This window comes from Passer domesticus, chromosome 29 (assembly GCF_036417665.1).
Source record: "Passer domesticus isolate bPasDom1 chromosome 29, bPasDom1.hap1, whole genome shotgun sequence".
NCBI lineage: Eukaryota > Metazoa > Chordata > Aves > Passeriformes > Passeridae > Passer > Passer domesticus.
Genome location: NC_087502.1, coordinates 241825 through 379229, shown reverse-complemented (window position 1 = coordinate 379229; position 137405 = coordinate 241825). Strand labels below are relative to the sequence as shown.

The 137405-nt window shown below is 49.6% G+C and overlaps 6 protein-coding genes and 2 long non-coding RNA genes across 39 annotated transcripts; 3 read left to right on the top strand and 5 right to left on the bottom strand.

The window, feature by feature from the left end:
* Positions 1-1516: 1516 nt before the first annotated feature.
* LOC135287356 (antigen peptide transporter 1-like) lies at positions 1517-7903 on the bottom strand. Its single transcript, XM_064400712.1, has 10 exons — positions 7526-7903; positions 7118-7220; positions 6700-7045; positions 6090-6287; positions 5505-5633; positions 4783-4989; positions 3944-4117; positions 3240-3399; positions 2461-2597; positions 1517-1742 (listed from the first exon to the last, which is right to left on the bottom strand). The coding sequence occupies exons 1-10, from the start codon at positions 7620-7622 to the stop codon at positions 1539-1541; spliced, it is 1755 nt and encodes a 584-aa protein (XP_064256782.1). The 5' UTR covers positions 7623-7903; the 3' UTR covers positions 1517-1538.
* A 241-nt stretch (positions 7904-8144) lies between these two features.
* Positions 8145-15490, top strand: LOC135287344 (antigen peptide transporter 2-like). 2 transcript variants are annotated; one of them, XM_064400688.1, is made up of 12 exons: positions 8145-8211; positions 9100-9639; positions 10257-10365; positions 10441-10571; positions 11128-11333; positions 11829-12026; positions 12473-12601; positions 12682-12870; positions 12939-13112; positions 13499-13658; positions 13950-14077; positions 14712-15490. In XM_064400688.1, the coding sequence occupies exons 2-12, from the start codon at positions 9138-9140 to the stop codon at positions 14958-14960; spliced, it is 2175 nt and encodes a 724-aa protein (XP_064256758.1). In that variant the 5' UTR covers positions 8145-8211; positions 9100-9137; the 3' UTR covers positions 14961-15490. The 2 variants fall into 2 exon arrangements, with proteins under 2 accessions (XP_064256758.1, XP_064256759.1); XM_064400689.1 differs by lacking the exon at positions 8145-8211 and adding an exon at positions 8509-8871.
* A 20238-nt stretch (positions 15491-35728) lies between these two features.
* On the top strand, positions 35729-56983 carry LOC135287341 (synaptonemal complex protein 1-like). Of its 4 annotated transcripts, none has more exons than XM_064400683.1 (28): positions 35729-36100; positions 37302-37377; positions 37541-37587; positions 38880-39044; positions 39442-39509; positions 39675-39748; positions 41086-41144; positions 41515-41584; positions 42171-42244; positions 42674-42782; positions 43249-43343; positions 43537-43664; positions 44065-44132; positions 45247-45308; positions 46664-46767; positions 47259-47376; positions 47630-47700; positions 48316-48397; positions 49255-49317; positions 49997-50059; positions 50933-51049; positions 51639-51749; positions 53009-53101; positions 54000-54074; positions 54336-54395; positions 55614-55760; positions 56057-56143; positions 56228-56983. In XM_064400683.1, exons 1-28 carry the CDS (start codon positions 35744-35746, stop codon positions 56369-56371), a joined length of 2787 nt encoding a protein of 928 aa, XP_064256753.1. In that variant the 5' UTR covers positions 35729-35743; the 3' UTR covers positions 56372-56983. The 4 variants fall into 4 exon arrangements, with proteins under 4 accessions (XP_064256753.1, XP_064256752.1, XP_064256754.1 ...); XM_064400682.1 differs by having other exon boundaries at positions 43480-43664; XM_064400684.1 differs by lacking the exon at positions 53009-53101 and having other exon boundaries at positions 43480-43664.
* On the bottom strand, positions 56778-59956 carry LOC135287439 (uncharacterized). The gene is made up of 2 exons (XR_010351119.1): positions 58405-59956; positions 56778-57985 (listed from the first exon to the last, which is right to left on the bottom strand). It is a non-coding gene; the product is annotated as an uncharacterized LOC135287439 (long non-coding RNA).
* Positions 59957-73197: 13241 nt separating this feature from the next.
* LOC135287462 (uncharacterized) lies at positions 73198-75960 on the bottom strand. Its single transcript, XR_010351145.1, has 3 exons — positions 75907-75960; positions 73537-73613; positions 73198-73417 (listed from the first exon to the last, which is right to left on the bottom strand). It is a non-coding gene; the product is annotated as an uncharacterized LOC135287462 (long non-coding RNA).
* A 13555-nt stretch (positions 75961-89515) lies between these two features.
* Positions 89516-90959, bottom strand: LOC135287412 (zinc finger protein 239-like). Its single transcript, XM_064400771.1, has one exon. It carries the CDS (start codon positions 90903-90905, stop codon positions 90123-90125), a length of 783 nt encoding a protein of 260 aa, XP_064256841.1. The 5' UTR covers positions 90906-90959; the 3' UTR covers positions 89516-90122.
* A 1591-nt stretch (positions 90960-92550) lies between these two features.
* Positions 92551-133559, top strand: LOC135287403 (zinc finger protein 239-like). 27 transcript variants are annotated; one of them, XR_010351092.1, is made up of 5 exons: positions 97987-98054; positions 98559-100618; positions 117693-117766; positions 117916-118023; positions 120841-121243. XR_010351092.1 is itself a non-coding variant. In XM_064400763.1 (5 exons), the coding sequence occupies exons 3-5, from the start codon at positions 117719-117721 to the stop codon at positions 121765-121767; spliced, it is 789 nt and encodes a 262-aa protein (XP_064256833.1). In that variant the 5' UTR covers positions 97987-98054; positions 98559-100618; positions 117693-117718; the 3' UTR covers positions 121768-122207. The 27 variants fall into 27 exon arrangements, 10 of the variants coding, with proteins under 10 accessions (XP_064256826.1, XP_064256827.1, XP_064256828.1 ...); XR_010351091.1 differs by having other exon boundaries at positions 117905-118023; XM_064400763.1 differs by lacking the exon at positions 117916-118023 and having other exon boundaries at positions 120841-120913; positions 121100-122207.
* On the bottom strand, positions 94968-97902 carry LOC135287383 (zinc finger protein 239-like). Of its 2 annotated transcripts, none has more exons than XM_064400740.1 (3): positions 97784-97902; positions 96958-97036; positions 94968-96834 (listed from the first exon to the last, which is right to left on the bottom strand). In XM_064400740.1, the coding sequence occupies exons 2-3, from the start codon at positions 96977-96979 to the stop codon at positions 95756-95758; spliced, it is 1101 nt and encodes a 366-aa protein (XP_064256810.1). In that variant the 5' UTR covers positions 96980-97036; positions 97784-97902; the 3' UTR covers positions 94968-95755. The 2 variants fall into 2 exon arrangements, with proteins under 2 accessions (XP_064256810.1, XP_064256809.1); XM_064400739.1 differs by lacking the exon at positions 97784-97902 and adding an exon at positions 97419-97550.
* Positions 133560-137405: the final 3846 nt, after the last annotated feature.

Genomic DNA, 137405 nt, shown 5'->3' with positions numbered 1-137405 from the left:
CACGTCCCAGTGACACCAGTGACACAGCACAGTCCATCCCAGTGCTCCCAGTGACACCAGTGACACAGCACAGCATGTCCCAGTGCTCCCAGTGACACCAGTGACAGCACACTCCATCCCAGTGCTCCCAGTGACACCAGTGACACAGCACAGCATGTCCCAGTGCTCCCAGTGACACCAGTGACACAGCACAGTCCATCCCAGTGCTCCCAGTGACATCAGTGACACAGCACAGCATGTCCCAGTGCTCCCAGTGACATCAGTGACAGCACAGTCCATCCCAGTGACACCAGTGACACAGCACAGTCCATCCCAGTGCTCCCAGTGACACAGCACAGCACATCCCAGTGACACCAGTGACACAGCACAGCACGTCCCAGTGACACCAGTGACACAGCACAGTCCATCCCAGTGCTCCCAGTGACACCAGTGACACAGCACAGCATGTCCCAGTGCTCCCAGTGACACCAGTGACACAGCACAGCACATCCCAGCGCTCCCAGGAGCACCAGTAACCCCAGTGCCACCTGCCCTCCAGCCCCCAGTGCTCCCAGTCACACCAGTAATATGGCTTAGCAGGACCCATTGCTCCCAGTACTGGTAGTATGGCCCATCCCAGTGACACCAGTGACACGGGAAAGCCCATCCCAGTGCTCCCAGGAGCCCCAGTACAGTCGGTGCCAGGGCTCCCAGTGACACCAGTATAGCCTCAGTGCTCCCAGTGACACCAGTAATGCGGCACAGCTCACCCCAGTCCTCCCAGTGACACCAGCATGGCCCATTCCAGTGACACCAGCAGCCCCCAAAACCCCAGTAAGCCTAACCCGTGACTCCCCGTAGCACATCCTGATGCTCCCAGTGACACCAGTAACACGGCACAGTCCACCCCAGTGCTCCCAGTTACACCAGTGTAGTCTGTCCAAATGCTCCCAGTAACACCAGTACTGTGGCACAGCGCGACCCAGGGCTCCCAGTAACACCAGTGTGGCTCATCCCAGTGCTCCCAGTGCCCCAGCACAACCCCTCCCGGGCGTGGCCGTGACTCACTGCCCCGGCAGCAACAACAACAGCGGGGGGGCTCCTGGGGCCCCCCAAAAGGCCGGGGAGTTGGGGGGGGGGCAGCAGGCGTGGGCAGGAGCAGAGCGGGGGGAGCGCCCCGTGTCCCCCCGATACCCTCCCCTGGTCCTCGCCCTCCTCTCCCCTCCGTGTCCCCCCCACCGCGTGTCCCCCCGCCCCCGCCAAGGAATTTTCTCCATCAACACGATGAGCTCATGGCGGGGGAGGGGCGGCGGGGCCCCGCCGGGGGGGTCCCGGCCCCAGCCCCACTCCCGACGCCTTTATTGTTTGATTTATTGATTTGTTGTTGCACAGGTTTCTAGATGTATTGATTGACCTCGCACCCGGTCTCTGTCGCAGCCCGGGCCCCGAAGTCACCCCCTCCCCACGGTGTCCCCATCCCTGTTCCCCACTGCCCCTCGTCCTGCAGCGTCCTCATCCCTGTTCTCACAGTCTCCATCCCCAGTGTCCCCCTCCCAGCCCTAGTCATCCCCCTCCCCGTCCTCAGTGTCCCCCGCTGTCCCCCACGGGAGGGTCCTTAGCTCCTCGGGGCTCTCCAGCTCCCGCAGCTTTCCCCCCTCCAGCAGGGCCACCCTCTGTGCCCGCTGTGCCAGGGCCACCCGCCCTGTCACCAGCAGCACTGCCGGCCCCTCCCCTGTCCCGGGACACAGCAGCTCCTGCTCCACCTGTGGGGACACGCCAGGGACAGGGCAATGAGGACACGGGGGACATGGTGGAGATGGGGGACGTGGGGGTGGCAGGGGACCCCGGGTGGAGAGCAGAGACCTGGGGAGTGGGGACATGTGCACCCAGAGGACATCGGGACAAAGGGGACTCTGGGATTGGGGTCATGCGGGACAGGGACCCAGGGATGTGGGGACCGAGGGTAGGTGGGGACATTGGGACCAAGGGGACACAGGGGCAGGGTCCTGGGGGATTTGGTGGCCCAGGAGACCTGGCACAGGAGATCCCAGGGGACACGGGGGTTAGGAACAAAGGGGACACAGGGAGTGGGAGCAGAGGGGATGCAGGGCACTCAGGCAGTGGGGACCCAGGGGACATGGGGCACATGGGGGACACAAGGATTGGGGACCCAAAGGACATGGGGATTGGGAACCCAGAGACCATGGGGACAAGGAAGGGACCTAGGGGATACATAGGGACCAAAGGGACAGAGGGGCAGGGATCCAGGGAATTTGGTCACCTAGGAGACCCCAGGGGACATGGGGGCAGCAACCAAGGGGACATGGGGAGTGGGGACCCAGGGGACATGGTGACCCAGGGGACAAAGCATATGGGGGACATGAGGACTGGGGACCCAGGGGACACAGGGAGTGAGGACTCAGAGGACACAGGGACCCAGGGGATGGGGCTGTGGGACACAGGGACAGGGCTGTGGCCTACCTGGCTCCGGGTCATGGGGTCGAGTGCCCTCGTGGGCTCATCCAGCACCAGCACTTGGGAGTTCCTGAGCAGGGCCCGGGCCAGCGCCACCCCTTGTGCCTGCCCCCCTGAAAGCTGCATCCCCCGTGGGCCCACCTCTGGGGACAGAGGGGACACCATGGGGACACCACAAGGGTACTGTGGGGACACCATGGGGACATTGCGTGGACACACTGGGGAGCTGCACCCACTGTGCACCCGCTGCTCCAGGGACAGTGAGGGGACAGGGAGGAGGCAGAGGGGACACCAAGGGGACAACAGCAGGATGCTGTAGTGACAGCACGGGGACACTGAGGGGACACCATGGAGACACACTTGGGACACCAAGGGGAGACACTGGGGTCATGTTAGGAAGGACACCCCTGCACCCCCAGCTCTGGGGCACACAGGGAGAACAGAGATGGGACAGCGAGGGAACAGTGAGGTAGCAGAGAGGACATGGAGGGGACAGCATGGGGACAGCATGGGGACAGTGAGAGAATAGTGAGGAGACAGAAGGAACATGGTAAGGAGACTGTGGGGACACTACAGACACCTTGGGGATGGTGAAGCAACATCATGGGAACAGCAGGGGACACTAATAGGGACACTATGGGGACATAATGGGGTCACAATGGGGACACACTGGGAAAACTAGGGAGAGCAAGGGGACACCTTGGACACGTTATTGGGACACTTTAAGGACATCTTTGGAACACAGTGGAGACACCACAGGGGGACCATGGGAACACTGGCTGTACCTGTGTCATAGCCATGTGGCAGCTGCTCGGCCCAAGTGTGCACCCCCACCCGCCGCGCCGCTGCTGTCACCTGGGTCCCCTCCTTGTGTCCCCAGCCCAGCGCGATGTTGGCGCTGAGGGAGCGGGACAAGAGGGACGGACACTGCAGGACACCAGCCACCTGCGGGGACAGGGGACATAGGGGAACAGGGGGGACCATGGGACCACTCAGGGATCTGGCAGGGACAAGGAGGGGACATGTGGAGACATGGGGTGGTGGCAGGGTCATGGTGAGGCTGGCTGATGACACAGGGGTGACTGTGAAGAACTGTTGGGAACACAGGAGTGACCTGGGGGTGGCAATGGGGATGTGTTGAGGACATAGGGTGACATGGTAGCCATGGGTGTTGGGACAATGGTTGACCTGGGGTAGCCATGGTAACCCACTGGTGACACAGGGGTGGAACTGGGCACGCAGGGGTGATGTTGGGGTGGCAGTAGGGACCCATTTGGGGCGCAGGAGTCACCTGAGGGTAGCAATGGGGGCCTGTTGAGGACCAGGTGTGGGCCCAGGGGCGGCTGTGGGGACCTGTTGGGGACAAAAGGCTGCCCAGGGTGGCCATGGGAACACAATGGAGAGGTTTTGTGACAGGGGAACAGCAGCAAGGGATGGATGGTGACCTAGGGGTGGCCGTGGTGGCCCGGGGGTGGCCCGTGTGTGTCACCTGTTCCCGCAGAGCAGGGTCCGAGTGAGGGGTCAGGGGGGTCCCGTTCAGCAGCACGGCCCCGCCCGCCAGGGGGCGCAGCCCCAGCGCGGCCGCCACCAGGGAGCTCTTCCCGCCGCCAGGGGGCGCCAGCACGGCCACGACCTCCCCGGGGCGCAGCGACAGCGACACCCCCTGGTGGCAGGAGCAGGGATCGCACCCGACACCTCCCCGCGCCCCAAGTGCCCCCTGGCCCCAATATCCCCTTGTCCCCCCATGCCCCATGTGCCCCCTGGCCCCAATAGCCCCTTGTCCCCCATGTCCCATGTGCCCCCTGGCCCCCATAGCCCCTTGTCCCCCATGTCCCATGTGCCCCCTGGCCCCCATAGCCCCTTGTCCCCCATGTCCCATGTGCCCCCACAGCCCCAATATCCCCTTGTCCTCTCATGTCCCATGTGCCCCCCTCTGTCCCCTTCTCCCCTTATCCCCTCATGTCCCATGTGCCCCCCTATGTCCTCAATATCTCCTTGCCCCTCCATGTCCCACGTGCCCCCCATGCCCACAATATCCCCTTGTCCCCCTATGTTTCCCCATGTCCCCAGTATCCCCTTGTCCTACCATGTGCCACATGCCCCTATGTCCACAATATCCCCTTGTGGCCCTGTCCCATATCCCCCCAAGTCCTGTGCTTCCCCATGTCCCATGTGCCCCCATGTCCTCCCCAAGTCGCCAATATCCCCTTATCTCCGTTTCCCCATGTTGTCCCCATGTCCCCAGTATCCCCTTGTCCCCCCGTGTCCCATGTGCCCCCATGTTCACAACCCCCCCATGTCTCCCCATGTCCCTGTGTCACCCAGCACCTTGAGGACTGGCTCGGACCGCCCAGGGTACGACATCCAGACATCCTTGAGGCACAGCCCTCGGGTCTGTGTGGTCTTGTGGCCCCGGGGGGTAACAGGTGATGGTGGCCCTGCCAGTGTCCCTGTCTTGGCCTGCTCCAGCAGTTTCAGGAGTGTTTCAGAAGAGCCAACAGCCTTGGCTAGGTTCGGGACATACAGGAGCATGACCTGGGGACATGAGGAGGACACATGGAGACATGAGGTGACACGGGGGAGCTATGGCATGGCCTGGGGGCATGGGAGGACTTGGGGAACACAAGGGACATTTGGGATACAGGAGACAGTGGCACAAGGAGGGGTGATGGGGACAGGGACAGGCCTAGCAAGGTGGGAATGGCACTTGAGGGCATGGAGGGGACACAGCAGGGTTATGTTGGACACTGAGGGGATAAAACATGGCTGGGATAGGTTAGGGACATGGAGAGCAGGCATGGGGACATGGATGGGGACATAGGGAGCTGGTGGGCACATGGCAGGGGCACACTAGGACATAAGTGAGGGACACAACACTAGGACATAAGTGAGGGTGGGGCTGGGGACACAGGAGACAGGGACAGGAACATGGCCAGGAGAACATGGGGACATCACTGTGAGGACGTGGGGACATGGGGACATGGTGGGGGGACACAGGGTTGGGGACAAGACAGGACATCCTGGGGACATGTACAGGACACACTTGTCACCTCTACAGCCCTGGTGAAGTGCAGCTGGCACATGAGAATGGTGACCAGTTCCCCACGGGTGACAGTCCCTGCAGCCACCAAGCGTCCCCCCAAGAAGAGCAGTGCCAGCTTCAGGATCAGTGCAGGAAACTGGGGACACAGGGACACAGGGTGTTAGCCCAGCCTCATGTCACTGGGTCTCCCAGCCCCATGCCACCATGTCCCCTTCCCCAGGCCACCCATCCCCATGCTCTTCAACCCCAGGCCACCAGGTTTCCATGTCTCCTGGCCCCACACTGCTGCTCCCCATGTCCTGCCACCTCCACGCCACCACGTCCCCGTGTCCCCTGGCCCTTTGCCACTGTGTCCCTGTTCCCCAGCCCCTGCCACCACATCTCCCATCCCTGTACCCACGTCTTCATCCCCCTGTCACCACATCCACTGTGACCTGCTGCCAAGTTTCCACGCCCCCTATTCCAACGCCACCACATTCCCATGTGTCCCACGCCCCTGCCACCGTGTGCCCTTGTCCCCAGCCCTGTGCCAACACTTCCCCCATTCCCCAGCCACTGCTCCTCACCCCCCGTGCCCCCGGTGTCCCCGTACCCCGCTGGCCCAGAGCCCGGCCGCGTAGGCCAGCGCCTCCTTCTGCTCCAGCCGGTGTCCCTGGGCGAGGCGCTGCCGCACGCGCTGCGTGACGCCGGCCTCGTGCCCGAAGGCCCGGACGGTCCCCATGGCCCCCAGCGACTCCAGGGCCACCGCGGTGGTGCTGGCCTGCGCTGCCCGCACCTGCCGTGCCAGGTCCTGGCGACACGGGGGACAGGGGGTCACCCTGGGGCCACAGCGGGGACACGGGGGTCACCATGGCAACGCAGAGGGGCCACCACAGGGATGGGGGGACACGGGGTGGGACAGGGGATCACCACAGAGGGAACAGGGGGGTTACATCAGGGTCAGCACAGGGGCACCATGGGATCATGAGGGGACAGGGACGTCACCTCGAGGTCACCAGGGGGATGGGAAGTGGGGGACAGAGAGGAAACAGGGGACAGGAGGGGGTGAAAGAGGGCATGGGGAAGTGACAACAGGCACAAGAAGGGGACAGGAAGGACTTGGACTGAACTTAAGGTGCAGGGAGATGACAGGGAGCCCAGGGAGGTGACGCTGGGGACAGGAAGGTGACAATGGCCCCTCACACCCCATGCCCCCTCAGTACCTGTTGGATGCGCCCGACGGCGCGTGGCAGCAGCAGGAAGAAGGGCAGCACCAGGAGGGTGAGCAGGCCCAGCACTGGGGACAGCCAGGCCACCATGGCCAGCTGTGACACAGCCCGGGTCAAGGCCCACATCCCTGGCACCAGCACATCGCCCAGCGCCGAGTGCGCCGCCTCGGCGTCCCCTGTCACCCGCGCGGCCACCGCGCCCGGCGTGTCCCCCAGGCTGCCCCCCGGCCCGGGCACGTCCCCGCGGAGCACTGCGGCCACCGCACCGCGCTGGAGCCGGTTCCGCGTCCGTGTCAGCGCCAGAGCGGCCATGCTGTCACAGGCCAGCTCGGTGATGGCACTGTGGGGACAGCGCGGTCAGGGGTGGCGCGGGGTCACCGGCACCTCGGGGTGTCCCCGGGGTGTCACCCACCTGCCGAGCCCCACCAGCACAAGGGGCCACACGGCCGCTGCCGGGTCCTCCTCTGCCACCCGGTCGGTGACACGGCCCGTGAAGTAGGGGGCAGCCACCTCACCTGTGGGGACACGGCATCAGGGGGGTGACCCCTGAACTGGGGGCAGAGGCCCGGAAATCGGATCCTGGCCACTCCCAAAACTGCCTGTTGAGCCCCAAAACTGGATCCTGATTCCCCGAACTGGGTGCTCACTACCTCCAAATCGGGTCCTGACCCACAAATTGGTTTCTGACCTCCCTCAGATCAGATCCTGCCTGCCCCAAATTGGGGTCTGACCCCTCAAACTTGCCTTGCAACCCCCCATCGGGTTACGTCCAAACCCTCCAAACGGGATCCCGAAGCCCCTCAAAGGGGTCCCCTCGTACCGAGAGCAGAAGCCGACATCAGCCCCCCCACCACGGTCCAGCGCCGGCGCTCGGGGCCCAGCAGGGCCAGCAGCCGGCGTATGGGGGGGGACAGCATCGGGGACAGGGGGACCGGCGGGTCCTGCCGCCTCCTCGTGGCTCCCGGTCCGGTCCCGGTGGGTCCCGGTCCTGCTCCCGGTCGCTCCCGGTTCTCGCCGTCGGTTCCGGGGAGCCCCAGGGGTCCGTGCGGGTCCCGGTACTGCTCCCGGCGTGTCCTAGTCCGGACCTTGCCGGTCCCGGTGCCACTGATGCCGGCCCGGTCCCTTCCCAGCAGCCGCCGCCTTTTCCCGGAAAGCCGAACGCGCGCGCGGGGGGTGGGGCGGGGCCGGCGGGAATCCCCGGGAATCCCGGTCTGACACGCCCACGCCTGGAATAACGTTCGCGATTGGTCACAGCGGAGGTGACATCATCGGTTGCCAGGCGGACGGAGCAGGAGCAGGTTGGGAGGCGAAGGAGGCGATGCCAGGAGGGGGCGGGGTTTGGGCGGGGTCTGGGCGGGAGGGGGCGGGGTCTGGGCGGTGAAGGGGCGGGGTCTGGGCGGGGACAGGGCGGGGCAGTGCGGGAGGGGCGGGGCCTCGAAAGCGAAACCCGATCGGACCTTATTGGGAGCTACTGGGGAGCTGAACTGGGAGCACTGGTGTGGACTGGTGAGTGCCCCAAGCTGGACCGGAAGCATTGATGTGGACTGGGGAGCTGAGAGGGCTGGACTGGGATCACTGGTGTGGGCTAAGGAGCATCCTGTCTGGACTGGGAAGTGCCCCAGGCTGAACTGGGAGTACTGGTGTGGACTGGTGAGTGCCCCGAGCTGGACCGGAAACGTCGATATGGACTGGGGAGCTGAGAGGGCTGGACTGGGAGCAGTGATGTGGACTAAGGAGCATCCTCTCTGGACTGGGAAGTGCCTCATCCAGACTGGAGAGTGCCCCGGGCTGAACTGGGAGCACTGGTGTGGACTGCTGAGCTCATGGGGCTAGACTGGTAGCACCGTAGTCTAGACTGGGAGCACTGGTGTGGACTGGTGAGTGCCCCAGACTGAATTGGGAGCACTGGTGTGGACTGGTGAGTGCCCCAAGCTGGACCGGAAACATTGATGTGGACTGGGGAGCTGAGAGGGCTGGACTGGAATCACTGGTGGGGGCTAAGGAGCGTCCTCTCTGGACTGGGAAGTGCCTCATCCAGACTGGAGAGTACCTTGTCTGGACTGGAGAGTGCCCCAGGCTGAACTGGGAGCACTGGTATGGACTGCTGAGCTCATGGGGCTAGACTGGTAGCGCCGTAGTCTAGACTGGGAGCACTGGTGTGGACTGGTGAGTGCCCCGAGCTGGACCGGAAACGTCGATATGGACTGGGGAGCTGAGAGGGCTGGACTGGGAGCAGTGATGTGGACTAAGGAGCATCCTCTCTGGACTGGGAAGTGCCTCATCCAGACTGGAGAGTGCCCTGGGCTGAACTGGGAGCACTGGTGTGGACAGGGGAGCACCCCAGTCCTTCCTGGTTTTAACTGGTGAGTTCACAGGCTGTTGATCTTTCCCCAGGAGCCTCACAGGGAGCACTGGTCTGCACTGGTCCCGCCATGGCGCTGCCGTCCGCTGGCCTGCTGCCCGGTGTTCTGCTGGTGGCCGATGCCCTGGCACTGGTGTTACTGGTGCCGCTGGTGCCGGTGCTGGCGCCGCTGGGCGTGGTGGGCGTGTGGCTCGAGGCCGCCCTGCGCCTGCCCGTCCTGGTTGCAGCCACCTGGCTGCTGGCCCCTCGTCGTCCCTCCGGAGCCACCGCGGCCGCCGTCACCATCGCCGCCACCCCCGCGGTCTTCGGAACATTCCAGCACCTCCTGGGGCCGCTCGGGGCTGGGCCGGGGCTGCTGGCGGCCGCGCCGCCCGCCTGGCTCGGGGTGACCCACGCCGCTGCCGCGCTGGCCCTGCTGGCCTGGGCCGCGCCCCCGGCCCCCGGCGCTGTCCCTGAGACCCCTGGAGGCATTCCCAAAGCTCCCGGCAGCGTCCGGCGCGCTCTGGAACTGACCTGTAAGGAGTGGAAGGTCCTTGGAGCTGCTGTCCTCTGCCTCGTGCTGGCCGTCGTTGGTGGGTGACGTGGTGACAGCTGCTGACACCCCAAATTTGGGCTCTGCAGCCCCAAAATGGGAACCCCCCCAATTTGGGACACCCCTCTGAAACTGGATGCTGGCGCCTAAAAATTGAGTGCTGAGCCTCTAAATAGGTGATGACCACCCTAAAACTGAGTGGTGACCGTCCTAAATTGTGAGTTGACCCCTTCAGTTGGGTACTGACGCTGCCAAAACTGGGTGCTGACTTTCCAAATTGGGTTCTAACCCTGCAAACTTTACTTCTGGTCCCCCAAAATTGGGTGCTGACCCTCAAACTTAGGGTCTGATGCCCAAAAACGATGTTGACCTCTAAGACCTGGGATCTTAAGGTCCTGATCCCCTATGTTTAGGTTCTGACCCATAAAATTGTGTGCTGAACCCCTCAAAATTGGTACTGACACCCTAAATCCCATAATTTGTCACTAAACCCTCTAAATTGGGTCCTGACCTCTCTAAATTGCCTCCTGCCCAAATTGTGTCCCGCCTTTCCAAAATTAGATCCCCACTCCCCAGGGTGGGTCCTGCCCCTCACGGATCAGGGTCCCCCTGTGTCAGCGGTCACACCCATGGTGACACAGTCTCGGTGACACCCAGGGGAGATGGCGGGACCGTACGTCACCGGGAAGGTGCTGGATGCCATTGGGAGTGGGGATGGAGTCACCGCCGGAGCTGTCGGGATGGTGGCGGCTGCTGGAGCCACAAGGTGAGTTGCAGCATTCCCAGGCCCTGTCCCCATGTCCCCAGCATCCCTGATGCCCGTGTCCCTGCATCCCCACAGTGTGCTGTTTTCCGGGTGCCGGGGGTCTCTCTTTATGCTGTTGATGGCACGTCTCCGTCAGAGCCTGAGCCTCCGGCTCTTTTCCCACCTGGTTCACCAAGACCTTGACTTTTTCCAGGGAACACCAGCAGGTAACGGGGCACAGCCCAGCCCCATCCCATCCCATCCCATCCCATCCCATCCCATCCCATCCCATCCCATCCCATCCCATCCCAACTATCCTGTCACCCAGTCCCAATCCCAGCTTTGAATCCCATCCCCACCATCCCAGCCCCCAGTTCCCCATCCCATCCTATCCCATCTGTTTGTTATCCCATCCCATCACTCTATCCCCATCATTCCCGTTCCCACCACCCCACCCCATTCCATCCTATGCCATCTTCCTGGCTTCATTCTACTCCAATGTTCCATCCTGTCCCCATCCCACTTTCCCGTTCCAGCCACTGTTCTATCCCCTTTATTCTCATTCCCATGCCTCTATCCTATTGCATATCCCCAGCTTCCTCCCACCATCCCATCACTCCATCCCACAATCTCCATTCCCACCATCCTATCTCCCCTGTCCCATCCCATTCCACCCTGACCATCTCCATACCCATTCCCTTCATCCCATCCCACTGGTCCTCATCACATCATTCCCATCCTGTCTCACCCACCATGATCCCAACCTCTTTTCCCACCCTGCAGCTGAGCTCTTGGCTCAGTTTTCCGTGGAAGTGCCACGGGTGTGCAAGTCAGCACCGACTGGAGCCAACCAGCTGCTCCGAAGCCTGGTGATGGCCCTGGTGGTGGGAGCGTTCATGGCGGGGCTGGCACCGGGACTGGCACTGCTGGCACTGCTGGAGGTGCCCCTTGGAATTGCCACCTGCCGCATCCAGAGCGCCCGGAAACAGGTCAGGAATACAGGAGGGAAAGAGTGGGAGGGGGACACAGGGGTGGGAATGGTGGAGCTGGGATGGAGGCTAGGGAAATGGGATGGTGGGGATGGGATGGGATGGAGAATGGAAAGGAGGACGATGGAGATGGAAATGGTGGGATGGAAGGGGATAAAGACCAGGGGAGTGGGATGGTGGGAATGCTGACATTGGGATAGAATGGAATGGTGGAGATGGGAATGGTGTGGATGGGAAGAGAAGGATGAGATAAGGTGGGATGGTGGGGAAGGGACAGGGTGGGGACAGGATGAGACAGTAGGGATGGGGATGGTGGGATTAGGACTGGGAGAATGGACGGGAATGGTGAGGGTGAGAGAGAAGGGTGTGGCATGGTGGGAATGCAATAGTGGGGAGGCAGTGGGTGTGGTGGGATGGGAACGCTGGGGAGAGGATGTGGATGGTAGCCCAGGAAGGTGGCCTGGGAAAGTTGGAAATTCCCCATTGCTGCCACAGGCACTTCAACAATCCATGACGGAAGCATCCGCCCGGACAGCCTCGGGGGTGCAGGAATCTGTTGCTGCCATCGAGACAATCCGAACCTTTTCGGCGGAGGAGGAGGAGGAGGAGCAGCACAGACAGAACCTGGCCAAGGAGCTGAGGCTGAAGGAGCAGATAGAGCTGGAGCTGGCACTCTTCACCCTTGTCCACAGGGTCAGAGGGGACTGGGAATGGGAACACCAGGGAATGGGGGTGCCAGAATCAGGGATGAGGACACTGGGAATGGGGGTACTAGGAATGAGGACACCGGGACCAGGAATAGGAAACCAGCAGCTGAGATGGGGGAACTCAGAGCAGAATGGGGACACCAGGAATAGGGACACCAGAACAGGGACATTGGGATCAGGAGCAGGCATGCCAGGAGTAGGAATGGTGGCATTAGAAACAGGATGGGGACACTGGGATAAAGGTTGGGAACATCAGGATCAGGAATAGGGACATCAAGAGGGAGGTGGGGACACCAGAACTGGAATGAGGACACCAGGAACAGGATGAGGAACCAAGCACAGAGATAAAGACACCAGGAGTGGGATGGGGACGGGCGGAATGGGGTCACCAGGAGTGAGTTGGGGGCAGCAGTATCCCTGTCCCACCCACAGATGATCCAACTGGCCATCCGGGTCGCGGTGCTCTTCCGGAGCCACCAGCAGCTCCATGACGGATACATCACTCCTGGGACCCTCGTCACCTTCCTGCTGTACCAGGAGAGACTTGGTGGCCATGTCCAGGTGATCCCATGGAATGCACGTGTCTGTCCATCCGTCCATGCTTCTGTCCATCCTGGTGCCACCCCTTTCCTTCTCCCCAGGTGCTGCTCTATGGCTTCAATGAATTCCTGACCAATGCAGCTGCTGGACGGAAGATCTGGGAATACCTGGATCGGCAACCTGCAGGGAATGTCGGGGGGATGCGGGAGCCCCCCGAGCTTCAGGGCCATGTCACTTTTCAGAAGGTCTCCTTCACATATCCTGGGAATCCAGAGCACCCCGTGCTGAAGGTAGGTCTGGGGGGAGGTAGGGCTTCCCAGGGGTCAGAATTCTGGCATCACCTGTCCCCATCCCACAGGACGTAACCTTCGAGGTGCGTTCCGGGGAGGTGACAGCACTGGCAGGGCCCAATGGAAGCGGGAAGAGCACGGCCGTAGCGCTGCTGGAGCGGCTGCGGGATCCTGGGAGTGGGACGGTGCTGCTGGATGGGATCCCGCTGCCAGAATACGAACACCAGTACCTGCACCGGAAGGTGGGGGCAGCAGAGACACTGGGAACACTGGGAATGGAATGGGGAAAATGGGGACAGGGGTGGGGACACTGAAATGGAACTGGGACCACGGAAGCATGGGTGGGGCCATCAGGAGCAGGAATGGGGCCATGGGAAGAGGAATGGGGACACCAGAAATAGGATGGGGACAACAGGAAATGGGATAGGAACATTGGGAAATGGGATGGGGGTGACAGGGATGGGGATGGGAAAAGTAGGAAGTCAGGGATGGGGACAGTGGGGACACAGATGGGGACAATGGGATCAGGGATGGAGACTATGGGGACACCAAGGTGGGATGGGGTTATGGAGCAGGGGTGGGGACACCAGGAGCCAAGACAGCATCACAGGGCTTAGTGCTGGGGCAGGTGGTGCTGGTGGAGCAGGATCCCGTCCTGTTTTCTGGAACAATCCGTGAAAACATCATGCTGGGGCTGGAGTACTGCAAAGAGTCCGAGCTGCAGGAGGCTGCCACTGCTGCTGGAGCCATGGACCTCATCCAGGGGCTGGAGCAGGGCTGGGACACTGGTGAGAGCCAGGGGGATGGGGCACCCCTAGGGCACATCCCCCTGATCCCAGGATCCTCTGGCAGAGATGGGAGAGCGTGGTGGGTGGCACATGGTGGGGTGTGCGGGGGATCCCTGAGGTCAGATCCCACTGAACCCAGTGTGGGGGGTAGGGGAAAGGGGGGGAACCTCTCGGGCTGGGATCCCGCTGATCCCAGGATCCCCCCCCAGAGGTGGGGAAGCATAGGGGGTGGGAGGAGAGGGGAGAGCTGCAGGGCTGGATCCCACTGATCCCATGTGATTGCTCCCACAGAGGTGGGGGAGCGTGGGGGGCGGCTGGCGGCAGGGGAGCGGCGCCGGGTGGCGCTGGCCCGGGCTCTGCTCCGGCGTCCGGCCGTCCTCATCCTCGACGAGGCACTGGACGATGGAGACGACGGAGCGGTGAGTGGGGTGGGATGGAAGGGGTTGGTCTGGACAGGGGTGCAGTTGGTGAAAATGGGGTGTGATGGTATAGGAGTGGAAGGGTGGGATGGGTGGGATGGCTGGAATGGGATGGTGGGATGGGGACTGGAGAGATGGAGTGGTGGGAGTAACAGATAATGATTGGGATGGGGTGGGAATGATGTGATGAAAACCGGGATTAGATGTGGTGGTGAGGGTCAACAAGGTGGAGAAATAGGACAGGATAGTAGGATGGGATAGAGACATGGGGTGCAGCATGTCAGAAAACTAGAATCAAGGGATGAAGACAAGGAGATATGATAGGGTGAGGTGGGATGGAATGGAGGGATAGGAATGCTGGGATTAGGACAGAGAGATGGAAAGGGTTGGGTGGTGGGAGTAGGATGGGATGAGACAGTGGGAATGGGGCTGGCGTGGACAGGATGGCTTAGTGGGCAAGGGGATGGGATGGAGAACAGGGAGGTGGGATGGTGAGTACAGGATGATGAGGTTAGGGCGGGACTGAGAGGAATGGGACAGTGGGGTGGGATTGGTGGGTTGGGATTGGGTGGGATCAAGTGGGACAGGGTAGGACTGAGTTGGATGGGTTGGGATGAGGGTTCTCTGGCCCCAGGCACAGCGCTGGGTGTGCACTGGGCTGGCCCAGACCGTGCTGGTTGTGTCCCACCGGCCGCGGGTGCTGGATGCGGCCGATCGCCTCGTGGTGCTGGAGCGTGGAGCCGTGATGGAGACAGGAACACCAGCGGAGCTGCGGGAACGCTGCGGGGCCTACAGCCGCCTGCTCCTTGAAGGAGGCAGCACTGGGCAGCCCGAGGCCCCCAGGATGGGCAGCGAGAAGGGGGCTGCATCTGTCAGGGAATGAAGGGGAATTAGCCCCAGTATCCCCATTCCCGGTGTTTGTGACCCCAGCCAGCTCCTGGTGTCTGCAGTCACAGTGTCTGTGAATTCCTTCTCCCCACATCCTCTGGATCCTAACTCCTTGTGTCACCTTGGTCCCTGTGTCCCCCATGTCCCCACTGTGTCCCCCAGGTCTGCCCATTCCATGGATGTCTGTGTCCCCTGTATCCAGCTCCCCCATGTCCCCATGATCCTTGGTCCCCATGTCTGCTCCTGGACATGGAACACAGAGTGGGAAATAAATCCCATGGAACGGATCTGGGCATGGGCGTCATATCTTCATCCCACTCCTGTTGTGCTCACTCCAAGCTCCTGGTGTGCCTAGTCCTTTACCAGTGTCCCCATCCTTATCCTCAGTGTCTTCATCCCCATTCCCAATGTCCCCTTTTCTATTCCTGGTTCCCTGAGAGGAAGTGCTGGGCACTGGAGGAGGGAACTGTGATTTTTTGCCCAAACCAGGGTATTTTCACACCAGAATTAAAACATTTTGAATAACTGTGTTTAAATTCTTGTATTTAAAACATGGGAAAACAGGAAGTCAGTCTGTTGGGAAGGGCTGCTGTGTGATGAGTGGGAACAGTAGGATGAGCTCTGCCAGCAATTTGTGGCTTTCTGCAGGGAGAGAGAAGGGGTTGGACCTGGCACCATGGATCATTCAGCTGGTGATTCCTGCTAGGATGAGAGTAAGAGTAGGTGTCACCCTGTCTCTGTCACCATCCCATGGGCTGGATCTGGCCGAAGAGCCCACAGAGAGCCAGGATCCCACCAGATCCTACTGTATTCATTGTACCCCAATCCTGCTCCATCAATACCACCTGATCTGCTTTGGAATTCCCCAAGGCCTATTCTGGAATCCCACTCCAGTGCTGCTCCATCCATCCAACCTGATTCTGTTCTGGAACCCAGACCAGACACACTTTAGAATTCTGCTTGATCCTGATCTGGAGTCATGCCCTGGTCTGGAATCCTGCCCTATATTCCTTCTGGAATCCCACACAGGTTCTGCTCTGTACCTGTGGTCAAGCAATTGGTTTCTCTGCCTGTTTCTGTAGAATGAGAAGATCCATGAGATTGCAGCATGGATCACATACCAGGATTCATTTGCATGGAGGTGATCCAGAGTTGGATCAACCACTGTGTTAGGTCACATGTGGGGGGGTGAGGGGCACAGGAGATGGAGACCACTCACCCCAATGTTCATGGCAAGAGAGGATTGTATTTTCCACGCCCTCCTTTATATTGAGCATTTGAAAGGCCTGGTCTGGATGCTCTCATTGGTTTGAACTCCACACCCCTTTGGGTCCTGGGCTACTGAAATGCCTTCAGCCTTATGAGAGATCTAACTGGCCAAAACCCTTGTCGCTCAGCCCAGGGGCTGGCAACGTGACACCAGCCTGTCACCCTTTCTTTTCTACAAATTTTAATTTGCATTATAGCTGCAGCATTTATGTCCAGGACTGTTATGGTGTGATGTCATGGTTTGCCTCAGTTACTCTGGGTTTCTCCCCAAAGTTTCCTTCCCCAGGTGTGTCAATCATGTGTTTTCTGCTGAGTACTGTCTATCAACCCTGGAATTCCAGAAGGCCATCGAATAATTGGGCAGATTCAAAAGATGCTCTCCACCCCTGGGACGCATTGGCCCACACAGGTGTCTTTTTTCCATGAGACCTCCTCCCCCCCTACCTGGTGGGGGTCCTTGGATTCCTCCCCTCCCCTTCTCCCCAGGTTAAAAGGGTGAGCAGACCACGCATTGGGGAGTCCTGGTGGAGCTGTTGATAGATTCAGGGGCCTGCAGGCCAGAACAAAATCCCTGGATTAAACCCCTCCGTCAGAACCGACTCCTTCTTTCACCATCGCCTTAAAGCTTCTCCAGCACAGGGAAGCCTGAGGAGCGACCATCTAAAAAGAGTAAGCTCCAGGAGGATCTATCCCGCCACCACTGGAGCTCAGGCATGCCTGAGCTTGTCTCTAGGTGCTCAGCTGGGACTCACAGCTAGCCAAAGGTGTCTCTGGGGTGAAACACCACAGCTGCAGCTATTTGGTTCAGCAGCAGGGACAGACAAGCCAAGGCACATCCCAATTCAGCAATATTGGTATATTCCAATATACCTGCTAGGAGAGAGCTCAGGTAAATATGCCACAGGCATTTGGCTTATAGGTTACAGATTACTATTTATTTTCAAAAACAACAAACCATTTAACCCCTGAAGACAATAAAACAGTCTGTAAGAACAAGAATCATTCAACCCTTATTAAAGAAAAAAAAAAACAACAACTCAAAAACTAGGAAACAATCTGTAGACAAGCAAAACAGTTTGTAAACAGGGAGATAATTTGTAAACAGATGAATCTTTATGTTCCAAGTTTCCATGAGGCAGTTCCCAATCACTCTGATCACACAGCTCTGCGATGCCTGCTGAGGGTTTATCAGGAGGGTGCTGTGGTCCCAAGCAGGATGCAGTGCAGGCTGGATGCATCTGGCAGGTACCCAACATGTTCCACTGTCTGTTGAAACATCTGCATATCCCCAGCCCCAGGTAATGAGATACCAGGGACCCCCCCCATGTACTGGTAAGGAGGTCTCATACCATTACCTTGAGTTTGGGCAGCTGAACATCACATGGCTGCATTGATAAGAAGTGATTTAGAATAACTGGGTTCTGGGATATTCCTAATACTGTTGAGTGATTTAATGTGTATATAGCATTAGCTACTCTGCTCTGTGGGGCCTCACCACATAGCCCCCTTTTATTTATTAAGTATACCTTTTAAGGCACCATGTGCTCTTTCCACTGTTGCTTGTCCAGTTGGTAAATGAGGGATGCTGGTTTGGTGTGATACACCCAGAGCTGTAGAAATTGTCTGGTTTTCTGTGAAGTGTATGCAGGCCCATTTTCAGTTTTGATGCTTTGAGGAATGCTCAAGGCTGCAAAAGCTGATTGCCAGTGTGCTTCCCATCCTCTTTCCCCTGTGTGTACTGTAGCCCACATTGATGAGGAAAAGGTGTCAATTAAGACATGGGTGTATTTTAAACGGCCAAATTCAGGGATATGTGTGACATCACTTTGCCAGATTTGCAAAGCACGCAGTCCATGAGAGTTCACTCTCATCTGCAATGGTGCAGAGTGACCTTGACATCATAGATGCTAACAATACTACAAGCCTCTGTGTTTGACAGCTGAAATTGCCACTGTAAAGCTTGAGCACCTTGGTGGAAAAAAACTGTGCAGTGCCTTTGCTTGTGCCAGCATGTCTGGCTGTGGTGCTGTCCAAGCAGGGCCAGCTAGCAGATCTGCTCTGGCGTTGCCCTCTGTGATAAAACCTGGTAAATTTGTGTGGCTCCTGATGTGTAGGCTGTGGTACAAGTAGGTCCTGGCCTGGATGATTAGACAAAGGAATAGTAGCAATTTAAACAGTTGCACATTATCAATCTCTTTTAGTAGTGCTCAGTCTAATCTTTGTGCAATCTCAGCCACATATGCAGAATCAGTTACAACATTTAGGGAAGTGTGGGGAAAATGTTGAAAAGCCACAGTTACAGTTCTACTGTAGTAGTTCTACTATTTGAGGTGAACCATTCTCATGTCCGTCCAACATTTGCCACTCACCCTCCTCTATCCATGTCACAATGGCCTTTCCTGTTTTCCCAGAGCCACCAGTAAACACCATAACACCCTTCAGAGGTGTTCAGCTATTCAGGGGTTTTAGACAGAGTGTAGTTTCATCACCTAACTTTAGCAATCTATGGCTTGGTAAATAGTGTGTGATTTGTCCAGTAAAGTTTTGAAGGGCACATTGCAAGGCTGTGCAGTTAGCAAGACTCCACTCAAATTCCTCTTGTTTTATGGGAATAATAATTTGTGCAGGGCCTTTTGCATTCAATTGCAGACACCTGTGACGGCATTTAATGGTTGTCTGTGCAATTAGCTCAAAGATGGTAGGTGCATCCTTTTTGGTCGGTGAGGTAAAAACACCCACTCTAGAATGTGCAAAGGGTCAGGCCAGTGTGTGTTCCACTTCCCAATATATGTCAGTAATATATGTCAGTAATATGTCAATGATGATAAAGAATATGGTGATACACACCTCTGTGGTGTGGACCTGTTTGTTTGTGATAGCTTGCTCTACTATTTCAAGAGCAGCTTTTGTGTCTGGGGTTAGTTTTCTGGGGAAAGTTGATTTGGGATTCCCTTTCAGGAGGTCAAATAAGGATGTTAATTGTGAACTGGTTATTCCCAGGTATGATCTTACCCAGTTAATAGTACCCAAAAGTTTCTGTGTATCATTTAAACTCTCAGCCTTGGTTGAAATTGAATTGGTTGTGGCTGTATTGTTTTGTTCATTATTTTAAGTCTCAAATATTTCCAGGGTGCTTGTTGCACTTTCTCTGGCGCCACCTGCAGCCCAAATGATTTTAATGCTTGCAGCAGATTGGGCTGAATCTGTGCGAGTTCTCCTTTTGTTTGGGTTGCAACCAAAATACCATCCATGTAGTGATAACAGTATGCCCTGGATACTGTTCTGTCACGGATGAGAGTGCCTGTGCAAGGTACCACTGACAGATACTGGGACTGTTCTGCAATCCTTGTGGAAGAACAAGGCAAACTTTGGGGTATTGTCTGTGTGCAATGGAATAGTGAAAAAACAATCTTTAGGTCTACAATCAGGATGTCCCAGGAGGCAGGTATTGTAGAGAAAGGCCCACCAGCTTGCAAAACCCCCATGCCCTCCATCACCTAATTCATTCTTCTCAGGTCACACAGCAACCTCCATTTACCAGATTTCTTTTTTACACCAAATACAACTGTGTTCCAAGGGCTCATATATGGCTCTATGTGTCCTTGAGCCAGCTGTTCTTTTAGTAATGATTTTAGGGCATCTAGCTTTTCTTTCTCAAGGGGCCACTGTGGTATCCACACGGGCTGAGTTATGGCTCCACTGTGGCTCCACATAGCCATTTTTGAGCTGGTGTGGAGCACCTTATGCCCGTCAACACAGTGGGTCCTGTTAAAAATCCATCCCCACCTGAACTCCCCATGCAGACAGAACGTTTTCCCCCCCACAGGTTCAGTGGTGCCGCAGTGATGTATGGCTGGATTGTCACTTTTTGGCCCTTGGGATTCTTTATCAACAGAGGATTGCTGCTTAAGCAGCTCTGTGAGAGCTCTCCTAAGCCAGCAACGGCAGATCCTGAAGTTGTAGTAGGCCACGAGTTGGCAGAGATGACGGTGATGTCTGCTCCCGTGTCCACCATCCCACTGACCTTTATCTGTGAGGGCTTTGCCTTGGGCATTGTCACAGTACAAGCCATGTTGGGTCTTTGGTTACTCACAACCTGAGTCCAGTTCACCTGGGTGGATCTGAAGCCCTGATCTCCTTGCTTTTTAGAATCTATTTTGAGGATATAAGACTTATAAGGGACAAGCTGAGCAATTCTAGTTTTTACGGGAATGGTCACTGGTGGAGTAGGGGTGGAAACTATTGCATCTATTTGTCCAGCAAAACTTGTATCAGTAACACTAGGGTACACAATTATACCTTGCATTGTGGTACTGAATTTTCCAATTAACAATGCACTCAACCCTTCCACAATCGGTCCCCAAGCCTTGAGAGGGACTGTAGGAATGTGCTCCCTGTTGACGGAGTGACAAAATTATCCTTTGTCTCCATAAAAAGGAAAAAATCCCAGAAGTTTCTCTTGTCAATCAGGTAAAAAGATGCCTCATAGGACTTTGAGGACTTCATCTCAAACTTAAGGATAGCCAATTGGACAGAAGCCAAAAAGTCCCACCTAAGCAATTTACTAGAACAAGAAGAGAGCAAAGAAGCTAATCACTTTTGTGAGGTGTTCTACCAGGAGCAAGAACCTCTTGCCCTGGCTCAGTTTTTCTCTGTAAACAGCTTTGCTATTTTGCCTTTATTAAAACTTTTCTGTTTCCAACACTGCCACTGCTGATTTTATGCCATCTGAGGTGGCTATCTCAGGTGTGATATAAATCTCCAAGAGCTTATAAGACTTAGCTCGAAAAGATCCTTATATCAAGGGACCCTGTGTAGCTGTGAAGTGCATATAATTATTGTGACAGAGGTGGACACATCCACTCCAGCTGTTCCTCGAGTCCTTCTTGCTTGCTGATCACATAGGCTCGTGCCAGGGGCTGGGAAATTACTCATGTCATCGCATGATTTCTGTCCACGCTCGGTATCCTGTTTCCCTGGTCCTTGAGAAATTGCCCATTAGCATGAACCTTTGACTTGCATACCTTGGTTATATGTCCGGTCCTACCACACTGGCTGCAGCTGGTATATGCTCTGTTCTGTCCTTGAAATGTCCCCTGTATTGTCAGCCAGGGTCTATGTACAAATCACGAATGGGACAGGACTGCTGGGAACGTGTCTCGAGCTGTTTTATTTTCCAGCATCAGTCTCATTACATGGTTATGACAATGGGAAGATGCCAGCAACTCACATCAGCAGACAAAGAACTTAATGTTACAACTTACTTTAAAAGTTTTTTGACCAATCACACGAAGCAAAGGCATAATGACAGTAGTTCTATCCAACCACTATAAACACAACCTTTGGTTAAAACAATTGCTTGCTTGTTGCAAATACAATACCTACTTGTAAGCATTAAAATACGATGCACAGAGCTCCGTTATTAAGCTTAGAACTTTCTAACGTCTCACTAGACAGACTTTTCTGTAGCTTCAGGAGTTATTCTAGCCAAGTGTTAATACACAGACCATTGTTCTATTTGTCCTTACTTTTCTACTTAAATAATTTTTCTGCTGACTAATCTTGTGGCTACTGCTTAGCTCCAATTGCAGTTCTGCTGTCTTTGAGGCCTGCCTTTCACAGCTTTCCCAAAACCATCTGATTTTAAGGATTCCCACACACTGTGGGAAGGACTTTTGGGGACAGCTCCCTCTCAGGTGGCCTTGCCAGCCGCACCAGGAGCATTGAGGTGCTACCCTTGCAGCTGCTGTTATAGAATCTGCTAACACAGTCATGTTATGGAAATTGGATCCAAGCTTAGCACAGGCATTTATCAGGTCATTTAGTGATGGGTTCTCATGAGGTAACAGTTCTATCACCCTCCAGCAGTCCTCGTTGGTGTTGTTTCTTGCCAGCTGTAAAATTAGCTGATTTCTGCTCTAACAATTTATTTTTCCAGTGCATCTTGCAATCTCTGTATGATTTTTAGGTACGGGTCTTTGACTCCTTGTCTTATCTTTAAGTATGTTTGGGTCGGGTTTGTCATGTTAGCTACTTTGAACAGTTCTTGCAGACCCAATTCCTTCACTTGTGCCAGTATTTGTGGGTGTAGCCTGCCTTGGAGCCTTGTATCACCCACTGGCGTGAGACCCAGAAGCTGAGGGATCCCTGCCCCATAATGTGGGTCCTCCCATGGAAGCTTTAGATTTTTTAACCCCTGGTTTTCAGCACTGATCTTCCATGCTGATTCAAAGACCATATATTGGACAGTCATAAATACCAGTTTTGCTAGTTGCTTTATATCAAGGGAGTTACCTCCTTGGTGGTAAGAATTGTAGCATATTAGCAACTGCAGTAGAACCCAAACCATGCTTGGCCACAAGCTGGATCCTGGCACCCCCTTCCTGCCCCATGTCCTGGTTTGGAGACAAACTCTAGAAGAAAAATGCTCTAAAATGGGTGTTTTTCTCTAAAGAGAGAGGGCTTCAATAACTGTCCTTTCTTCTCCCAAGGAGAGAAATGAATACTGGGGATGAAATAAAAGAAATTATAAAAAAACCCCAAAAAAACCCAAAAAAACCCCAAACAAACAAACAAACAAACAAACAAAAAAAAACCCCACAAACAAAAAACCCCAAAACAAAAAAAAACCCCAGAAAAACTGTTTATTAACAACAACAACAACAACAACAACAACAAAAGTGCCCACAAAGCACATAAAAAGAAGGAAAAAATAAAATAAAATAAGAAAAAAAAAAGAATAAATTTGAACCTTACACCACACTTCCACCTCACCAGGCAGCCGAGAGGCAAAGATGCCCTCTTTGTCTGTGGGGATGGGAGGAGAAAAGAGTTCACAGCAGCTGGGACCCTGTTGGATTTTCTGACGTGGGTCTTCTCCTTGCACAACCAAGGTTGGTGGTGGATTTTAATGTCCTTTATTGTGTTGGTTCAGCTCCTGCAAGGTCTCGGGTTCGGGGCAGTCCTGCCGGCTCCCTGGACAGGCCAAATAAAAAAAAAAAAGAAGTCAAAACAGTTCAAAGAGAAAGGAGAAATAAATCTCCGAGAGGATTTTTACAGCCCTGACAGAGCCTCCAGGCTAGGAGAAGTGAAAAAACCTTTTTGCTTCACACTAGCAAGAAATCCCCAAACCAATCCAACAGAATAACAAAGTAGGGCCCGAAGCACACAGAGCGAGCATTTTGAAGCTACAGCACTCAATTTCTGGGCATAAAGCAGATGATTAGAGAATAAAGTGTTGAGAGTTTTTTGCAGGACAATGGACATGTGCAACATATGCACAATCCAGCCTTCACAGAAACTGAGTGAGGTCACCATGCCCTTGAAGGACACGGAAGGAGAAGAACATGCTCAGAAGCAGACAGTTCAGGATGCAGAGGCAGACAAGAAAACTGCAGCAAGACACTTGAAGAAAGACTAACTAAAATTAACTGAAATATTAAAATGCGTGCGTAGAAGGATTTAACCAATCATGTATTAGCTTGAGGTGTGAACAATAGAAAACACTACAAATACAGCTTGCTTTTTGCAATAAATCAGCTTCACTTGATCATATTGATCATGGTGTGATGTCCACAATAAAGCATCATTGTAAAATCACCCCAAGACACCCCCACTGCTGCTAGCCCAGCCCCACCGCATCTCCAGGATGCTGGCAGCCATGCTCTGGTTCCTCCTGGCATTCCAGGTCTGGGTATCCAATATCCCATCATCCATGGCATCTTTGGCTCCATCCAGCCCTGCTCACTCCAAAGGGCTCTTGTCCAGGTACCCCATGGCCACACACAGGGAAACCCCAGGCTGGGCTCTGTCACTGCACAGGAATCACAGGGCGTGCTGAGCTGGGGGGACACAAAGTCCGGGGGTTCCAGAGGGCCTCATGGACCAAGGAAAGGGAAATGGAGTGATGAAAGGAATGCACACAGGACGATAAATGTGGCTGGAACCCGTGTACAAACAGATAAAAAGGACTACAGTGGGGTTGTGGTTATGCAGCAAGAAGCAATAGCACATACCCAAGTAAAAAAATTCAGGGGAAGGTCACCTTTAATATCAAAGCATTCAATGAATACCACCAGGGACCCCTTTAGTCGACCCTCAAGGACCATAAAATTACTTCCATAGGAGACAAATGCATGGAAATGACTTTCAGGAAAGTGACATTTCTGTATTAGCTAGGAGACACATGGTAATGAATATGTATGATTGTGATGCACAAATATCTTTCTGTAAAATGTCGCCTCAAACACAGAATAAGGAGAGATCTTGCATGTGTCCTGCACACATGATATCTGCTCTCTAATGTTTCAAGTTGTGTTAGAAGTTTATCTTCCAGCAGATTTCAGTATCAGTGAAAGCTGGGAAAGCCAGGAAGGGTATTTGGGGATCCCAGGGTGTGAAAAATGAGGTTCACTTTTCTGGTAAAATTTAATAAGTTTAATAAAAAGGCAGTAGGAGACAGAAATAAAGCAAAGGGTTAAAAATGTCCAGGTGCTTGGCACTTAGCCAAGACCACACTGTTATCCTCTGAGATACCTCTTAAATACCCTTTCCATTACATCATCCTGTTGCATATTCATAGATCCTTATGTATATTCATATTTTCCCACTAGCTACTTTACATATTCCTGGACCTATTTTTCATGGCCCCTCCCTGGGTCGGCCTTTTTAGAGCATGTGTGTTTCTTGGCTGTGATTTTTGTCCGTTCTCTTTACCACTTCCAGTCTGGGTCTTGGTCCATATTTTCTTCACACCAGATGCTGATAGTTGGCATTTCAATAGCAGGGTCCTCATTTCACATTCACTGGATGTTATCCCAACCAGACAGTTCACTCATAGCTATGTCACCACCATTATTACTGTGTCTAAGTTTTTGTTAATAGCAGAAATAAAGGCAAAGTTATTTTAACATTATACATATAGCATTCATCTTCATATTTGTGAAAAGCCAACAATATAACATGTATTTATAACACAGGGTCAAAGGTGGGTGCAAGACCTCCCAGTGCCAAGGGAATGGGGGTCCCAGGCTGGGGAGAGCAGGAAGGGAGCTCCAGAGGGTCCCTGGTGTTGAGGAAAGAGAGGGTATGGGGGCTAAGAAAGGCAGGAATAGGGGTCCATGGGCTCCCAGGGTCAAGGAAAGAGGGGCTATGGGGTCTGGGAGCGACGGGGTACAGGGACGCAGCTGGGTGTCGGTGTTGTGGAGTGGGGAGACCAGACGGGCCCTGGTACGGGGAAAGGGAGCGCAGGGCGGTCCCAGTGCCCGGGAGCGAGTTCGGGAGACCCTGGGCCGGGGTCCCCGCTCACCCCGCGCCATCTCCCCCCTCGCAGAGCGCCCCCGGCCCCGCGATCGGCGCCGCCGCTGCCTCTCCGCCAATGGAAGGCCGCGAGTGCAGTGATGTCACCGGTCGCTGGGCAGATCGGCGGGAGCGCGGCGGGGAAGGGTCGGGGGCGGGAGGGGCGAGGGGTGACATCGAGGAAAAGGTCACTGGCCGGGCACCAGCGAAAAGCCGCTGAATGTTAAGCGACAGCGCGACAAGGTTCAGTCTGCTACTTACAGACAGTTAAGGCAGACCGAGGGAAAAAGGATAAAAACCAAAAAGGATAAAAACCAACAAAATCCAGTTAATCAAAACAGAAATGAACTATCTGCGTGTCTGTGTCTGTGTCTCTGTGTCTGTGTCTGTGTCTCTGTGTCTCTGTGTGTGTCTGTGTGTCTGTGTGTGTCTGTGTGTCTGTCTGTGTGGGTCTGTGTGTATTTAGGTGCGTGTGACGAAGGATAGAAAGGACAAGGATAAAAAGGAACGCAGCCTAAAAGCTTAACAGCGCTCAAACTGAACAGTGCTTATGCCTTAACAATTTAACAAAGGAATAAAACTTAATATTATTTAACTTAACATATAACTTAAAGTAAACTTACTTGCAGGCCTAACTTAGATATCTAAGGTACTTAAATGACTACAATAGCATCGTTTCTCCCAGATTTGCTGTGGCATATGTGCACAAAAAAGCACACAGCCACAAAGAGCCGGTGCAAGGTACCCGTGAAAAATTCCTCTCCAAGCACAGCTCCAAGGGGCTCCTTGTTTAGAGAGCCCCAAGGGATGGCCTTTATCACAACAAGCCTTCATCCTGGCCTCATTTTGGGTTGGCAGCTTTCTTTCAAAGTGTGAGAACAAGGATTTTGTCCAGTTAAGGCAAGAAAAGCAGTTTCCAAGGCTGTTCATAAAGAAATCAGGCGCTCCTTACACAGCAGCACTGCCTGGAAGCACATTGTTTCTGACAAGCTCAAGAAGAGCTGGGCCCAGGTGAGGCTCATCAGGGCTAAGGGCTAATGAACATTTCTTAGACCATGGTACAGCCTGGAAAAGGCATGGGGCAAATCCACCACTACAGGGAATCCCTGGGGATTTACCTGGATCCCCCTGGGAAACTCCCTGGGAATGCATGGGATCCCTCTGGATCTTCCTGGGACTCTTCCCCTGACCCCAGTTAGAGTGTACACACAATTCTTGTGTCTTCCATTTCCAGTGCCTGCTTTCCCAGTGTGCCCCATACTGCTATTCCCCATTCCTGATGTCTCTCATTTCCAGTGTTCTCCATTCCGAGTTCCCCATTCCTGGTGGGCCCTGTTACCAATGTTCCTCATTCCCGGTGCCCCTCATTCCTGGTGTCCCCCTGCTTGTGGTGGTCCTGGTGCCATGGCTGCATCCCAGTGTCTCCCAGTTCTAGGAGTCCACTATTCCTGCTGTCCCCTGTTCCCGGTGTCCTTCATTCCCAGTGTCCCCCACTCCTGCCACTTCCAGTCCAGATTCTGTGGAATTCCTGGCAGTGGCTCTTCTCTCCAAACCCTCCTCATCTCCAGAGCCACAAACTCAACTTTTGTTCTCTTTGTGCTCAGGAGCTTTCCCTCCAACAGCCCCTGGGTATGGGCATCTCAGGGATCACCTTGGGGTCACCTCAGGGACACCTCATAGTCCTGGTCATGGTTGTCCCTAGGTCTTGATCACCTCATGGTCATGTCCTGGTCATCTCAAGGTCATCTACTGGTCACAATCATCTCATGGTCCTGGTCCTGTCATGGTCATAGTCAGGGTCATCTCATGGCCATGGTTGTCTCATGGTCACAACCATGTCATGGTCACAGTCAAGGACATGTCGTGGTCAACTCTTGGTCACCGTCATCTCAGATCTCATGTCAGCCAGCTGATTGACATCTCTGTTGATTTCCATCACCGAGGCACCATGACACAAGCCCACAGCTGGTCCCTGATGAGGATGGAGTAGATCCCAAGGGTTGGTGCCGTATTTCCAGCAGATGAACGTGGATGGACTGGAGCTGGGCTGCAAGGATCTCGACACTGTGCTGTGGTCCCACTATTACAATTTTTAGAGATGTCTCTCTCTGAATTCAAGTCCAAATGAGACCAAGTTAATAGTATGGATTTTATTTAATAGTAAATGAGAGAGAGAAAGAAAGAGAAGAAATAGAAAAAGAGCTGGGTGGAAAAAAAGAGAGTGACAGAAAAAGTATCACCACTCCGTGGATCCAAACAGCATCCCATTGGGCCTGTAACAAGTGAGAGGGGAGAGCTTAGACAAGTGTCTGCCTTTGTCCAGGTTTCTGGCAGTAGGCAGCTTCATTGAGGCAGCCAGCACCCAAAAACACACTTGCTCTCAAGTTCTGAATAATGACCAATCAGTCCTATTACAATTTGAATTATTTATTTAGTAGACAAAAGGGAAAAACCAGACAAGAGACTTTGAGAGGCTTACTACACAGATAAACTAAATAAACAATTAGTAGGTTCATAAGACAATGCATGATAATAAAGGTACCTGTGTTACAGCTAGAGAAGAATAGCAGAGATTAGGAGCCAATGTCACTTACCAACAAGTGACACTGGGGTGCAGAAGTCTCCTTCATCCCAATCCTCAGCTGGGAAGTAATCACAGCTTGATGTCGAGGAGAACTCTCCACACACTCAGAGAATGTATGAGAGATTTCTGGTTTTATGAAAATTGCAGTGCTCTTGTGCAAGGCCTTAAAAGGTGTCCCCTGCGTGTGGCTTTCCTGGGGTGGGGGGGTTTTACTACTGAGCAGTTTTGTGTAACGGAGGCTGGGTGCTCACCGCTGCTGACCAGAGGTTATATCACACCCCTAAAATTCCCCACTTGGCCCCTTGGCTGGGGGGTGTGTGCAAGCCTGGCCTCGGCAGATGAGCCTGTGGGCCATGGCCTCCCCCACCCCAAACCCACCCAGAGCTGATTTTCAGGACAGCTGCTGGCTTTGGTTTTCTGGGGGTTACTTTCCTCTCCCTCAGCCTTGTTTATTTCTCTCTAAACATGAGATAACTGAACAACAGTGTCACCTTTATCCATCTCAGGCCCCCACCTTCCCCCTCCCCACATTCCCCTCCCGGGGGCTCAGGCGATCTGCGGATTTGCCTGGCAACTGATGAGTCGGCGGCAGAGCGTGCCCTGATTGGCTGATGGCTGACGGGGTGCTGCAGCCGCGGGTAGGGGGCTGGGTGGGATCGTGGGCTGATGGGTCTGGGGGCGCGGGGTGGTGCGCATACCCAGACCCATCACGACTCGCATAACAGAAAGATTTTGATCCCCTCCACAGCCCCCTCAGGATGATCCCCAAACCCCCTCAAAGCCTCCCAGTCACCCAGTTTGGCCCCGCCAGTGTCGCCGGGGGTGCAGAGGAGCCGATGACACAGATTTGTGGGTGCCAGGACCCCTACAAACTCCTTTACTGCTGCTCCAAAGCCCCCCCAAAATCCAAGGAACCAGATCTCCAGTCTGAGGGTGTGCGGGAGGTTCAGGGGGCACTGGTGGGGTGCAGTGGGGCTGGGGTGGGGGTCACCGCGACACAGCAGGATTGGGGATGGGGGCTCTGGTCTGGGCCAGAGCTGAGAGTGAGGGGCTGAGGTTGCAGCAGGAGCAGAGGAGCCCTGTGGGGAGAGAAAAGGGGGTGACACTGGGAGGGAGGGGTCCCATTCCCAGGGTGGGGGCACATCCAACATGTCCATGGCCCCTCTGGCAGTCCTGGGGGGGACCCCAACCCGCTCAGGACAGCAGGGCCATGGCCATCACCTGCAGCCTGGGGAACGTGGCACCCTGAAACACAGAGACGCCTCCATGAGTGCTGAGGACTCCATGAGGACCACCCACCCCAAATGTCCCCTCACCTTCTCCTGCAGGTACAAGCTGAGCCCGAGCGCCAGGAAGATGAACCCCAACACAAAGCCCCTGACCCCCTCAGCATCTTGCACTGTCCAGTGATAGCTGTGGGGTGCAAGGGGGTCAGGATGGGGCTTCACAAACCCCCCGGGATCCCCCAAACCACCTCTCAGCCCACCCCAGGACCCTTAAAACCAGCTCACAGCCCCACAATAGCCTGCAAGACCCCCTAACTCTCCCAGTTACCCCCAGGATCCTACAGGACTCTCCAAACATTCTCTCAGCCTCCCCCTAAAACCCCCAAACCACTCCATGGTCCTCCCAAAGGACTCTCCAAAGCCCCACATGTCACCCAGAATAGCCCTAAACCCCGTCCCAACTCCTCCAGGACCATCCCAGGACCTTTCTCATAGACCAACATCCCTATCCAGCACCTTCCAAACCCCCTCCCAGGTTCCCCCAGGCCCCCAAAACCCCCTCAAACCCCCACCAAGCGTCACAGCTTTCCCAGGACCACCCCAAACACCCTTCTTGCAGGGGGGGAAAGTCAGTATGGGGGAGTCAGAGCAGGGATCCTCCCTCTCTCTCTCCCCAGCACTCTGGGGGCTGGGCTGTACCCCAGTGCCAGCTCAGGGGGTGCTCCAGGCTGGGCATCCTGTGCTCCTTGGGGACCACGTCAGTGGCATCAAGTGCCCCCTGAGCTCCCACCCGCCCTGGAACCACCTCAGCCGCACCTGGGCAGGGTGAAAATGCATCAAGGAGCGGAGCAGGCAGCCGGGGGCGAGCTGGGAGCTCGAGGGCACTGGGGAAATGGACACGCTGGGTGGCACAGAGAAAGCATGGAGACTGGATGGACTGAGAAGGCACTGGGAGAGAAGGGAGTGGAGTGGGGACACACTGGAAATGGGCTGGAAAAGGCTGGGAGGGAATGGAACTGGGCTGGGAGGCTGCAGATCCCAGGGCCTGGATGCTGTGGGTCTGCCTGGCAACTAATGAGTTGTTCTGGTTGGGCCTGGGGCTGGGAGCTCGATGGCATGGCTGAGATGGACAAGAGGGGAACAATGAGAAAGAGGGGACAGATTGGAATTGACTGGGATGGACGGGGAGAGCCCCGGGAAGCACTGGAAAAGAGGGGACAGATTGTGAATGGGGCAATAGACCATGGGGATGGGGACAGAGAGGGGCGAGGCGTTCAAAGCAGGCACGGAGAGGGGACAGGAGACCTCGGGGACGGGCACGAGGAGGGTTGAGGTGTTGTAGGACATTCCCAGGAAGGTCTTGAGGGGCGCCAGGGTACTTCCCAAGGGAAGGGCCGAGGGGACACGCTCTGCCCCACGCTCACCTCTCCGATTCAGGAGGAACGAGGCGAGCCCCCGTAGCTGTACTGACACTGGGCACTGCAGCCCCAAACTCCGGCTGGCTCTTACAGCTCCCAGCAACTCGCTCCCAAAGGGAATGTTCCCTGTAGTGCCCCACCTCTCGGTCCAAGTGCATGTGCTGTCACCAGCTAAGCCTGTCATGAACCTCACCTGGTCTGTGAGGTTCAGGAAGTGGCTAAATCTTCCTATTCTCAGGTGAGTCTTGCTGGGTTAGCACCATCACACCTGTTATGTCTGGTGTTCTATTGCAGCTTCCACAAATAGGAACTCCTAAATCTGCTTGTTTTATCTTTTGTTCCATGCATTCCTTCTGAAAAATGCATTGAAATAGAAAGCCATCATCTTATATTTTAACCAAGATTCTAACCAATATTTTGAAGTTATCACTTATTTTGCTGCTGATTTACCAGATTTTCAGTCAAATAGAAAAATGCAATGCATTTCACACTGAACTTGGTGAAATCAATTTCTACAAGGTTCCTAGGCATCTAAAAGCAAACCTGAGTTAGGCATAACCATCTCCTTTTGTACTTGCCCCTAATGCTTGAGCTGGGAATGACTGAGGGTCGTGCTGAGGGGTGTGCTGGGTGTTGGGGGCTTGTGGAGGAGGGTGACCCCAGCCAGATGCCAGGTGCTCCCAAAATCATTCTGTCACTCCTCCCCTCACCTGGACAAGGGAGAAAAAAATTCCAGTGTTGGGATGGGGAGAGGGGGTTTGAGTTTGTGGTTGGGATATGTGGGGTGATAGAGGAGCATGAATTGGGCTTTGAAAGGCTGTGGGAAACTTCGAGGCATCAGCAAATCCTAAGGCAGCCACAGACTGCTGTTTGAAGCAGCAACCAGTGAGGGCAGGAAGACATCAGTAAATCTTGGGACATCCTGTAGTCAGAGTTTGGGGAGCAGCAGATGGTTAAAGTGTGCAGAGAAGCAGCAGAAACATCGGGCAGTGTAGGACAGTCTGTGGCAGGGACAACCAAGGGCCTTGGTGGGGCTCGGCACCCCCACATTTTCCAGCTGTAACGACTACCACTGACTTCCTGCTTTACCAGAACCCAGGACAGTGTTCTTTTCTGGTCCTGGCCTCTCTGGGCTCTTCAGTGACACCCCTCAGTGGGGGCAGTCAGACCCTCAGAGTCTTGGGGGTTTTGACAGACTGACTCCTCAGGAGTTTCAGCCTCCCAAAAGTGCAGTTCAGGGATTTGGCACCACTGGGTGCAGGAACATGTTGAGTGCCTGACCAAGCCTCAGCTCTGGGTATGATTTCCTCAGTTCCCTAGTCCTTATGCAATTAACTGAGTGCTGTCAAAGTGAAAAGACTGTGAAATTAAATAACAAGAAAACATTTTTATAGTTTTTCTGCCTACAGAACACACAGTATCCAGAGCTTCTTATTGAAGCATTTCTTAAGCATGAGCATAGAGCAGAAGACCAGAACTGTGAGGAATTTTTAGTGTATCCCTTCAGGTGAATTGAACACATGCTTTTGCTTAAATACAAACCCAAAAAAGCTCCCCCCACAGAGCTTTGGGCAGAATCCCACTGCCATAAGCTGTTCTCCTAGGACTCTGCACAGATGTGTCCAGAACTGATCTCTCACAAACAGCTGCACCAGCTCAAGGCACCTAAGCCCAGCCTTGGGCCCAGCCCCAAGCCCAGCTCTGCCACCTGAGATGGCACTCCCATTCCAGGATGAACTGGACAATGTTGTGGTTGTTCCTTATCACCAAGACGATCTTTACTCCCTTACAATCCTTCAGTCTGACAGGAAAGATGTAATTTATAAACAACTCAATAGATGGTGCAATTTATTTTTCTTATCTTCTCCATAGGCAGGGAGGGTGAGTTCGGTTCCCATCTTTACTGCATGGCTCAGAAAGTCACAAGACCTCTAGTTACAAGACCTTTTAAAGATTTATTAACTAATAAAACACTGCTAACAGGGATATTTATGCTTTTGACCTAATCTTTAAATATTTTGTCTTACGCACTCATGGCTACAGTGTAAGCTTTCTTAGTTAATCATGTTATGACACACAAACTTACAGTACATTTTAAACTTCTTGTTACCTTTGTAACTGCTTTCATTTTTCCTGTATCCTAAACTCCAAAACTCTAAACTTTCTTCTACTTTGCTTAACGTGTCTCTGCTTTAAACTACAAATCTCCATTCTTGCTTCTAGCACCCAAGTTTGGAAGCCGTTTCTAAGGTCTCAAATCCTGTGTTTAATTCTGTCCTAAGCTTTGTCTTACAGGCCCAGAGTTCTGACATTTCCCTGCATTTCAGATTCCAACACGGAGGAGTGGGTGTTAATGTCTTCAAAATGCGTCTTAATGTCTCTACCAACCCCAGGCCAACAGAACCCAAACAGTTTGACCCAGACAGCTTGAACTCCTGACCTTTAAGGTAACAGACATTTACAGAAAGCCCACTGCAGAGCCTAAACAGCCGGGACTTCTGAACACTGAGGGAAAATGGTGATACCTGCTCAAGGGAGGATACGTGGTAGGTGGTTCAGGAAGGCTCCACCATCCTGGTACCGCAGCCACGGGAAAAGGAAGAGGGCAACATGCGGGACTTTAGGATTAAAGGGGGCTGTGTCCTCTAAAACTGAGAGAGAGAGACACCCCACGGGCACATGTCCCAGTGGACTCTCTCCCTTTGTTCTAATAAAGTTGTAGGACTCCTCTGTCTCCTTCTGGACACTGGCTTCTTGTAGTGTGGCTTCCCTGCACAGGCTTCTGGCATTGATAGTTACAGCCTGTTTAAGCCTTTCCTCAGCCAGGCCTTCCCCATTCCAGGTTATTCCTCGGTCCTAAACTACCACTACTGAGCACTTAAAACCAGAATTTCCCCTTCAGGTGTCCTGGCACACCCTGCTGCTGAGGCCTGAAAGACAGGCTGGAAATGAATCCCCACAGACAGATGTCTGTAGGGCAGGTATTTGTTTATTGCAGCGCTGGTGCTGAAGGGTATTTCTCCTCCTAACTCACCCACCCTTGTCAAGTGCAGCAGTATGTTTGTACAGCGAATATTGCTTAGCATCACTGTGTCACTACATCATCATACACCTGCTGGAACTAATTTACATAGTGTGATCTCATGGTTATTAGATAGTTCTTCTGCCCTTGCACCTCCCCAATCCAGGGGTAGTCAGGGGTCTTTAATGAAGGCTTCCAAGGTCTTCTTTGCACCTGAGCTTTTCAAGTTTGTCTTCAGATCATGCACAGTTATGATGTTCCTTGGTCTGTCTGGTCTTAACCAGCTTAAGTTCTTTGTTTTGTGGCTAATTGGCTTTGTACTTGCCATTTTTTCATTAGTACTATACTTATTTATCTCTAAAGCTATCCACCTGGTGAGTTTTTTCTTCTTTTTTCATCTATTCAGCATTAAGCAACTAGTGACCTATATACTAGCCACTACATAGTATAAAAAGTTGTTTATATCGGGTTTAATAGGTACAAAAAGCTATGATTCAGGTTACATAGGTACAAAAAGCTATGATTCAGGTTACACAGGTATCAGGTTGTATAGATATATATAAAAAGTCATGGTTTAGGTTATATTGATACCAGGTTATATAGATATATCAGGTTATATTGATCTCTTATAACTCAAGCTATATAAGCAGCTTGTAACTTAGATCAAAGTTACACAGGCATCAACACCCAGATCTCATCCCCCAGCACTGTGAGCAGCTCCCTGGCTGCGAGCTGCTCCTGGCAGGCAGCAGAGTCCCTGCCCTGGCACACAGAGCTGTGACAGAGGGATCCCACTCTGCAGGGCAGGCCTGAGCACCCCTGGCTGCACAGTTATTCCAAACTGCCCCCCTGTCATCGCAGGCCCACAGCCAGGTAAGTATTAGCATTGACTCCATGATTGCAGAAGGCTGATAAATTGCTTTATTCTACTATATTATGCTATACTTCTTGATAAACTCATCACCCTTACAGACAGTCTGATACAGACAGATCCAATTGGTCAATGAATCCAACACTATCACCAGTGGCTAACTAAGAAATCACCCTTTGGTAAACAAATCTCCATAACACATTTGAAATGTGCATAACAGGTGCAGCAAGTGAAGATAAGTGTTGGGTCGGCGAGAGAAATGCGGCATGCAATATGAGTGATCAGCAAATCTCGGAACTTTATTGATAGGCACACACATTTATATCGGTGTTAATGAGGCTAATACATATTGCAAAAGGCGAACTCATTATTGGTTAGTTACTTATCAGCTAACTACGCCTGCCTTAGCATTCTAGTGACTACTATGTTGCAGCTGTTCTCATCTTTTCTTCATATTTCTAACTAATGATCCTCTCCCCCATCCTGATGTTGCACCAAGGGCACAGTGCCCTTGCCTGATTTAGACACTGACTGCTGGCTCCTATACCTATCTCCTTCTTCCTTAACTAACGGTATTATGTCAGTGTGACCTTTGTCAGCCAGCCAGCTGTTCACAAAATCCTCCACAGATAAGAATTGTTTCTCATTCCTTTCTCTGATCCCACAGCCTTCCCCAGGACGCTGCCTGGGAAAGTTGTGCTTGCTGCTCTCTGTGGAGAGAGCTGCGGCTACACCCCGCAGCAGCCCCCTCCTCCCAGGTGCCCTGGGCTGGGCTGTGCCAGCTTTAGGAGACGCCTCCAGGGGCTGCATTCCCACAGACTCACGGCGTTCCGCGCTGCAAGCCTTTGTGCTCCCGCGAGCTCTCCGCGCTTTGCCTTTCTCTGCTCCGCCTCCTCCCGGAGCTCCCTGCGCTCCGGTGCCCGACACACAACATCCCATCCACCGACGTTTCTGAGGGAGCCATTTACAACACGGGGAGCACAGGAGGACTGGGCTCCCCAGTTATTCCCTGTACAGGTGGGACCCCCCCTTCCCCGCCAGACCTCCCGTTCCCTCAGACCTCTCCCGCTTTCCCCGCGAAAGGTCCCGCTATGCCCGCCCCGGCCGGCGACCACGGCGACATCCCCAACCCGCCCGGCCCCCCAGGCTGCCCCGACACCTCTCTGGCGTCCACGAGCGACAGGCGAGCCCCGCCGATGGCCCCGATGGCCCCGCGGCCGCCGCTCCGTCCGGCCGTGCCGGGCCGTGCCGTGCCCGGAGCGGGCTCCGCTAGGGGGCGCCCCTGCTCCCGCGCTGAGGGGCCGCCGCAGCTTCCCGCCCTTCGCGCCCGCCGGGAGCTGGGCCCGCCCGCCCGCCCTTTTATCGGAGCCATGGAGAAGGAAAACCGGTTTAAACTGTTCATGCCGCCGCGCCTGAGCGGTGGGCAGGTATCTGCGGGCAGATCCCAGGTGAGCGCTCGGCCGCGGGGCCGCTGAGGGCGGCTCACAACGCCCCCCCCCCGCCCGCCGACCCCTCGGGTTGTGGTGGTCTGGAGGCCGTGGCTGAGGAGGGGGCGGGAGGAAAGCGCAGGGGCCCTTCCCGGGGACACGGCGACAGTGCTGTGCCCGGGGAGTGCCCCGGCAGAGCCCCGAGCTGGAGCACACACACAAACACCCACACACACACACAGACACATGCACCTACCCACACACATACCCCCCCACACACACCCCCCCCCCCCCCCCTCACACACAGACACACACACACCCCCCTCCTCTCACGCACACACACCCTACACACCCCACACACACGCCCCTGCCCCTGCATGGGGCAGGATGGCCCCTGCTCTGGGCTCATTTCTGTGCACATGCCTAGACTGGCATATGCACCTTCGGTGTCGGATTTCAAAGGCTTTTGTTGTTATTTTCTATCAAAACTGAAGGGAATAATCTTCTCGAGCATCTGCTCTGTGTTATAAGTCTGCGTTTTATACTGGTAATTCAGCACAGAGAGCGAGCAGGGCCCCACTCAGATGCTTGAACCGGCGTTGAATTCTTGGTGTCACCAGGTCAAGTGTACAGTGAAAATGTTCTGTCTCCACACTGAGTTATGGAAATTCAACAAGTTATTTTTTCATGTCAAAGCTCGTTATGAATTATGTCGAGATTCAAACGGGATATTCTGACAGCAGATGAGTTAGGTATTTACAGGATGAACTTCTGTGACTTCAAAACCTTGTAAAAGGGTATTTTCATGCTGAAACATAATCAGATATGGTTTAGAACTTAGAACTGCCCTTGAAAGTAAAGCAAAAAAGAAATATCAACTACTGGTCTTCAAAAAAGCAATTTGTCTCCTTGAGTCCTCTACGATGCACCAGTGCCCAGACAGACAGGAGCCGCTGAGTTCCCTGCATTGAAAGCTTCCCCTTTGGCCACAGTCTGTAAAGCAAACTGCAGGAGACCACCAGTTCCATAAACCACTGTGAAGTGAGAGGCAAGCGAGTTCCAAAGTCATTACCAATACCTTGGGCTTTGAAAATTGTAGGCAGCTATTTTATTAATGAAAAATTCTATTTTCACGTCATCTGTAGGGATTTTTTTTTTCCTGGATTTTAAAATTCTTCTTTACAAATCTACCCATAAGACACTAATTTTTTAATTTGTGCAGGGTTTTAACAAATGCTCAGATGATGATTTTAAGCTGCCATTCGATGTGTCAAACCGCGGCGAAATCACTGATTCAGGTAGGATTAAAATATTTGCCATGCACGTTCTTTTGATTTTTATATATTGTCAAGTTTTAATTTTCATGAGTAGTCTCACAGTTTCATATCTGTAACTGTTAAATACAATTCCACTGTTATTTTTTTTTAGAAATACATTGATCAAAATCTCTTCATGTTTCAGATACAATTTCACAGCAAGTAAAACTTTGCTCTGAAGTAGATGAAGAGGTCAGCTAAGTATCAACTCTGCATATCTAATTCCTTGGGGTCTTTTGAATTTGTTCCCAAACGGTGCCTAATGCATTATTCAGTAGATATTTCAGGGCTAAAGGAAGTAGTCAAAAGGGAATAATGTGTTCTGTCTCCTGTTTAAAGCTGAATCACTTAGAGGAGATATTTGTGATTTAGTGAACATGACTGGAAACAAATATGTAAAAATTAAGGTGATTGCAATGTTGTTGTTTTTTTCTTTGAAGTGCCTGTGAAGTCTAGGAGCTTTAATTAGGGTCAGATTTAAACACTTAAGTATCCTTGTGAAACTGGCTCTGAATATTCTGTTGAGGGGCAGAGGGGTTGAAATCAGAGTATTCTTTGGAAAACTGAAGTAGATAATCCCAATTGCCTTGTGTGGCCTTATTTTATCTGTAAAACAGTGAATTTTTTGTTTCCTCGAGCACTGGATTCTTTTCACAGCGTCTTTACCAGCATATTTCTGCTTTAGCACAACTCAGTAAACCTAACTTTTTTTGCAATAGCTTCTGTACTGTGCAGCTACGAAATGCTGTTTGCTACCACAAAAGAAAACACATTTCTTGCACTCTCCCTGCTGATTTTCATATCCCTGACGACTAGACTTTTTTAATCCTAAGCTATTAAAGTATCCGGACTGTAACAGTACTGTGATGCAGCCAAAACAAGGATGGTGTTTGGGGGTGTTGTACGTGACCTGAACGCCCTTTGGGCTCGTGTGTTGCTCTTACCTGCCTTGATCACTGGCCCCGAACTGCTTGTAGGACGATTTCAAAGTGCCCTAAGGGCACAAGGGTGGTGGTTTTCCTGCCTGCTCCTGTGTGTTAATGGCAGTATCACAGGTACTCTTGGGCAAAGTCTCTGAAGCTGCTTTTAGTTAACTCAGCAGTGTCTGTCAGAAGGAGAGGACAGAAATGGTGCGAAGAACCTCTTAGAAGGAATTTTGGTTTCACTGATAATTCTAGCAAAACTTTTATTGCTTTTGGTGAACTGCAGTTATCCATGTCTTTTAAGACCATCTATTTGGTGATGTCTGAAGGTGGTTTGGGATATTTCATTGTATTTGTTTCTCCTATGTGCTCTGTAATGCCTTTTGATACATACATAGAGGATGCACAAAGATTTAAACTTTGGCTCCTGATCATATAAGCTTATATCACCATCTTTGGAAAAATGTTACTCTTGTGATGTTTCTAAGAGATAAATATGTTATCTACAACAGTATTAATTAGATAGTATTTAAGATTAAATTGTGGAACCTGTTTTAATAGAATACAGAAACAATGAATGAATTGTTCTCAAAACTCTACAAAGAGGCTGAGAAGATTAAGCAGTGGAAACTGACTGTGGAATCGGAACTAAACCAGAAAGAAAGAAAACTCCAAGAAACTAGAAAGATTGTTGAAGCACAGAATAAAGCCATTCAAGAACTGCAGGCCAGTATTGTATAGATGTATACATTGAATAGACAAAGTTAAGTGCTTCCTGATTCAGTAGGACAGTATTATTGATACAATTAAATATTAAAGACTGTTGCAGTTTGGTTTGTGTCTTGAGAAAATTATTATTTTGAGAAGTTGCAGGTACCTGTCCTGTGTGAGCATGTGTATGAAGAATATACCTGTAAGTGTTTCAGTTGCTGGTAAATCATTGTTCATTAATTATTACATCTTTCATGCAAAAGATGAGTCAGCATGTAATGCCTGATAAAACAGACTTCTCTCTACTGATGCCCAAAATTACTTTTTCATGAGGGATTTGAGAAGTCGAAGTGGATTTCTAATATATTTTTCAATAACAGTGTCTTTTTGCATTTGTTCCCTATGAAATTAGTTTGAAAATGAAAAACTCCGTTTGAAACTGGAAGATGAGATATGTGAAAATAAAGATCTCTTGAAAGAGTAAGTAATAGAACCAAGTATATATTTTTGTGGTGAAAATAATCAGTTTTCATGTGGGCAGTTTTATATAGCTGTTAAAATTTAAAGGTCATTTACATTGTTACTCCTTAGGTACACAAAGTACTGTGCACTCCTGTGAAATCATGGTGTTTTTCCCTCCTTTAGAGCCGCTGCTTCAAGGCATCTGTGTAATCTGCTCAAGGAAACCTGCACTCACTTCACAGAGAAGACCAGCAAATGTAAATGCTTTTTTATTTTTTATTTATGAGAGTAAATGTACTTCTAGCTAGCTCTAAATTCACAAACAGAAGAAGAAAGTTCTCATGCTGTTCAGATAAATTCTCCAATTGAGATCGACTGGATGTGGCTTTTAGCACGAGAAGTGAATTTTAATTGGCTCATAAAAGTTGGAAGTGATGCCACAGGTCTAACAGACATATGATTTGTAATGCTAAATCCAGAGGACTTTTGAAGCCAGTAAAAGTGTTTGCTGAAAGACTGCCAGCCTGGGAGCTCTTTGGGTGCCTAAACAGTGATACAGGATTGAGGCAGTGCCAGCACCCCTGATTAGCCACTGGCAGCTGCTCCGGAGCAGGGCAGGTCTCCTCAAGTCTGGTCAGCCCATTGAAGGTTGTCAGTCCCATCCAGATACTGTGAATATATTAAGACATTTGAAGTGACACTTCATGCCTGTTTTTAGGCAGTAGAATCTACTCTAAATTCCCAGCACTGTAACAAATTTCCTGAGCTGGCAGTTCCTCTTTTCAGCCATCACACATTTGTGAGGAAAAAAGGTCTTAAGCCCAACGTATAATGAGTAACTAGAATTCTTCTCGTGAAACTGAACAAGCCAAGACAGTTGGATAATTTAATGAAGCTTAAGTTCTTGAGGTTTTAAAACATGTTCTTGATTGGGAATTTTACTTTACATGCAATTTAGAATTGTTACTATAATCATTAGAATTTTACTAACTTGATCCTGGATGCTTAAGAAGTGTATATTTCTTTTTAGCCTTAATTCTAGAAACACTTGTGTATAGATGTACTGTTCTTTTTTCATAGCTGTGTTTCTTACTGTTCTCTTTTTAATTGCTTTCTTAGGGAAAAATAGTATAAATTACAAAAGTGAAAGGAAAGAAGGAAAATATGGACATGGAGTGTTGTTGCAATTTTATAATGACAGTTCTGTGGTTATAGGTATCTGCTGATAGGTAGAAATTCAGTGCTAAACCCTATATTCCAGTTTATCAAATACTAACAATTTTGATACATTTTTATTCCACAGCATTAATACTATAATAATTAATATGGTTACATAAACTGACCCAGAATTACACTTTTCACAGGAAAAAAATATATTGGGAAGGAAATTTAAAAGCTGAACTTAATGTTTCAATGAAATACACATTTTCCCTAGATTCTGTAACTTTTGGCACCATGATTCATAATGCCTTATTTAATAAGAATGGAGCTGATAATTCCTTTTTTATTCATTATGCTGATTAAGTATTATGACTTGGATAGTTGGTATTCTTTTTCAAAATAAAAACTTTCTTGTACGTTCTTGCTTTGACAGATGAACAGGAAAAAGAAGAAACAATCAAATTGTATGAGGAACTTCATGGCAACATAGAAGTAAGTGACCAAGCTTGATGAAAGGAACAGAATGTGAGTTATGTGCATATACTGAGCTGAGTTACATGTTGAGATGCTATTTGTATCCATCATGTCATGTGTGATGCAGGAAGTTGAGTTTTCAATCCCTTTTCAAGCAGTATTTTTGTGTAATATAAAGCACATTCAATGGAGAAAGCGCAGCGGCGTGTGGGATGTAGATCCATGTGATGTGTGCTTGGTGCTGGGTGACTGCCAGAACTTCTGTCTTCTGTTTGGACTCTGTTTCACCTGCCTGGTGGTTTCTCAGAATGGCTGAGGTGGGCAGCAGCCCCTGGAGAAGTTCCAGGGTTTCCAGTATTGAACTTCAAATATTAAATTTTGTTTCTAGAGAATGACAGTGGCATTTGAAGAGCTTCGTGTGCAAGCAGAGAACGACAGATTGGAAATGAGCTTCAAATGTGAGAATTTATGCTTCATGGCTTGTATTACACATGCAGTATCAGGGCAGACAGATGTGAAGTGCTCGAATGATGAGCAGGTCACACTGAGACACTGGGACCCTTCTTTTATTCATGCTGCTTCTGTTCACTGCCTGGTCCCTTCTATTGTTGTTCCACTGGGCCAAATTTGGAACTTTATTTTTCAAATTGTCACTTGAAGTTTTGTCCGTGAAGTGCAATCTAGAGATCAATACTTACTTCATGTATGTTGTTTATTTAAATGAAAATGCACTAGTGTATAGCTACAGAAACTTTAGCTAAATGCTCTCTCTTATATATGTATAGCCTACTATGTTTCTGTTTCATTTTTACATGCTCTTTTTATTAGTTTCTTGTCACAAACATGGAGTAATGGACTAATTCTGTAGAAAGCTGGCAAAAAAAGATATTTTGATTATAAAATCAAACACTGCCTCAAGAATTACTCTTGGGAAACAAATTGTACAGCTGTACAATTACAAGCAATCTTAAAGTGGAAGTTTTATTGAACTTGGAGTATATTTCAGCTAGAATGTTAACTATGGATATTACTGTATCTCAAAAGTAAAAGAAGAAGCAGAAAAAGTGGACAAGCTTGAAAAAGAATGCAAACTGGAAGTCAGTCAAAAGGAAAAGCAGGTTTGCTCAGTTTTACCATCTAATATGTAGAGTTTTATTTGTGACTAAAGGGGCAATGCAAGAGCCAATAAGTGTTTCTGGGTATTAGTAAAAAAGACAAAATAACATCTGAAGCTGCATTTAAGTAAAATTTTGCTAAGTTTACTGATGTTTCAGTACCTGTAGTCTGCTGGAATTCATGGTTTGATTTTGAATTGCAGAACTTTTTTGTTTAGAGTAATGTGACTTGATCAATATTTGGCTAAGATTATATCTAGCCAAATATTATCTATCTATCTATCTATCTATCTATCTATCTATCTATCTATCTATCTATCTATCTAATCTATCTAATCTAACTTGAATGACAGCAAAATGTCTGCTTATCATAGGTGGAGTACAAATGAAAATTTGTTTCCAGACTTCATTATATTTCTTGCATTTTGCTAGATTTCAGCTCTTACCATAGAGAGAGATGAAAGAGAAGATGTAATAAAAGACATCAAGACCCAGCTGCAGACGTCACAAAATAAGATTGCTGACTTAATAGAAGTAAAATGTAAGAGTTCTGCCTGCTGTGTTTGAATGTAATTGTTTATAGAAGCATCGGAAACGGGGTCATGGTAGTCTTATTCTGTGGCTGGCTGGCAGCAGAATTTTGGGGCCTTGAAGGCCCTATTTTTGTTTGGAACAGAAGCTGCTCATGTGGGATCAGGACTGGCAGGGTAGTTTTTAGGGTGAGTCAAGCAGTGAGAGCTTTTGAAAATTGCAAGGGGAAAATATATTGCTTCAGTTTTGCAAATTTACAGTCAGGCAGATGTCACTGAGGAAACTTACTTTTCAGAACTTGATTTTCAATATTTTTAAGCCATCTATATTCAAATTTTATATATTATTTTATAGTATATGATGTCAGTACCATTGGCCTTTGTTAAATTCTTTAAATGTATGTAATTTTCCATTTTTAGCAGCATTGTTTAGTAAATGTCCTATTTGTAAAAATATAAACATCTTTTTTTGTTTAGTACATAATGAAGAAATGTTAAAGGAATCCCAGGTCAGTAAAGAACATTTGAGGGCAGAGCTGGAAGAGGCTAAAATTTCATTGCAAAAGGCAGAGGTACACCTTGCTTATAGTTTTACATTATAAATAGACTAGATGAGTATTTGCATAAATAATTATGGATACTTTAGATATGAAACAGATGTATCTGTTTGTTGCAAAACATGTTCAGAAGTTATATAATGTTTTGAAGGTTGCTCAAAAGAACTTAGAAACCGAATTCCAGACTACAGTGAAAACATTAATTCAGGTTACCAGAGAAAAGGAAGAACGGGAGGAAGAATGTAAGAAACTGAAGGCTTTGCTTGCAGCCGTGACAGAGGAGTTTGAGACTTCTATTGCCAATTTGAAAAGCTCGCTGGAAGAAGAACAAAATAGGTAAATTAATGAGTTTAAATTCAAAGAATGATCTTACAGGTTGCAGTCTATGACAGAATCAAGAACAATTGGAAATGAAGCTGAAATTTGGAGGTTTTTTACAAAGTGGTCTAAATGCAGAGAATTTTATGTAATTTTTTTATTTGTGATAGTTGATACTGGTCTACAAAAAGTAAATTTTTGCCCCCTCCAACTTTCATAATTCTGTCTTTAAGAAATAGAGATTTCTGTAAGTATATGTTTGTTTACTTTTATGTCTACTGTTCTGAAGTTGTAAAAGTGAAATTTGATATGTGTTGCAGGTAAAGGTTCTTAAAGTGCTTTGTCTTATTGTCCTTTAAGTTTCAAATGCAGTGCTTTGTACTATACATTTGGGATTTTTAAATTACCATTTTCTTAGATTAAAGAAATCTGAAGACAATTCAAAGCTGCTTATCTTGGAGCTGCGAAATAAATCTGCTGAACTGGGTAAGGCTCATAGAAAGGCAGAAAATGAGCTAGGCAGTAATAAAAAAAGTTTTCTGCTGTTTTCTGGAAATGGACTGTCTCTAGTAGTTGGAGAAATGATTTTACAGTACCTGTACCTGTCAGGAATGCTTAAATTTATTTTTACTCAGCTGACTCCCTTTTCTTTGGAGGGTCATTGGTACTGGCAACAGCCAAAGGGCAATGCTGTGCAGAGCTGCAATAGTAAGACCATTCATGCATGAATTCTTATGGAAGTAATTTTCGTTTCCAGCTAAGACAGTAGCACTGCAGGTGCCAGGAGTGACTTCTGTAGCTTGTAGCAGAGATAAACCCCTCCCATTAAGGTTTCTGTAGACCCTCCCCATGCTAGAAGTGGAATGATCACTGGCAGGGGTTGTCTTTCAGTACTGCTTTGGTATCATGTGGTTTCTAGGGATCTGCTCCTTAGTCCCCAGAGTAAGAGATCTGCCTTCAGGGTGGTTTTCCTGCTGTGCAGCACATGGCCCCAGATCTCATCTGACAGATGAGAAATGCAATTGGATGTGTCCATCTGCCCTGAGGGCAACCGGAGAGAAGTGTTCAAGAGGGAGCTGCTAATGCTTGTCTAGAACGAGGCAAGATGAGACCTGTGAGAGTTCCACACCAAACATGACCTTGCTGTTGAGTACGTGCAAAACGTACCAGCATTGTGAATGTGCACATAGAAAACATTTGGAAATTAGTAACAACTGCTTTCTTTTTTCAGCATATCCATGTGATACCTTCAGCAGTTCAAATTTTTTTTTCTGGAACAATGCAGATGCATCAATACTTGGGGAATACTCTAGTCTTACAGTCCATGGTTTATTTGAAGCTATAATTGTGGAAAACATAATAGGCTCTAAATTTTATTTGAGATAAATATTTAGTTTCTCTTCAGATACAGATTTGATAATGTCTGAATCATTTTTTCAAGTCTGCATTTAGATTAAGTCATAGGTTAGCTTTTCAGTTTCTTAACTTAATCCAACAAGTTTTGAGAACTGGGTATTGCAAAAGGGTAAATGTTTTATACTGCCTGCTAAATATGAAAAATTATTTCTGTTCCATTAATTTTACATTACATGTGCTGTAGAAGAGATAACTAAAGTAAAATGTGATCAAGAACTGCAACTTGAAGAGCTGTCAGAAACTCTGGTAAATGTTCATTTTATTAATCTCATGGCATTTGAAATTCCTCTTGCTTTATAAGTACCTTAAATGCCATAAATAAATACAGTCTAGTCTACCTTAACATTTCTACCAAACTTTCTCACACACAATTTCAGTGTTTTCTTTGAAGAACTTCTTTATTGCCACTGTTTTTCTTGTCTCTTGTGCTTTGTTTTTTCTTGTCTCCCATGTTTTGGTTTTCCTTGTCAAGGTTTTTGGTTATTTCTGTCTTTGTTTATGCCCATTCAAATACCACTCCCTCTGGATATAAAGTTTCCCCATTTTTTCTTACTTACAGGAAGGTAATTAGCTCTGACCTCTGTGAACCCTACTGTACTGTGACACAGGCCCATTTTCTGTCACAGAAGTCTAAGCTGTATGAAGTACACTCCTAATAGAGATTTTTTTCGTTTTGATTTTATAGTTACAAGTCTAACAAGAATCCATATCAACCAAAGTTAAGATAGTGGGAAATCAGGTGTGCATTTTACTGCGTCTACTTGTTGTCATAATCTGTGCATTGAGTGTTCCGAATGAGTTTCACTAATTTTCTAAAATGGGCAAATTGGAGGACTTTTACTGAAGAAGCATCTTGAGTCTACTGTAGAAAATTTGCAGAGAGAGAAAAATTTGGAGAGATAAATGAAAATGCTCTCCAAATGAGAGAGGTCTGAAGTAGGGCAATAGTAACATGTTTTTATAAATAGGGAAGTTACACATGATGACTTGTATACAAGTTCATACATAAGAAGTAGCACCCAGAGCAGTGTCCCACCCTGAAGTGCTCTGCTCCTAACAGTGACAGCAGCAGATCCTCAATCCTCCTGTCTACAGGAGCCTGACTGTTGCCCCTTGCACTCCTACAGTAGCTGTACTAAGGATGGAGACGCAGCCCTGTTGATTGCCTTTCTATTCTGTCGTATATAACTGGAATTCTCTGATGTTTATTTAGTCTTTTTTATTTAGATTAATGCAAAAGCTTAAAAGTCAGAAGCAAATGTCTTTATTTAAAATCATGTCCAAGGAATCGAATTTAGTAGTTTTGCAGACTAGGTAATTAAACTCACAGCAGGGGACATTAACAGCACTGGTGTCAGAATTCACTATCTCACACCACTTCCATATCCCACCAGGGATATGTAAAGATACAGTCTGTACATACAGATAATACAGATAATAATAACATAGTAATACCTTTACATACAGATAATACAGATAATCCATGACATGGATATTGTTTGGTTCTTCTGAAAGCCTTGTGCTCTTAGTTCATGTCTGATAACCTCCATGAGTTGTAGTTTGCACGTGTATACTCAAAACTCCTCCTTTTTATTTTGCAGAAAGAAAACCGTGACTTGAAAGCACAGCTGACTAGTACAGCTGAAAAGGAACAAGATTGTTTAAAACAGCTTGTGACTCTGAAAACAGATCTTGAACAAGAGGCGTATGAGCATTTTGAAAATATAGTATTTAATTATTTTTGGTGTAATATAGAAGTTGCTTTAATACGCAGTGAAATGAGCTATGACTATTTTCTAATGAAAGTTTTGAACCACATAGTATGACATTAATTATATACTTACATTTCTAAATTACACTTTCTCTGTTTGTATGTGTTCTATGGCATATGTAGTTGTTCCATATCTCTTTGACTTATTTAACAAGAAGAGAAAGTTTCTGCATTCATTGTTAATCTTGCTTTGAACTGCATCATCTTCACTAACCGTTATATTTATATAAAAGTTTACTCTGGTTTTCTTTCCTTCTTCTGTCACCTTTTTATATCCCTGTGACTTTGCTGAAAAGCTTATATTTGTAGATAAAGGCCTGGACTTTTTTCATCATGGAATAACACTTGATAATGGGTATATTTAATTTAAAAGGAGATTTCAAAATGCATGTTCTTATTCCTCTTGGCCATTTGTTTTAAATTAGGTTAAAGAATGAACAACTAACAGTGTATCTCAATAAGCTTTCACTAGAGAAAGAACAAATAGCACAAGAGAAAAATGCTGTGGCTGCAGAACTCAAGAAACTGCAAGAACAACAAGAGGCAAGTTGTAAACTTCCAGGTTTTTTTGAAAGGGCAATACTCAATTTTACATATTACTCAGTTTTACAAATTAAATGATGAGCTGCAACATGACTTGGTTCTGTAGAGTACCTGAGCTATTTCTTGTGTTTGAATTGGAAAGGAAGTGTATTTACACTTGTGAATAAGGCAGGTCAGTGTGCTTTGGATGTCTTTGAATTTTTAAGGAGTCGCTTTGAATTTTATTTCTTTGCTGACACGAGTCTTTACTTAGGATAGTAAGAAAAAAGAAGAAAATACAAAGCAGTTAGTTGAGAACCTAGAAGATGCAAATAACCAGCTAAGGCAAGTAGAAACAAATATTAATATCTGTTATTGTTAAAGGAAGTAGACTCAAATAGTTAGTTGTGTTCATCTGCTGCTTTCCGGGATGTTTTTCTAGATTATATAGCTAAACAGAAACTATTCAGAATTGCTGTTGGCCAAGTAGATTTTCTCAGATTAGAAATACCTATTGCTACAGGAACAAAGTTTGCCATCATTTTGTATTACATAGAAAGAGTTATCTTGTTAGACATCTTAGGTGAAGGAAATTAAAATGGAAATTCAAGGTTATGGATTAAATGTGACAAGGCAAAACTGGATAAGTGTTACTCTCTGCAGAAGTCTCTGTATCATCAGTTCAATAAATAGGCAACCTCCCATGCTTCATAGTTGTGTTACAATATTCCAGGTTAGGATGTATTTTCCTTAGATCAGCTGGAACATCTTTTTCTACTTAAAAAAAAGTATAGACGGTTCACATATTGACTTACTAGGCATGTTGCTTCATTTTAAGAACATTTTCATTGAACAGCTTATGAAGTTCCCGTCAACATTAGCAGCTCTTTTTAGAAAATAAAATAATAAGTTAAAGGCAATAAGTAAATATTTACTAATCCATGTTAATTTGGCACTTAGAAATGAACTGGAATCTTTGAAGGAGAAAATGGCAAAGACAGGTGAAGAGATTAAAAGTACACTGGATGAAAGAGAAGAAAACGTATGTCACGTCATGTGTCATGAAAATATGTTAAATAATCTATAGGACAGCATCTAAATGTAAAATCTTTGTTGGGATTTTTCTGCAAAGCTCTGCCTGGGGGATGTGATCTTTGCTAGACTCTTTTCTTCTTTCACACCTGCTACCAGTTGTGACATTGTGTGTCCACATGCTGAGCCTTATTATTTTAAAAGAGAAGCACAGTCACTGGGATGTTTACTCTTTGCTGGGAAGTTTAATATTAAAGATTTGTTTGTTTTCCAGGAAACAGAGAACCTGCTTTTCTGTTTTTTCATATACCCACTCAGTGATGGATGGGCTCTGGATTAGCTTTTTATATGTAGTGTGAGTTTTAGCTTAACTAGATTCAAACAGTTGTACTTCCTTGCTATTGTTTTAAAGCAGCCTGGGGTTTTTAGCATTAGAATGGATTTCAAAATTTCATTGTAAAAGTCAAAGATTTACAATTGTAATTTCAGGTTAAGAGTACTGAAAATGAAATTTCAAGAAAGGAAAAGCTGTTGAAGATTCTAGAAAATAATTGGGAAAATTAATTTTTTTCATGGATGTAGGGAACTTCATAGAAGTGTATTTTTTAAATTGTGAAGATACTGGCATTTTTTTCTTCTTCTTTCTTAACTCTATAACCACTAAGGAACTGGTTTATTGCTATTAATTAACATCTTGTAGTACTTTATGGCTAAAACTCCAATCATTCTAACTTGTCAGATTGTGTTCAGTCCCATTGGAATAAACCAGACTGGTGCAGGTGCATGTTTGAGAACACTTACAGGAATTGCTAACATAGGGAGTCATTTTTAGAACTTACTAATTAGTGTTTGAAATATCTCTTTCAGGTGAATAATTTAAAGAAACAGGTGGAAAATAAAACCAAATGCATTGAAGAGTTGCAGCAGGAGGTGTGTAGAGATTTTAAATGTCACAAATACATAAACACATTGTATTTTGGGTTGACTTTTCAGCAGATTTATGTCTGCTGTGATATCTTTGGATACACCTATGTAATTTAAAAATTTTCCTTTCTTATCCTAACCCTGAACAAATTAGGGAGTCATCCTTGGAATCACTCGATTTGTTAAATGAGCCTTAATTTGAAAAAGCAATTACAAAAATAATGTCTTTAATAAACATCTACTTTTTTTCATTTAGTGCATAGTATTATTTATGTGCTTGTAATAAGTATCTCAGTTACTGCTAGTAGAAAAGAATTCTGCACTCGCACAAATTGTAGTAACTTCACTGTAAAAATAGATAACTTGTAATTTTTGTTATGACATCTTCACCTTCTGTCAGCAGCATCTTAGTTTTAATTCCCATTCTGCACCTCATTTGTTATTCCCTGCTGTTGCTCAGGAGGAGCCTTTCTTAAGGTCATGAAGAAACAGTAATTATCACAGTAATTAGTTGAGCAGTCTTTTGTTTGTAGAATTGTTCTGGAACCTGAGCTGCACAACGCAGAGTTATTTGCCTGATGAAGGCTGGAATTTTGAAGATTCTGACATTCTTGATGCAGTTAGACCATTACATAATTCTATTAACTTATTACAGTACAGTGCTTGTTTTGTTTTATTTCAACAGAATAAGGTGCTGAAAAAGAAAATTACTGCAGAAAGCAAGAAAAACAGTACTTATGAAGGGAAGGTAGGTTTAGATAATATCATGTTTTATAAATAATATCTTCATCAGAAGATGAGGTTTTTAAGATTACTGTTTTTAAGTCCCAGTCTAAGTAATGATGATACTTGTTAAATACATTCTGAGCTGGTTTTTGGATTTGGGATACAGATTTTGCAGGACTGAGCTCATCGTTTTTAGACGATGCTTCTATTTTTAATCATTGGGCACCAACTCTTGGACATTTAAGAGATGGACTTCATATTGCAATTAATTATGTTTCTAATCTGTTCCTTTCTTTTTTTTTTCTTTTGTTGATAGTGGACTGAACAGGGTTCAGCAACCTCATTGTAACAGAAAAGCATTTAAAAGACATATATGTATAACTCGCTTTAGGCTGTTCTATAAATGTATTCTGCAGTGGCAATCCCTCTGATGGGAATATTGTGTTCAGCTTTGGGTACTGCACTTGAAGAAAAGTGGACTTTTTTGAGGATATTCATATGATAAACTTAAAAGGAAAAACTGTAATCAAAATGCGCAGCTGAGAGGAAAATGTACTATAAAACCTGTGAAAATCTTATATAGATTTACAAGAGAGGGAATAAAATCTCCATCTGTATTTGTTTTTTTCTGAGGCATTTAGGGTGACTGCTTAGGGCAGTCTTCCCCATTGTACTGTTGCCATTGTTTCTTTGAGTATTTTCGAACTTACTTCAGGCCAAAGTTCAACTCTTTATTAAAAAAAAAAAAAAGAAAGCTGGACTTCTAAATAGGAAACACTACAATCATATACCTGGAAAGTAACAGTGTGTTTCTGCTCAAAAATAAAAGGTTAAAAACATCATTAACGTAGTAATTCCTAAACAAATAACAACAGCAATACTGCATTCTCAAAAGGTGAATAAATTGCAGTTAGAGATGGAAAATATGAACAAGCAACATAAGGAAGCAGTTGACATCTATCAAAAAGACATAGAAACAAGAAAAGTAAATGAAAACAAACTTCATGAAGAGGTGAGATGTGTTAATTTTTACTGGAACTTAATTTTCTAATTTAACATGTTTTTATGAAGCTTTATTTTCTGGAGTCCTTGCTCTTACATTTCAGTCTTATCAACGTAATTGGATCTTGTTGTTTATGCCTGTGAGCAAAGCTTTAGTACATTAGGTGCTTAAGCTGAAGGATTTGGATATGTCTTTGAAAATAAGAACTCTGTTAAAAATTCTTTATTTCAAGATACAGTTCAAAGAAATTCTACCCTTGGTATAAAGTCAGCATAGTTAAATTAGATTACAACTTCTCCCATATTGGTATTTTTCTGCCTGCACATTTTTTTGATGGCAATTCTAAGAAATGTTAGGGCAGAGTGCTTGAAATGGCCTTTTGGTTTGAAGTAAACTTTCTTGTCATGGATCTACCTTTGATCTTGCCCATTTTAACAATCTGCATAAAAGATGTGGGATTTGAAAGGGGTCTTAAAAGCAAATGAAGCCCAAGTGGGACTACATACTTTATATGCACAGGGTGAAGAAGAAATTAAATTAAGGTTTTAAAAAAATATATTGTTATGTTTACGAATGAAATGCAATTTATTACTAACAGATAGAAAAGATGAGGTTGCTTTGTGATGAAACGGCAATGATAAAGAGAGAAACTGATATCCGATGTCAGCATAAGATAACTGAAATGATGGCACTTATGGAAAAGCACAAGGTAAGAGATTTTACTGATTGCTGTGATTTGTAATGTGTGATACCATGTTAATAACCTTTCAAAGCCAGAAAAAGGCCTGAATCTGGGAAAAGGAAGCTGAACATGTGCTTGACTTTACATCATCTAAAATCAAATTAATTTGAAGATTTTGAAAAGATTCCTATGGGCAGATAAATTCCATGCATCTAAACTTCTAGGATTTTCAGGCTTCCTTTGATACCATCTGAATGCAGTATTTTTCAGTATCAGTTTGGCCTCTTTCTCTGAGAAGATTACTTAGTGACTGTTATGAATAGAAAGTTGTATTTTTTTTAAGTTTCAGAGTTAAAAAAACCAAGCCAGACCGAGTCAGACTCCTTTAGGTTCCCTGCCAAGAAAAGCCCTTAATCACTCGTTGATGGCGGGTGATTAACTGATTGTTTCCCTGATGCTAGCTGTATGCCAAGGAGATACCAAGGGAAACCCTCTAGGGTAAAGAGATGGGCAGTGACACCAGAAACAACATGCAAATAAGAAACGCAGTGCACCCTGGATTGTTACAGTTTTACAGTTTTTATAAGAAAAACCCCTAAAATCACGAGCCAACAAGTAACTCAAAGTGACGTCTAAGGATGGGAGCATTGTCCCGTACCTGCTTGAATCTTTTTATTTCTCACTCTAACCTGAAAAGAAACTGATTAAAGAGACCCCCCCGGGTTTCTAAACCAACAAACTAAGGACTCAACGACTCTCCCGTGAGGACAGAGTCCCCAGTTCTGTCTGCAGACCAGCGGACAAAACTGCATCATCCTCCTGTTTCGTGCCACGCCTGGGAGCAGCGGCGGCGAGGGCGCAACCCGTCGATTTCTTCCCACCTGAGCTGATTCTTCTTAATAAAGGCATTAAAAAGGAGAAAGATCTCCTGCCCATTTATTTCAGTGACTGTCAGCAGTTTAGCTTGCCACATTTTAGTTTGCCTTTCTATTACTCTATTTTGCAATATCTTTAGCAGATACCATTAATAAAGATAGCACAGCTGGATCTTAGGTGCTGAACATGTATTGCTGCATAGAAATAAAGCACTCTCTGCCAGTCCACAAAATAATACTTTAATCAAGCATTTTCTGTTTTCTGCAGAAGCATCAATGAATCTTTTCTTTCTGAATCTTAAAAGCCTGCTTTGAAAAAATGACTGATGTTTTAAGACTCATATAGCTCTATAATTGTAACATTTAGGCACATGTTTTGAGTTTGTTGTTGATTTGGTTTTTTTAACACAGAATGAATATGATAAAATGGTTGAAGAAAAAGATGCAGAGTTAAAAGTATATAAAATTAAACAACAAAAGCAGTTATCATCAGAAAGAGCACTGGTAAGGAGTATTTTCCAATGTTGAATAATTCAGTGAGGGGGCTGATGTCCTTGTGTAGTGGTTTTATACTGGCTAAGTGCTAGGCATGCACAAAAAAAACCATTCACTCATTTTTCTCTGCTGTAGTTGAGCAGAGGAGGGGAAGGAAAAATTCAAGGACTCATTAATTGAGATAAGGATTAGGAGAAAAACACTTTGAGGGTAAAGCAGATTCAAACTTAAATAGTACCAAAAAATATTATTAATAGAATAAAAAATGGGTAATGAGAGTTAAAATAAACCTTTAAAACACCTTTTTCCCCAATCCCTCCCTCTTGCCCACCGACAGCGCAGAGAGATAAAAGATGTGATCTTCAGTCAGGTTGTGACTTCTAAAAATCTTTCTTCTGTTCACTTAGAGAGTTTCTTTTTCTTGCTGTGCTCTGGGGTCTTTCCACCAGAGACAGTTCTCTGTGAACTTTTCCAGTGTGGTTTTAATTTTTACGAGTAGCAGTCCCACCCAGCCTGCTGCAACAGATCTTATTCTGGGCATTAAAGCCTCCAAATGTTTCTAAAAATAAATTGGAGTAGCTCTACTCTTCAGGATAGTGTGTCATGTTCTGACTTCACACTTTGAATAGGAAACTTTTGTTTTAGTTAGATTGTGCCCTCTCACCCCCATTCTCCCAAGTGTTTTAAGGTATTACCTTGAACTCTTCTGATCAAGTACCTGTTTCTTACAGTACTTCAGTCTTTTTTAAACAAGGTAAAGCAAAGCTTCAAGTATAGGGTTGAAAAGCAAATAGAATTGTCTTTTGTATCTAATGAGTATCCCTATTAATTACTGTCTCACTTTGGACTGTTTTCTTTTTTCCGGGTTGTGCATAGTTAACCCTATTCTTTATTTAATGGCTTTTAGGAAAATGAGCTGTCATGCTTGAAAAGTGAACTGTCATCCCTTAAGGAACAACTGAAAGCAGAAATTGAAGAAAAGGTGCAGTTTTTTATTAACTAACCAGTGTGGGTGAGAGGTGTGGCCTGGGCTTGTGCTGTGGGAGAAGTTGTATAAGAAATGAAACTGAGTAGAAAAACAGTGACTTTTGAATGCTGAGGTTGTAGTAAATCTGGTCATATATTTGTGTGAGCTTTGTAACCATCTGCGATTATAGACTATGTTCTGTAATTACACCAAGAAGATTTTTAACTACTGAATTCAAATAAATATTTACTTCCTATCACATAAACTCTTTTTTAGGAGAATCTTGTAAAAGAGCACTCTCGCAACGTGATTCCTGAAAGTGAAAAGAAATACATGGTAACTTTAACTTTTTAACTTATTTTAGAATTTGGTAGGATTTATATGTGTAGAATAAATTGAAGTGCCGTGATAATTTATTTGCATTCAACAAAAGACATTGGAATGTTTTTGACTTAAAACTTTTTAAATTATAGAAAATACAAACTTATGTTCCTAAACCTTGTTTAGATCTATACTGTGAATCTATTCATCTATTCATAGAAAGTCTCCAAATTATAATCGTACAGAAGTCAACATAGTGGAAAATAAAAAATGTTTCCTTCAGTACCTGCACAGGAAGCCCCTTGGGCAGTCCAACATTGAAGTTTTGTAACACCTAACAGTAAATTGTTCTTGTTGGATTTTTCTGCCTGTATTCCTTACTTCTCTGTAGATGCTTTTTTTTTTTTTTTTTTTTTTTTTCTTCCCCTGGGATAAGAAGGGATTTTAAAGGGTCATACCATTCCATGGAGATATTAGACAGCAGTTTCTGGAAGGCCTCCCAATGTGTAGTTTTTCTTGCTCAGTTGTTGCTTTATGTCTCTAGAATTGTTTTACTTAGTCTTAAAAGTGTCCCTTTGTAAAGGCACTTTTTCTCTGTAGAAGAGGAAAAAGCTTATACAGCTGTAAAAATTGTCAAAGTATCAAAGTAGTCCTGACTGCAGAACTTACCCTTCTTCCCTGTCAGGAGTTCACTTGTGGTTTTCCTATTGGAACAATAAAATCCAGCACCATTTTTCTAAAAAAGGATTGCACTGGGACCATTGCAATGCTTCTCAGTTTAACCTCTAGTGAAAAGACTATTTTGAGTAACATCAATCTTTATATAGCTATCAGTCTTTCTCTGAAAGCCTTTTCCTGCAGTTTTGTTTGTTTCCATTTTCTTAGATGTTTGATATAGTCCATATGTAGTGGCTACAGTTCAGAATAACCTGAATTTCTGCAGATAAGCATGAAGAACTTAAATACAATGTGCCATGAAACTCAGGTCTTCCATAGCTTCCTGTTCATTCTCCTCTTTTGGCAACCAAAAATAATATAAAAAATTATATTTCCACCCCACCCCACTTTATTTGGGTCTTTGCTTCATGTTTGGATGGAAAGATAATAGTTCTACCATGTCTCTCAGGTGTCTTCTTGGACACTCAGATTGTAAACTAGGTCATGAGTTTGGGTTTTGATTCCATACTTACCCCGTAAAATATAATCTAAAAATATAAACATTTTCTTTCCCAGACATACGTTATAAAGACTCCTCCAGCAGATAAAATGCAAAGTGGAAGAAGCACAAACCTGCCTTCAGAGCAGAGCACAAGGAAAAAGCAGAAAGTGCTTCTCCCGCTGGATACTCAGTCAGACAGCTCCGAGCACACTGACCTCCTGGTAAGAGTCAGAGAACAAATCATGTGCTGAGCAGTTCTTTGTGCTCACTGCTGTGTCTAAGAATGAAGATAAAGAGTTTGGGCTTCCACATTCATGCTAATATTTATGTGTATATTTTTACTTTATTGGTTCTTTGTGGAATTGTAGCTGTATGTACATAATTAACATTCTTTTTATTGAACTGTTATGCCTCACAATTACATCTTAACTTTTTTTTTCATAGTTTAATATCCTTAGGGGGAAAGAAAAAGCATTTTTTTAATATAGTGTGACTAAGTAACTTTTTGATTTATTAGAGCATAGTCTCGGAAGAAGAAATTTTTAAAAATCTGTACAAAGATTATCCACAAGCTTCACAATTACATTTCACGGCACCAAAAAAGGTATGTTAGCCTTTTATAAGATTAAACCAAAGAGTTAATCAGATGTTTACAGAAACTAGTGGATGGCTTTATTTTCCTTCCTAGACACCAGCTCCATCCAGTGTGAAATCTCCAGGCTCTGCACTGAAGCTCAAAACCATGAGGAGGATGCGTGAGGCGGGCTGGACTGCAGTTTCCAAAATGGACAGGAAAAGAAAAATTAAAGAAGTTGTAAAGTTCTTTGCTTAAAATGCAGAAATACCCAGTGCCCTGGCATTGCCTATTGGTGCCACCACAGGGTTGTTTTTCTCTCAGAGTTAGTACTTTGTTGCATTTTTCTGTCACGTTCAGTGTGTTTAATACTATGTTCATTCCTTTACACATATAAACTTTATGGATCTATAACTACGTCCCCCTGCAGAGCATTTTCCACCTTTCTTCCCTTGTGCTTCAAAATGTTGGGACACAAATTAGCCAATTTTAAATTTTGAAATAAATATAGCTACATAGAAAGTTGTTTCAAAGCTGTTTCTGGCATTAGAAATTCTGGTTTTAAAAAACTTCTGTTCTTTTAAACTTACTCTGTTTTTCTTAACACGTAAGTACTTAGTGGAAGAAATGTAGCTGTTAAATGTCTGTGTTTTTACCTGAAGTGCTCTTGCTTTTTCTTGCATTTTAATGGCTGTTAGACCTGTCTTTTTAGACTGTTCTGTTTTCAGTATGTTAAAACGGTTTTGAAACTTCTAAACTTTCAGTAGAATTACTTGTATTTAAAAAGATTTCAGCTTCATAAGGAGTAAAATGTGCATGTTAAAAGACTGTGAAAACAATGTTAAGAGCAATTAAATTGTTTGTCTGAAATACGAAGTGTGGCACTAGATGTTGTTGGTTTAAATATTTGAACACAGACAGAAATCACCCTCCAGCCTTCCTAGGGACCAGCAGAAGTGTAAGGATAGATCAGAACATCTATTTCTGTGTTAATCCTTGATTAATCTTGGTTTCACAACCCTACTTCAGAGCCTAACATAACAAGAAAACTACAAGTACGTCTTAAAATAAAATGAAAAATCAAAAATCCCAAATTCAGCTGAAGTGGGAAGCAAAACATATTTGTTGCATTCTTTTTGTGTAGTCTTATGGATAGGCCAGTAGTTTGGGTTCCTTATGTTGAGCTGTTGAGCAGTGATGTAAATGAGATTTGTTATTGTATGTAGCTAACAAATATTGTGCAAAGATCTGGAAGAATATGCTGTGCTTTCCCCATGAGCACTTGAAAGAAAAATTGAAGTTTGTACTGCCCACTTCTAGACTCAAACAGTAACTAATCACTTAGAACCTTGGTATTTCCTAGGGACATGACTCCATGGTATATCCCATAATTCTCCTGATACTGTGAGTGTGTCTTGTGAGGTGTTGTCTAAATCACCTGAAAAAGTACAAAAATATTGCCAGCAACACTCCAGAAAGCTTGCAGGAAGTGCAAACAGCAGGAAAGGGCGTAAAATCATATCTGCCCGTTTCAGTGCCTGATTTTATTAATGGACTGAGGGTACCCCCACTTGCTGCCATGGCAACAGTGCACAGTTACATCTCTCTGCCTCTTTCTCTGGCCTCATGCCCAGTTTGCTGGAGCACCCCATGGGGGAGAACACCCCTCTGTCTGCTCACACGTGTCTGTCAGCTCCAGAGATTCTGGGGCTCCAATACCCTCTGGACTGCAGCTGGGCCCCCTGGGAGTGCCACGGGAGCGAGGGGGATGAGGGCTGAAGCTGGATGTGCCTCTGGCTCTGGTCCAGGGGTTTCCCAGGTGCTTTGTGATCTTCGGGGTCGCCAAAAAACTGGTGCCTTGTGAAGGCTGACCTAGAACAGAGACTGGATGGAGCTAAAGAATAAAGTAGGTATTGATTAAGAGACCTCAATGGATCCACCTTGGGCAGCACAACCCAAAATGGCCACAGAATGGACAACAGGTCACAGGGTCTCACATTTTTATAAGTTTTGGTCCATTAGCATATTGGAGCTAATTGTCCAATTACAGCTTTAGCCCATTAAGTCCCACCCTTCTTGTTTTCTCTCTTTGGTCCATTGTTGTTTATGCTCTTGGGCCTGAGATCTGGATCATTTGTCCTTGGTCCCCAGCTAGAGAAGGAATTGTTTTGTTTCCCTATTCTGTGAAGAGAGCTTATTATCCCCTAATATGAAGCCTAGACTTACACACTAAAGCAGAACAGAATCTGAAAAATATAGAAGCTAAAACCTGAGGCATCAATGGCACTTACCTTTCAATAGCATTGATTCATGCAAGTCCCTGGCAATTAGTTTATTGATGATTGCCATGGAAATTGCAGCAATGGGGGTGGTCTCTGGGTAGGTTGTCATGGCAACTACCATAGCAACTGCCCCGATGGTTGTCATGGCAACCAACCTTGGCAACAGGACCTAAAATGGTTGTGGTGGCAGCCAACCACAGCATCAGGTCTCAGTGAAATGTCCAGGGCAGCAGCCCCTGGCAACGTATCCATGACAATTGCCATGACAGCCATCCCCAAGTGCTGGTTAACATGGAAATAGTCCCTGGCATAGCATTTCCCTGTCTGGTTGCCATGACATTGGACTTCAGCAGTGCATTTGGCTGATGTTTGTCATGGTAACATGACAGGTCCAGAATTCCATGGCACAAGCCCATAGGAATGGGAGGGGGGGGGGTTTCCTGGTGCTGGTTTCCATGGCAACTGAGCATCACAACTGGTTCAAGCCTTGCTTGCTGTGGCACCACACTTAGGAAGGGGTCCTGAGTTGATAGTTGCTGTGGTAACAAGTGTGATTGATAATTGCTGTGTTAACAAGTTCCCAGGGTGGTGTGCATGTCCCATTCCCAGAAACAGTGAAGGTCAGGTGGGACAGGGCTCTGAGTAACCTGATCTGGTGAAAGATGTGCCTGCTCATTGCAGGGGGGCCACATGAGAGCAGAGATCTTTCAATCCATTCTCTCTGACTGTATGGTGAAAAGGGACTGCTCAGTGGACTTTCTTGGCTGATCCTGGTACCTGATCACCTGGGTCTGCCCTGTCCTGCTCAATCTTCTTCAATGTTTGCTCTCTGTGTATTCCCATTTTCACTGTGTGTGTGTGTTTGTGTGCTGTGAGGACCAAGTGCCTGCTGCTGGTGAGACCTTTTGGTGAGAATGAGTGAGAGTTGGGCCCAGTCTGGGGTCAGACTGGGGCCATGGGGGCCCTGCCCAGTGGTGTCAGCTACCAGATTAATCGGCATCAAAAGATGGAAGAGCCCTGGAGAGTAGAGGGAATATAGAGCACTGCTCTCAGAGACATGCTTATGTGAAGATAGGTTTTTTTGGGATCAACAGGCTTAGGCTCCCCTGGTTTGCCTCCCTGCAGATGCACACAACTATCACAATAGATCGCTCACGATGAGGGCCCACAGTATCACTGTGTCCACTTGGTTCCATGAGGCCTCGTGGTGTCACAGGGGCTCCAAACCCTTCACATGTTTTGGTTACAAAGGCCAGTGGCCACTGGGTTCAACATGGCCTTAGGGTGTCACAGTGGCCCCTGGGCACCAAGAAGCCCCAGAGAGCCTCTTTGTTTCATGACATCCTGCAGTGTCACAATGGCCCCTTGGTTCCATGTGCCCGCACAGAGTCACAATGGCCATTGTGCACAAGGCCCCTCAGTTTTACAAGGATTACTTGTTTCCATAAAGGCCACAAAAGCAGTGTAATGGGGTCCCCTTGGTTCCATGTGCCTTCAGAGTGTGGTAATTGCCCTCTGTTCCTGTAAGGCCCCACAGTGTCACAGGGTTGGTTCCAGGTGTCCCCACAGTGTCACAATGGCCCCTTGGCACCACGAGGCACCGCAGTGTCACAGGGTCCCTCTTGTGATTTGGCCCTGGCTGGTTCCAAGTACCCACCAAAGCTACTCTATCACTGCCCTTCTCAGCTGAGCAGGGGAGAGAAAACACAATGTTGTGATGTCCTCTCGGTGCTTTTTACGATCTCTCCTGTAACAGGGAGCTCAAGCATGTCTGTGAAGAGTGCATCCAAGTTGCTGATAACACCTGTTATCTCTACACAGAAATTCACTTTCAAATAGAATGCACTTCTCAAAACAAAGGATAAACAAAAGTAGGTAAAATAGACTATATTTTCCCACACTAAGGTTCTCCAGCCTTAGCATTCCCAGGTGCAAGGTCACCTGAGCAATCTACCATTCTCCTTGCCATTATCCTGCTTCATTCTTTTAACCCTTTCTTCCCAACACTCCATTTCCTTGCTCAAGAGCCCACTGATGCTGGAGCCTGAAATGTGGGACAGGATAGCTTGCACTTAATGGAGCATGCAGGCAAAAAGGAATAAACATATAATGCTCTAAGGTAAATGTCCCAGTCCTCCTGTCAGGGAATTAAACTGTTCAGCTGTCAGGGCACCACCCACAGGTTGTCTCAGTTGATGGATGAAGTCCTGTGGATGTCAAATGTTCCTCCCAATGCAGCTGGTTCAGGGTCATGCTGAGGCAGCACAGGCCATCACACTCAGAACAGCACCTGTGGAGCTGAGACAGGGGCTGCATTGTCAGCAGCTGCCCTGCTGAGGCTCCCAGGGGCAGTTACTGCCACCTTCCAGTCAACAATTACCTTTGACAGTCCAATTTCAACCTGAGATGCAGGCACACCCCAGATGCTCTTTATTTGCTATGTGGAGAAGAAAAAGGATAAAAGTTACCACAGACAAGTACATGCATAGCAATCCTGCAGAAATGTATCCAGAGTATGTGCATGTCATACAGGTCTACCAAGCTGTCTTGGTTTGAAAAGACAGGAGCCTGTGAAGGAAGGCAAAAGCCTCCTGTGAAATGGAGAAGGTAAACCCCCTCCCTCCGAATTATCACAACTTCAGAATTAAAAAGGGCTGTCAGGCAAAGATATGGGAACGGGAATAACAGTTCTTTACTAGGAAGAAAAAAAACTAAATAACAATGTAATTTAGTACAAGCAAAACAACCACTGGCAGAGTGAGAAAAAACCTGACACCCTGAGAAGTCAGGGTGCTGATAGCAGTCCAGCCAAAAGGTGGCTGCTCCTCCTGGAGCGGCGATCTGCAGAAGGGTGTAGATCCCTTCCGAAAATGCGGCGAAGGAGCAGCTGGGCCTTGGTTCCTGATTCCTCTCGGAAATCCAGCGAAGAAGGCTGTCTGTGGTCTCAGAAATGCTTGTTTTATGGTGGCAGGGATGCTTGGCTCCTCCCTCTGGGCGGAGCATCTCCCAATGGGATGATGTAACTAATCTTACCAGCCACAGTGAGTAATTCAATAGCCCATTAGCAGGAGATTATCTTCCTGACAGTGTCATTGTTCTTGAAAGAGATAAGAAAAACTGCCTAACCCCCAACAGATGGCAAAAAAGAATACATGCTTATTTTACAAGCCAGGACATTATATAGCCCATTAGCAGGAGATTATCTTCCTGGCAGTGTCATTGTTCTTGAAAGAGATAAGAAAAAACTGCCTAACCCCCAACAGATGGCAAAATGGAATACATGCTTATTTTACAAGCCAGGACATTATCCACCCCTTATTCTATTTCCATCAGTGTCACAATGAAATCTTATACTCAGTTTTCACTTAAGACCAGGTTTCCCTGTGGTACACAACGGGATTCCCCATCTTTCTGCATTACCCACCAAGTGTAACCAGGTCCTTGAGCAAAAACAATCCCACGGATGGGTTTGTCTCTGCCTGAGGTGGGATTAATCCAGACAGCTTTCCCTAAAATACCCTTCATATGTACCACAGGGACTTTATCTCCATCTATTGTGTGCAAGGGTTCAGACTGGGCAGGGCCAGCTCGATTGATGGACCCTCGGGTGTTGACCATCCTGGTTGCTTTTGCTAGGTTATTTTCCCAGTTTCTAAATGTTCCCCCACCAAGTGCCTTCAGGGTAGTCTTAAGGAGTCCTTTGCACCGTTCAACTTTGCCAGCAGCTGGAGCATGATAGGGGATATGATATATCCATTCGATGCCATGTTCTCTGGCCCAGGTGTTGATAAGGCCGTTCTTGAAATGGGTGCCGTTGTCAGATTCAATCCTTTCAGGTGTGCCATGTCTCCATAGGACTTGCTTTTCCAGGCCTAAGATGGTGTTCCGGGCAGTGGCATGAGGTACAGGGTAGGTCTCTAGCCATCCAGTGGCTTCCAGTCAGCACGTAGCGCTTGCCTTGGCGTGTCTGGGGCAGTGTGATGTAGTCAATCTGCCAGGCCTCCCCATACTTGTACTTGGACCACCGCCCCCCATACCACAGGGGCTTCACCCGCTTGGCCTGTTTGATGGCAGCACATGTCTCACAGTCATGGATAACCTGAGAAATACCGTCCATGGTTAGATCCACCCCTCGGTCTCGTGCCCACTTGTAGGTGGCATCTCTGCCCTGATGACCCGAGGCATCGTGAGCCCATCGAGCCAGGAACAACTCCCCCTTATGGTGCCAATCTAAGTCTATCTTTGACACTTCTATTCTCGCTGCCTGATCTACCTGCTCGTTGTTTCGGTGTTCCTCATTAGCCCGGCTTTTGGGGACATGGGCATCTACATGACGGACTTTCACCGTTAGTTTCTCCACCCGAGAGGCAATGTCTTTCCATATATCAGCAGCCCAGATTGGTTTTCCTTTACGTTGCCAGTTGGCTTTTCTCCACCTTCCCAGCCAGCCCCATAGAGCATTGGCTACCATCCATGAATCAGTATAAAGGTAGAGCTTTGGCCACCTCTCCTTTTCAGCAATGTCCAGGGCCAGCTGAACGGCCTTGAGTTCAGCAAGTTGGCTCGATCCACCTTCTCCTTCGGTAGCTTGTGCAACCTGTCGTGTGGGGCTCCATACGGCCGCTTTCCACTTCCGGTTCATCCCTACGATGCGACAAGAACCGCCAGTGAAAAGAGCGTAGCGTGTTTCCTCTGCTGGTAGTTGGTTATAGGGTGGAGCTTCTTCAGCTCTTGTCGCTTGTACCTGCTCCTCATCGTCAGTGAGACTAAAGTTTTCACCTTCTGGCCAGTTCGTAATTATCTCTAAAATCCCAGGGCGATTCAGCTTTCCAATACGGGCGCGCTGGGTGATGAGGGCAATCCATTTGCTCCATGTGGCGTCGGTGGCGTGGTGGGTAGCAGGAACCTTTCCTTTGAACATCCACCCCAGCACTGGTAGTCGGGGTGCCAGGAGGAGTTGTGCTTCCGTGCCAATCACCTCCGAGGCGGCTTGGACTCCTTCATAGGCAGCCAAGATTTCCTTCTCTGTTGGGGTGTAGTTGGCTTCGGACCCTTTGAAACTTCGGCTCCAGAATCCCAATGGTCGACCTCGAGTCTCACCAGGCACCTTCTGCCAAAGGCTCCAGGACAAACCATTGTTCCCGGCTGCAGAGTAGAGCACATTTTTGACTTCTGGTCCCGTTCTGACTGGGCCAAGGGCTACAGCATGAGCGATCTCCTGCTTGATCTGGGTGAAGGCTTGTTGCTGCTCAGGGCCCCAGTGGAAATCGTTCTTTTTGCGGGTAACCAGGTAAAGAGGGCTCACAATCTGGCTATACTCGGGAATGTGCATCCTCCAAAAACCTATGGCACCTAGGAAAGCTTGTGTTTCCTTCTTGCTGGTTGGTGGGGACATAGCGGTGATCTTGTTGATGACCTCAGTGGGAATCTGGCGCCGTCCGTCTTGCCATTTCACTCCCAGGAACTGGATTTCTAGGGCAGGTCACTTGACTTTGCTCTTCTTGATGGCGAAGCCAGATTCTAGCAGTATCTGGATGATCCCCTTACCTTTCTCAAACACTTCTGCCGCTGTGTTCCCCCACACAATGATGTCATCGATGTACTGCAGGTGTTCTGGAGCCTCACCCTTTTCTAATGCAGTCTGGATCAGTCCATGGCAGATAGTGGGACTGTGTTTCCACCCCTGGGGCAGTCGGTTCCAGGTGTACTGCACGCCCCTCCAGGTAAAAGCAAACTGAGGCCTGCATTCTGCTGCCAGAGGAATGGAGAAAAACGCATTAGCAATATCAATAGTGGCATACCACTTCGCTGCCTTGGACTCCAGCTCGTACTGGAGTTCCAGCATATCCGGTACAGCGGCGCTCAGCGGTGGAGTCACTTCATTCAAGGCACGATAGTCCACAGTCAATCTCCATTCTCCGTCAGATTTGCGCACTGGCCAGATGGGGCTGTTGAAGGGTGAGTGGGTTTTGCTGACCACCCCTTGGCTCTCCAGCTCACGAATCATTCTGTGGATGGGGATCACAGCATCTCGATCCATCCGATACTGCCGGCGGTGCACTGTCGAGGTCGCAATTGGCACGAGTTGCTCTTCCACCCTCAGGAGTCCTACTGCAGACGGGTTTTCTGACAGTCCAGGCAAGGTGTTCAATTGCTTAATGTCCCCTGCCTCTACAGCAGCTATGCCAAAAGCCCACCTGAGTCCCTTTGGGTCTTTGTAATAGCCGTTCCGGAGGAAGTCTATGCCCAGAATACACGGGGCCTCTGGGCCAGTCACTATAGGATGTTTCTGCCACTCCTTCCCAGTCAGGCTCACCTCGGCTTCCACCAGGGTCAATTGCTGAGATCCCCCTGTCACACCAGCAATAGAAACAGGCTCTGCCCCCACATGTCCCAATGGTATCAGGGTACACTGCGCACTAGTATCAACTAGGGCATCGTATTTTTGTGGCTCTGATGTGCCAGGCCATCGGATCCACACCGTCCAGACGATCCGGTTTTCCCGTGCCTCTCCCTGGCTAGAGGCAGGGCCCCTCTAACACTGGTTATTATTCCTCTCCTGGGTATACATACTAGAGGTCCCTTCAAGGGGATCTGACAGATCGTACCCAAAAGCTTGGTCATGGGAGGTTGAGGCTACCTTCACCTTGGTGGAACTCCCCCGGTTAGAGTTTCCCTTCTTGAGTTGACGGACCCGTGCTGCCAGGACAGAAGTGGGTTTCCCATCCCACCTCCCCATGTCTTCCCTGTGGTCACGCAGGAAGAACCACAGATTAGCCCTTGGGGTGTACCCTCTCTCTCTAGCTGGGGAATGTTGGGCTCTGACTTTGGGGCTTGTGACTCGAACGGGTGCTGCATTAACCTTCCTCATTTCCTCCCTCATCTCTTCTTTGAACTCCTTAATCACAGCTGAGATATGAGCCTGCATTGGGCCATTAATCATACTCTCATAATTCCTAAGTTTGTTGGCAACAGAGCCCACTGTCTCTCGGTTAGTGTCAGCATCAATTGTTGCAATGAAAGTGGTGTACTGAGATGGCCCCAGATTTGCCAGACTCCACAGCATTTGCCCTGTGCACCTGACCTTGTCGGGGTCATTATTATGTTGTCCATCCCTCCCAAAGAGTACCTCTAATACTGCCACTTCCCTTAACTGTTGGATCCCTTCCTCCAGGGTCTTCCAACGCATTCTATGGTGGTGCTCCTGCATTCTCTCCCTGTGGACAAACCTCTCTCTGACACTCATTAAAAGCCGCTCCCAGAGAGAAAGGGATCCTGGCTCCCTTACAAAAATCTGATTCATACCTGAGTCCTGGGTTAAGGGTCCCAAGTTCCTTGCGTCACCACCGTCCAGCTGCACGCCTGTACCCATAAGGTCCCAGATCCGGAGTAGCCAGGTAGTATAAGCCTCACGCCCTCGTCGCACAATGTCTTTGTGCAGATTACGGAGACTTTCGTACGTCAGGGACTCGGTGATGATCGCAACTTCTGGCTCCCCTGTGGGTTGTGAGGTTCCTCCATTCCTATCTCTATCTGGGTGCTCTGCTTTCATCTTAGACCTCCTTGTTTCTACCAGGGCAACTGCTGCTGGCTGTGACTGCCTTTGTGGTTCAGTTGGAACCTGGACAGTTGTAACATTTGTGGGTTCCACAGCTGTACTATTAGACTGTCCCTCTTCAAGGCAAAAGGCGGGCTTCTCACCAGCTGGTGAAATGCACTCCTTCAGCATCTCTTACATCTCCTGCATCTCCTTAACCAGCACCCTCACCCAATCTGGGTGGTTCGTTTCTGAGGCAGGCTGTGGGGCAGGGGCAGGCTCTGGAGCAGCAGCATCTCCAGTCTCTGGGGTAGTGTCAGGCTCTGCAGCAGCACCCCTAGTCTCTGGTGTAGGTGTCAGGGTAGTTATCCAGGTTAATCTTCTCTTATCTCTGAGTGCTAAACATAACAGGCATATCAGCAACACCACCCATTGTATGATATCATTAGCACTTAAAGTGGATCTTAACCCTTCGAAAACTGGTGGAGCAGACCCAAAAAGGTGGTTAAAAGGTTGGGAGAAAGTTTCCCCCCGTGTCATTTTCTCACAGTAGAAAGTTTCCCCCCGTGTCATTTTCTCACAGTAGGTACCATTATTAAAGTAACTCCAAAAACATGCAGTTAGTGTGTGATAGCTCTGAATCCATGTACCTGCCATCCAGAGGAAATTAAAGATCCATGAATCCTTCACCCAGAGGACAAACTTGATAACAGACACAGTGGCCTTAGTTATAGGACCCATATTTAGATAAGGGCCTGTAAATGGGAAGTATACACTTGCGACCACATGCCACCCAAACCAGGGAAAACTGGACCACATGGTGGTACTTACAAATTAAGCTACCTAAGAACTGTTAATCCCTTTTTTTTTCCCTCAATGCCCTCGTGCCCTACGTTGGGCGCCAAAGTCTGTCTTGGTTTGAAAAGACAGGAGCCTGTGAAGGAAGGCAAAAGCCTCCTGTGAAATGGAGAAGGTAAACCCCCTCCCTCCGAATTATCACAACTTCAGAATTAAAAAGGGCTGTCAGGCAAAGATATGGGAACGGGAATAACAGTTCTTTACTAGGAAGAAAAAAAACTAAATAACAATGTAATTTAGTACAAGCAAAACAACCACTGGCAGAGTGAGAAAAAACCTGACACCCTGAGAAGTCAGGGTGCTGATAGCAGTCTAGCCAAAAGGTGGCTGCTCCTCCTGGAGCGGCGATCTGCAGAAGGGTGTAGATCCCTTCCGAAAATGCGGCGAAGGAGCAGCTGGGCCTTGGTTCCTGATTCCTCTCGGAAATCCAGTGAAGAAGGCTGTCTGTGGTCTCAGAAATGCTTGTTTTATGGTGGCAGGGATGCTTGGCTCCTCCCTCTGGGTGGAGCATCTCCCAATGGGATGATGTAACTAATCTTACCAGCCACAGTGAGTAATTCAATATCCCATTAGCAGGAGATTATCCTCCTGGCAGTGTCATTGTTCTTGAAAGAGATAAGAAAAACTGCCTAACCCCCAACAGATGGCAAAAAAGAATACATGCTTATTTTACAAGCCAGGACATTATATAGCCCATTAGCAGGAGATTATCTTCCTGGCAGTGTCATTGTTCTTGAAAGAGATAAGAAAAAACTGCCTAACCCCCAACAGATGGCAAAATAGAATACATGCTTATTTTACAAGCCAGGACACAAGCACAATGAGCCAGCCTGTGATAAGGAAAGGAAACAGGAGTGTCATCTCCTTCCAGAGATATGGATACAACTCTGACTCCTTCAGCTGAAATTACTCCAGGCCTGGTACCTTGAGATGAGATGATGGCCCACATGGATTGAAAGTGTTTGGTCTGTGCCCTTTCAGACTGAACTTCAATTTGATGGTGGGTTCAAAAACAGAGTTCCACCACTGTCCCCCCAGATAAGACCCAGCCACTGGTTGAAGATACCTGACATACAAGAACTCAAGAATCTGTTATTAAGAAAGGGTGTCATGTAAGGGGAGAAGCTGGAGTACAGAACCATACTCACTCTCAGGTGTTATTACATGAATTTTCATACTTAGACTAACAGGCTGTGGTCCCACCACACAATCCATTGATGCAACCATTACTCCATAACTTATATTTTGGGGGAGATATCATCAGGAAGAATCTCAATCCTCACAATGTTTTGTACTGGAAGTGAGGGTGTTTGGTTATGAGTATTATGGCTGTTTAAAAAAACCCCTGCTTTAGTAGGGTGTGAACACCATTGTTGTAAAGTTTTAGTACTGGTAAATTTTCTCAACATTTCCTTCAATATCCCATTCATTCTTTCAGTCAGTCTATTAGCTTGGGGATGGTAGAAAATGTGGAATAACCAATCTATTCCCAGTTCTGGACATTATTTCCACTAAAGCATGTTCCTTGGTCACTCAGTATTTGGTGAGGGGACCTTTGTAGGAGTTGCTGTAATGCTTAAGTTTATTAGTTGGCATATTTGATGAATTGAGCAAAGAGCAATCCTGACGCTGTGTCCACAGCAGTGAAGATACATCACCACCCCTCAATGGAGATGAGGAGCCAATGTAATCAGCCTACCAGGTAGTCAAAGCCCACTGACTCCACTGTATTTTTCCCCAGGGCCTGTAAAATGCCTTTAAATGCAGCTGTGTACAAATAGCACAGTCATGTGCAAATGTCTTATACACACGTAACAGCAAAGGGGTTTGGTTGTGGGTAATTTGTCCACAAGCTGTATGTGCATTCATAGGCTGTGCTTAGCAGCACTCATATCATCCACTCCCCTATTAGCCTGTGACTCAAATCAGTCATCCTTCTGATGGGCTTACTTTTAAGGGATGTTCTTGTACACGTTTCCAAATTTGTTGCCATGTATCTGACCCACACACAAGGTATTTCTGTACATGCCAATCTTCCTGGGCCCAGAGAGGGAGGGGTAACCAGATTGTCAGGCTATTTTATGCTATTTGTTTTGTATAACACAACTGTTAGGGTATAAATAATGTGCCTGCACTTACAAGATGGCAAAGGTTGCTGCAGCCAGTTCAGCCCACAGACTAGATGCCTGGGCACCTGCTTGCCAGGGTGTGATTGCTCTCCACCTTTCCTGTCCAGTGTCAGTATATTGGTAATCCAGGCATCATTACTGTGCTCTTCTGTTTTATCATATGGGGGTGCTTCCTCCTCAGGAGATGCAGGGGCAGCTCTGGGGAAGAAGGTTCACCCTGCACAGGCACATGATTAAAAGACACAGGTCCCAGAAGAGAGACAAATTGAGTGGCTACATGCAGTTTTCCTGGTGAAAATCAGTGCTGTAAATAATGTTTGTATTTCCAGTGTGTGGCTGCCTGGCTGTTTTGCCAATGGGCGGGGTATACATCAGTTTAAGGAATAATGTAATTTATTACGATTTAAAGAAGCAAAGAGTTACAAAAGAAGCAGCTCAGCAATGCACCTGATCAATACTACAAAAGAATGCCATAGTGATTAAGAAAGATCCATCACCAGTTATCCTAATACTTTACCATCACCCAGATCCTCACATTAGCTGGGGAGCCCCTGTTACAGCCAAGGACTGGAGAGCCACTCCTGACCACTAGGAACTCCTATGCAGTGCATCCACATGCAGACAAAGAGCAGAGGCTTCTGACTTCACTGTGAGAGGGCCCAGTCTGGAGAGTGTGCAATAAATAAGCTGACATAATAATGAAACACTTTTTGAAGACTGTCTGCTGTTATCAGGTTCTTACACCTGTCCCAACTTCAATACATGCAAGGATTTGTGCAGAAATAAACTGCCAGACAGGTCTGGATTGATGTGACATCTCATGGGCCTTCTGTCATGTGAAACTCAAACAGTGAGTCTGTGGTGCTTTCCCCTTCCTCTGAAAGAAACTGTCATTACTGTCCAGGAGCACACAACCAAAGATTGCCTGTCCAAAATTCAATAAATGCAAGGATTGGTGCCAGACAAAAGCTGCCAGGATAGATGGGTCTGGCTAGATGGCCTGAATGGGCATATTTGGGATCTGTGCAGGTCTGGCAGTCCTCAGAGCACGAGGCTGCCCCAGGTTTAGGTAGCAGATGATGAACTTTGACTCAATCCAACTGGCAAGCCTGGAAATATCACCTGGAGAGGACTTCAAGGGATCCTCTAGAGCAAAGCCTTTACTGCAAAGCTGCATATGAAAAAAAAACCATGATTTCCTAATGTTAGAATATTCCATGTGTTAGGTGGAAATGCTTTTTGTGACTGATTGATGGTGAAAACTGAAGTCCAATAGACTCTGGCTTTAACTAAAGCCAGCATGATGAAAATCAGTACAGAGGACAGAATTCTCTTTCAGGGATCTGGGTTTGTTGTTTCTGAGAGCTGGATTTAGAGACTACTGAGGACCAGCTCTACAATTTTGTGATGTCCCAAGCACTCTGTCCACAATCCCAGGATTTAATTCCTTTATCTCTTTCCCCATAGCTTAATTCACCAGCCTTTCCATTTCTTCTTAGAGGAGAGGAGTCCTCCTTCCTTCTGAAGTGACCCATGGTGCTGTATGGAGGAGCTTGACAGCTGGCCTGCAAGCAAAGCTGAGTTATTAGAAGAAATAACAATTGATGATTTTCGAGTGTATCCATAGCAAGGAAGAAGACAAGGCCGTCAGCATGGAAACAGATTAGAAAAGATACATGAACATTTTTGTAAACTAGGCTACATGCATAAGTAAACATATATACATGCCTTATTAAATTTCTGTAAAACATTTGGCAATTATATTGACGTCAATTGCTTTGCACCAATTAATATAGTAAGTTATTGTGATGTAGTTAATGACTTAAGATCACACTTTGTTATGGGTATATAAGCTGGAGAACATGCAGAATAAAAACTTTTTTCTTCTTGGACCCTGATCACATGTGTGTATGTCACGTCTGACCTAATGGTGACATTGCTGCCCCTGTCAATGCTAATTTCTGAATACAGGGGGCAAAAAGGTACCTAAAAAGGATGGCACATAATCAATTTACTGACTGACTGCTATAATATTTATTGCTTTAAAAAATTACTTCAGTATTGCAGAAAAATATATTAGGAATAAGATATTTGCTTGTGAACAGGAAAGCCCAAACTATTTGACAAAGGCTTTTTTCTTTTTATATTCTCTCTTTTGCAATCTGCTAACTGAAATAAGTTTGACAGAATAGTGCTAAAACAAGTGCAGTTGACCCCTTTCTCAGGGTGTCAAGTGCTAGGCTGAAGGAATTTGGGTCCGAGTGGAAGCAAAACCTGTCCTAGAGATTAGAGAGGTTAGAGTCTCTCTCTTAGAGACTCTCTCCACTCTTAGAGAGTCCAGAGAGCCCAGCTTGCAAGTCCTCTATTTTCATCACAAACCATATTCCTGTAGGGCACCAAAAGGCTCTTGGTTTTGCTTTTTGCTTTAATCTGAGAAACAGACACTGGCTTTGAAAGTCCTTAGACCTCTTGATTTTCAGGTTTCAGGTGAAATTGCATCTCAGGATTTCTCTCCAACCCTAGGTGTTCCAGGTTGGTGCTGCTGGTTCTCTTTGCTATTCCTGCCCCAGGGAGTGCCAGGCCAGCCCCGCTGTGCCTTGGCTGTGGGGTCACAGACCCTTAGCCCTGTTATAAATTAACACTCCAATTTAATAATTAAGGAAATTTATTAAATAAACAAAAGTATAAATTTGGAAAAAGCCACAAGCAATTCGACTCTGAGCCAGGTGATCAGGGTCAGGGAGACTCAGGATTTGGCCTCTATAGTACCAAAGTCCCCATGGGTCTCCAAAGGTCATTTCTAAGGGGTCCGTTTTATACAGTTTTTCAGGATCTGGAAGGGGCTCTTCTTTAGCATATTATCGGGTTTTCCAGAACCGGTGGATAATTGGTGGAATCCTGTCAGGTGAAAACTTTCCAGGATAAACTTCTGATGATGCCTATCAGAATGCTTCCTGCTGGAGTCTTGTCAGACGAAAAATCCTTTGGGATATACATCCCTGGAGACAGTCGCCTTCCTGGTGTTTGAATCTTTATCACTTACTGCTTGTTGCTGCCACCGGTTTTAGTACACAAAATCCTGTGGTTTTTAATTTCATTAAGCATGAATTATTTTATAACATATACCACAGCTCCAGTGCCGATGGCTGATGGCACTGTCAAAAATAGGTTAGAAACTGTTGTAAAATCGTTGATAATTGTTAAACACGTGCTGTTAGTTTTGTTATTATATTGTAATATTGCAATATATTGTAATTAGTTATCATATTGTAAAAGGTGTTTAAAAGGGTTGTTGTAAGAAATATGGTATTCAACATACCTATACCTAAAGTACACCACCCCCAAGAGAAACGAGCCAGCCTGGACAGAACTGTAATGGGCCAATCAGCACCTTATCCTTCATGCAAATGAAGGATCCAAACAGAAACCAACCCAAAGGAACAAAAAACAGGATAAAAAGGGGCATCTAACCCAGGGAAGCTGTGCCTCTCCACCTGGAACCTCGGGGACATCGCTGCTCAAGCAGACACAGTGCTGGCGCTGCAGCATCCTCGACGGCCCACGGGCCCCCATGCTTTTCTTTTTTATTGTAATAAATGCTGAAATCACTTTTAGCACAGGGAGTGTGGTCCCCTTTTTAACAACACCGCTGGTGGCACTGCAGGCACCAGCAGACTCGAGCTCAGGGTCCTACTCATCCTCAGATCAACTCCACTTCTGTTTCCCTGAGTCTGGAGAGAGGGATGAGAAGTGGATGGCTCGGTGTGAAAAATGTGTATTTTATGATTGGCTTTTTGCAAATATTAAAATGAATATTGTGTGTGTTATGTTAGAAAGTTATGCTGTGTTAATTTTCTTAAGTAGTGTGTTAAATATAGTTTTAGGTTATAACATAAAATAGAAACTATGCTATGTAGGATATTTTTTTAAGGAAGGAATGAGGTACTCGCACCAGACAGCAGCCACAGGACACCTAAATCTTTCAGAAAGAGAATTTATTGCTCTTTTATCATGAGAAAGCTGTTAGGATTCAGAGGAAGACATTGATGATGACCAGATAGAATCCTTTGTTTGAATGGAATTTATGCATCATGTATGAGAAGTATGAATATGCAACAGGCTGTTGTTTTTAAGGGTTAATCCTCTGTTAACATATGTCCTTTTCCAGGCTTATTTTGCCCAGATAAAAGATACCTAGATGTCCATAACTCTTTGTTTTTTATTGTCTCATATTGTCCAAATCCAAGGTGCCCAATTTTTATTACTCTAATTATACTATTATTTTTATAACCATTTTATTGCTATTAAACTTTTAAAATCTTAAAGACGAGTGATTGGCGTTTTCCACACGCAGGAATGTCCCTGTGCCACTCCCTGCTGCTGGTGTTTCTGCTTTTGTCCCGGGCACATTTCCATGGCTTCCTGCTCTCCACGTATGGCTCGCTCTGGCTGTGCTGCTCTGGGGTTGTTCTTCCTGCTCTTCTGCCTCCTGCCATGCCTGCAAGAGAGGGAGTGGGAGGTGAGGGGAGAATCGTGGGATTTAAAGTAATTTCAAAGAATCCCAGAATGGTTTGGGTAGAAAAGGACCTCAAAGATCCTCTTGCTCCAATTCCTTACCATGGGCAGGGATGTCACATTCACATTTTCTGAAAAATCCCTTCGCCCAGGATTTTTCTCCCAGGAAGCTGAGAAGCCTCAGAGAAAAAGAAAATAATAATTATCTCATTTGCTTCTTCTGTGTTTTGCTGCTTTGGAATGTGTTTGGAGATTGTTTACCCACAGGTGATTGTTTCATTGGATTTTGCTGTGAATTGTTTTGACTTATTGGCCAGTCAGGGCCAAGCTGTGTCAGACTCTGGAGAGAGAGTCACGAGTTTCATTTTTATCTTTGTAACATTCTGTAAGTATCCTTTCTGTATTCTTTAGTATAGTTTAGTTTAGTATTCTTTAATATAATATAGTATCATAAATAATAAATTCGCCTTCTGAGAACATGGAGTCAGATTCATCATTCCTTCCTTCATCAGGGCACCCTGCAAATACAATAGAGGGACACCTTCCACTACCCCAGGCTGCTCCAAGCCCCATCCAACCTGGCCTTGGACACTTCCAGGGATCCAGGGACTGCCACAGCTTCTCTGGGCACCCTGTGCCAGGGCCTCCCCACCCTCACAGCCAAGAGTTTCTCCCTAATGCCCAATCTAAATCTCTTTCAGGTTAAAGCTGTCCCCCCTTATCCCTGTCACAGCTTGCCTTTGCAAAATGTCCCAGGACAGCTTTGTTTTGTTTCCAGAAGTGACTTCTGCCAATGCTTTACCATGGATTTTAGCATCAAAAAAAGATGACACGAAGGGGCAATATATTAAAATTAGTTGCCTTCCATTCTTTTAACTTTACTGGATGCATTGGGATAAACAGATTTCAAACACCTTATTAAATTATATTAAAGTAAAATTAAATTTTAAAAAGGAAGCAGAATTAAATAAAATGGAAGTCTCTAAAAAAGTCTTTCCACAGTCCTGCACTGGAGATCTAATGCCCCTTTTCTACTTAATCCTGCTATGAGGAGGGCAGGTACTCTGCCCTATTCCAAAGCACCATCTGAGGTGCCTCTTCTGACCTTACAAGAAGGGGTGTTCTTTCATGGAAAACAAATTTCAAAATCGACTGAAACATATGAAATCTATTTCTACTCTGAACATATTGCTCGTGCTTAGGACATGTATTACTGTGATTACAATGAAATTTAACAGCACCACCAGGGATCAGGTTCCTGTTACATTTGTTCATGTTCAAAGGTGTTCAACCAACCGAGCAGAGAAAAGAATTCTCTTTTGGGGTGAAATGGGCGTTCAGAAATCAGGCACAGAGAAATGAACCCCACTCAGGGACACACAGGAGAGCCATGGCTGAGCAGCTTCCCCCTTGCAGGGTTCCTGCAGTTCCCTTCCCTAAGTTCCGTTTCAAAGGGGTCCTGAGCCAGCTCAGCACAGCTGGACCCGCCTCAGGGGCTCTCAAGGAAGGTTCTTGTTGAAGAAACCTGTGGGAAGGGAACTGCTGGCTCAGTCCAAGCTCCTGGAAGAACACAGGGATGAGCACACTCAGGAATTGCATGGTTATCCCTGAGGCAGTTGGTCCTAAATGCTTTCCCAGCCTATCCCAGCTCTGGAATTGCAGTTCAGCTCTTCCTCCCCTCTTGGGGATCCTCTCAGCCCTGGACTTGGAAAATGGAACAACAGAACCTGCTGGAAGGGGTCTTATGTGATGAGAACACCAGAAGGGAAGTTGTTCCACATCCAGCCTGGCCTTGAACACTTCCAGGGCAACCTCTCTTTGCCCTGGGCAACCTGTGCCAGGGCCTCTCCACCCTCCTCACCATTCCTCCTCCAGGGAGGAACTTCTTCCCAAGATCCAACAGAACCCTGGCCTCTGTCAGCTGGAAGCCATTCCCCCTTGCGCTGTCCCTGCACGTCCTTGTCCAGAGTCCCTCCCCAGCTCTCCCTGAGTCCCCTCAGGGGCTGGAGGAATCTCTAAGGTCTCTCCCGAGCCTTCTTCAGGCAGAGTGGTCCCAGCTCCTGCAGCCTTTCCCACAGAGAAATGCTGCAGCCCCCCCAGCACCCTCTGATCCATCCTGTGGGCTCTGGGCCACAAGGAATCATCTGGGAGGGGACTGGGAGACACCCATGGCAGTGTCTGGGCAGTGCTGGGGCTGGGCTGTAAACTGTGGTGCTGGGAATGCAAGGAAAAGCTGCTCCCTCCTTAGTGCCTGCAGTGATGGGAGATGTGGGTGTGCCCTGGCATGGCCAGCAGCCCCAGCTCCCTGGCAGGCCTGTCCTCAGGGCCAGCACCAAAGCTGCCACCAGCTCCAGAGCAGCCCTCCAGGGATGCCCTGGTGTTCCCAAAGGGAACCATTCCCCACGGGACAGCCCAGGCCCCCCAGTCCCTCTCTGGGCCCAGCACAGGCAGAGCTGCCCCTTCCCCACTCACCTGCCGGGGCTCCATCAGCCGTTCTGGGCTCCACATCCACATCCAGGGCAGCTGGAGAGCCCCTGCCCCAGCCCAGCTGCCCCCCCAGCCCTTCCCCACCCCGAACACCCATGGGGCACATCGGGCACTGCTCCTGCCCCACAGCTGCTGGCAGGGTGGGGATGGCTCCAGGCCAGCCCCACTGAGGGCACTCAGGTGTTGTTGTAGTGGGCCTCTGGCCGGGTAATAATTAGTATTGACTCCATGATTTACAGAAGGCTGATCAATCCCTTTATTACATATCATTATTGAGAAACTTGTTGCTTTTTTAGACAGTTATGATACAGGTTGACTTAATTGGTCCTCCAATCCAAACACTATCACTAGTGTCTAGTTAAGAAACCACCCTTTGGTAAACAAATGTCCATAACACATTCCACATGTTCACAACAACAGATGCAGCAGGTTAAGATAAGAATTGTTTCCCATTCTTTTCTCTGATCTTCTCACAGCCTTTCCCAGAAAGGCCTGGGAAATTTGTGGTTCTCTCTGTAGCCAGAGAGCTGCTGCCACACCCAGGAGCTTCCAAACCAATCCCTCCTTCCCCTGCTGGGGTTCACCTGCAGCTGGCACTGGGCTGGGCTTGTGCTTGTGATTCTAATGACCACAAAGACCATTCTCCTCTCGAAGCAGCAGCTGTCACTGTGCAGTCAGGGGCTGCTGCTGAAGGGATGTGACCAGGTCCAAACATGTCTCTGTCATTGCAGGGCCAGTTTTCAGAGCTGCTGAACAAAACTGCCAAAATTAAACACAGGCTTTGGGGTCAATTGCTTTGGAAACCAAACTCAGAATTGGCAACAGCTCTCATCTTGTCTCCAGCTGGTATTGTCTAGAATTAGATTTAAGATTTTTTTAAGATTTTCACCTGAAAGGGAATTTGAGTGGATTCTTTCTCCAAAAATTGCAGTCTAGTGAAGTGGCACCTAATGATCAATTTTATTTTTGCTTTACCTTCAAACCCAGGAGTATCTAACTTTAGTAAGTGCCATTTTTAAATGGACCTCAAGGTTTAAATAACTCATAGCATCTTTCTTCACTGCAAGGATATAAAATAGGTTTTTGGTGCAATCTGCCTTTAAAAAATGGTGGATGAAAAGTAAAATACCTTTAGAAATATGGATTTGTTTGTGTGTTCATATTCTGAATGGCCAGCTGCACAAATCCTGCTGTGGTTTGGTGCAGAAACCCAATTTAGATTTCTTCTGTAGCTCTGAGCTGGCTGTGATCCCAAGTCTGGCTCGGCTGGGGGGAAGCGTGGCATAAATCAGAGGAACAGGCACAATGAACTTGCCCAGAAAATAAAAACTTTAATGACAAAGATAACAAACGTGGATGGGGACAAGATCCAAAGACCCAGCATGGCAAAGGCAGTCAGGCATAGACAGAGGTGTCTGAGGGCAAAGGTCCAATCACAAACACAAACTTGGCCATGATCTTATTTGTACCAGGTACTGAGCCAACTGAGAGCGAGAATCAGAAACCTGACCAAATATAGGAAAGTTCTAGCAGCAAACCAACTCTCATGGCCCCACTCTTCCCACCATGACCTGGCCAGGTGCCCTCCCCCCACACCAGTATCCTGTTTGCCATGGCCTGAGGGTGATGCCTTCTGTGAATGCTACTGAGGCAAAAGTCCCAGCTGGGCATGATTCCATACTGAACTTGCAGAATTAATTGGTTGGTATTATTAGGAAAATTAATCCACAAACATCAGAGTTTTATGTCCAAAAAGAAGACAGAAGAGTCCTTTGACTTTATTTGAATAGAGGAGAGGCCATGGGACATTCCCCTGGGGTCTCTCCAATTTTTGGAGGACTCAGCCTCCCTTTTTATCCCAATTTCCTGGCCGCATTTCCCTTCTCTCTTTCCCCATTTCTGAGGTACTTGAGAGGTACAGACTTCCCAGAATGCCTGATATCAAAGATTTCCCTCTAATGTATAATCCTTCTTTTTAATTTTTAATTCTTATGGAACTTAGGGCTTTTTCTTCCCATTGTTTCTTTCATCTATCAATGTCTAATTTAATTTATCAGCAAACCTTAAGTTCATTTGTAAAAGCAAATATTTTTTTCCATTAATTAATCAGTGGAATCCTTCCCACAGTTTCTTTTATCTCCCAGTGCTAGCTTTATCTACCAGCAGCCCCACAGCTTGTTTGTAAAGACAAATCTGCCATTCCTCTCATCAGAACTGAAGGCAGCATTTCGGGTGGGAACCCTTCAGTCAGAGCTAGGATTGTGTCAGCAGCAGCTGGTTTTGCACATGTAAGCAGAGATAACAAAGTGTAAGGTGGAGAGTGAGCACAGGAGAACTTGGGAATCTGGGTAGATGCTGTTTTCCTCCAGAAAGCAATGCTGAATAATGTTATAAAATTGAAGATGCACAAAATACACAAATAGCCAGTAAGGAAGGGCATGGAATTGTTACTGTGACACTTAAATGCAGTTTATTCCTTTCACCCAAAGAAGTTAAGGAATATTGTAGATGCTCTACTTAGGAGGGGTGGAATGTGTGTGTTCACCAGGCTGGAACAGCTTTATTCTGGAGTGAAAGCTGAGTGCTGGTTGCTGAAGTAATCTCAGGGAAGCACAGAATGTGCTGAGTTGGAAGGGGCCCACACTGACCCAGGATCATTGAGTCCAGCTCCTGGCCCTGCACAGGACACCACAGCAATCCCACCGTGGGCCTGAGAGCGTTGTCCAAATGCTTCTTGTCCCAAGACAGACTTGGCGTGGGGACCGCTTCCCTGGAGACCCTGTTCCACTGCTCAGCCCTCCTCCAGGTGAAAAACTTTCTCCTGATATCCAGCCTAACCCTCCCCTGACTCATCTCCAGCCATTCCCCTGCTCATGAGAGTGAAGAGATTGCTGCTGGCCCCGCGCTGCCCCTCGGGAAGATGTTGAAGAGCTCAGCGAGGTCTCACCTGAGTCTCCTCCAGCTGAACAAACCAAGTGTCCTCAGCTGTTCCTCACAGACCCCTCCAGACCCTTCCCCATCCTCGTGACCTGTTGGTGGCTGGGTTTTTTTTTCCCTTTCCTTTTGTTTCTTTGTTACTTGTGGAATTTCCCCCCACTGAGTGTTTAAGAAGCACTGATGACTGGGGGAAGGGAAACTCCTCTGGGTTTTGGGAATTTCTCTCGAAGGGGGCGGGGGACAGAGATACCGGGAGAATGGGGGGGAGGTAAAAGAGACGAGGTTGGGGCAGCTGCACTCTCGCTCTTTGGTCTCGGAGCGGGACGGCCAGGCTGTCGCGTACAGCGAGAGAATTCACCGGTGTCACTCAACGTGAGGCCACCCCGGGGCAGAGCGGAGTGACAATCCCCTCCCTGGCCCGGCTGCTGATGCTGGGCTGCTGCCCCAGGACACGGTGGCACTTTGGACTGCCAGGGCACTGCTGGCTCATGTTCAGCTTGCCCTTGGCCAGGACCCCCGGGTCCCTCCCCGAAGCTGCTCTCCAGCCTCCAATTCCCCCCAGTCCATAGCCAAGCCAGGGGCAGGATCTGCCCCTTGCCTTGTTAAACTCCACACCGCTGGTGACTGATATTTGAGAGGTCTCTCTACAGAGCCTCTCTGCCCTCCAGGCAGTGACAGCTGTCCCAGTTTGGTGTCATCAGCAGATTTGCTGATTATCCCTTCAAGTGCTGTGTTCAGGTCGTTAAGGAAGATGTTGGGAGGAGCCCTGCAGAACCCTCTGGTGACCACTGCCAGCGTGGTGTCACCCCAGCCACTGCCACCCTCGGTGCCTGACCTGTGAGCCAGCTGCTCACCCATCCACAATGTGTTTATCCAGCTGTGTGCTGGACACTGTCCAGGAGCATTCTGGGAGACACACTATCAAAAGCTTTGCTGAAATCCAGAAAGATTCCATCTACTGGCTTTCCTGGATCAACCAAGTGGGTTCCCCTGTCCTAGAAGGAACTCAGATTTCACAAGCAAGACTTTCTCCTTAGGAGGCCGTGCTGACTCTGACTGATGCCTGTATTGTCCTCCAGGTGTTTTTCAATACTTCCCAGAATAAACTTTTCTGTGATTTTATCAGGTATTGAAGTGAGACTCACAGCCCGGTAGTGTCTGGGGTCCTCCTTCTTGCCCTTCTTGAAAATCAGGACAACATTATCCAGCTTCCAATCAGCTGGGACTCCTCAAATCCCAGATCTGAACTCTGCTCTGATTTCTCCAGGCGTAGTAGCCTGCTCACACCTGCATTTTGGAGCTTCTATTCTCCGCAGGCAAACCTACTCTGAGGGCAGTAGTGGTGAAAAGAATAATTAAAAATACTTCTTGATTACAGGCACAAAACCATTGCAGATAAAACAATCTCTTCAAAAGCTTTTTAAGGTGGGACTCACAGGGCACAAGTGAACTGCCATGAAAGTCAGGTTTGAAAAAAACCCTCTTAATCATGGGAATTTTTCATGGTTTACAGAAAGGGAACTGTAGAAGCCTTGCTTTAATGAGGCTCATCTATGCCATGGTTTGAAGCACTCTCATTTTCCTTTGAAGGAAATGTCTTTGTTGGCATGGTAAGAGATACATTTCATGAAATTACTTAATTGCATAAAATTAGTAATAAATGTTGGCATGACAATTGATTGCATTTCCTTTAGATAATTCAGAAAGTCAGTAAATATCAATTTGCTGCTACTCCCCACCCAATTCCCCTGTCATTCACAGTGATAAACATTCAGTAGGAATGTGAGGATGAGGTGATGTGTGATGTGGCAGCTGGAAGTGCAGTGATCTGTGATCCCAGTGCAGCTGGGTCGGCCCATCCATGTCCTCAGATGAGGTTCTGCAGGAATCAGAGTTCCCTGGGACCCACTGCGCTCCTTCAGCAATTTCACTTTACAGTGTGTGGTGCAGCTCCTGTCCACACACTGAGATGTTTTCTAACACCAGAGCTAGCTTGTCATGGCTCCATAACCTGTCTGTGTTTAGTACAAATTCCCAGCTTCAGGGGAACTTGAGGAATGCGTTATTCCAGAATAATTCAGGAAATCGAGACTGGCAGTTCTGAATTGCCTTAAGTGGACACACTGTACTTGTTGTTCTTTTGCAAAGCAAAGATAAGGAGCCTGTCATATTCTGCTGTTTAAATTGAATTGTCTGACTCCATTTCATGGGTCTTGGCGCCTTGGGGTGAGTTTACTGACATTTTGTGAGCATTTTCTCCCTTGTGCATTTCAGTTCTATGTTTGAGGAACTGTTTCATGTGTTTTCCTGTAGAAAGCAGGTGTTCTTTATTTGGCTGCATGTGTGGGGTGTAATTCCACCAAACTGACACAAATTGTTTCTATTGTTTATATACATACTCACTGATTTTCCTGGAATAAACATACATATGAGAATCAAAAATCATTCCTCAAAATTATGAACATAATGTCCCTTTCTGCACATGTCCTTCTGTCCTGGGGGGTCTCTTTGGTGGTCCCTGGTGGTTGGCAACCCCTAAGTCACACCTGAACTGGTAGAAGTTGGCACAACTGGGCTGGTTGCTTTCCAGGTCTTCTTCCTACAGAAAAAGCATTGTGTGGTTCCATAGGCCAATGGGTTTTTAAAAATAAGCATTGTATTAACCTGATGCCTTTTCTGGGGCTACCTTAAAACAGAGGTAAAAACAGAGGCCAGACAAAATTAAGGGAATTAAGAGCAGTTATATTTATTGAAGGGCCTTCAGGTACATCTCAGGCAGACAAAGCCCCCACCCCAGGGGCTACACTCAAAAAATGGATGACAGGTGACAGGTTTTCACAGTTTTATAAATTGGGTCCATTTGCATATTGGGGGGTTAATATTCCAATTACAGCTTCAGGTAATGAAGTCATTTACCCCAGGTTTGCTCCCCCCAAACTCACTTTTGTCTACATTTCTCAGGGCCTGAGGCAGTGAGGTGTCCTTGATTCCCAGGCCTGAAGAAGAATTGTTTTGTCTGACCAAAATGGGAAAGCAGTAGCTAACACTGTATATGGAGTTTAGAGTTATACAGTAAAGAATTGCAGGATTAAAAATATATGAAAAATATAAAAGCTAAAATCCTAAGGCATCAAACCCACCAAGTGCAAATGATTCTTCACCTGGCAACCACACTGTGACCTTCTGAGTGTTGCTGGGAACATGGGTGTGAGCTGTAAGGGCTCTGACAAGAACTTTCTCCTCAGCCTGAACTTGCTGCTGCTCTGGCCCCAGAATGACCATGGCTGTGATGTTTAACAGAGCAGGACGTGCTGCCTGGGGGAGACTGAGTGTCCCCTTGTCCCTGGCAGAAATCCTGGGCATGGAGACTTGAACCTTGCAGCAGGTGCTGGGACTTTGCTCTCTCTGACAGGGTGGGAGAAAGAGATTTTGTTGTGAATCCTGGGACAACATAGACCTGTGGGTGAACGGCTGAGTCTGTGCCCACCGTGACCCACCACGAGCCCCCCCAGCTCTGGGCTGCCACAATGGGAGCTGGCACAACCTCACTGCCAGCTGAGCTGAGCTCACCTGTTTTGAGCACAGGGGGTCTGGGTGCTGTCCTAAAGCTCTGCTGGCAACAGAGAGGGAAGGACTGGGGACACATCTGGGAGCTTGAGCTCCTCCTGCAGGGATCTTTCGTGTCCTGAAATCACTGGGTTTGCTCCATTTTGAAGGCTGTCATGGAGGCACAGGAAAGAACTGTCCATCTGAACTGCTAAAGATGCAAAGTTCTTGCTTAAGAACCGTCTTAATTGCTAAAGATGTTTTTAAACATCCATCAGACAGTTGCTCCTGAGGAAATGTGGCTCCCCAGGGATCTGAGGCTGCAGTCCCAGGACTGCTGTTGGCACAGTGGAAGTCACCACTTCAGCACCTTGGCTGGGCACTTTGTCCCTTCCCTGGGGCATTTCTGGGGATTTAGGTGACTCTGGTGACCTGCTTCAGGGCTAAACCAGCTGAAAATTAAAGCTGAGAACTTCCTGTTAGCTTAGAGCCTCATGAAATGGACTGCAGGCACTTCAGTCCATCAGGGTGGGACTGGCAGTGCTGAATTAGAGCAGCCTAAAGTGGGCTGGGACTGGGGGCTTCAGGCATGTTATGAATAGAAAGTTGTATTTTTTTTTAAGTTTCAGAGTTAAAAAAACCAAGTCAGACCGGGTCAGACTCCTTTGGTTTCGCTGCCGAAGAAAAGCCCTTAATCATTCGTTAATGGCGGGTGATTAACTGATTGTTTCCCTGATGCTGGCCACTTGCCAGGACAGACCCCCGAGGTAAAGAAAATAGGAGTGACATCGGAGCCAGTATGCAAATAAGAAATGCAGTGCACCTTGGGTTTTTACAGTTTTACAGTTTGTACAAGAAAAACCCCTAAAATCATGAGCCAACAAGTGACTTAAAGTGACGTCTAAGGATGGGAGCATAGTCCCGTACCTGCTTGAATCTTTTTATTTCTCACCCTAACCTAAAAAGAAACTGATTAAAGAGACCCCCCCGGGTTTTTAAACAGACAAACCAAGGACTCCACGACTCTCCCGTGAGAACAGAGTCCCCAGTTCTGTCTGCAGACCAGCGGACAAAACTGCATCATCCTCCTTCTTCGTGCCACGCCTGGGAGCAACGGCGGCGAGGGCGCAACCCGTCGATTTCTCCCCACCTGAGCTGATTCTTCTTAATAAATGCATTAAAAAGGAGAAAGATCTCCTGCCCATTTATTTCAAGGCAGAGGGCAGGAATTGCTCTGGGATTAGTGGAGTGAACGTGGCCTTGAGGTGTGCTGTGGAGATGAAGCTTTTTACATCTTCAAATGTTAAATGCAACTCAGAAAGTGTCTAAACATCCAGATATCAACAGCTTTTTAGACAAAGTATGGAACACACAGGCTGGAAGTCCCTGCTGTCTCCAGCACCCCAAACTTTTGCCATGTCGAACTTAAAGCTGCAGCCATTGAAAACAGCAAGATTTTCTGACAGTGGCTGATGCTGGTTGGTGGAGGAGACTGGAGAAATGGTTAAATGGGTCAAAACAACTGAAGTGTGTGTTTGGGGTGGGCAGAGCAAGTTCTGAAGGTGGGGAGGATCTCCGCTCCACATCCACCCACCTCAGCCCCTGCTCCACCCCAAAGTGGCTGCACAGCCCTTGGCACAGACACCAAAGTCCTCCCTGTGGGGACAGACCAGAGCAGGGAAAAGGTGGCATCTTTTACCTTTTTGAAAGAAGTGGAGGTCATTTGTGACACATCTGGATGAATTCTTCATAACACAGGGGTGGGAGAAAGGCAGGTTATTATTAGCCATGGGGATGGCTCAATCCCTGCAGAAATCTTCCCTGGAAACAAAGGAAACCCAGGTAGAACCCAATCAATACAATTCAGGGGGAGCCATGTGGGGGTTTGAACTCGGGGGGATCATCCCAACAGGGTTGAGGGGCCATTGCAGGCACCTCTTCAGGCCTGGGGGGTCTTGGTGTCCTCACCCCCCACCTCCCCCTAGGGGGTCTGAGGGTCTTGGGGTGTCCTTGTCCCCAACTCTGTGCTCTGGGTGATCTTGAGTTGTTCTCCAGGCTGGCAAAGCAGCAGCAGGATTTGGGGGTCACAGAAAGTTTGGTGTCTCTACTTTGATGCTGTGTCCAGGATTTTGGGTCCTTGGTACATGCAATTTCCCAGAGTTGGTGGTGGGAAAAGCCGGGTTTAGTTGGGAAAAGCTGGGTTTAGGTGTTGCCTTGGGACAGTGGGTGAAACACTGGGAATTCTGGTGCTGACAGGGGTTCTGCAGCTTCCACAGAAATTCCCCTTTGCTCTGCCCTTGATGAATCTGAAAGAGCCAGAGTCAGTTTGGGGTGAGGGATTGAAAAGATGGTGGAGGGAGCCAGGGGGTGACTGGGAGCACTGGGAGTGAACTGGGAGCACTGAGGAGAGTCTGGGAGTGACACGGGGATGGCACTGGGAGCACTGTAGGGAGATAAGGGGTGAAACTGGGATGGCACTGCAGGGAGCAACACTGAGTCCACCAGGAGTGAACTGAGAGTCAGCTGGGAGCACTGGTTGGAACTGGGAGCAGGGAGGGGAACCAGGAAATCCTGCTGGGAGCTGTAAGGAGAACTGGGAGCACTGGGAGGGGGCACTGGGAGCAGTGGACACCCCATCACGTGTCCCTGTCGCTCAAGTTCAGCTCCCCCCTGGCTGGGCAGGTGGGGAGGGGTCAGGGGGGGTCCCCGTGGTTTTTGGGTATCCCCAGCAGTGAGGGTTTGATTGACAGCTGGGGGAACAGACGGAGGGGGGGCTGGGGGTGCTGGAAATTGAGTCCCCCTTCCCCCTGAACGCCCCAATCTGCACCCATGGCAGCTCCTGGATCCCCTGTCCTGGTGCTCAGACCTGCCCGTCCCCGCTGGTCACCCGCTGGTGACATTGCCAGCAGTGGGACGTGGGGGGTGGTGCGGGAGGAGCGGAGCCTTGGCCCAACCCAGACTCTTTCCCCACACACATCCCCAGCCCCACTGAGTCCCAAAACCTCCCGGTCCCTCTTATTTCCGCGGGTCCCTGACACTTACCAGGGTCCCTGCCACTTCCCTGGATCTCTGTCCCTTCCCAGGGTCCTTGTCCATGGCTGGCTTCACTCGTCCCGCTCCCAGGGGCCCCGACGGGGAAGGGGGGTACCCGGGGCAAGAAGCAGAAGGGGGTGAAATGTTTGTTTCCTGGAAAGGTTTCTCCAGTTGTTGTCCTTCCCATGGCTGCTGAACCATGCCTTTCCCCCACCCCTCGCCCGGGTCCCGCTCAGCCCCGGCCGGGATCGTCTGCCCGGGATCGGGCTCTCCTGTGGAGCCTCCACATTCAGATTAATCCCTGCCAGAGCCGCTGATTCCCGGAGTGAGAGGGAAAGGGGCGGGCCAGGAGTGGGATAAAGGCTGAGCCAGACGGCCGGAGGTGGCAGAGCTGTGACAGGACAGGCATGGACAGCGACAACAGCACCACTGGGGGCTCCTCATATCTCCCTTCCGCTCCTGGTGGCCATGGAGGTGCCACCACGAGTGTGGTGACACCAGGGGACAGGCAGCCATGGAGGTGCCACCACGGGTGTGGTGATAGCAGCACACACACAGCCATGGAGATGCCACCATGAGTGTGGCAGTGCCAGTAGACATGTGGCCATGGGGTGGCAATGCTGGAGGGTGTGACAGTATGACAGTGACAAGTTGACGTGGGGCCAAGCTGGGGTGGCTCCGTGTCTGCCCCGTGGGGACGGCAACCATGGGGCATGGCCCGGTGCCATCATCAGTGCCAGGCCTGGCATGGGGACATGCAGGAACAGCCCCTGGGGACAGGGAGGACCAGGCACCCCGGGGGGCTGTGCCAGACCAGCACCTTCCACCCCACACCCCAAAATTCATCACCCCCACCCAACACCATCATCACCCCAAAATTCATCACCCCCCCAAACTATGACACCCAAACCATCCCCATCACTGCCCACCCATCATTGTCAGCCCCAAAATTCATCATCCCCCACCCATCATCATCACTATCCCATAACCCATCACCCTCAAAACCATCCCCATCATCACCCCCCAACCATCATAATCACCCCAAAAATCATCACCCCCCCACCCATCACCCTGAATTTTCCCCCACCCCATAACCCCTCAGCCCCCACCCATGTCCCCCTCACCTGCCCCATCCTGCACCCCCAGCTCTGCCCTGGCTCCGCTGTCGCCGTATCCCCTCCTCCTGCCCACGGGGTGCAGGTACCATGGCAGGGGTGGCCTTGTCCCCTTGTGTCCCCTCATGTCTCCTCGTGTCCCCTCGGGTCCCTGTGGCTCTTTGGGTGCTTGGAGGGGGTGGAAAACACCCTCTGGAACAGGGACCGGCGTGCACTGGCCTTGGGGACATCCCTGTCGCCCCCGGTGTCGGCGTGGCTGCAGGAGCATTTCCAGCCCTGCAGCCGTGCCCAGCGCTGGCACCTCGGGACCCCCAACCCTCTCGGTGTCCCCTCCAGGGGTGGCGGCAGTCATGGTGTGCCACTTGTAGATCTTCAGTAGGGTGGGGGACTCGGTGTGGGGCTGGGTGGGCTTCCACCCCCACCAGGGGGTGAGGGGGGAGTAGAGTTTGTGGGGTTCAGGGCGTGGATTTCGGGGTGGTGGGATGAGGAGAGTAATTTTGGGGGATCCTGGGGCTGGATTTGGGTTTGGTGGGATGGGGGGGGGAGTCTTTTTGTGGGAAGGAATTTGGGGTGGCGGGATGGGGGGAGGCATTTTTGGGGCTGGATTTGCAGTTGTGGGGTTGGGAGAGGCATTTTGGGAGTCCCTGGGTGGGTTTGGGATGGGGAGAGTTATTTTGGGTAGTCCAGGGGCTGGATTTGGGCATGGTGGGATGGGCATCCCCACCCTGGCATCCCCACCTTGAGGGGTCCCCAATATTTAGGGTTCCAAATCTGCCCATCCAGGTGTCCCAATTTTTTGGGTGCCCACACCAGGTGTCCCAAATTTGTGGGGTCCCACATCCCCGAGGAGTCCCTGCCCACCCAGGGGTCCCAATTTTTTGGTTCTCCTGCCTACCCAGGGGGTCCCCACCCAGTGGCTGCCCACGCCAACCCCCATCCCTGCCAGGGACAGAGGGACAGGGTGATGGGGGGACAGAGTGACATGTGCCCTGCCACCCCCGTGCCCTGGGAGCAGGCGGGACCAGACCCCTCCCCCCCGCTCCCCCGAAACCTGGGGATACCCCTGAGTCCCACTTTGGTGCCCCTCAGCGGGGGGTCACCGTGGGGACACCGCAGGACCCCCTCTCTCTGCCATCCCCAAGGTGGCACCTGCACTTTCTGTCACTGCCACCTGCCAATTTGTCACCAGCGCCCCAAAGCGAGGGTGGCTCACATCCTATGGGTGGGAGGGGAGACAACATTTTTGGGGTCACCCCCCACCACTTCCACCCCACACATCCCCCTGAGGATGCTGCCCCGCGCCCCCGTGCTGTCCCAGCTGTAGCGTGCCCCGAGGGGACCTTGGGGACCTTGGAGACAGTCCCTGTGTCCCCCCACCCTGGTCCCCGTGGTACCATCCAGGCTGGGATCCATGGCTCTGGTGTCCATCCAGACTGGGACCATGGCTCTGGTGTCCATCTGGACCCGTGTCCATCCAGGCTGGAATCCATGGCTCTGGTGTCCATCCAGGCTGGGATCCATGGCTCTGGTGTCCATCCAGACTGGGACCATGGCTCTGGTGTCCATCTGGACCCGTGTCCATCCAGACTGGGATCCATGGCTCTGGTGTCCATCTGGACCCATGTCCAACCTTTCCCGCCCCTGTCCATCTCAGGCTCCCTGGCTGGGGCCCCTCCTCACTGCAGAGTGGACAAGACCCACGGTCAGTCCCAAGATGACCCCAAACCCCCTCCCACCAACCCCACCAGGCCACCCACCCTGAGCCCCAGTGCCACCAGTGTCCCCTGGAAGCCAGGCCAGCTCTGGATCTCCTGGAAGAGAAGATCCACAGTCCTGGGCCAGGGACTCGAGGGCGTCCAGGATGGTGAGCACCAAGTCCATGTGGCACAGTGGGGACATCTGGGGACATGCCTGGGGGGGACAGGGGATGAGGTGTGAGGGGAGTTAAGGGCTGGAAAAGGGATTGGGTGGGGGGGATGCATGCAAAAATGTACCAGAAGCAAGGGGAGAGTTCCAAAAATTGGGGGAAAGGATCCAAACCAGAGGGGAAAGTACTCAAAATAGGGGGGAAAGGATCCAAAATGGGTGGGGAAGGACCCAAAACACGGGGAAAGGGCCCAAAATTGGGGGAGGGAGGACCCAAAATCATAGGACAATGGTTGTCACGGGGTCACAGGCTGTCACAGGGTGTTGAGGCGTGTCCCTACCTGTGCTCAGCACCAGCAGCAGCCACGGGAACATGCTGAGGGACAGGGGGACACCCTGCAGGACAGAGGGACACCCTGCCCTGGGCCAGGGACCTCGGGGACTTTGCCCCAGCGGGAGCAGGGAACAGGGACATAGTGGGAGGGACTGGGACACACAGAAGGAGACAAGAACAAACGGGGGAGATGGGGACAGGGACTCGCAGGGGGCACAGGGACACACAGAGGGGTGACAGGGAGCCATGGCAGGGGATGGGGACAAACGGAAGGGACACAATGCCACCAGGACACACACCAAGGGACAATGTTACCACACCTGTGGGGACCCTGCCTCCAGGACGCCTCCGGTGACACCCAGCATGGGCCCACATGACCCCACGGGTGACACTGACCCCTGCTCTGTCCCCAGGGGTGTTTGGAGTCCCCTGAGCGCAATGGCCCTGGGACACCCTGGTGGCTGTCACTTGCTCCTGGGCCACTTGTCACCAGCTGAACAAGTTCCCATCCTGCCCTGGTAGGGGTGACATTCAGCTGGGACATCACAATGGTGGCAGGAACTGCACCAGGCAGCGCTTCACCATGGCTGAGATGAAGGTGCTGGTGCTGGTGGCACTGTGGTGGCATTGATGCTGTCCCAGTTCATGTTCCCATCCATGTTCATGTCCTTCCATGTCACCATCTGTGGCTGTGTCCCCCCATGGCCACTTCCAACTCAGGTCCCCACCCATGGCTGTGTAACCACATGTCCTCATCCATGCCTTAGTTCAATGTCTTTATTTTTACCCCAGTTTCAGGCTTTCAAAGGTATGAACAGAAACCTTTGTGTTTGAAGGCCAAAACAAAAGAATCTACGTGTCCCTGCCAGCAGAGCATCCACATGCTTGGGCGGATGGACAGAACTTTTTTTGGAGGGGTTTCTACCCCACCACCTCCAGAATAATGGGTTTTGCCCCAGTCCAACCCCATTTGGCTGTGGAAGATTCCCATGGGCCAGAGAGAACTAAAAGGATGGATTTATGTTGGAGAAGACCTCAAAGGCCAGCCAGTGTTACTTGATGCCATCAAAAGACACAAAAAGTAAGATTTTTCTGGGGTCAGAAGTTGACAAATCTGCTCTCCACAATGGATTTCTGATGTTGGTCAGTGGATGTGTCCAGGTGCCCACAGGGAGCCAGGAGAATGTGGGGCCCCCAGCCAGGTGTCTTCCCAACATGGATCACCAGCAGCATGGATCACTGGGGCTCTGCCCCAGCACCGGGGGTCACTGGGGATCATCCAGTATGGATCCTCATGTGGGGGATGGAGCTGGGGAGCTGGAGCAGCACACAAAGCTGTTCCTGTACTCAGGGCACTCCCACGGCTTCCCTCAGTGCTGGCTGCATTGGTGTTGGGTCAAGGCTGACCTCTGTGAGAAGCTCTTCCCACACTGGGGACACTCGTAGGGCCTCTCCCCGGTGTGGATGCGCTGGTGAGTGACGAGGTTGCACTTGTGCCTAAAGCCCTTGCTGCAGTCTGGGCAGCGGAAGGGCCTCTCCTCTGTGTGAATGCGCTGGTGCTGGAGGAGACTGGAGCTGGTCTGAAACCTCTTGCTGCATTTGTCACACTCATAGGGCCGTTTCCCAGTGTGGCTCCTCTGGTGGACAGTCAAGTTGGCACGCTCACAGAAGCTCTTCCCACACTCCTCACACTTGTAAGGCCGTTCTCCCGTGTGGATTCTCCAGTGGCGGATCAGGTTGGAGCTCTCACTGAAGCTCTTCCCACATTGCCCACACTCATAGGGCCGCTCCCCAGTGTGGATTCCCATGTGGCGGATCAGGTGGGAGCTGTGGCTGAAGCTCTTCCCACATTGCCCACACTTGTAGGGTCGTTCCCCAGTGTGGCTCCTGTGGTGGTAGATCAGATCAGAGCTCGTCCTGAAGCTCTTCCCACACTTCCCACACTCGTAGGGCTGTTCTCCTGTGTGGCTGCTCTGGTGGGTAATCAGGGTGGACCAACTGAGGCTCATGACATTGTCGAGTCGTGTGACGATTGTCACATGCTTGCTGCACCTTTGCTGGCAGGAGTAAACCCCAGATGTCTTAAGGCCTTGGAGCTTTGGCAGACCGATGTCACACAGATTGCCGAGTTTGGCCGGCTCAAGTATGTGCATGTCACGGTGGACACGTTCTCCTCTGCGATGTGGGCTTCTGCTCACACTGGAGAAAAACCCTTGCCCACTGGAGGCAGGCCTTTGCCATTCTGGGCATACCTTCTGCTGTGAAAACCGACAATGGTCCTGCTTACGCATCGCAAAAGGTGCGGCAGTTCCTGCAGTTCTGGGGTGTGTCACACAAGTTTGGTATCCCTCATTCTCCGACTGGTCAAGCTATTGTAGAACGCGCTCATGGTACTCTGAAGCGGGTTCGTCAAAAACAAAAACGGGGAATGCAGGGTGAAACCCAGCACAGTCGGTTGGCAAAAACATTGTACACCATCAATCATCTTATGGTGCAGCAGAACTCAAATAACCTTGTCCTTTTGAATCACCATCTCTTGTTGCAGGCTGCAGACGAGGCACATCAGTCTCGAGCAAAGGTTCGGGTGTGGAATTCAGTCACCAAACAGTGGGAAGGTCCCTATGACCTTATCGCTTCGGGGCGTGGGTATGCTTGCGTATCCACAGATACTGGGGTACGCTGGGTACCTTCAAAGTGTGTTCGACCTGACCTGCGACCGCAGAGACAGAATCCGGCTGACGGGCAAAATGGAAACTGTGACCAACCTGAAAGGCATCAAGTGGGTGAGTCATTGAGTGATGACCTGGATGCAGACAATGCGAGTGATCACTCCAATGATTCCTCCACAAATGGACACAGAACATTGTTCATTTTTCTTTTTTCACATTGTTCATTTTTTCTTTTTTTTTTTTTTAATGGAAAAGGGTCAGATGTTGCCCTATTTTTTTAAGTTCCTTCTAAGCCTTCTGATGTTTACATTCTTGTAACAAACTTTCTCACGCACTTTATGTAAATAACTTACTGTTTTGCATTCTTTTATGGAGGAGGAGAAATTTGATGGACTGTTGGTTTGTCCAGTGTCATTGGAGAGGTGGCACTGTCATCCTCCAATCCACTGTCACTTTTGGAAATCTATAAATTAAACTTTCAGAAGTCAGAATTAAACTTTCCCTCTTTTTTTACCTTGGAGAATCCAGTGTCCACGTCATTTTATTTCGTGTCCTAGAGCGACACCTACTCCATCCCAGTATGATCCCAGTCTCCCTCAGTGTGATTGCAGTCTGCCCTGGCATAGGCCCAGCTGCTCCCGGTATGATCCCAATATGATCCCAGTACAATCCCAGCCACTGCCTTGATGCCACTCCTGGGATCCCGCAGGCCTCTCAGCGTTCCCCCCTCCCAGATCTCCCTAGAGGAGCACCAAGGGCTGGCAGTGCCCAGCCAGGGTCCCCAGCCAGCCCCAGTTTGGATCTGCAGCCCCCAGTTTTGCCAGTTTCCCTCTCCTTTTTCCTGGGCCAGGTTCCCCCGCCCCCAGTGCTGGGAACAGCCAAAAGCCCTGTGCTGCCCATCTCAAGCTGTGCCGGCTCCATCCCCGCTCCTGCCGCGGGCTGTGGGGGCTCCGGGAACAGGGCACCGAGGGTGCTGCTGCTGCTGCGGGAGGAGGAGGAGGGAGGGAAGAGAAGAGATGAAGGAGCAGAGCCAGAAGGGATGGAAGTAGGGGAAGGAGGTGGGCTTAGGGAGGAGGAGGAGGAGGGATGGAAGAGGAGGGAAGAGGAGGAGTGGGAGGAAGAGGAAGAGGAGGGACAAAGGAGGATTAGGAAAAGGAGAAGGAACCACAAGGTCGAGCACTCCCTGAATTTGCAGCCCCCACGCGAGGGATCATCACCCCCCCGTCCTGCAGGTGCCCTGGGAAGGGGAGCTCGGCCCAGATATCCTGGGGGTCCTTGGGTTTGGGGTTTTTTGGGGGGATGTTTGGAGAATGAAGAACTCCAGAACTGAGCGGAAAAGGCCCCTTGGGGGGACATTGGGGGTGGTGGTGGCGGCTGCTGGCAGAGGCAGCCTGGAGGAGCAGAGCCCTGTGTCCCCCAGGAGCCCAAAGTGGGGAGCCCAGAGAGGGGGGAGCGCCGCCATTGGTGGGAGCCTCAACAGCCTGGAGAGGGGCAGGGGGGACTCCTTGGAGCCCCTGCACCCCAAAGCAGAGAATAAGGGGAGAAGGGACCCAGGGACCCCAAAACCCCCAGCATCCCTAAGTGAGGAGATGGAAAAGGGGGGAGCTTTTTGGATTGTTGGGACTCCCAGCAGCTTGGGGAGGGCGGGGACCAAGTAGATGAGGGAGCCCCAATACAAGTGTGACCCCCAGCAGCTGGGACAGGGGGAACACCCCTGAACACCAAGAGCCCCTTCTGGGGGTCCTTGGTGGGTTCCTGGTGCTCGGTCCCAGAGCTTGGAGCCCAGTCTGGGGGGTTCTGCTGTCCAGTCCCAGAGCTTGGAGCTCACTGTGGCTGCTCAGGGAGGGGAAGATTTGGGGTCCCTAGAGTGCCCTGGAGTGGGGAAGGGGCAGATTTGGGATCCTCACATGAGAGGATGAGAAATTTAGGGTCCCCTAAAATCCCCTGGAAATGCTGGGGGTGGAGGGGGAAATTTAGGATCCTCGGGTGAGGGGGGATCAAATTTTGAGGTCCCCAAAGTTCCCTGAGATGGGAAATGGGGGCAGATTTAGGGTTCCCAGGTGAAGGGGAGGGTGGTCAGTCACACACTCTGTGCTGTCCCCAGGAATGTCCCCAACTCTCCACCACTCCCCAAGGCAGCTGAGGGCAGGAGTTTCCCCTTTCTCCCCCTGCCATCTTGGGGACATCCTGGGGTGCCTCCCCTTTGTCCCCCCATCCTGACCCTGGTCCCGGTGCCACATGAGTGCTGATCCCATTAAGAGCCTTTGCTCGAGGGGGGGAGGTGACACCATGGCCACCCCTGGCCCACACTGTCCTTGTCACCAGCATTGGCCTGGCCAAGGCCCTGCAGCTCGTCAGGGACCCCCAGAAGCAACACCTGGGTGAGGGGGGTGTCCCCAAATGTCCCCAAGGCGGGAGGGGACATGGGAAATACCAGGAAAGGGGGCTGGGACATCCCGGGATTGTCCCCAACACGGGGTTTTGGGATCCCTAATGGGTTTTTGGCATCCCTAATGAATTTTGAAGTTTTTTGGGATCGTCAGTCCTGGCTACCAAGGGGGACCTGTCCCAGGAGATTCTCATGGGGTTTTTGGGGTCTCTGATGAATTTTTGGGTTCCCTAATTAATTTTCGGGGTCACCGTACTGGCCACCATGTGGGACCTGTTGCAGCACGCTTGGATTGGGTCTCTAATGGGGCTTTTGGGATCCCTGATGAATTTTTGGGGTCACTGACTGATTTTTGGGGTTGCAGTCCTGGCCACCATGCAGGACCTGTCATGTTGGGAGCCACTGGAGGTGGCAGCTGGGGACACCCTGCAGATCCTGCAGCTCCATGTCACCAGAGACAGCTCCAAGGCTGAGTGCTGGGGGGTGTGGACATCGTAGGTGAGGAATTTTGGGGTGGTTTGATATGGGACCCAAACAGGGTGAATGGACGCAAAATGGAGGGGGAAGGACTCAAAAGGACAAAGGGTGTCATGGCATGTCCCTGCCTGTTGTGGGGCAGGCACAGATGTTCAGCACCAGAAGCGGGCACGGGGACATCCTGAGGAACACAGTGACACCTTGAGGGACACAGGGACACCCTGCAGGACACACCCATGGGACCTGAGAGAATTTGGGCCTGCTGGGGGTAGGGGACAGGGACATAGGGGGAGGGAGGGGGACACACAGAAGGGGTCAGGGACACATAGGAGAGATGGGGACAGGCACACACATGGGGGACAGGGACACACAGAGGGGTGACAGAGAGCAATGGCAGGGAATTGAGACAAACAGAGGGAGAGGACACAATGCTATGAGGGCACACATCAGGGAACAATGTCACCACACCTGTGAGAACACTGGCACCAGGACAGCTGCGGTGACACCCAGTGCAGGGCCACGTGACCCTGCGGGTGACACTGACCCTTGCTGTGTCCCCAGGGGCGGCTGGGGTCCCCAGAGCTCAGTGGCTCTGGGACACCCTGGTGGCTGTCACTCGCTTCTGGGTCACTTGTCACCAGCTGAACAAGTTCCTCGTCCTGGCCTGGAGGGGGGTGACATTTGTCTGGGACACTACAGAGGTGACAGTGGGGATGTGGTACTGTGGCCGAGTTGAAGGTGCTGGTGGCACTGTGGTAGCACAGGTGGTGGCATTGATGCTGTTCCAGTTCATGTCCCCATCCATGGCCATGTCTCCATATGGCCCCACCCATGTCATTGCCCCCCCACATCTCCCCATCCATGCCTAAGTCCAACATCTTTATTTTTACCCCCGTTTCAGGGTCTTAAAGGGATGAAGAGAAACCTTTTCCTTTCACAGCCAAAACAAAAGGATTTTCATGTCCCTACCAGCAGAGCATCCATGTGCTTGGCTGGGTGGGCAGAACCTTTTTTGGAAGGGTTTCTAGCCCACTGTCTCCAAAATTGTGGGTTTTGCCCCAGACCATCCCCATTTGGCTATGGAAGATGCCGTGGGCCAGAAAGAATTAAAAGGATGGATTTGTGTTGGAGAAGACCTCAAAGGCCAGCCAGTGTTGCGTGATGCCACCAGAAGATGCAAAAAGTGAGATTTTTCTGGGGTCAGAAGTCGACAAAGCTGCTCTCTACAATGGTACAATGGATTTCTGAGGTTGGTTTGTGGATGTGTCCAGGTGCCCACAGGGAGCCAGGAGGATGTGGAGCTCCCAGCCAGGTGTTTTCCCAACATGGATCACCAGCACCACAGATCACTGGGGCTCTGCCCACCGAAGTCACTGGGGACCATCCAGTGCGGATCCTCCCATGGGGGATGGAGCTGGAGCAGCGCATGGAGCTCTTCCCACACTGGGGGCACCTGGCAGGGCTGCCCTTACCGGTGCCTCCGTTGGTGCTGGGTCAAGTTAGAACTCTGGGTGAAGCTTTTCCCACACTGGGGGCACTCGTAGGGCTTCTCCCCAGTGTGGATGCGCCGGTGCCTGACGAGGTTGGAGTTGTGCTTGAAGCCCTTCCCGCAGTCGGGGCAGCGGAAGGGCCGCTCATCCGTGTGAATCCGCTGGTGCTTGAGGAGCGTGGAGCTGGTCTGAAACCTCTTGCTGCATTTATCACACTCGTAGGGCCTCTCCCCGGTGTGGATGTGCTGGTGCTTGACGAGGTCAGAGTTGACAATGAAGCCCTTCCCACAGTCTTGGCAGCGGAAGGGCCTCTCCCCTGTGTGAATCTTTTGATGCTTGAGGAGGTCAGAGTTGGTCTGAAACCTCTTCCCACACTGCTCACACTCGTAGGGCCGTTCCCCTGTGTGCATCCTCCGGTGTTTGATGAGGTTGGAGCTTGACCTGAAGCTCTTCCCACACTCCCCACACTCATAGGGCCGTTCCCCTGTGTGGCTCCTCTGGTGGACGATCAGGTTGGAGCTTGACCTGAAGCTCTTCCCACACTGGGGACACTCGTAGGGTGTCTCCCCGGTGTGGATGCGCTGGTGGCTGACACGGGCAGAGTGGTTCTTAAAGCCCTTCCCACAGTCGGGACAGCAGAAGGGCCTCTCGTCTGTGTGAATCCGCTGGTGCCTGAGGAGCGTGGAGCTGCTCTGAAACCTCTTCCTGCATTTACCACACTCGTAGGGCCGTTCCCCCGTGTGGATTCTTTGGTGGCGGATCAAGTAGGATCTCTGGCTGAAGCTCTTTCCACATTGTGAGCACCTCTGGGGTTTCTCCCCATCGTGAAGCAGCTCATGGACCCCTAGCTCTGAGCTCTGGCCGCATCTGTGGCCCAGGGTGGGTCTTTCCTCCTCTGATCCCTGCAGTCTGTGGTTGCAGACCCTCCTCATGTGGAATGTCTCTGGCTTTTCCTCCCCATTGGATTCCTGCACCATGGAGCCACTCAAAACAGCCTCTTCCACGAGGTTCAGCTGCGGGGATTTGTTCTCACTGGTCTCCATCCTCAGCTCCTTGTCTGGGGGAGGAAGGACAAGGAGAGGATGGCATTTGCCTCCGTGCCAGAGGGCAGCCAGGGGCGATGCTGGGCTGGGAGATGGAGCAGGAGAGAGGGGGAAAGGGGCACTGACTTCCTCCTCACCTGCCTGGGTGTCCTGGGGCATCTTCCTCTTCCTCACAGCCTCCTCCTCCACCCGGCCACGGTTTGGGGATGGGAAATCCTGGTTTGGGGGAAACAAGGGGTGAGCGCGTTGGGTTCGATGGTGCCGCTGCCCAAGTGCAGCTGGAGAAGTCACTGCCCCCTTCAGCCTCGGGGGGCCCGGACCCCGCTCATCCCCAGCCTCCCCCTCCCCTCCGGCTCCGGGCGCTCTCCCCACTCCGGGGCTCCCGCGTTCCCCCCGGCTCTCCCGGGGATCCCCAAACCCAACATCGCTCCTCTGCCTGCCGGTACCGGCCATCGCCTCATGGGACCCCCCAAGATCCCTGCGGGGCCATTTCCGGCTCAGCTTTGGGGTCCTGCGAGACCCAAACATGCCCTGCCCTGCCAAACAACCCTGCCGGAGCCCCCCGATGGATTTGGGGCGAGCTCCCCTCCCCGCTCACCGGCGGTTCCGGGGGGCGATGCCGGCGCAGCCGGAGCAGCCGCGGCCTGAGGGGGGGAACCGCGTGGGGTTGGTGCTGCTGCTCCTCCCGCTGCTCCTCCTCTTCCTGCTCCTGCTCCTCCTTTCCTCTCGATCCTCTCCCTCCCTTTCCTTTCCCTCCCCTCTCCCTCCTCTCCCTCCCGCTCCTGCTCCGCTCCCAGCCCGGCCCGGGCGGTGCCGACACCCAAAAGCAGCCGCGCTCTGCCCGGGGGGTTCCAAAGCGGCCCCGGCTGCCCGGCACTGGGAGCGATACTGGGAGCACTGGGAACGATGGAGAGAGCGCCGGGCAGGAATTGGGAGCGCCGTCCCTGCCAGCCCCGCTCTTACTGGGAGCGCTGGGAGCGATGGAGAGAGCACCGGGCAGGAATTGGGAGCGCCGTCCCTGCCAGCCCCGCTCTTACTGGGAGCGCTGGGAGCGAACTGGGAGCAAACAGCGCCCGGACGCGGCTGCAGCCGGCGGGGGGCGGGACCAGGCCAAAGGGCGTAGTTATGCAAATACGGGAGCTATCGCGCGCTGGGATTGGTGGGCGGGAGCAGCGCGGGGTTTGCAGGGTCACGTGAGGGCCGGGGGGAGCCGGAGCGGTGGCGGCGGCGTCCGGTGAGAGGAGACAGGGAGCGGGAATGGGAATGGGAATGGGAATGGAGACAGGGAGCGGGAATGGGAATGGGAACGGGGACAGGGACAGGGAATGTGAATGGGGTTGGGGACAGGGACCGGGAATCCAAGTCAGGTACAGAGAATGGGGTCCGGAGTGGGATGGGAGCAGGACGGGAATATGATAGAGGGGATGTGGGAACGGGCAGAGGGAACAGGAGTGACAGCGGGAATGGGGCAGCCGCTGCAGGGGACACGAGGCGTTGGGATGGGGGCAGGTGGGGACAGTTCCAGGGCAGGGGCTCCTTGAGCAGCTGCCCCAGAACCTCCAGCAGGGTCTCCCAGTGCAGCCGGAGCCGCTCAGCCTGGGGTGCCCAAAGCCCTGAGTAAGCCCCAGGTCCCTCCCAGGAACCCTCAAGTCCCTCAGACCCAGCATCCCCCACATCCCCTGCAGGACCCCCCATGTCCCCATCCTTGTCTTAGCTCAATGTCTCTGTTTTTACTCAGATTTTAAGGGTTTTGAAAGGGCAAAGAGAAATGAAAAGAAAATCCAGGCCATGGGGAGTCAGGAGGATGTGGAGCCCCCAGCCAGGTGTCTTCCCAACATGGATCATTGGCACCAAGGATCACCAGGGCTCTGCCCACTGGGGTCACTGGGGATCACCCAGCGTGGATCCTTCCTTGGGGGATGGAGTTGGAGCAGCACACGGAGCTCTTCCCGCACTGGGGGCACTCGCAGGGATTCCCTTGGTGGTACCTCTGTTGGTGTTCTCAAGGTTCTTTATTATTTCTTTATGTCAAACATTTTCTGTCTGGCCTGCCAAATTCTGTTCTGTAGGTCGGTCTGACGCACACACCCCACCTCTTGGGCTGGTGCTGTCTTTTATACTAAAAACTACATATACTATGTTTACAATTATGTTCCAATACCTATCACCTATGTTAGGCAGTGACTTTCTACTCTAAACCAATCGGTGAATGCCACCATCATCCGGAACATGGATGCCAGGGAGAAGAAAGAAGGACAGGGCACGCCCAAATCCCTCCATCTTGGAACGCCTGACCCCCATGTACAGAATCCCAAACCCCCCTGTACAAGGTTCAAAACCCCCCTGTACAGTGCTCCAGAATTTTTCCCTTCACCCTGTGATTGCTACTGCTATGCTGCTTAAACTTTTGTGACCTGTAATTCTTCATATAAAGTGGGCAATTTGCTCCATGGGTTGAGATAGAGTTCCCAGGTGTCTTTGGCTTCCTGCCAGGGTCTCCAAGCCCCTGCCAGGGCTTTGAGACATCCAGGGCATCCAGAGAAATGTCCTGGGTTCTGACACAGGGGGACACGCCTTGCCCCCTGACAGCTGCCCGGGGCCCTCTGATCCCTGTCCCACATCCCTGTGCCTCCTGTCCCTGCTACTCCCCGCCACCTTCACTCCCTCCATCACAGCTCCTCTCAACCTCTTCATGGTGGCCTCTGGAAGGAAAGAAAGAATGAAGGAAAGAAGTGTTGTCTCTTCACCCTGCCTAGATGCCTGGCACCCACCAAGGCTGCTCTCTCACTCCATTCCAGAGATGGACAGGAGAGAGAAAAGAGAATGAAGGCTTCATGGCTTGAGTAAAGGACTGGGACAGATCACTCAGCAAATGTCATCATGGGCAAAAAGATTTTTGAAATTACAGATATTAATTGAATTTATTGCTATCAAAATCAAAGTAGGATAGTGAGAAGTAAAATAAAGCTTTAAGAACACCTGCCCATCTCTCCCTCCTTCCCAGCTCTGCCTCCTCCCCCAGTGGGTGCAGGGAGATAGGCAATGGGGGTTCTGCTCAGTTCATCACCCCTTGTTTCTCCTGCTGCTCGGGGAGAGGAGTCATTCCCTGCTGTGCCAGGGGTCCCTCCCCCAGACACTTCTCCATGAACTTCTCCCAGGTGAGTTCATCTCACGGACAGCAGCTCTTCACAAACTGCTGCAGCGTGGCTCACTCTCCCACGGGCTCACAAGTCCTGCCAGGCTCCTGCTCCAGCCTGGGCTCCTCTCTCCAGGGGTTTTCAGGTCCCTGCCAGGTCCCTGTTCCAGCACAGGTTTCTTGTGGGGTCACAGCCCCACTCAGGCACCCCCTGCTCTGGCATGGGCTCCTCCAGGCGCTGCAGGTGCATCTCTGCTCTCCCTGCCCTCCATGGGCTGCAGGACCCGGCTGCCTCCCCCGGGACTGCTCCAGGGAATCTCAGGCAATCAGCTCCACACCTGGAGCAGCTCCTACCCCTCCTCCTGCCCTGTCCTGCCCTGCCCTGGGGTGTGCAGAGTTGTTCCTTTCACATGTTCTCACCCTGCTCTTCCCTGCTCACAGTTACAGCTACACAATTGCCCATTTTCTTTTTCTTAAAACTTTTTTCCCAAAGGTGTTACCACCATTTCTAACTGGCCCAGCCTTGGTCGGTGGCTGGTCCATCCTGGAGCCGGTTGGAATTGACTCTGTGGGACATGGAGGAGCAGCTGCCTCCAGCATCCTCTCTCAGAAGGTGCTCCTAGAGACCCTCTATTACCAAAGCCTGGCCATGCAAACCTAGTGTAAGTATTTTAGGGTTTTTATTACCATTATTAATTCTTATTCAATTATCTCTATTTTTGCTATTAATAGTACAGTTGTTATTACTGGTAGTTTTAGTATTTTTGACTCTATATTAATAGTTCTACTATTAGAACTGGGAACAAAGGTTCTTCATTGCAAGTAGAAGTTACAGTTTTGGCAGCCTCTTGCCCTGCCCTGTTCTGTGTTGTTGATGTGTATGAAGCTGCTGCTGCCAGGGCTTCCTATTTCCCTGATTTGGGAAATTCCATGGCATTGCTCACATGTCAGAAAGAGAGGTCTCCTTCCAATCAAATGCATTGTCTGAGCTCTTCTAGTCCCAGTGCTGGAAGCTTGTTTTCTAACATTCTTGACTTTCTCAGCTTCTGTTAATATTTGTGATTTTATAACAAAATGTTCTCAAATTTTTCAAGACTCTGTAGTCAGCTGACTCTTTTTCTCTTGGATTTCTTAATGGTGTGTCAGACCTGAATGTAGCATTTTGTGTGGGAAGGCTTCAGTGGGAGCTAGGACTGCCTCAGCAGCAGCTGGTTATGCACATGTAGCAGAGATAACAGAGATCCCAGGAACGGAATGTTCTGCCTGGTTGGGAGCGTCAGTGCCCGGCTGGAGGGAGCTGCGCTGGGAGCTGCGGGTTGTGCCGGGGGCGGGCAGTGGCTGGAGCCCCGGCCTGGGTCAGCGATGGACACTGACCCTTGGCTGGGCAGGGCTTGGGGCCCTGCGGGGCCGGGCACTCGGTGCCGGTCACAGCGGGCTCTGCGGGAGCCGGAGCAGCGAGAGAGCCCGGGCCGAGCATCAGCAGCGGGGCTGGGAGGGGGCACAGCCCGGGGGTCCGCAGAGCCTCCCTGCTCCAGAGCCGCAGCTGCGACAGCGGGGCAGCTGCTGGGCTCTCTGGGGCACGGAGGAGCCGCAGGCGGGCGTTCCAAGGGCCTCCTCCGGGGCAGGATTTTGTCCCGATGCACTGGGGCAATTCCCGCGGGCTGGGGCCGCTGCCGAGCGCTACTGCCTTTCCCTGGAGTGCCCGGGCAGAGCTCTCTGGGTAGACCTGTTGTTGGGGACTGGTCTTGGCCCATAGCTCTTGGGTAGACCTGTTGTCCGCGATCGTTCTTCGGGCCCCGGGGTAGATCTGTTGTCTGCGACCAGCCTTAGCCTACCAGCTGTCTCGCCTGCTGTGGGTAGACCTGCTGTCCCTGGTTGGCCTCCACCTGCTGGCAGCCGATCCCTCGGGTGGACTGGCCGTCCTCAATCAGACGCACAGCCCCCCGTGGCCCGGTCCAGGCCCGTGAGCCTGTGCGAGGCGGGTGGCCCGCACATCTGGCAGGGTTGTGCCCGCTCCAGGGGCATACACCATACTTGCATCCGCCCTGTGCCCCTGAAAGCTGGGGGGTGAAGGTGGCTGACTTATGCTGCCACCTGGGTGCATGCCCCCGCAGACATCCTGCTGACAGCCCGCTGCCCCAACTGAGAGGGAAGGAGAGAGCCTTTAGGCGCTGGCGGCACTGCTGCCGCCCCGCGCCCTGAGCGACGGCAGCCCGGATCCCAGCTTGATTTCCGCATCGGTCTCTCCCTTCAGCCACTCTGCCTGCTGCCGTCCTGCCGCAGGCTGGGCCAGGGGTGAGCAGGAGGGAAGGAAGGAACGCCATCAAACCAAAAGGCTCAGCGAGAGACAAACAGAAAGCTTCTTGGAAAAAGGGACAGCGCGCTATGCATCCCACCACCACCCCCCCGCCCTCCCCCCCACTTCTGGAGCAGGCTCTCACCTGCTGGCCGAAGGTCCTGGCTCCCTTGGTGTCGGCCAGCTCCTCACCTTCCGCCGCTGCTGCTGTGTGAACTGGCTGATGGGAGCCTGGACGGGGTGGGAAAAGTCTGGAGGTGGCGCCAGGGACGCTGATGGGGGAGGGTGGGGCACCCCCAACCATTGTCGTTGGGCAGGCGTCTGTGATGGACAGGGCAGGGGCAAGGGCAGTCGTGGGGACGAGGGCAGGGCGAGGAGAGAGGGCATGCGAGAGTGCGCAAGCACACGGGCAGGCATGCATGTGTGCGTGGCGGGCGTGGAGGGGGCCAGTTGTCCGTGTGTGCGTGCGTGCGGGGCGGTGTGGTGGTCTGAGAGAGCGGCGTTGGGGTGTGAGTGCGTGGAGTGGGTGTGTGTCACTATGTCTGTCTCTCACTCTTTGTGCGGACAAGGGGTGCTGGCTTCGTGCCAGTCCCAGGCGCCTTGCCACCGATCCCCCCCCGCCCTCCAGAGCTATGCTGAGTGCTGAAGACCCCTGTGGACTGTGAAAGAACCTGTCTGAAAGTGGCCCTGCCACTGCCGCCTCTACCGGTGGGCAGGGCGGGGCGGGCTGAGTCACGGCGGGGGGTGCGGGCAGGGGGGTGTGGCAGAAACACAACCAAACCAAATGATAAAAACCAAAAAACCCCCCAAAGAAACACCAAAAAAAACCCCAACTCACCAACTGAACCACAAGACCCCACCCACCCCCCCCAAAAAAACAAACAAAAAAACCAAAAAAACCCCAACCTCTACCAAAACCCCCAAAACATCAAAAATATGAATTGGTCTTGAAAGTGGGTGGGGGGGGGCTTCATTGGGTGGGACAGGACTAATACAGCCATCTGGCTCCGGGGCATTACGAAGCTATGAGCTTCCCCCAGCTGTGGGCTTGCTGGGGCCAGCAGGGCACCCGGCTGCTGGGCAGCGACCGGGGAACAACAGGTTTTCTCTGGCTCCAGGGGGACACCAGATCTACCCTAGCTCCAGAGAGAACAACAGGTCTACCATGGCTTCAAGGGTGGACAACAGGTCTGCCCCAGCTCTGGGGGGACAACAGGTCTACCCTAGCTTCAGAAGTGGACAACAGGTGTACCCCAGCTTTAGGGAGGGACACCAGGTTTACCCCAGTTCCAGAGGGACAACACGTCTACCCTGGCTCTGGGGGGACAGAGGTCTACCCGACTCCAGGCCTGCTGAGGCTCGGCGTGGCACTCAGGTGGCGGGCGCTGACGGGGGATACAGGTGTACCTCACTCTGGAGGGACTTAGTCAAATTCCGGCAGGTGCCAGGTTGTCACAGCCAGCTCTGGAAGTTCACCAAGGGGTCGCTGTTTTTGGCCGCCTCCAGCTACATCATGCTAGGAGGCAGCCTGTGGCGGTGCTCCTTCCCGGTCAATTTCCATCGGTTCTCTTGGAGGCATCCGTGGCCTTGGACTCGTCTGTCTGTACTACGGGAGAGAGGTGACAGGCTGCATCCCCGCAGGCTTGACTCTCTGTGCCTGTGTCCGAGGTGGAGAAGGGTGGCCGTGCATGCGGTCGCCAGGATGAAGAAAGTGCCACCTAACTGGGATGAGTCATGTGGCTTCGTTCCTGGTTCCCGTCCTGCCCAGGGAAGTGAGAACAGTTTGAGAGGTGAAAGACCAATCCTGAGAGGCGAGAGAGACGTGGAGACAAAAGGACAGTCCTGAGAGGCGAGAGAGAGAGGGAGACCAAAAGGATAATCCTGAGAGGTGAGACAGAGGGAGATGAAAGATGATCCTGAGAGGGGACAAGAAAGGGAGACAAAACATGGTCCTTGAGAAGTGAGAGAGAGATGAAAGGTGATACGAGAGCCTGCTCGGCCCCAGGTGCCACCGGGCCGTGATGTTGCCTGCCGCTGGCGCCATTGCTGCCATGCCGCCACTGTTGCATCTGCGATGCTGCTCCCGCGGGTCGGAGCGGTGAAAGAGCGGGGGTGGTCAGGGTTGGCAGGGCGTTTGCCGGCGGGCCAGGCATCGGTGCGCTCGCGCACTGACATGACTTGTCCTAAGGACGAGAATCGTAAAGGTTCTTTTCACTGATGTCAGGGTGCAAAAACTGACACGACAAGGGGGTTTTGCAGTAAAAATCAAAACAAATGTACTTATATTGAATAACCACAGCAAAGATGCTTTAGGGAGAAGGGGAATGAAGAGAAGGGAAAGAATAAGGAAGAAGAGGGAAGGAAAAGAAAGGAGGGGTATAGCTACCAGACGTGTGGATGACGGGATCCTTCAAAGTCCAGTCGACGGAGCCTGTCACATGCACGTCAGGGGAGATCTCAAGGGTACAAGTTAGCTCTAACCTCTTTTATAGTCTTTTTTGATTGGGGGAAGGGGACACATTTCAGGCATCGTACAGAAAGTCCATCAGCAGTAGGCAAGAACCATTGTCTTCTTGGTCCAGTGGTCACTTGCAAACTTGCTTTGGTTACCTGGCCTTCCCCACACACACCTTGCCCCGCCCCCCACCTCCTCCCTGCAGTAGGGATTTCAGTCTCAGTCTTTTGGGGAAGAAGGGGGAGCTTTTCCATATAGGGGTCGCATGTCTCAGTCCTTGAGGTGAGAACCTTCTCCCATCTCAGTCCATCTGTCATGGTGGTTGATGTATGGTGAACGGAGGATCTTTTTGTGGTGACCATCGAGAAGGTAATTCCAGAGAGAAAGTCCAGCCAAGTCAGGAGGGTGGAGAAATTCCAGGCTCAGCATTGCTAAGTGATGCAGGTGAAGAATGGCACAGTGGCCCTTCTCGGGTGCAGTGTTCCATGGGGTGAGCAAACACACCTGTAGTTTGGCTTGGTGGACCAGTCAGAGCTGGATTTTCAGAACAGGATCTTCTCATTTGCCCAGTGGTCTCGACTTTCATGGCGATCGAGAGGCAAAGAATGAGGGAAATTTTGGACAGATGCTCACAAGAGGTTCCAGCAAACACCAGATCGGGATAGTGCTGCAGCCAGAACCTGGAAATTTACAAATTTTGGCTTTCTGTGCCAGCAAACCACTGAACCTGGGCTGTGCCGGCATCAGGAAGTTTTCAGATGTAGGTGCTGGAACTGCCAGCAAACACCAGATCTGGGTCGTGTCATTGCCAGTGACAGAAATCTGTCAGATTTGGGCTCTGCTGGCACCAGAAAATTTCCAAATCTGGCTATTGGCACAGCAAACACAAGATGTGGGAGGTGCCAGACCCAGTACCAGCAAGTTGCTGGGTTTTGGATTTCTGTGCCAGCAAATTGCTGGACTTGGGCTGTGCCGCAACGAGGAAATTGCTGGATCTGGGCACTGGCAGTGCTGGGAAACTCCAGGTCTGGGCAATGACAAAGTCAGCAATGGAAAATTGCCAGATTTTGGTTTTCTTTGCAAGCAAATTGCTGGACTTGGGTTGCACCAGAACAGGGAAACTTCTGGATCTGGGCATGGGCAGTTCCCAGAAACACCAGACTGTGAGAGCTGAAATGAAGGATATGGGACTCCAGGCGTCTCTTCAAAATGCAGTTTATTACATCCAAGACGTTACAGCAGTCCAGGTCGTGGGTGACAGAGCCTGTGCCTACAGCTGTCAGCTCCAGCTGGAAGCAGGCCTGGGGACCCTTGGTTTAGGTTACAAATGCATGATATACTTTGCTGAGCATCTTAATACAGTAGAACCAATCTATACCTTAAGTTTTACCTATAGCCTATCATAACTACTATACTTGTCATATTTATGTTACTATTCTCCAATCACTAAAAGTAGTACATTACAGTTGAAGCTAGAGGTTCTTGCAGTGGAAAATTCAGAGGCCGTTTTCATCTTGCAACATCTGCTGACTTGTTTGCCTGTGCAATCTTTTTTTTTTGGTAAAAACATCTTGTTTGAGGTGGGTTTATCCTTTGCTCTAAGTGATAAAAACCCCCTTCTAACTAACATACCCTTTGCCTCCTTGGTTATCCAGTAAGACTGGCTCAGCAATTCTTTTCTTCTATATCAAAACATGCTTTCATTTCTATTCCTTCTTCAGATTCTACATGCCAAAATCTTCCTGCCAAGCATACATATGTGTGAGACTTTCTTGTGAAACTTTCATCCTTCCCAACAGCCCAGTACTCACGTTGCACATTTCACCAACACAACGGCATTTTCAGTGTCAGAACACCTCTGGCTTTCCCCATGGATCTTATCACTCAGAGATGCTCTGGGACAGGTTTGCACCCTGGGATGAAGCTCCCAGCTTGGACTGAAATCTCAGAGGGATTTCCAAGTGTCCTTAGGATGGCATTGGATGAAGGGAGATGCAGCTCCTTGCCTGGCTGCACTGACAGCATTGCCCAGAGCCGGGCACTGGGCACAGCGTCACCCTGAGCCAGCTGTGCCCCCTCCCAGAGCCCCCAGGGCCGGGCAGCTGCTCCCAGCCCTGTGCTCTGCAGAGGGAACTGGGCCCGGGGCTGCAGAGCTGCCCCACGGCTCTGCTGCAGCTCTGCCTGCACAGGAGGGGCTTCACGCCTTGGAGCCCCGGCCCTGAGGGCAGAGGCTTGGCTGGGGGACAGGAGGGAGAGGGCTTGTTCAGAGGGAGGGGCTGCACTGGAAGGGATCCTGTGGAGATCTCTAAGCTCTCCTTGCCACAGCATTTCTGGGTTTTGTTTTCTCTCCTTCCCTGATCTTCTCTCTGCTTCCTGGAGATTTTCCTCCTACAGGTGTTTCCCGGTGCCTCATCTCTCCCTGCCAGCACTCACAGACCCCAAATCTCTGTGCACTCTCCTTGGCCCTACAGAACCCTGCCTGTTTGCAGGGCACTGGCTGGGGCCAGGTTCTGTTTGCAGCTTGGAGAAAGGACAGCTCAGACTGAGCCTGATGGGTCCAGCAAAGGTGATGCTGGTGTTGTCCACGGGCAGAGCAGCTGAAATCATATTAGGGATTTCCTGTGAACCTATTGATCACTAGAAGTAACAGTTCAGATGTCTCAGGCACATGTCAAAATTAGTAATTAATAATTCATAATCAACCTTTTTTATTTATCCTCACTCCATGCCATTCTCCAATAGTAGGAAACAGAATAGAATATCTTAGCAAATTTCCTCATATTTATCAGAACCCTTGTCTTACAAATATTCTATGACTGACCAGAACCCCTCAGCTTGTCAGAGCTTCATGAGAATTTCACCACCCCTGCACCAGAAATACTCAGAGTTGTACTCACAGAGTCTGTGGGCAATGGGATGCCCCAGCTTTAGGAGATGGCTCCAGGAGCTGCAGCTGCATTGTCCTGCAGCCAGAGGTTCCTGTGCCAAGGGCTGGCAGTGATTCTGCCCCAGGCACTTCTCAGCACCTTCCCAGCCCTGACTGATTGAAGCTCTCTGTGCCTCTGGGCTGTGCCCGGGCTGGCTGCAGGCAGTGGCCCAGCCCTGCTGGGCTGGCAGAAGAGCTGCTCATCAAGAGAAATGTGCTTTTGAAGCTCTTCTTGGTTGCCAGGAGCTGCCTCTGTGCCAGGAGCCCAGCCCAGCTCAGCAGCACAGACATAGCACAAGGACTTTAATGACCCTCTGGGGCTTTGTGCTGAGGCCCTGAACATCAGTCCCTGAGAGGCAGCTGAAGAAACCTCTCCAGAACTCCAAGTCACAATCCAGCTCCAAAGTTTCTTGGTCTTTTAATAAGTCCCACTGAGGGACACAACTGAGAAAGTGTCCCCAGGCCCCAGGCAGAGCAGAGAACTGGAGGCACTGATGACAGGTGCGGACAAAGAGAAGCCAAGTCTTGGTGCCCTGGAGCTCAGCAGCAGGGTCTGTACCACCAAGGGCTGGGAGGAGACACTTGTCCTGAGGTACTGGGGCCTCCTGGCACAGTCCCAGCCAGGCTGGGCACTGTCAGCCCCTTGTCCTGCCCTCAGCATCCCCCCCTAGCCCACATCCCAGTGGCCTCAAGGATCTGCTGGAAGGAGTCCCTGGGGAGCCTTGCTCAGGAATGGCCCTGGGGGTTCCTGAATGCTCCCAGGGACTGCAAGTTTATGAAAGGTCTTTGGGTTTTGCTTTTGCCTTGGAGTCTCTGAGAGGTTTGTGCAATCATGGCCTCCAATTATCTGCTGTAATTAGTCCCTGGAGAGGCTTGTCAGTAACAACACTCAGTGGGGCTCATTAATGCTTCAGAGTACTTCAGTTATTTTAAGGTACTTGGTGTTTCACTTTTGATACAGACTCTGGGAGATGTCTGTGCAATCATGGCCCCAATTATCTACTTTAACAAGTCCCCTGTGAGCTTTGCACTGACACTCAGTGGGGCTCATTCATACTTTGAGATACTCAAGATTTTTAAAGTACTTTGAATTTTCCTTTCCACCCTGAGTCTTTTAGAAGTTTTTATGCCATCCTGGCCTCCAATTCTCTCCTCCAAGGAGTCCATGAGGAGCCTGTGCTGGGGATGGACCTCAGTGGGACCCATTCATGCTTTCAGACACTTTGGGGTTTTTCTTCTGACTTTGACTCCTGGAAAGGTTTGTGCAATCTCCTCTCAGGCCTTGAGGTTCAAGGGCTCAGCTCCAAAAGTATCATGAGGCTCATTAGGATCAAGAAGTCCTGACAAACCATGGCTCTGACTTGATTTCCCTCTGGTCTAGAGCAATTGATCAGGAAGGTTTCCTGCTGCAGTTATGGAGAAATATTTCAAAGACCTTCTATGAAATATGCATTTCTATTTTAAAGGGTGTATTTTATTAGCACTCTCTTTAGAGAAGTGTGATTGAAGCATTCAGTGACTGATACTGATCTAGGGACTCTCCTAAGGAGGTCTGACCTGCTCAGAGAAGCTGTGTCTTGAGCTCTGACCCAGTGTGGACAACTTTGCTCCACATTCCCCAACCGCATTCTCTCTCTCCTCACTCACCTGGGACCTGCTTTGCTTGGAGAACTGGCTGCACTCCAGGAAACCATGTTTTTCTTCTTTTTCTTTTTTTGAAGTAATCTAAAACTCTGAATTTCCCCGTTGAAAACAGACACCCTCCGTGAGCATGTTCCGAGCCCAAGTTGCCTCCAAGGAGGTTCCTCTTCCCCAAGGCAGAGATACACAAGGAATGTTTTATACCTTTGGACTCCCTTGTTTGACGAGGCTTTCTTGTGTCACCATGGATCCTTGGTTCTGTGAGGTTCTGTTGTGTCACAATGGATATTTGGTTCCATGGGGCCCCACAATGTCACATGGTCTTTTTGGTTGTGTCAGAAAGAATGCTGAATTTCAAAGACTTTAAAATATTTATTAAAACATTGTCAAAATAGAACAGAAGACTGAATAAGGAAAAAAATACAGCGCCAGGAACTAAGGACACAATCACCACGTTCTGCCTTTTATACCTGTGGCCCCTCCCAAAGTCCTGTCAATCAACTCCCTCTTTGCTGTCCAGTGGTGGAGATCACTTTCTCACATCTTGATTGGAGGTCAAGTGCTGCCATGGTAACAAGCTCACCTTCCCCAATGCCCTGACTAGGCTATCCCATGACAATAATGCAAGAGGGAGGGGAAACATAACTATACATCTACCAAACTTCTCTTAAAATACTTTTAATATTGGCCCCTTAATTGTGAGAGGCAACCATAGGATTACTCATCTATAACAAACCCCCCTTTTCTTTTTCTAGAAGTCATTTGCTTGAAAAATTAAGTAAAAAAAATTCTCTTTCTCTTGAATGAGTCATACCAGCATCTGTTGATGTGGGCAAAGACAGTGGGAACACGAGAAAAAAATCCCAGGTTTTCCTTAGACTTCTTTGGAATGGACAAAAGGGCATCACAGAGGTCCAGTATGGCTTTGACTCCCATCTACCATGCCTATGGGGTTGCTACCAATAGTTGTTGTATCTTAGGGATGAGTACAGAGGCCAACTCGGTCTTGCCCTCTAGTCCCTGTTGTATTAAAATACAATTGAAGAATTATAGAGGTCTGGTATGGCCTTTTGTCTGTACCTTACCATGCCTATGGGGTTGCTACCCGCAGTAGGGCTATGGAGCCTTCTTGGTAGAAAACAAAGGGGCCAACTCAGTCTTGCCCTCTTTCCTTTGTCTTATTTTCTCAAAGAAGCTGCCCCATTACTTTTTATGATCCCTTGTGTACTTCCCCTCAACAGATGCTGGTAATTCTCACCCATTAAACAGGAAAACAGTTCTCAAGCTGCTTGGTGGAAGCCTGAACTCTACTTTTTGGGCGTCTTGGTGTTTTTCTGGTTTTCTTTAACTCTCTGCTTGAGAGTCAATCTCGTTTCACCTGGCCTGGATATTAAAGTCCACTCTTTGGAGTCTTCTACTGGGCCTTTGACTCTGTTGGCATGAGTCCGTCCCCGTTCTGCAGTTCCCACAGCTGATTCAGTAGTGAGCCGTACCTGAAAGGGACCTTCCCACTGAGGAGTTAGAGGCTCACCTCTCCATGACTTGATCATCACCCAATCCCCAGGATTAATATTATAGATTCTGAAATCCAGGGTGGTAGTTAGAGGAATTGCCCCTTTGTGTTTTAGCCTTTCTAAGGTTTGTGCTATAGACATACCATATTTCTTGGCATTGGTTTCCCCTTCCTCATAGGTGGCAACCTTCTGAGGTGAGGTCAGGAAGGGTAACCCAAACATCATTTCATAGGGTGAGACCCCCGGATCTGACTGGGGTTGGGTTCTAATTCTTAATAATGCCAAAGGGAAACATTTCATCCATGACATTTGGGTTTCAATCATTAGCTTAACTACACCTCTTTTAAGAATTTGACTCATTCTCTCAACCTGACTGGAACTCTGTGGATGCCACGGAGTGTGGAATTCCCATTTCATTCCCAGGGCTTCAGCAACTTTCTGCAATATCTTTGATGTGAATGAGTTCCCCAATCTGAATCAATCCTGTTTACCATCCCATATCAGGGAATGATTGATTCTAGAAGTGTTTTACTCACAACATTTGCATTGGCTTTAACAATGGGTACCACCTCTACCCAGTGAGTCAAGGGATCTACTATCACTGGCAAAAATTTCCACCATTGTACCTGGGGAAGCTCGGTAAAGTCTACTTGGATGTTTGGAAAGGGCTGTAAGGCTAGTTCTCACCCTTCCCTGGGTGTTTTCCTTATGATTTTCTTATTCACTTGTTGACATATCGTACACCATTCAGTTACTTGCTTAGCAATTCTGAAAATTCATATGCAGCCCCAGTCCCTTAGAAATTGATCACTTAGCGCTTGTGTACCCCAATGTGTTGTTCCATGTATGCCTTCCAGTATTTTCTTGGCAAGGGATTTATTATTATTTGCCTTCCATCTGCTAATTTCCCCTTGCCTTTGTTATCTTTCTTGTCTCTTATTTTAAGGAGTTCTTCCTCTTCTGCCCCACTGAATACAGAGACTTTTTGCATTTCTCTCATGGGTGTTATGTTAATACTATTATTAATTTTCTGTCTCTGATTCAGTTGCATTTTTAGCTTCTAAATCTGCTAAATTGTTCCCTCACGCCTCCTGAGTCGCCCCTTTCTGATGTCCTTTAACATACACTACCACTACTTCCTCTGGTAATTGTAAGGTTTCTAACACTTCTAAAACAAGTTTTTTGTGAACCAGTCCCTTTCCCTTTGAATTGAATAGCCCCCTTTCTTCCCAAATTTTTCCAATGGTATGCACCACTCCAAAAGTGTATTTTGAGTCCTGTATATATTGTTCCCCTTTTCTGTGCTAATACTTCCAGAGCTCATTTTAGGGCATATAGCTCACAAGCTTGGGCTGACCAGTTGGAAGCTAACTCTCCCTTTTCTATGGCTTCCAACTCTTCATCCACTATAGCGTACCCCAACACCCTGTGCCCCTTTATTACCTGTGAAGATCCATGGATGTACAATTGTTTTCCACCTTGGAGTGGTTAATCTGTTAGGTCTTCTCTTACTTCACTTTGATAGTTTATAACCTCTAGGCAATTATGTATTAGTTTCTCATCTGGTTCTCCATACAAAAACTGGGCAGGGTTGAGTTGGTTATTCACGATTAGCTCTAAACCATTATCTATTAAGATGGCTTCATACTTTAGCACTTGGGAATCAGTGAGCCATTTCTCAGCCTTTTAGCTCAGGATACTCCTTACTGAGTTTGGGATATATATCTTCAATTTTCCCCCAAAAGGTTATTTTTTTGCTTTCTGCTATGAGTAGGGCACTGCCATCTCCTGAATGCAGATTGGCCACTCCTGGCTGACAGGGTCTAGTAATTTTGATAAATGGGCCACTGGTTTCCTGGATCCTCCCCAGTCCTGGGCTAACACTCCATGTGCTACCCCTTTTTCTATATCCACAAACAATAGAAGGGTTTGACTAAGGCAGGAAGACTCAGTGCTGGTGCACTGACTAATTTTTGCTTAAAGCTTCAAACTTTTGTTCATCTTTTTCCCACCTAATCTCTTCTTCAACTAACTTTTCATACAAGAACTGGATGGCCTGCGTGTATCCTTCAATCCATAGCCTACAATATCCCAACAGGCCTAAAAACCTTCTGACTTCCCTCTTAGTTCTTGGCCGTGGGAGTGAGACTACCCCTGTAATTCTCTTATGGTTCAGCCACCAGCTGCCTTGACAAATCACATGTGCTACGTATTTTACTTCCTTCTCTACAAACTGGAGTTTCCCTTTTGTTACCCAAAGTCCCTGGTTCCCCAGGAAATTTAGCAACACTATGGTGGATTCCCAAGCTTCTTTTTCTTCCTGTCCTGAAAGAAGCAGATAATTTACATATTGGATGAGCTTTATCTCGGGTTTAATGGAGAAGAGCCTTAGTACTTCTCCTAGGGCTTGACCAAAGATGTTTGGGGATTGGGAAAACCCTTGGGGTACCTAGCCCATCGAAGCTGTTGCTTCTTCCCGGCATCGGGGTCCTCCCTTCAAAGGTAAATATAACCCACTTTCCTCTGTTGGTGGGCATGCCCAAAAACCATCTTTAGGTCTATCACCCTGAACCACTAGTGTGCTGTATAGAGGTTAAGCACTACTGGTTATCGATTCACAGTTCTTCTGTTCATTCTCTCAAATCTTGGACAAGGCTGTAAGTTCTATCTGATTTCTTTACTGGTAATATGGGTGTATTATGGGGGAACATTCATGTCTAAGGTCCCCTCCTCAAGTAGGTCCTGGATTACTGGCTGAAGTCCTTGTCTCCCTTCCAGGGAGAGTGGGTATTGTCCTACCTGAACTGGATGGTTCTCATTAACTATTTTTATTACTATAGGTTTCATGTTTAATTTACCTTGGTTTTTCGGTTTTGCCCACACCATCTCATGAATTTTCTCCTCATCTTTTTCCCTTAACTGGAGAAGGTTAACCATCATTTTCCCTTTCTCTGGGAGCCATTGCAATGCTAAATTGCACCTGTGAATCCTGTCCTAATAAATTTCACCCTGCTTCTGGAACTAATAGAACATCTCCAATTCCTATTTTATTTGTTCCTTCAAACTTTATTTGGTTCATAACTGGAGTTTTGAAACCTTCCCCTTCTCTTGGTTTGAAAAGACAGGTGTCTGCTAAGGAAGGCAGGAGCCTCCCCTAAAATAGAAAATGTAAATCCCCGCCCTCTGAACTGTTGAAATTAAGGTGGGCTCTCAGGCAAAGATATGGGAGCAGGAACAGCAGTTCTTAATTAGGGAAGAAAAAAAAATAAAATAAACAATGCAGTAATACAAAACAACACTGACAGAGTCTGAAGACTACCTGACACCCTCTGGGTCAGGGTTTTGATAGCAGTCCAATTCAAATGGTGTCTGTAGTCCTCCTGCAGAGAGGTGTGGTTCTGTTGGAGCAATGATCCTGTAGAAAGGTGTAGTCTTCCTCTGAAGATCCAGTGGTGGTGTAGATGGGCCTGGTATTCCTCTGAGAATCCCGTGGAAAAGTATGCCCTGATGTCCTAAAATCTCAGATTATATCCAGGTAGGAATGGCTTGGCTCCTCCCTCTGGGCAGAGCATCTCACAATGGGATGATGTAATTTTTATCAGTCATGGGGGAAAATTAAATAGCCCATTAACAGCAGATGTCTCCCCAGAGGGAGGATTGGTTGTGGAAGAGATAAGGAAAACTGCCCATTTAAAAGAAGACAACTGCCATACAGATGGCACATAGAATACAATTTGTTTGGCGATCCAGGACATTATCCACCCCTTATTCTATTTCCATCTGTGTTACAATGAAACCTTACACACAGTTCTCACTTAAGTACAGGTTTCTCTGTGGTACACAACGGGTTTTTCTGCATTACCCACCCAGTGTAACCAGGTCCTTGAACAAAAACAATACTATGGATGGGTTTGTCTTTGCCTGAGGTGGGATTAATCCAAACAGTCTTTCCTAAAATACCTTTCATATGTACCACAGGGACTTTTTCTCCATCCACTGTGTGCAAGTGTTCAGACTGGGCAGGACCAGCTCGATTGATGGACCCTTGGGTGTTGACCATCCAGGTGGCTTTTGCTGAGTTCATTTCCCAATTTGTAAAAGTCCCCCTCCCAAGTGCCTTCAGGGTAGTCTTAAGTACTCCATTGCACTGTTCAACTTTCCTGGCAGCTGGTGCATGATAGGGGATATGATCTATCCATTCAATACCATGTTCCCTGGTCCAGGTGTTGATAAGGCTGTTCTTGAAATGGGTCTCGTTGTCTGACTCAGTTCTCTCAGGGGCACCATGTCTCCAGAGGATTTGCTTTTCCAGGCCCAGGATGGTGTTCCAGGCAGTGGTGTGTAGCACGGGGTGGGTCTCCAACCATCCTGTGGTGGCTTTCACCATGGTCAGCACACAGCGCTTGCCTTGGTGTGTCTGGGGCAGTGTGATGTTGTCAATCTGCCAGGCCTCCCCATACTTGTACTTGGACCACCGCCCACCATGCCATAGGGGCTTCACCCTCTTGACCTGTTTGATGGCAGCACGCATCTCACAGTCATGGATAACCTGCGAAATACTGTCCATGGTTAAATCCACCCCTCGGTCTTGTGCCCATTTATAGGTAACATCTCTACCCTGATGACCTGAGGCATCATGGGCCCGTCAAGCTAGGAACAACTCCCCCTTATGTTGCCAATCTAAGTCTATCTTGGATAGCCCTATCTTTGCAGCCTGGTGTACCTGCTCGTTGTTTTGGTGCTCCTCATTAGCTCTACTCTTGGGAACATGGGCATCTACATGGTGGACCTTCACAGGTAGCCTCCCTACCCTGGTAGCGATGTCTTTCTACTCTTCAGCAGCCCAAACTGGTTTTCCTCTATGCTGCCAGTTAGCCTTCTTCCACCTCTCCAGCCATCCCCACAGAGTTGGCTGCCATCCATGAATCAGTGTAGAGGTAGAGCTTTGGCCACTTCTCTCTCAGCAATGTCCAGGGCCAGCTGAACAGCTTTCAGTTCCACGAGTTGGCTTGATTCACTTTCTCTGTCGGTAGCTTTTGCATCCTGTCATGTGGAGCTCCATACAGCTGCTTTCCACTTATGGTTCATCCCTACAATGCGACAGGAACCGTCAGTGAAAAGAGCGTAGCATGTTTCCTCTGGTGGAAGTTGGTTATATGGAGGAGCTTCTTCAGCCCATGTTACTGGTTCTTGTTCTTCATTTGTGACACCAAAATTTCCACCTTTGGGCCAATTTGTAATTACCTCCAAAATTCCGGGGCGATTCAGTTTACCTATATGAGCGCGTTATGTGATAAGAGCAGTCCACTTGCTCCATGTAGCACTGGTGGCATGGTGGGTGGAAGGAATCTTGCCTTTGAACATCCATCCCAGCACCAGTAGTCAGGGTGCCAGGAGGAGTTGTGCTTCTGTACCAATCACTTCTGAGGCAGCTTGGACTCCTTCATAGGCAGCCAAGATTTCTTTCTCTGTTGGAGTGTAGTTAGAATCAGACCTCTGTAGCTTTGACTCCAAAATCCCAGTGGTTGACCCTGAGTCTCCCTAGGCACCTTCTGCCAAAGGCTCCAGGACAAGCCATTGTTCCTGGCTACAGAGTAGAGCATGTTCTTCACCTCTGGTCCTGTCCTGACTGGGCCAAGGGCTACTGCATGGGTGCTTTCCTGCTTGATCTGGGCAAAAGCTTGTTGCTGTTCAGGGCCCAGTGGAAAGTGTTCTTCTTACGGGTGACCAGGTAGAGAAGGCTCACGATCTGTCTGTACTCGGGAATATGCATTTTTCGAAAACCTATGGCGTCTAGGAAAGCTTGTGTTTCCTTTTTGCTGGATGGTGGAGACATTGCTGTGATCTTGTTGATGACATTGGTGGGAATCTGATGCTGTCCATCTTGCCACTTCACTCCCAGAAACTGGATCTCTTGAGCAGGTCCCTTGACTTTTCTTGATGGTGAAGCTGGCTTTCAGGAGAATCTGGATGATTTTCTCTCCTTTCTCAAACACTTCTTCCACTGCCATGTTCCCCCACACAATGATGTCATCAAAGTAGTGCAGATGTTCTGGAGCCTCACCCTTTTCTAGTGCAGTCTGGATCAGTCCATGGCAGATGGTAGGACTGTGCTTCCACCCCTGGGGCAGTCGGTTCCAAGCGTACTGCACGCCTCTCCACGTGAAGGCAAACTGAGGCCTGCATTCTGCTGCCAGGGAAATGGAGAAAAATGCATTGGCAATGTCAGTAGTGGTATACCATTTTGCTGCCTTGGACTCCAGCTTGTACTGGAGTTCCAGGATGTCCGGCACAGCAGCACTCAGCAGTGGAGTCTCTTCATTCAAGCCACCATAGTCCACAGTCCATCTCCATTCTCTGTCAGAGTTGTGCACTGGCCAGGTGGGACTGTTGAAGGGTGAGTGGGTCTTGCTGACCACCCCTTGGCTCTCCAGTTCACAGACCATTTTGTGAATGGGGATCACAGCATCTCAATTAGTTCAATACTGCCAGTGGTGCACCGTCAAGGTGACAATTGGCACTCGTTGCTCTTCCACCCTCAGGAGTCCTACTACAGATGGGTTTTCTGACAGTCCAGGCAAGGTGTTCAACTGCTTAATGTCCTCTGCCTCTACAGCAGCTATGCCAAAAGCCCATCTGGGTCCCTTTGGGTCTTTGTAATAGCTGTTCCAGAGGAAGTCTATGCCCAGAATACATGAGGCCTCTGGGCCAGTCACAATAGGATGTTTCTACCACTCCTTCCCAGTCAGGCTCATCTTGGCTCCCAATAGGGTCAATTGCTGTGATCCCCCAGCCACCCCAGCAATGGAAACGGGTTCTGCCCCGACATGTCCTGAATGCATTAAGGTACACTGAGCACCAGTATCAACTAAGACATTGTATTTTTGTGCCTCTCATGTTCCAGGCCATCAGATCCACACTGTGCAGAAGATGTGGTTTTCCTGTGCCTCTTCCTTGCTAGAGGAAGCATACCACAAGGTCAGGGTTCTGTTGGAGAGTTCTGGTGGGAGAGTTCAGTGGAGTTGTTGCAAGATTCAGAGGCTGTGCCACAAAAATAAAAACTCTGGATTAAAAACACTCCATCAGGACCCGCTCCTTACTTCACCTCTCCTTAAGGGTTTCTCCAGCTCAGGGAAGGCCTGAGGAGTGACCCCCTCAGCAGCAAGCTCCAGCCCGCAAGCTCTGGAGCTTGGGGCATGCCCGGACTTGTCCCCACGTGCCCAGCTTGACCACAGGTACTGAATAGCGTCTCTGGGGAGGAAGGACCACAGGTCAGCAGCCAAGGCCAGAGAGACCAAGGCAGTCCCATCAGTAATATTGGTCCACACCAATACTGTTCAATAAAATCCACTTTGGATTTTGTCTTGTTAGCATCTTAATTGGTGCAGAGGCATTTCTCTAACAATTTTCTTAACCAAACAGTGACATTATTGTGGCACGGTGAGTTCAGGGCACTGTTCTCTGACCCCAGGTGCCTTTGACAGCAGCACAGTTCCCTCCTCTGAGGAGGTTGTGGTTCTCTCTTAAGGAACTCTTGGAAACTTGGATGCAGCTTCCTCTGAGGGACTTATGGGAGAACTGATGAGGGAAATGGATGTTGTGAGCGGCCAGTGTAAAGAAAATTTTTGTTGTCCTTCCTTGAAAACTTTGTTGAAATCACTGGAGGAAAGGGAGCAATGGAGCATCCAGCTGCCCCCCATGTTTGGAGGTGTCTGAGGAGGGCTGGGACAATGCCAGGGACATCCTGCAGTGACATCCCCCCTGTCCTGCTCTGGGTGAGCTCAGTCCCAAACCTGACCCTGATCCTGGTCTCAATCTCACTCCACGTTTAGACACACTCACAGTTCTGTATTTAGTGTCAACCTAGTCCCAGACTCGTCTAGCCCCAGACCAATCCCAACCCCAGCCCTAAAGCCAATCCCAAGACTAGCCTTAACCCCAATCCCAGCTCTAATCTAAATCTCAGCCCCAATTCCAGCCCCTTCCTAAATCCTCAGCCCAAACCAAATCCCAGGTTCAGCCCTGGGGGTTTGGGGGTGTCTCTGTCCCTCTGACCCCAATGATGTTTGGGTGGGGTCACACCAGGGCTGAGAGGGACAGAGACCCCCCTGGCTCCCCAGGGATGAGAAGGTCAGAGAGCCCCCCCAGCCCCGAGCACCCTCAGGGGTGAGAGGGACACAGAGCCCCTGGTCTCCATCCCTGCACAAGCATTCCCTGAGGCCAGAGGGATGGAGACACCCTGAGCATCCCCCGGGCTGAGTGGGACAGACAGTGCCCCAAGCACCCCCCTGGCACAGGGTGAGAGGGAGGGGGAACTCCCAGGCATTCCCTAGGGTGAGAACGATGGAGACCCCCTGGAGTGAAAGGGACAGGGCAACCCCCCTCAAGCCCCTCCCAAGCATCCCCCAGGGCAAGAGGCATAGAGACCCCTTGAGCATCCCCTGGGCACTGGACAAAATAAACTTGGCAGAAATCAAACTTAACTCTGCATAATTCACTTTGATGAATATTTAATTTTCCCACAAGTTACGTGATGAAAACACAAAGAAATCCCAAGCATTAATAAACCAACAATAGAAGCAATTGTGTGACAATTCCTAGTTTCATCGGTTCCTTCACAGCTCCAGCTCAGCTGCTGGCAGGTTCTGATAAAGGAAAAGGGAAAATTTGGATGAATACAGATTATAAAAAGGAAGAAAAAATTCTGTATAGCTCTCACAAAGGTGACAGGGACAAAGAGAATAAGGATTTTCACATTTGACAAGGCCCCCAAGCCTGTGAATTTGGGAGTTATTTGGGAATCTAGCTACTTGAGCTGGGCTTCTTGTGGGACTTTTAGCAGCCTTGTGTTCCTCACCGTGGGGTAAATGAACCTTTTCAGCCTCTCTGGTATCATTTGCTCCCTTTCCTCCAGTGATTTCAACAAAGTTTTCAAGGAAGGACAACAAAATATTTTCTTTACACTGGTTACCCACAACAGCCATTTTCCTCATCAGTTCTCCCATACATCTTTCAGAGGAAGCTGCATCCAATTTTCCAAGAGTTCCTCCAGAGAGAACCACAAGCTCCTCAGAGGAGGGAACCATGCTGTTGTCAAAGGCACCCAGGGTCAGCGAACAGTGCCTAAACTCCCTGTGCCAAAAAAATGTCACAATCTAGTTAATAAAATTGTTAGAGAGATGCCTCTTTCCCAGTTAAGGTGCTAACAAGACCAAATCCAAAGTGGATTTTATTGAACAGTAAATGTGAGGTAGAGAGAAATAGATGGAAAGAAAGAGAAAAGTGGGGAGGTCAAGAGAATGACAAGGACAGAGACCTCCCCTTGGGCGCAAGTGTGACATTGTCCCCTGTGTGGGTGGCCTTCCTGGGGTGGGGGTTTTACACCTGAGCCAGTTTGGGTAGGGGGGGTGGTGTTCACCCCCCGAGCAGGGATTACCCCACTGTTTCAGGTTACACAGTGTAAGATGTAACCAAATGCATGTTTTCCATCACCATCTTGACAAACTGTTCTAAACAGGCGGGACAGTGTTCTTTATCTCTTCCATGACTCAGCCCTGACAACGCCCTCCAGGGGCTTTCTTCTGTTAATGGGCCATTGAGTGTCACTGCAGGACTGATAAAATGACATCATCCCATTGTGGGATGCTCCTCCCAGGGAGAGGAGCCAAGCATTCCTACCTGGATATAAGCTGAGGCTTGCAGCCCCAGGAGCACCTTGTCTACTGGATTCCCAGTGGACAAGAGCTCCATAAGCACCAGTGGAGCTTCAGAGAAAGACCAGACCCTTCTACAGGATCACTGCTTTGACAGAATCGCATTCATCACTGCAACAGGACTGCAGCCACCATTTAATGGGACTGCTACCACCACCCTGACCAACAGGGTGCCAGGTTATATCCTAACTCTGTGAGCTTCAGGCAGAGTTTCGGTATCATTGCCTTGAACTTAATTTTCTTGTTAAATTGTAATTCAGGCTTAGAATCTCCCCCTGGTTTACATTCAAATCAGAAGAAAACTCAGTGTGCTCATCCAGTGTTTTCCTCCCAAAACAGAATTTCCTATCCCCAAAACTTCATCATATGGAGGTGAAGGCTGCGAGGAAGATGCCCTGGGACACCCAGGCAGGTGAGGAAGATGTCACCGCCCCTTTCCACCTCTCTCCTGCTCCATCTTCCAGCCCAGCACAGCCCGTGGCTGCAGGACAACCCCTCTGCCAACGCCGTCCTGCTGGGGATGCACTGGGAGGATCTCCTTCTCCTTCCCTCTGGCACAGAGGCAAATCCCATCCTCTCCTTGTCCTTCCTCCCCCAGAGAAGGAGCTGAGGATGGAGACCAGAGAGGACAAATCATCACAGCACAACCTCATGGAAGAAGCCGTTTTGAGTGACTCCAGGGCACAGGACTCCAGCTGGGAGGTAAAGCCCGCGAGATCCCACAGGAAGAGGAGCTCCAAACCCAGCCCAGGGTGCTCTGAGGAGGAAAGACCCATCCTGTGCCAGGAAGGTGGACAGAGCTTCAGCCAGAGCTCAGAGCTGGTGGTCCATGAGCAGCTTCATGATGGGGAGAAGCCCTACAAGTGCTTGGAGTGTAGGAAGAGCTTCAGGCGGAGCAGCAATCTGATCCGCCACCAGATGATCCACACTGGGGAATGGGCCTACGAGTGTGGGGAATGTGGGAAGGGCTTCAGCTGCAGCTCAGAACTCGTCAGGCACCAACGCGTCCACACCGGGGAGAGGCCCTACAAGTGTCCCCAGTGTCAGAAGGGGTTTCGCACCAGCTCCAATCTCCTCATGCATGAGCGGATTCACACGGATGAGAGGCCCTTCCACTGCCCCGACTGCGGGAAGGGCTTCAAGCACAACTTCACCCTCGTCACCCACCGGCGCATCCACACTGGGGAGAGACCCTATGAGTGTCCCCAGTGTGGGAAGGGCTTCACCCAGAGATCTCACTTGACCCAACACCAATGGAAGCACTAGTAAGGGAAGCCCTGCAAATGCCCTAACTGCAGGAAGAGCTTCCTGCCTGGCTCCAGCTTCATACCCAATTGGAGGACCCATGTTGGGAAGAGCCCTGGTGATCCATGTTCCCTGTGATCCATGCTGGGAAGACACCTGTCCCTTTTCCTGCCCCTGCCAATGACATGATGTGGGATCGAAGAACATGAGGTTCTGGCCAGGGCCGTGTCATTATATTCACTCTGTCCTCAAGTCATTGCCAGGGGCAGGAAAGGGTCTCTCTCTCCCTGAGGAGAAGTGTGTTCTTCCCAGGCAGGAGGAAACTATGGCCAGGATGACCCAGTGAGTTGTTTTGGTTTTCCCTGTAAATAGTTTTTCTTTTCCCTTCTGTTACCAGCATTGTTTCTGTTCCTGTTTGTTCCTTATCTCATTGCTGTTCCCAGTAAATTGTTCTTATCCCAGCCCAGGATCTTTGCCTTTTGTGCTTTCCATGGGAGGTGGGAGGGCAGCTAGTGGCAGCGCAGTTTTAGCAAGAGCAGGCAATTGGGGAATCCCATTCTTGAACCTGGCCCATGGAAACCAAGCATCCCAGCTGGTCCCAGCCCTGGTGGCCATGGCAACAGCCTTGGGAGCGGGTCCCTGGCTGGGGCTGTGGGAACCTCTTCCCTCTGGTGCCCAGGGGCAGGACTGGAGGGAACGGCTGCAGCTGAGTCGGGGCAGGCTCAGGTTGGATCTCAGGAAAAGGTTTTTCCCCAGAGGCTGCTGGGGCACTGCCCAGGCTCCAGGGCTCTCTGAGCTCCAGCAGCATTTGGCCAGCGCTGCCAGGCCCAGGCTGGCATTGTTGGGGTGTCCTGTGCAGGGCCAGCAGTTGGACTCGAGGATCCTGATGGGTCCCGCCCAGCTCAGACAATTCTGTGGATCTGGGATCCCATGACCCTGGGGATGGGGCGGCCAATGGTTGCCATGGCAACGGGCTCTGGCTGCAGGCCTGAGCTGGTGTCCATGGCAACCATCCCTGGCATGGGGTCTGCATGGAGCTGCCAAGAGACTGAGCATGGCAACAGGGGGCTGGTTGCCATGGAAACTGACCATAGCAACAGGGGGCTGGGGATGGTTGCCATGGAAACTGACCATAGCAATAGGGGGCTGGGGATGGTTGCCTGCTAAGGATCAGATTTGTCACAGGCCCTCAGAGGGGTTCCATGGGACTTTCCAAGAGTCTCCAGGCTGTTCAAGAGCTGGAATGTCACAGTCAGAGACAGGGGCTCCATGGACACCTCCCAGGGGTTTCTGGGGATGGTAAAGAGTCCTGGGGGCAGAGGCAGTCACAGCCATTCCATGGTGACATCTCAGGGCACCTTGGGCTGCAAAGGCACCAATCTGTCACAGGCACTCATGGGGGCTCCATGGTGGCATCCCAGGAGTCCCCAGGCTGCCAAAGAGCCGGGATGTCCCAGACACTCACAGGGGTTCCTGTCATGGGCACAGTGGGAGCTTCAGGAAAAGTTTATTGAAGAAGATCCTGTTGGGTCTCGAGGTACAGAAAGGATCCCCAATAGCCCCCACAGATCCCCAAAAGTCACTGTTGAGTCAGAGATGACATAGACTCAGATCAGTGGGCTAAAAGCCACCCATTTATTCAATCTTCTTCTTTTTTACCTTGGTTTGCTACAGGTGAACCTCAGTGCTCATTTAATCAACACATTTGACATACTTGGCTAATGAAGACAACGCCCTTCACCAGACAACTTTATGGAAAAAAAAACTTATTACAAACATTGTTGGGGCATCAGTTATTGATGTTTGTTTTAGGTTTGGCCCTTCTGGGGGCTCCCAGGATAGTGGAAACCCTCCTGTAGCAGTTCTGTGCCAGGGAAAAGAAGACTCATGGGACTTTTTTGGTCTTCAGATTCTTGTTTATTTTATCTTATCTAAGGTTTGGCATGCTATCCACACCAGGTTCAGTGGGCTGGAAAAGCAATGCAAAATGCCCCCAAAATGTACAGTTTCAAGGTCTGTTAAAGTTTCTTCATCCATTGGATGAAGATAGTCTTAAAATGTACATTATTTCTACTTATCTACCAATAATTCATCCCTTGACTGTCCATGTAAGCTCTGCACTGTGCTTTTTTTGACTAATCACCCTGTGTCACCAACACTGCAGAAAATGGAGTAGATGAAGAAGAAGAAAAAGACAGGGACTACACCCAAATTCCTGCATATTGCTTCCTATCTGCACCATACTAAAAATCCCAAAACCTAAATTTCTCATCCAAGTGGCATACTATACTACTCTCTGTTATTTATTTCACACTTTGGTGAATTCTAATCTATCTCAAAGTCATGGAAGTCCTCTCCATGGGCAAAGGTTAAAGGCAGTGTTTCTCTGGGGGTCAGGACCCCTAAGAGCAGACAGAGAAATATTCCCTGTGCCCTGGATTCTCACACATTTAACCTAAAATCCTTTAACTCTTAATGCGTTAAGTTACCCAAAAATGTTCCAGGTCAGTAGGATTAGAAGAAATAGAGAACAACAGAAAGACAGAAGATCTATAGAAAAACACACAAATAGGAACCAACCGCTCAGGTTCCAGCATCACTGACAGAGGAATCCCAGCAGAAGGCAGGATCCAGACCACGGGCTGGCCTCGTGCTCCGGCTTTTAACCCCCTGGGCCTTCATGGGCCTGCCCCTGGGGTGGGACTGCCAGTGGCTTGTCCAGTCAGAGTCAGGGTAGGCACCAGCTGCTGGTGTGTGATTGATTGGCAGCTGGACCAATTAGAGGGGGGATAGCTCTGCCAGGGCTGGGGGCAGGGCTCTGTCCCACCACAAACCAAGGCCTGACCCGGGCCTGGCCCCACACGGGCATTCCGAGCATCCCAAGGTGTCTCGGGACATTGATCTCATCCAGCCTCTGACAGCAACCATGGTGACACTCCAGAACCTCATGGAACCAAGGGGCCATTGTGACACTGTGGTGCCTCATGGAATCAAGGAGACCATTGTGAAACTCAGGGGCCCCAAGGAACCAAGGGTCCATGGTGACCTTGTGGAGCCCAGAGTGTCACGGAGGAGCTGTTGTGACACAGCGAGGGCACATGGAGCTGAGGGGCCATGGTGACACATCAGGGCTTTGTGGTTCCACAAAGTCATTGTGACATTGCAAGGTCTCATGGGGCCATTGTGACACTGCAGAGGCAAGGGGAACATTGTGACACTCCTGGGCCTCATGGAACCAAGGAAACCATTGTGACACTGTGGGGTCCCACGAAACCAAGGGAACATGGAACAGGTCTGGCTGGTTGTGCTTCCTGGGGACCACCTGACAGGTCCAGCTGACCTTGGCATGTCGAAGGCTGCTTCTCATCTGCCCCTGAAGCACTGGGGCTCTGGGCTTTCCTTCCTAGGGGAGACAACTGTCCTTCTCCTCCAGGGGCCCATTGTCAAAATTGGGATTCCTCCTCCAAATTTCTTTATATGCAAAGATTGTTCCCAGATGAACTATACCAGGACAGACAGATCTGGCTGCCTTGGCCATCCAGGGGCCACCTCTCATCTGACTTTGAAACACTAGAACCATGTGTTTTTCTTTCTTATGGGAAAAAAACATCCATCTCTACCAGGTACCCACAGCCAAAATTGGAGATCTGCCTCCAGAATTCCCTATATCCAAGGACAGCTCCCAGAAAAAAGCTGCCAGGACTGACAAGTCTGGCTGGCCTTGGCTTCCTGAGGGCTGGTACTTATCTGCCTCTGAAACACTGGGGCTCGGTGCTTTTCTGTCCTTCTTCTCAAGGTATCTGTGGTCAAAATTGAGATTCCTCCTCCCAAATTCCATATATTCAAGAAATCCTCCATGACAAAAATTTCCAGGTCTGGCTGGCTTGTCGTCCCAGGAGCCACCTCTCTCCCCTTCTGCCTTTGAAACACTTGAGTTCAGTGCTTTCCTTCCTATGAAAAAGAACCGTTCTTCTTATCTACATAGAAATGGCCAAAATTGGAATTCCACCTCCCAGATTCCCTATATACAAGGGTTGGTTTCAGACAAAAGCTACCAGGACACAGAGGTCTGACTGGCCTGGGCCTTGGCCTTTCATCTGCCCTTCAAACATCAGTGTTCCATCCTTTCCTTCGTATGGAAAAGAACTATTCTCCTCTGGGTGTCCATGTCTGAAATTAGGATTCCAATTCTCTATATCCAAGAGTTGCTCCCAGGCAAAATCTGCCAGTCCCATCAAGTTTGGCTGGCCTTGGCCTCTGGTGACTGCCCCTGCAACGCTGGGGCTGGGTTCTTTCCTTCCCAGGAAAGGAGATGGGATGGAGATCACTGGGACACTGTGGCGACCTCATGGAACCAAGGGGATCATTGTGGCACCCCTGGAGCCCATGGAACCAAGGGGCCATGGTGACACAGCGAGGCTTCATGGAACCCAGAGACCATTGTGACTCTGTGGGGCCTGATGGAACCATGGAGACCATTCTGACCCTTCAGGGCCTCGTGTCACCAAGGGGGCATTATGGCACCTCAGGGCCTCATGGAAGCAAGGGACCATTTGGATGCTGTGGGGCCCCATGGAACCGGGGGAACATTGAGCATATCTGCCTGGCTTGGCCTCCCAGGGACCACCTGACAGGTCTGGCTGATCTTGGGATGTCAAGGGCTGCCTCTCATCAGCTCCTGCAGCACTGGGGCTCTGGGCTTTCCTTTCTATGGAAAAGAACCATCCCCCTTTTCAGATTTCGGTTGCCAAAACTGGTACTCTCCCTAAAAACTTTCCTATATGCAAGGGTATCTCCCAGAACAAAACCTGCCAGCTCTGGCTGGCCTTGGCCTCTGCTGGTCACCTCTCATGCACCTAGGAAGTAGTGGGGCTCTGTTCCTTCATTCCTATGAAAAAAAATCAGCTTTCATACCTAGGAGCTGTGGCCAAAACTAGGATTTGGCCTCCCAAATTCTGTATATCCAAGGATTGCACCCAGACAAAATTACCCAGGACAAATGTGTCTGCCTGGCCCTGTTCTCTGGTGATTTTCTTAGACTATGAGCTGAATGTTTGCAATTGAAAACACCTTGGAGAGGGCCCAGAGATCTCCCAAGGATGGCTTTGGAGACCTTGGGCACATGTCCACTACATATGGACAAAGGAGTTCTGTTCTCTCTGCTGTTGCTGTGGGTTTGCATCACGGAAGTGATGTCCTAAGAGAAGCACTAGCAGTTTTCTGCGTCTCTGTCAAAAAACCCAATCAGTAATTAGCTTTGAGAATTGACAATCTGTTAAACCACTAAGGAAACTGTACATGCCTCTGTGAAGACACATGTTAAAGATGAGAAAGCCTGGGAGGGTCTCTTTCCCTTCTGGCTGCAAAGAGGTAACAAGGCTGGCCCAGCCCCCGTCTCAGCCGGGCCGGGCCGGGCGGCTCCTGCCGTGGGGCCGGGCCCCTTCCCAGGGAGCCCCCCAGGCCCCATCGGCTGCCGGGCAGGGCAGGGGAGGCCGCGGGGCCGAGGCCGGGCCGGGCCATGGCTGCGGTTGCCAACACCTGGGCGCTACCGAGCCCTGCCCCGCCGCCAGCCCAGGCCCAGCCAGGATCCGCCGGGCCCCAGGAGCAGCCCCGGGCCGGGCCGGATCGGCCAAGATTCTGCCACCCTTAGGGTTCACCCGCAAGCCCCGGGCAGGGGGAGGAGAAGCCATGGGCCCCGGCCATGCTGCTGCTGTGTTCTGGCCTGGCTGCTGAGATCCTGGCCCTGCCCCAACGCGGCCCATCCTGACACAGCCCCAGTGCAGCTGCTGCAGAAACCTCCATTGTTAAACAGCTCCAGCCGCAGGGACCAAGCCCAGCCGGGGTCACGGAACCATCTGCAGGCCCCGGGAGAGATATTAACTCTTTCAGTGCTTCCATCCTCCCTCGAGTGAGAGAAAAGGACAAAGTGCAGGCACATAGAGGAGCCACATGAAGAGACCAAGGTCAGTGAAGAGGAAGTTGGGTCCCAGATGGGAGGGATGAGGAGATGCCTTGATCTTGAGGCTGAAATCCCTTGTAAAGCTATGGAGAAGGATGTAATTGATACATCAGACTCTCTTTTTACTTATAATGCATTGAAAAGTATGGGGAGATGACTTGTTCAGCAAAGGCCTCCATGCTAAAGTAAGCAAATATTGAAGTAGCTGTGATCCCATGAGAAGTTTGAACAGAGAAAGAAAAGTGATGAGACCCTGTGCCCTCAGGGAGAGAAGAAGTTCTCTGTTCCCAGAGATGAAGATGATGAGAACATTTGCTCTTAAACAGCTCCTCTTTAAACTAATACTCCATAAGTTGACATGGCCCATAAACACTGATGTGGGAAAAACTATGAAAAACTGTGAGGGACTTCATGATTGTTAATTTTCTGGGCAGCTGCTATGCATGGAAATTGAGAGCCATGAGAGAACTTCTTATGGAGAAGTCTCCATTGCATGAAAGAGAGACTCCTCTTCCTAAGGGAACTGAAGAAAGACTATTCTAGAGGCGGTAAACTGAACATTTTAGGTTTTGTCTCTCTATATTCTCAGTAAGAAAGGAAATGTTGTAGGGAGAGGAGAAATGTTCTGCAAATTTTGTTCTGATTCTTATTGCTCTTTCTTTTAGTTACTATTAATAATCTTTTCTTTATACACTTTTAAAGTTTTGAGCCTGCTTTGCCTTTTGCCTAATACTATCTCACAGCAGGAAATGAGTAAGAATATTGTAGTGAGTGCACTGGTAATTAGGCAACACTGAACCCCCTACAGTAATTGATGCATTGGCTGAAAAATGTCAAATTGGTGAACCAAAAGCACTACAGAAACCTTCTTGATGAACTGCATGAGAGCAGAGGGAAATCAAGGCAGAGCCATGGATTGTCAGGACTTGCTTGGTCCTAATGAGCCCCATGGCACATTTGGAGCTGAGCCCTGGAACCTCAGGGCCTGAGAGGAGATTGCACAAACCTTTCCAGGAGTCAAAGTCAGAAGAAAAACCCCAAAGTGTCTGAAAGCATGAATGGGTCCCACTGAGGTCCATCCCCAGCACAGGCTCCTCATGGACTCCTTGGAGGAGAGAATTAGAGGCCAGGATGATACAAAAACCTCTCAGAGACTCAGTGTTGAAAGGAAAATCCAAAGTACCTTAAAAAACTTGAGTACCTCAAAGCATGAATGAGCCCCACTGAATGTCAGTGCAAAGCTCACAGGGGACTTGTTAAAGTAGATAATTGGGGCCATGATTGCACAAACCTCTCCCAGAGTCTGTATCAAAAGGAAAACACCAAGTACCTGAAAATAACTGAAGTACCTTGAAGCATTAATGAGCCCCACTGAGTGTTGTTACTGACAAAGCCTCTCCAGGGACTAATAACAGCAGATAATTGGAGGCCATGATTGCACAAACCTCTCAGAGACTCCAAGGCAAAAGCAAAACCCAAAGACCTTTCATAAACTTGCAGTCCCTGGGAGCATTCAGGAACCCCCAGGGCCATTCCTGAGCAAGGCTCCCCAGGGACTCCTTCCAGCAGATCCTTGAGGCCACTGGGATGTGGGCTAGGGGGGGATGCTGAGGGCAGGACAAGGGGCTGACAGTGCCCAGCCTGGCTGGGACTTTGCCAGGAGGCCCCAGTGCCTCAGGACAAAGTGTCTCCTCCCAGCCCTTGGTGGCACAGACCCTGCTGCTGAGCTCCAGGGCATCAAGACTTGGCTTCTCTTTGTCCGCACCTGTCATCAGTGCCTCCAGTTCTCTGCTCTGCCTGGGGCCTGGGGACACTTTCTCAGTTGTGTCCCTCAGTGGGACTTATTAAAAGACCAAGAAACTTTGGAGCTGGATTGTGACTTGGAGTTCTGGAGAGGTTTCTTCAGCTGCCTCTCAGGGACTGATGTTCAGGGCCTCAGCACAAAGCCCCAGAGGGTCATTAAAGTCCTGGTGCTGTCTGTGCTGCTGAGCTGGGCTGGGCTCCTGGCACAGAGGCAGCTCCTGGCAACCAAGAAGAGCTTCAAAAGCACATTTCTCTTGATGAGCAGCTCTTCTGCCAGCCCAGCAGGGCTGGGCCACTGCCTGCAGCCAGCCCGGGCACAGCCCAGAGGCACAGAGAGCTTCAATCAGTCAGGGCTGGGAAGGTGCTGAGAAGTGCCTGGGCAGAATCACTGCCAGCCCTTGGCACAGGAACCTCTGGCTGCAGAACAATGCTGCTCCAGCTCCTGGAGCCATCTCCTAAAGCTGGAACATCCCAATGCCTGCAAACTCTGTGAGTACATTCTCTGATTCTCTCTGGTGCAGAGCAGCCAGGGGTGCCCAGGGCTGTCCTGCAGAGCAGGCTCCTGCAGCCCAGGGCACTGTGCTGGGGCAGGGACTCTGCTGCCTGCCAGGGACAGCTCTCAGCTGGCCCGGGGAGCTGCTCCCAGCGCTGGGGAGAAGCTGTGGGGGGAAGGAGCCAACCTGAGCAGGGCAGGTGCTGCTGCTGAGAGGTGCTGGGTGGGGCAGGGCTGCTCCCATCTCCAGACCAGCCTGGGCAGAGCCCCGGAGGTCACTTCTCAAAGAAGCCTGGCATTGCTGGAAAGTGAGGAGTTTTCCTCAGAGTGTTTTCAATTTCCTGATGGTAGCAGGATGGGAAAGTTGGGGTAATGACAAAAAGATTTTTGCTTTTAATGCATTTTTTCATATATTCATATCTCTGTAAACTACTGTTATACAGTTATAAAATGATAATCCTTACTTTAATCTTTTAAACTCTTAATTAAGTCTATTAAACTCCTAATATATACTTCTATAACTATAATCCTTAATTATCTCTAGTACATTTCCTAAACTTTCTCTTAGATTTTAGAACAATTATCTGACAGTCAAACTCCATTCCTGAAATACTGTATAGTCTTATTATCAGGAAGAGGACTTACAATAAGAACATTTTTATTGTTGACCAGAATATGGGCAGTCATAACAAAAAGTGAAGGCAAAGAAGCCCTTGGACCTACTCCAGTGGGTTGACCCAGGGATGTGTAACTGGGGAAACTGAATCTCCTATTGGATGTTCCTGTTAGATAGCCGGATTAATCAACCTTAATAAATTGTTGAAATCGGGGGCCGGGTGTGCCCCATCCCCACTGGGACACCTGGAAGCTTACAATAAATGTCTGGTTATTACTTTACTGTTCTAACACTGCTGCAGGGTTTGTTGATTTTTTTTCTCTTTTGATTATAGACAACAGGAGGATGAGAGAAGCAGAACAGGAATGGTAATCCAAGAATGACAGAACATTCTGAGTTGAAAGGTACAAAGCAGGATCATCAAAGTAATGTTTGAACATTTACAGAGACTCCGGAACTGTAATTTTGGGTGGTCAGTCTCTCTGCTGGGAGCCTCCCAAAGGGTTCTCAGCCACTCCTCAGCCCTGGACAGCAGCAGCATCCCCTCTGCAGGGCCCTGCAGGGTCTCCTGAGCTGCCCTTGCCCACCTACACACAGAGCCTGCCCCAGCCAGGGCCCTGCACACAGGCAGGTTTCTGTAGGGCCGGGGCCAGGGCACACAGGGTGGGATGGGCTCTGTGAGCACTGGCAGGGACAAGGCTCCTCTCAGGAGGGAATGTCCAGGCCCAGGAAGATGCTCAGGGAAGGAGAGGGGGCTGAACAGAGCAGTGCTGGGGCAGGAGGGCACTGTTGGTGTGTGGGAGGTGCCGGGCACAGCTGGGCACGGGAACACTGTCCTGAGTGCCCGGCTGTCTCTGCCCTGCCCTCTCAGGCACAGCACCACAACATCTCCTCTTGTTTCTGCCCTGCCCTGATATTGTCACTGTTATCTGCTGCTCTCAGGGAGGCTCTGGCATTTGCAGCAGCTGAGTCAGGCACTGCCCTTGGCATTCCTGCCAGGCAGGGGTGTCCATGGCAATGGGGTGTCCAAGCTTCCCTGGCACCTGTGGGGCTGAGGGCAAAGCAGTCCATGGGAAAGGGGAATGAGCTGAGCTCCCTCTCTGCGATCCCATCATGGGCACAGCCGGATATCTCCTTGCTGTGCCTTCCAAGCTCTGAGCTGCACTCCTGGCAGTCCCCTGAATGTCCCACGGGGAAGGGCAGAGCTGCCACAGCTGAGTAAATGCTGCTGGCTTTGCCAAGGGAGCCGTGAGTGTCCTTGGCACAAGGGGGTGCTGAGACCTTGCCCAGAGACCTTTTTGGAGGGTGAGACATTCAGGGATCCCTCTGCTCTGGGCAGGGTCTGGTTTATCCCAGGCTGACCGAGGAGTGTGACTGTGCTCTGATTGCAGCCAAAGGTGCAAAGCCAGGGAAGCTGGGAACAAGCCCATCCAGCTCCTTACCTTCCCTCAGCCACAGGGAATCCTTTGCCTCTCCCATCTCTCAGTGGCAAACTCTGAGTGCAGCAGGAATGCTGGGGATTTCTGACCTCAGGAAGCCAGCAATGATGTGTGGGTAGGAAAACTATTCTAAAAACCAAGTCCTGCCATTTATTTCCTTTAGAAGTGTGAGTGCAGATGCTACCAAGCCTTTCTGCATTAGGAGTGATTCCCCTGACAAATCCTGAATATCCAGCCTTGTCCCTCTGCCACATGGCCACAAACCCAGGGCAGCATGGCTGGGATGACTCCTTGAGAGCTCCCACTCACAGGCCTGGCTGTTCCTGGCACACTCAGCCAGCACAACTGGAGCTCAGGCAGGGACCTGGGTGAAGGTTTTCCCAGAGCAGGAACAAGGGTGGGTGAGTCACATCAGGACAGTCTGCAGGGAATGGCCCAGGATTGGCTCAAAGCAGCCTCTCCTGACTTGTCACCGTCCTTTCTGCATCAACAGGTCCCCATGTGCAGCCCCAGGAAATGTCCAACAGCAGCTCCATCAGCCACTTCCTCCTGCTGGCACTGGCAGACACGCGGCAGCTGCAGCTCCTGCACTTCTGCCTCTTGCTGGGCATCTCCCTGCCTGCCCTCCTGGGCAACGGCCTCATCATCAGCGCCGTAGCCTGTGGCCACCACCTGCACACGCCCATGTTCTTCTTCCTGCTCAACCTGGCCCTCAGTGACCTGGGCTCCATCTGCACCACTGTCCCCAAAGCCATGCACAATTCCCTCTGGGACACCAGCACCATCTCCTACACAGGATGTGCTGCACAGCTCTTTTTTTTTGGATATTTCATCTCAGCAGAGTTTTTCCTCCTGACCATCATGTGCTACGACCGCTACGTGTCCATCTGCAAACCCCTGCACTACGGGACCCTCCTGGGCAGCAGAGCTTGTGCCCACATGGCAGCAGCTGCCTGGGCCAGTGCCTTTCTGTATTCACTGCTGCACACAGCCAATACATTTTCCCTGCCCCTGTGCCATGGCAATGCCCTGGGCCAGTTCTTCTGTGAAATCCCTCAGATCCTCAAGCTCTCCTACTCCAAATCCCACCTCAGGGAAATGGGGCTTCTTGCTGTCAGTGCCTGTTTGGTATTTGGTTGTTTTGTGTTCATTGTTTTCTCCTATGTGCAGATCTTCAGGGCTGTGCTGAGGATCCCCTCTGAACAGGGACAGCACAAAGCCTTTTCCACCTGCCTCCCTCACCTGGCTGTGGTCTCTCTGTTCCTCAGCACTGCCATATTTGCCAACCTGAAGCCCCCCTCCATCTCCTCCCCATCCCTAGATCTGGTGGTATCAGTTCTGTACTCGGTGCTGCCTCCAGCCCTGAACCCCCTCATCTACAGCCTGAGGAACCAGGAACTCAAGGCTACAGTGAGGAGACTGATGACTGGATGCTTTCAGAAATATTAAAGTGCTGGCCAATTTCTGAAAATCACATGTAATAAAAGTCATCTTTGACACTTATTAGTTTCATTTTGGTGGTTCTTTCCTTTGTTTCAGATTTTTAATATTGTACACAGGCACAGACACAACAGCACTGGCTCAGGAGCCCCTGTTTGCATTGCACAGAGCAGGGGAGAGCACCCCCATGCTGTTGCTGTGGGGACATGAACCTGAGGGAGCACAAATGCCATCAGCCCCTGGGGCCAGCAAGGGCTGTGGGACACCAGGGAAACCACTCAGCTTTGTCCTGGCCTCTGCAGTCAGCCTTCTTGGCCACCTGGGCACACTGCTGGCTCATGCCCAGCCTGCTGTCCATCAGTCCCTGCAGGTCCCTTTCTGCCTGGCTGTTGTTCAGCCACTCTGTCCCCAGCCTGTAGCCCTGCAGGGGTTGTTGTGGCCAAAGTGCAGGACCCAGCACTGGGACTTGTTCAACCTCACATTGTTGGATTTGTTCCCTGGATCCAGCCTGTCCAGGGCCCTCTGCAGAGCCCTCCTACCCTCCAGCAGATCAACACTCCCAGACAGCTTGGTGTCAGCACAGTTCCATGAGGCCCTAGAGTGTCCCAATGGTCTCCATGATTCCATGAGGCCTCGTAGTGTCACAATGTCCCTTTAGTTCCATGGGACACCTTGGTGTCACAGAGTCCCTTGGATTCTTGGGCCCCACAATGTCACAATGGCGCCGTGGTCCCCCAAGGCCCTGCAGTGTTACAATGGATCCTTGGTTCCATGAGGTCTGGCAGTGCAGCAATGCTCTCCTTGGTTCCCACTGTCTTTTCCTACTCTCAGACAATAGAAGGACACCTGGTAGATGAAGGGGAGTGGGAGCAGATATCTACTCAAGGAGGTGATATTAAAAATTCCTGCTGACCCCTACTCCCAAGGCAGGTGCCACTTCAGAATAGGTATGAGCCCCTGGATCTGGAGAGTCAGCCAGATGATTTAGAAGAAAATTATCTGTCCATTGAGCCTCCCAATTATGATGCATCTGTGAGAAGGATTACCACCTGTAACATCAAAAAGGAAAGAAGGATAATCGTGGTGGGTGACTCCCTTCTGAAGTGAACATAGGCCCCATAAGTCGACCAGACCCACCCCACACAGAGGTCTGCTGCCTCTCTGGGGCCCGGGTACAGGATATTACTGAGAGACTGCCTGGGCTGATTTAGCCCTGTCATTATTAGCCACTGCTGATACTCCAGGCTGGCAGTGATGAGATTGAAAAGAGGAGTGTCAGGGCAATTAAAAGGGATTTTAGGGCATTGGGTCAGGTGAGGGACTTTTCTTCAGTCCCTTTGGTGACTAAGAAGAACAGTGAAAGAAATAGAAGAGCTCAAATTATTAACAAGTAGCTCAAGGGTTGGTGTTACCGGCAGAATTTTGGATTCTTTGGTCATGGGGCAACTTTTACAGTACCCGGCCTGCTGGAACCAGATGAGCTCCATCTCTCTGTTAAGGGCAGAAGAATTTTAGCTCGTGAAGTGGTAGAACTTGTTGAGAGGCCTTTAAACTAGTTTTGAAGGGGGAAGGGGATGCAGCTGGGCTGTCTGGAAGCAGGCCCAAGGGTGGTAAGCCTGAGTTAGGGGTGAAATCAGCAGCCCAGCTGAGGTGCATGGATACCAGTGCACGCAGCATGGGTAACAAACAAGAAGAGCTTGGAGACCATGGTGCGGCAGCAGAGCTGTGATGTAATTGCCATCATAGAAATGGTGGGATGTCTCACATGGCTGGAGCATTGCGCTGGGTGGCTACAAGCTCTTCAGGAGAGTCAGGAAAGGGAGAAGAGGTGGAGGGTGGCCCTTTATATTAGGGAGGCTTTGGACACCATAGGTATTGAAAGTAATGATGATGGAATTGAATGCCTATGGGTGAGAATTAGGGGAAGGCCAACAAGGCTGACATCCTACTGGGAGTCTGTTATTGTCCCCACAGCCAGGAAGAAGAGGTGGACAACTAATTCTATAAGCAGTTAGAGAATATTTCTGGATCATCAGCCCTTGTTCTTGTAGGTGACTTCCACCTACCAGACATTTGTTGGGAACTTAATACAGCTGCAAAGAGGCAGTCCAGGAAATTTTTAGAGTGTATGGAGGACAACCTTTTGTCACAACTGGCGAGTGAGCCCACCAGGGGAGGGACTGTGTAAATCTTTTTGTTTGCAAATAGAGATGGGCTGGTGGGAGATGTGGTGGTTGGGGGCAACTTAGGGCAGAGTGTTCCTGAAATTATAGAGTTCTTGATATTTGGTGAAATGTGGAGGAACATCTGTAAGACTCTTACACTGGACTTGTGGAGATTTTGGCTTCTTAGGAGACTTATCCAGAGAGTTCCTTGGGAAGCAGCCCTTTAAAAAAAAACCAAAGGAGTTCAGGAAAGGTTGGCATGCTTCAAAACAGATCTGGAGGGCACAGGAACAGACTGTTCCTGTGTGCTGAAAGACGAATTGATGAGGCAAACGTCCAGCCTGGATGTGCAAGGAGGTTTTGAAGGAACTTATGAATAAAAAGAGGATGTATCATCTTTGGAAGGAGCATCAGGTCTGTCAGGAAGAATTTAAGGGGGTTGCTGGAGCATGTAGAAAAAAAATTAGGGAGGCCAAAGCTCAGTACACACACAGTTTTGAGACTTTTCTGAGACAATAAAACAATGTTTTTACAAATACATCAATGGTAAAAGGAAGGGTAAGACCAATCTTTGTTCTCTATTAGATGAGGGAGGGAACTTAGTAACTGTAGATGAGGAGAAGGCAGAGGTGCTTAACACCTTCTTTGCCTCACTCTTTAGTAGGAAGATGGCTTGTCCTCAGGATAGCTGTCTTCCTGGGCTGGTAGATGGTGTCAGGGAACAGAACGGTCCCACCATTATCTAAGAGAAGGCAGTCAGAGAACTTCTGAGCTGCTTGGATGTTCATAATACATGGCGCCAGATGGGATCCACCCCAGGGTGATGAGGGAGCTGGCAGATGAGCTTGCCAAGCTGCTCTCCATCATTTACCAGCAGTCCTGGCTCACTGGGGAGGTTCCAGATGACTGGAAGCTGCCCAATGTGACGCCCATTCACAACAAGGGTGGGAAGGAGGATCCTGGTAATTACAGGCCAGTCAGCCTGACCTCAGTACCCAGTATGGAGATGGAACAGTTTATACTGAGTGTCATCAGGCAGCTCTTACAGCATGGCCAGGGTATCAGACCCAGCCAGCAGGGGTTTAGGAGGGGTAGGTCATGTTTGACCAACCTGGTCTCCTTTTATGACCAGGTGACCCCGCTGGTGGATGCAGGACAGGCTGTGGATGTGTCTATTTGGACTCCAACAAGGCCTTTGGCACTGTCTCCCTCAGCACACCCCTGGAAAGGCTGCAGCGCAGGGCTGGGACAGGAGCACTCTGTGCTGGGTTCAGAACTGGCTGCATGGCCGGCCCAGAGAGTGCTGGTGAGCGCTGCTGCATCCAGCTGGCAGCCAGGCACCAGTGCTGTCCCTCAGGGCTCTGTGCTGGGGCCAGCTCTGGTCGATATTTTTATTGATGACATGGATGAGGTGATTGAGTCTTTCATTAGTAAATCTGCAGATGACACTGAGCTGGGAGTGTGTGTCCATCTGGTGGAAGGTAGGAGGGCTCTGCAGAGAGACATAGAACGGTTGGAGGAATGGGCAGAGTCCACTCAGATGAAGTTTAATAACTCCATGTCCGAAGTCCTGCATTTTGGCCACAATAACCCCCTGCAATGACAGAGGCTGGAGATGGTGTGGCTGGACAGTGCCCAGGCAGAAAGGGACCTGGGGGTCCTGCTCGACAGCCGGCTGAACATGAGCCAGCAGTGTGCCCTGGTGGCCAAGAAGGCCAATGGCCCCTGGCCTGGATCAGGAATG

Coding starts and splice junctions, on each gene's coding strand:
- LOC135287383 (XM_064400740.1), bottom strand. CDS start 96,979: ATGCCCCAGGACACCCAGGCAG. Junction 96,835..96,957: donor GCCCCAGGACACCCAGGCAG/GTGAGGAGGAAG, acceptor TTCCTCCCCCAG/ACAAGGAGCTGAGGATGGAG.
- LOC135287403 (XM_064400756.1), top strand. CDS start 130,997: ATGACAGAACATTCTGAGTTGAAAG. Junction 131,022..132,549: donor AGAACATTCTGAGTTGAAAG/GTACAAAGCAGG, acceptor CTGCATCAACAG/GTCCCCATGTGCAGCCCCAG.
- LOC135287412 (XM_064400771.1), bottom strand. CDS start 90,905: ATGCACATACTTGAGCCGGCCAAACTCGGCAATCTGTGTGACATCGGT.
- LOC135287356 (XM_064400712.1), bottom strand. CDS start 7,622: ATGCTGTCCCCCCCCATACGCCGGCTGCTGGCCCTGCTGGGCCCCGAG. Junction 7,221..7,525: donor GATGTCGGCTTCTGCTCTCG/GTACGAGGGGAC, acceptor GTGTCCCCACAG/GTGAGGTGGCTGCCCCCTAC. Junction 2,598..3,239: donor GCCACATGGCTATGACACAG/GTACAGCCAGTG, acceptor CTCTGTCCCCAG/AGGTGGGCCCACGGGGGATG.
- LOC135287344 (XM_064400688.1), top strand. CDS start 9,138: ATGGCGCTGCCGTCCGCTGGCCTGCTGCCCGGTGTTCTGCTGGTGGCC. Junction 10,366..10,440: donor GCGGCTGCTGGAGCCACAAG/GTGAGTTGCAGC, acceptor GCATCCCCACAG/TGTGCTGTTTTCCGGGTGCC. Junction 12,602..12,681: donor GACTTGGTGGCCATGTCCAG/GTGATCCCATGG, acceptor CCTTCTCCCCAG/GTGCTGCTCTATGGCTTCAA.
- LOC135287341 (XM_064400682.1), top strand. CDS start 35,744: ATGCCCGCCCCGGCCGGCGACCACGGCGACATCCCCAACCCGCCCGGC. Junction 39,045..39,441: donor AAGCCATTCAAGAACTGCAG/GCCAGTATTGTA, acceptor CTATGAAATTAG/TTTGAAAATGAAAAACTCCG. Junction 54,075..54,335: donor AAGCAGAAATTGAAGAAAAG/GTGCAGTTTTTT, acceptor ACTCTTTTTTAG/GAGAATCTTGTAAAAGAGCA.